A 116718-nucleotide genomic window follows, 5' to 3' on the forward strand; every position below is an offset into this window, starting at 1 on the left:
CGTTTTCTCTGTCCCCCCCCCAACACAACCGAAACAATTCGCGTCGCATCGCCCACGGGCCGAGAAGCCAAAGGACGAAACCTTATAACATTCTGTTGGGGGGGGGTGCCGGGTGGGATGTAACCACAATAAACATCTACATTTAGCCGCCGAGAATTATTTACACAAACGCAGCGGTGGTAAAGTACAAGTACGTACAGTGCGAAGGAAGTTCAACGTAGAAGGTTATTTTTCCGGAATGTGTGCCCCGGACACCTCCAAGCTGAAATGAACGAATCCCTTTGGCTGTGCGGAGTCGATCGTCGTGAAGTGGCGGGGTGTGGAGAAGGGGGGGGCGCATAGAGAGATGGGTCACTGGAATGAAAAAAACATGGAGGGCAAAATTGCAGTGACTTGCAGTTATGCAGAGGTTGGCCTTTATGAGCTTGTGACCACTTGTATGGAATAGACTCGAGTTAATATTTAATGCGCAGAGAGAGAGAGAGGGGGGGGGGTGAAGGAAGAGAAAAAGACGCCAGACATGTCGAGGCCTTCAATTTCGTTTCCTCTCTAACCGTGGCAATACCTAAATCACCTCCCTTCCGAAGAAGGGACGTGGTGTTTTGGCGCGTAAATAATTAAATAAACACAAATCCACGACTCGGAGCCGTAAAAATGTAATTGCTTTAATAACAGGCGTTGTTTACCGCTCCAATATCCACGCCGTGTCGGCGTTGCTTTCGCGTGGTTGTACCATTGCATGAATGAGTATTAGCGGCTGATGGATGACCGCGCGTATTTTCGCCCTCCCCGCCCCCATCTCTCTCTCGCTCTTTAAATATTTATGGAGTCGTTCCCACGGTCACTTTTTTGCGCGCTGGAGACGCGTCCCGAGCCATCGACCCCTTGCGCGCTCCGCAGCTCCCCATCGACCCTCAGCAGTCGCACTAAATACGGAGCAAGCGTCGCGCTCATAACGGACAACGGCAATTACTCAAGCAGCAGCAGCAGCCACCACCACCACTTCCCCGCCCAGCCCGTCGCTCTCTCTCTCTCTCGGACCTTCAATAATGCACGGCCACGCGGCACCTGCCACTGCTGTGCGTGGCGTCCACAGGTGGCTTACCTGTGTCGGATACGGGGATGAGCAGCAGCAGCGATCGTATAGAAGCAAGCAAACGCTGCTCAATTACCCCCTCCCCCGTCCGATCCACCTCCTCCAAGCCACGTAAATCTATCACGGTGCATTCATCAATCTATTGCCGCGAAGCCATCAATTGCACGTGCCCCGTTAATTAAATCGAATGTGGCCCGCTCGCTCATTTATTCATTTCAAAGCGGGTGCTTTGCAGGGAGGCAATGAAGATGAAATGGGAAGAGAAGAGAGGTCATTTGCCCTCCCAGCCAATCATAAAGCACGTTGATGCCACTTAAGTAGTTTATGAGCGACAAGGCAGCAATCTGATACAAGCCAATGCAATCTAGATGTATGGGGCGTCGAAATGGAACCGCACCAGTCGGCGCTGTACAGAAATAGTGGACGTATAATTTTTGCAGAGGCAGTCTAGTTTTATATATATACACGAGGGAAAAGGAAAGTCTTCAAGCTTGATAGCCTGATTGTACTACTGCATTTAAATAGATATGGGGGGGGGGGCACATCTCACCGATTAAAAGCATTGGATTGTCTCTGCGCGAGTTTTGTTTAAGCGTTTTATTTCGTATTAAAACGTCGTTTAACTATCAATGTTAGAGCCGTATTATTGTTCTGATTGGCTGCCATATCCAGCCGTGTTGGTTTACCTTGACGTTTGTGACGACAAAAGGGTCCTTAAATTGGATGTCACAACAAAGAATTTGTGCTGCAATTATATAAAACAGGACCTTGAGAACTCCAAGCAGTTACTTGCCAAAGTTTTAAAATTCCTAATCCTCATGAAGAGTGAACTTGAATGGAAATCAGCATTTTGGGAATGCATGATATTGATTCATGAGCAAGGCTCCATGAAAGAGTAAAACGTCAACATTGCTAAAGCCACGGAATAGAAAATAAAATAAAAAAATAAATGCAAAAAACCCACGGCTTTTGTTTTCGTTATTTTCTATTTATTATTTTTATTTTCTATCTACGTGACTTTACCGAAAGAACCAAGAATATGAATTACTGCAGTCACGAAAACTTTAAGTCACCATTGTTCACCTCAACTGTGAGATAAAACTTAGTATATATTCAGAAATCTTCAGTACATACGCCACGGCACATGATCAGACTTAAATATAAGCATTAAACACTTTGCATTTCACTTCTACGTCACTAATATCAACAAGGAAAGAGCTTTCAGGTCATCACCTGCTGAGTTTCAGATTCTTACATCTCCCCCCTCCCCCCTTTCCATCCCACAGCTTCAAATGGCTTTCCACCTCTCAAAAGCGCATGGTATTGCTATTCTATTTAATTAAAAAGCCGTTATAAAAACCTCACACAGAGAAAATAACAAAGCACTGGAGCACATTTTTCAGGCGACAGCAGCGTGGTTTTAACCGTTGGATTTGTCACTTTAGTGCAAAATGTTCATTCACATTTGCATTCAAATATCATCCGTCAGCGGCGATACAAATGTCATTGCTTCCTTAAAAGTGAAACTTGAATTGAGCTGACACCCAAGCCTGCTATATTCTCCAAATTACAACTTTTTCGACCTCCCCCCCCAATTGGAGGCTTTCGGTATGACTCCAAACGTTGCGGGTCCGTGCTTTTTGTGTAGTGACGGAATTGGAGTCACTATTGGCATTAAGCGCCAGCTACAGTCACAAGAGTGGAACCCTGCGTCTTGCAGAGGTCGCAAACGGGTTTTGATTCCTTACCCGTACCCGGCCGCACCAGGGTCGCAAACCAGTACCCGTACCCGGCCGTACCCGTACCCTACCCGTACCCGGCTGGGTACGGGTATCGGGTACCTGATTGCGACCTCTGGGATGAAGCCATATTGCAGGCGCGGGTGGGTTGATTCTAGGAACTTGAATTGTGAGAAGAGACAAGACGTTGGGAAATGAGTGACAAACGGTTACTCACCAGTGACTCACGGCCTACCCGTACCCGGCCGCACCAGGGTCGCAAACGGGTACCCGTACCCGGCCGGGTACGGGTAGCCGGGTATCGGGTAGGGTACGGGTATTGGGTACCCGGTTGCGACCTCTGGTGTCTTGGGTCTCTCTCTGGCACCAGAGTGGGTATGGCCCACAAACTCACCAGGCTAACCGCAGTGAGAACGCTCACAGCACGGGGGGGGAGGGGCCATGGGGGAAATAGCATGCGGCGCAGACGGCGAGGGGGGGGGAGGCCTGGACCCCCCCCCCCCCCCCGCGGAGGTGTATTGCTCGGGACGGCAACACCGGCCGAATCGGGAAGGGGGGGTGGCAGGCGCGTAGACAATGGGTCGAGGCGTAACGTAAAATAATGCTCCAGGCATGGGCGGGACATCAGTTCAAAATCTAAAGGTAGGTGCACGTTTGGCTGCGCAGCGCTACGTCCCCCTCGGCCTTTGAAGTTGAGAATAAAAGGTGGGAGCCCCCTGCCGGGACGATTAGGCCAGTTGCCTTCAACCTCCGGGCCGTCAAGACCCACTCCCTGCCATCCTGCCTCCTCGAGCCGCTCGCTGCATCCGTCTGATGGCAGCGAGTGGTGAGGTTTTCGCTCGTCCTTCTCCCTCCGTCTCTCACAGCGTCCGTGCAACGCTGTGAGTCCAGCTACGTGGTCATGTTTGAGTGACTGGGTTCATATGCAGAGTCCAGCCAAGCCCGTCTTGCAAAGTATTCCACCTCCAGGTAGTTTGTATTTTCACCGTTAATAAACTTTTAGTTCAGAGGATCGGTGCAGTACGATTTCTGTGCGCGAGTAGAACCTCGGCGTGGTGTCTGCGATTTGTGCGCGGTGCGACTGCGCGGGGAGAGACGGCGTGCCGAGAGGAGATCGCTGCAGGCGTCAGTGCGGTCGTGCCGCGGGGCGCCACATTAGGGTGAGTGACGTGCGCGCCGGGGAGCGAGCGAAGGGCCGCAGCGTCAGTGGGGGTGGGAGGGGGGGGTGGTAATTCGAGTGTGTGTGCGCGCAAATTCGTGCAGCCCTTTAGCGATAGCTTTTAGTGTGCTGCGGAATAGCGCTTAACCACCCGGGGGGTGCGCGCGCATATTAATACCGCCGTTTTCTTTAGCGCAAACCTTTGCGCGAAATACGCACCTGCAGGGGCGCGCGCGTGCACGCCTCCGCTTTTGGTGGTGGTGTACGTGGGCGTGTGCGGGATAACCCCAGGCGGTGGGGAGCCAGCCAAAAATCAGCCATGTCCCCTTCAGAGAGGGCGCTGGCGCGGGGGGGGGGCAATCACCTGATCGGCAGGGGCCCCAGCAAGGAGCTGAACGGCACGGTGGAGGAAGGAGTGGAGGAGGGAGTGAAGGGGGCAAACGTTGCGCTCCATCTGCCCAACGAGGGTGGCGGGGCAGACGTCGGCCCCCACAGATTCTTCAAGGTCACGCATGACACCAATTACACTGGTCAACAAAAAAACCATTTTTTTCTGGCCTGGACTTTTGCAGCTGTTTTAGACTAATTTGAGGGTGCCGATTCCAAATCTGATCTCAGATTTGCTCTATCACATCTCATTTTTATGCTATCGGCATACCCCATTTTCATTTATTTTACCCGAAATTAACTCTGTCACTTATGATTGCAAGTTGTTGCGAGTCAGTGACTGCTTTAGTGTTAAAATATGGTGCTGTATTTTTAGGATAGTGTGTTTATAATATCATTGTATGTAGATATCCACATTTATTTAATATTTTTCTTCTGCATTTATGGAAAATGCAATATTTGATCTCAAAAGCCTGATGTGATAGAAAAAAAACCGATGCCAGATTTGGAATCAGCACCCCAAAATTACCTTAAAACCGTTGGAATACCTTATGCCAGGAAAAGTGTGACCGGTGTTATTCAAAGACTTCATGCCTCTAGAGAACGCACGCTGGTACATAGAAGCAACCGTCACATTACACCGAGTGAAACCAGTTGTTTCACCATCTCCCTGCAGATCTGAGATGTAGACCACATGCATGCATATACGCCCGGAGCCTGTCACACCGCACGCTACCTCGCCTCTTGTTTATACACTGGTGTTATTAAATTGCTTTAATTACTGTACTTGCTTCTTTCAATCCTCGAGGCACTTACGCACATTTTTGCTTCGTATAAAAGCGGGTATTTTAGTATTAAAAAGCGCCGGGCTTCATTTCACACAAACCAAAGTCTTACGCGGTAACCTCTCCTCAAAAGCAGATTTATTTTATATATTCAAGACAATACAACAATATAAACAAAGCATTACAAGCGCCACAACTTTATTAACAAAGACGGCGAAAAAAAACAAATACTGCATTTAAATCCATCACTTCCCGAAGCTAACTCTGGGGTGACGGTATCCTCCCATGAAGTGCGGTCTGCCTGGGATAGGCGATTGGAGCATAATTTACTCCGCGTGTGTGCGCTGTTTATGCCCAAACCGCAGTAACAACAGTGGCTCCGTGCGGGATTTGCAACGCAAAGGATGCACCACCCCCCACCCCCGGGGCGATTCTGCTCGGCAGAGTCGGTGCACCGGTTTAACAGCTTTCCCTACCAAACAAAAGCCACGGAACATTGCCGATGTGAATAGTTTGGGCAAGTGCTACAGTTTATTACCGTCGTTTTCTAATAAAGCAAAATATAGATTGTGTCCACCCCACCCCCCACCCCCGAAGAGCGAGGCAAGAGCTGTACAATCGCATCAGACAAGAAAAAAACTGCCACGTTCCCCAACCACTGAATTTCCACGCAATGGATTTCTCACCTACTTACCAGGAAGCATTTTCGTGCAAAAAAACAAACGCCTTCAAAATGGGTTGCTTCCATTGCCTGACAGTACAATATCAAGTTACAGAACAATATCAAATCCTATGTCGCTTGAGCCGAGCTGCACATTTAATTTGGTTTTAAAAAGCCATTTCAAAATACAAAAAAAAGGTATCGATAAAGCATGGTTAGATACAAGGAGGCTTAAACAGAGACGCGTTGGGGTGAGAAAACAAACAGTCATTACTATAAAGACCAAAAAAACCACATGGCTATAAACAGGCATCACTCAAGGTCAGATACAACAGCAGAGTTCAACATTATTTTCCGCAGGCCACGAAATGAAATTGGCATGTGGCAGACAACATGACGTCACATGCCAGTGCGGCATCATAATCTGTGCACGTGACTTAATTTGTACCTCTCGTCTCCAGGTGTTATCCATCTGTTTCCCTCCCCACTCATCTCACGTATTGGAAGAAAGGCATAGAGCAGCTTGTGGGCCACCCCAAAAAAAGGACCTTCGTGAGCTGTGCGTGGGCCCATGGGCCCACCAGTTGAACTCCACAAGGGCATAACAGAGGAACAAAAATGAGAAAATGGATCAAGGGTGAGGAGAGGGCCATTCTGCACGTGACCAAGTGTCTCGTGGAAGAGGCCAGAAAAGGGCATCCTGTAAACATGATTAAAAAAAGTAAGCGTTTCGTTCGCATCACACGGAGCACCTAAGAACATACAAATACATAAATACAAATGCAGTTTGTACTGCATCTGGCAACACACCCACGCAGAATGTAAAATCTAGTGGTAAATAAAACTAGCAGTCAGGCGACTGCACTATAGGCGCTTTGTCTTACCGTCATGAACAATTATTTTCTACTAGATTCATAGCTTTCACAAGGGTGGTGGACGTCTTTTTCTTTAAAAATATTTTTGTAATGGCTAATGCAGTCAATTTGTGCAATTCGATATACCTTCAAAAAAAATCACAAGTGCATTTTGTAACCATTTTTGGGCAAAGTTTCCAAAACAGATAAAAAAGGATAGAGGCCTTTAAAATAAGTCTACCTTGTAAACATGTATTTTGTTTAATGAACACACATTTGCCCTTCCCTCATTTTGGAATGACATCGCCGAATACTGTATCATTCAGAGATCATCCCTGGCTGTCATCAAGCCCATGACTCATGGAACACACCGTGACAGACCTCGGCAGGTCTCCCATCATCAAATGTTAATATCCTAAAGCCAGCGTTAAATCGAATATGTACAATTCTTTTGTTAAATTAAACATGCGGTATGCCCGTATACGTGCTTATTTTACAAATGGAGTGCAATGAATGGTTTGCAGCATGCGATATTGTATTTTTTCCTTCCTTTTCACCGTTTTTACTGCAGAATATAAATAGGTCTACAAACTGCTAAGCAAAGCAATGAATGTTCTGAAACGGCAAGATTTACGACTCTGGAAAAAAACTGCTCCCACGGGGTGCCCTTCTGTGATATACTTTTATAAAATTAAACAAAAAATACACAATATCCCGACAACCTGCCAAGCCCCCTAGACAAGAAGGACACTGAACAATACAATTACCAACCATCAGATTTTGCACACAAGTCCATGAGGTGGGCAAAAAAGAAAGTCTCGTTCATCTGAAGGATAATCGCCTCAATTTCAATTTGGCCGTTGTAGATGCGTACTGGTCCAATTTCCCAGAATTGAAAGTCAGCACGATATCAAACGATTCTGTAATAGCTCTGTGGTTGAGGCCTATGCAAGGGACTGGTAATGTGCCATTCGGGCATGCAGTTAAAAAACGCACACCAAAATTAGGGACGCAGTAAAAACGTTAAGCCCAAGCATTGGCAAACACGAGTGCAAACGCCTTGCTTTGCTTGCTCAATAATTATTATGCGCCGAACCATCACAATCGTAATGTGGAAAATGCTAATTCCGAACCGGAGATTATTTTGGTCCACAAACTGACATCCAGAGTCACGGCTCTCGATCAATAATGAACCTGGGTTAATCCTCATTTCCAAGCGTTAAAGAGCAGCTTTGCTCACTCTCCTCCATGAAGCCAATATCGCACACTCAGTACACAGTATTTAAACTGAACAGATACGAATGATCAGGCCAACGAGCGTGCTTCCTGATCACTCCTCACACCAACATTGTGAGCGACATATGGACACCAACGATGCCAACGTGGTCCCCCCCCCCCCCCCCCATCTCTTCACCAACTGCACTTTCCTGTAAAAAGGCAAATTCAGAATTGCCCTCTCAATAGGAGACTGCTATTGGTTCTACGATCCACGTGTCGTTTATCCATAGTTTCACCTGCCTTGGTCACATGTTGGGTGCAAAGGAAGAACATCGTCAGTGAGGCAAGTGTCTGTCAGCATTGCTACCCTGCAAGCGGACCATGCTTCAGGGAGGAGCTGCGTAAAACTCCGTAAGCAACGGCTAAACGACACCAGCAGCTTTTCGAACGATCACAGCCTCACAGCACCCCAAGTGCACACACACTAAACACTGAACACATTGTGTACTGTTACACTACCAGGCCGTCAGGAGGAGTTCATTCACAGAAAAACAAAACTCCCGATTGGTACAGTTCCAGACACTTAGAATGACCAAATATTGCTTTCATAAAAATAACCTCTGAAAATGGGGTTTCCGTGAAAAGAGTTTAGAAAGAAATTGCACCTGTGCAATTGTCCATAAGCCATGAAGTAAATGGACCTGGTGAAAGGACTTAACATTTTCAATGACCAGTGTATTGACATAAAAAACATTTCAGCATGTAGGGTTTGAGACAATGGGCTTTTAACAGGACTTCCCAAAACAACCACTGGCCATATTCTTTGGGTGTTTTCGGTAAAGTCACGTAGATAGGTTCAAATAAAATAAAAACGAAAAAGCTACGACGTTTAGATCACAGCAAAAGCGCTTGCGTTGCGATCGAAACGTCTTTGAACCAATCTATGTGACTTTACCGAAAGACCCAAAGAATATGAATTCCTGCAGTCACAAAAGCTTTAAGTCAAGATTTAACCACTGGCCAGTTTGCAAGTTAGACGTCAGCCCTACATTTTTTTTTACTTATCCCGTTTGTCTGATAACACCGGGTACTTTGTTTTGCACTGCAGCACCGTGCCTAAAAAATTGCTTTCTAAATTACAAAATAATTTTGAGAATCAGACCTTTTGAGTCCTGCAATTTTCTCAAGTGCAATTCATTATGCATTTGCAATTTCCATCATTCAAGTTGTATTTAAATTCTAATATTGTTTTTCTTACTCAGAACAACTCTTAAATTATACTACAGTTTTGAATAATTGAACTAAAAATCCTTAAAGCTAATGTGCCATGTGGCATATTAAAAAAAATGTTGCCAATTACCATTCAATGCATTTGATTCTGCCCGCTTGGCAAAACCCCTCAAGCCACCTAGTGGGATCTAAATGACCTCACTTCTGTCTACGTTGTCACAATCCAAAGTCTGCAAGTGCAGGCATAACCACAGCTGAATAAGTCCCTTTTAATACCCACGAAGCAATTTTAAGAAACCCACAGAATTAACGTCTTCTCTTTTGAGAGGCCAGATCTCAGATCATACCAAGGTGATGCGCGTGCCAATAATATTTATCGTGAAGCTACAGATTTGGCGGTATAGAAACAAGTGTACCGGCCTTGGGACGCTTCAGTCCTTCTGTCCGCACCAATTAAACATGGAGGTAAACAAATATGCGGTAATATTGTTGAGGTATTTATATATTAGCAACAGCCTTACCTGCACAAGCAGATGGATATTGTGCTATGTCGTGCATTTAAAGTTTTATGACAGGAGTCCTCTCAATATGGTAATCTCATGGTGGGACAGGGTTAAGTTAGGTGTCCCTTAGGTCACGTGAGTCAATTTGAGCTTGGTCATAATTGTGCATCAATCTCTGCCTTAGATTGCTTCAGGAGTAAAGTACTCTGGCCATCGCTTCAGAACCCTGGCCTTGACAGACAGGTCTGACCAACTAAAGCTCACACCGATGGAAAGCAATTCCACAAGCCACTGATCCCACAATAGAGTCTGAACTTATTATAGCTTGATTAGGCATATATTAAACAGCTCCATCACATGGATTCAAATATTGGAGGTCTTGCATTTAAACCAAAGCTTTTGTGCAAGTTTGGAATCGTTCAGCCAGCTGTCCAAGTCAACAAAAAGCCCTCGGAATGTTTAAAATAACAAATGAAATGTAAGCTACACTTCATAAGACCTGCAGTCGGCAAAGAATTAGAAACGAGCAACGGTTTTGGTCAAATGCTAATAGGCCCACATCACTGACCTCACCACCAGGGGACAAAGGTGCAAGAGCTGCCCTTGACTTCCAGATGCAGCCAAAATCAAGACCATCCAAAACCTAATTCTACTGAGAAATAGAGTTGTAATGTGAAAAGTGACCCTGTGAAATCTCAAATCAAATCCCACTGGGGTAGGTTTATTAATAAGCAATCAAATTCTACAGGGTCACTTTCTTCTCTAGATGTCACTTTTTTATGATGCAGTGGAATTGGTGTAACTGCACCTTTATGCCCTGTGGAGAGAAGGCCAGATATTGGTCATTTCGGTTTTACTATGAATTACATTAAAAGGGGAGAGGTGGCTAGCAAGCTGCACGTCAGCAATCCGGTCGCAGTTGGTGTCGTCTAAACAAAATGCAAAAAAGGTGCAATAACAGGGGGATATACGGAAGCCATTTCGTTACATAACTACACGAGGGGGGGGGGGGGAGCGGCTTGCAAAAGTATGGTAATTATAATAAAGTAGACTTCAACTGCCTTGGCCTCATAAAACGTTGTGCTCACTTAATTGGGTGCCTCAAATTATTTTCGAAATTTCTGTACAGTTTTGCCAGATGGCTGGGTTTTTTTTTACTCATCTGTGGGCCTAGCACGGAAAATTATTTGCCAAAATGATTTAAGTAAACTGCAGATATGGACAAGTCGTTATGCAAAACACCTTTCACGTGAAAAGTTCTGGACCCAAACCACACTAATAAACCCAACCAAACGGACATCCTGGTTCTCTTCCATACAATAATAAAATATATTCGACAAATGGAATTGCAAGTACGAGATTATATATGCAAATGTTAGCTGCTGTAAAAAAGGTATTAGCGGTGCAATATTAAGTGTAACATTTTTTTTTATTTTGATACAAAAATTAACAAACTACACTAATAATGTTTCTCAATGTTCTGATCTGGTTCTGGACTCCCTATGGTGTTTGAGACAAAACACGCAGTAAGAAGCCACATTCATATTATCCTGGTGTGCTTTTCAACGTGTGTGCATTTGGATTTACTCCATGGTAACAAAGGCCTGGTAAAAACACTCCGCCAAGTACAATAAAATATACCAGATACATTTCTACAGTACTGCATTCATCACCGAGCTTGGTTTGGTTAAGGGTGAATACAAAAAGATCTATAATGTAAGCAATCTGTGCTCAATGTAGTTGTAACAATAGTAAACACCGTTTCATGACTAAACACTGTTAAAGTGATGTGCTTATCCAGTTTGTGTAGCAGAGTAAAATTATACAAGGCGTGCGTTGGCGTTACTTCGGCATAAAAAGGTGGTCCTGTGTGAATTCCAAAAGAGCCATTGCCAAGTCATTAGAACTTCACAACATTTGTCAGAAATTGCAGTTTTGCTTTAAATGCGCATTTTCAATTACCACAGTTAGGTTTTTGAAGCAGTAATAACCAAAGCTCTGCAGCCTGGGACTGCAGGAACAGACGTGCCCGATGGACTTGCTTTCGGCTCACGGTGCGATCGTGAACCACAGCCAATCTTGTGCCAAAATGCTTGATCACGGTCAAAGTGAAGAGCATTACCGCCGTGGTAACATGGATGTGAAGAAATGCTCAACGATCTCGCCGCAATTACCTGCATGCCTTAGTGCACGACCGCCAGTTAGGGCTGTGTGTATGGTTTTGGTCATCCACAGCCGAGAAGCACGAATTGCACACAATGCAAAAATTTTACAAAAAAGGTTAGCGTTCGGCGCATGCTTATTGGACGCGGCAGACATGCTTGCTGGTGCGAAGGAATTGCAATAGTTTTTTTCCCTGCATCAGGAAAAACTAAAAACAAACAAACACGCGAGTTAAAAATTAACAATGCTCAAGTAATAACCACTGCCATTCAGGTGGAAATGTATTATTTTTTTTTAAAGGTGACAGATCTTTATATTTCCTGACCAGACCCATTTTAAAAAATGGACATGCTGCCGTGTGCACAAAAGCATAAATGTCACGCGTCGCTGGCATACTGATGCGAGATTTGTGATGTACGCAGCACGCGAGTACAGATGAAAATGTGACCCCCGCAAGGGTTACAGCACCGATACACTGAATCCAGAGACGACGGCAGGCAGGATATAACACCCGATTCAAAGCTTTGAATCTATATACACTGCAAACACACGCGCACGGAAAAAAGCAAATCCAATGGTTTGACATAGCCATATCTGCAAACAGACGGTGGCTTTCTGTCAGTAGCAGGGCTTAGCGAGTATTTCATTTCTCAGTATCATCGCCAGATTCCGCACAAGGCATAGGTGACCAAGCCCCAAGCACCAGCTATTCGGTCGACACGAAGCAGAAATGGGAGGAGGGGGGGGAAGCATGTGTGTATTTTCACAAGAGTTGTCCACCCCATGCACACTTCATACGATTACAAAAAAACAAAGAGAAAAAGCAAACGTGCACAGCACAACGGGTAATGAATTGAAATCGACGAGCCATTTCAACAATTGTAAAAAACTTAGCCATTAGCCGCTCCAGAGCTTGTGGATGTCTCTTCTTCCACCTTCCCCACCCGCACAGAAAGACACCCACTCGGCGATGACCTCGTCAGATCACTCTGACTGTGACCACACATGCCCCGGCACGGCCTAGACACAGTGGAGCCACCTGCACACGCACACACGCAGTAAATCGTGAGCAACTCGTGAGAGTGCTTGCAAAATACACAACAGTTGCACGACTGGCAACCTCAGGTCAAAAAAAAAGGTTGGAAATAAGTATTATTTATGGAATAAGGAGATGGTTTAAGACAAGACAAACAAAAGATACCCCCGTATAGAATTAACAGACTTGGGGCAGGTGCTGTTCGTGAGCACCTATGAAGGCCGGCATGGCACAAGGGCTGGGTGGCCAGCACCACACCCAGCCGCCTTTGTCTCGCAAGTGGTGATGTTTACACACCGTACCAGGTATTCATTTCAAGGCTAAATTGACCGGGGGGGGGGGGGGGGGGAGGGGGGAGGTTTTGCGATTAAAAAAAAAACATCGCACAAAACTAAACCCACAATCCCCATCGCAGCATGAATGAAATCGTTTGAGTTTATATGACACCAGTATTGTGAGCATTTCTGAGTAATGTACCTACTTGGTTGACATAAAACTGTATAGCCAATTGGTTGACCAACACTCACATTTAAAAAGTGTCCTAAATGTGTAAGCGATATCATAGAAATGGCCCGCAACGCATGTACAGTCCCCCCCGCCCCCCGCTTTAGGTACATTTTTTTGACAAAGGCCCCCACCCTCCCTCCACACGGTGGTCTGCCAGAGGGTTGCCCAGGACTGGGTCAGATACCACCACATTTGTCACGAGAGTTTCCACCAGTCGTGGTTTTGCAAGGAACGTCCCCCTCTTTGTTGAGGCAGCTGTCCTGGGGAATTCTGTACGTCTTCCTGGGACATTAAAGTTCCTGCCGGCTTTTCCCAGTTGCATAGCAATACACCACTGAAGGCAATGCATTGAGATGCAGTTCTTATACCTCTCGAGTATCGTGAGCCATTCTTCCCATATTTGCTGGGGTCTTTGTACCTCAAGTGGCTGCAACTGCAGATTAAAATATCTTACTGGGAACTGAACTTCGCTGGCCAGGTTTATAGTGCAGTGCGTGAACCACTACCGCCCCCCTCCATCCCAACAAACCATATTCTTTACATTATAAAAACACTTCACCCCCCCCCCCCCCTCTACGTTAGGCAAAAGTTAAGGATATTATTCCAGGAAGTGTTCATGTGTGACCAAATTGATGAAACTTTGGACTCTGGGCAGCACAAAATTGGGGTGTCCGGTATCCGCAAGCGTTGTCAACACCTGGCATTTCATAATCCGGATAATTAGAGCAAATGAGGCACATACACAACTAAAAAAAATTAGCGCATGACTCATTGTGGGGGGGGGGGGGCAGGAGGAAAGAGCCCACATTGCACACCTGTGCCCATTCATTGGCCACGGGGTCGTACGCCTCCACCGTGTTGAGGTAGGTCTGCCCGTCATAACCGCCGACGGCGTACAGACGGTCCCCGAGAAGGCCCACGCCAACCGCATCCCGTGACACACTTAGGGGCGCCACGGCCGTCCATGCGTCCGTCTTGGGGTCGAACCTGGGTCGAGCAAGTTCACAGGCCACAGGAAGATGGATAGGGAGATGAGCGAGTTAAATTTGCAATGGGCAATTTGTAAAAAAATTAGTTGTATGCAGCCTTTCAAATTGCGTACGCGTAGCAATGTTGGTAGAAGGGCCTGCGGCACATTAGAGAGCTCGAGAAAGCCCCTTCCAGGATATTTTTTGCTATTCTCCTCTACACTGACCAGATGTCTTAAAAATATATAGAAGTGCCCACACTTTACCTCACTAAAATCGACTAACCGTAGTGCATCCACATTTACTGCCGGGTATGCAGAGGTGCGGATTCAATAACTTGCCCATTTGAACTGCCGCACCGGGAGATCAAATCGAGCTGGCAACATCTGAATTGCAAGTGCCGTTTGCTAAACATTGCACCAGGATAGCATTGCAATATTTAATATTTTTCCTAAAAACCCAAACAATTTATTTTGTCGATGTACAGCCGTTTTGTCAATCTATTGCTGGAAGAGGGCCCCCCCCCTTCCCATGCGGTATGGGTCATTTGGCCATACTTCACCTGCTGGACAGAGCAGGTTGATGAAGAGGAAGTAAAGATGTGGGAGCAAAAAACCATAGCAACACAGATTGCTGGAATGACTTCTGCTACTCACAATGTAGTAATAACCTTGCAAACCCCTCGACATTTTTTTTTAAGTAGTTGAAATAAATTTGCATCAATTGTTCATTCCTTTCAGCAGGTTCAGGGAAGTAAAACTTTTTTTTATTACTTTTATACAAATAACCTTTCCTCCAGAGGGCACGCTTACACATTCAGATCAGGACGGTACAAAATAATGGCCTGGACAAGTGAAGAGACGATTTTTTGTTTCATACAGCATCATTCATGCAGATTGCATATCATACTTTACAATTTGTAGCACAGAGGCAAAGAGGAACCAAAGACTAGAATTAAGGCAGCCAGGCGATGAGCCAGCAGCAACTGCCAAAGCTCTGCAGTCCTCTATATTAAGAGATATATTTTTTTTTTTTATCCGAGTTTGTATACACGTGGAAGAAGTTACGCACACCTAGAAAAACTCACACGTGCGAGGAAATGTCACAGATGAAGATGAATCGAAGTTTTTCTGTACCGCCTTCGTCCAAAGCCACCAAACCCTTACCCCCAGTGCTGCATTAGTGATGCCATAGCCACCGTCGCACAAGGTAACAACCGTCTTATATATAAAAAAAAAATTGCATAAATGTGAGAACGTTTAAAAAAAGTCGCCATGCAGACCTCTCCACGCAGTCGGATATCCGCGAGCAGTGGTTGGAAGCGGGCGTGTCATGTCCTCCCACAGCGTAGAGGAACCCATTACAGGCAGACACGCCCACGCCCCCTCGGCGCTTGCACATGGGCGCACACGCCGTCCATTTGTTGGTGTGCGGGTCAAAGCACTCGACCGAGCGCAAGCACGAGCTACCGTCCCTGCCGCCAACTGCGTACAGCCTATGGGGGGGGGGGGGGGGGAGCAGAGCGTGTGCCCCGGGTCACAAGCGACAGGTCACAAAACGCCACGACTGCGTAATGTTATTAGTACTATTTAAAAAATCGCCCCAATCGTGGCAAAGTAATTGCAACTGGCATTATCCGTGATTACTGTCGATTGCCCAACATTAATTTACATGCAGCATACAACCGTGAGAAGTGAAGAAAAAAAAAGCATCTATATTATTTTAAAAAAACACCTGCTAAATTTAATTAGATACACAAATTGAATGTATTTTTTGTAACGCTACTAAACATTACCAGGTGTTATACCAACCACTTGTGCAAATGATATGCGGATTTGATTTCCTAAATTTTTTCTCTCATCCCTGTGGCCAATTACGCAAATAAATCCAACCGTCAATAAACACTGCATTGAGCTTCATTAAAACTCAGTCTCTCTTTGCATGGCAGTGCTGCCACATCTATGAAGTTTCTAAACAAACAGCAAACGTGCTTTTTAATTTTAAAAAATCACCACGACTCTTTGAAAAATGTTCAACAATTCACCCGAGGGGAGTCGACTCTTTCAGGAGTTACAATTAAATTCGATAATCTATTTTAAATAATTGCTGTGGATGTTATAGCATTCATTCTTGGGTCTTTCGGTAAAAGTCACGTAGATAGGTTCAAAGAAAATAAAAAATAAAATAAAAATCACAAAAAAACTACGATGTTTCGATCGCAACACAAGCGGTCATCTTAACATTCATTGCAATGTGGATGAAGGAGTGACACGAACTAAAAAAGAACCGTAAAAATCCCTCCTTGGGGTCAATCTACAGCTCGAAGACAGCCTCCCTGTACCGGTCGTGGGGTTATTTTGACCAAACGCCGGTAGTGTGCGTAAACTGTAGACAGCATAGACATGAAGTATCGAAGTACAGTAATGTACTATTGTTGTACTGCCATAATGAATAGTAATAAAAACACTTATTCTTAAAAAAAAACTATGTAATCGATGCAAGCATCATTAGCTTTAGAATCAATATTAATCCATCTACAGGGTGCATCGTTACACCTTCAATAGAAATCGATACACGCGAACAAATTACAAAATTACGGCCGACAATCTCCAATCATCACGCGGACGGTCAATGCGACCCACTTTCCGTTGAGGACAGCCACACCGACGGTGCTGCGCGGGTTGGACATGTTGGCCACGTAGTTCCACTGCCGAGCCTGCGGGTCCCAGCGCTCCACCGTGTTCAGGTAGCTCCAGCCGTCGTGGCCCCCGACCGCGTACATGGGCCCTTCCAGCACAGCCACACCTACGCCCCCAGACACACACGGCAGGCAAAAAGGTTACGCGTTCACGGGTGCATGCTTACCGATGCAACATTAAAAACGGCAAAAATGATTAACCCAAGACCCTTTGTCCTGCTCGACCCCAGAGCCAGATTCCAATATCTTGCAAGGCCAGAGTTTCACGGATTGGTTATGGCCTTGAAAACCCCAGCCGTGAGGGTGCCGCTCAGAGGTCAACTGTCAATTATCCGGAGCATTTGGGAGGGGGGGGGGTGAAGAGCGACCTCCGTCTGTTTTTATTTGCTTCTCAAAAAGAAGTAAATCGGTTTACTTGTTGACACGTTAGGGATCGACTTGGGCAATGAATCAGTGTCCCTTGGTCAGTTTGGCGAATCTGATAAATTCTACCAGCACGTATGTAAATATGCTTTTATACTTTTATATATTCTGCAAGCATGGATAATCTGAAACTGGAATAATCTGCCCAGGGATAAGAGAGTGAACTATATGCAATTCAATCTCGTTTACTTTTGTAAACAGCTGGGAAAGTCATCGAAATATCTCGTTTGCAAGTTAAATTTGGATGGAGAGCATTCTTTGTAATTTGGTTGAAATTCATTTTAACATTTGCATTTTAAGCTACAGAGAATCGCAATGGATTTAGCACCGTACATTCAGGTTCACGCTAATAGAGCGGCGTGCTCTGGTAATCCTCTAAAGCATTACTCGGTCAGGGCTTTTGAGAATAGAGCCACTGACCCTACGCAAACAGCCTCAGTGGTGAGCATACTAACCACTACATTATCCAGCCATATTCAATTACTTTTACATTTTATTACAGACAAAACATTAAAATAAAACCAATCATCATAAAAATGGACATTTCGTTCCTCTATGCCAAATAGTAATGCCTTGTTGAATAGTACTTTTTTTATCATCATCGAGTATGCCATCGGTACCAAATCACGGGCCAGTGTGCATTCGGATAATAGCAGAGTAGTGAAACCCTTCACGTGAGAGCACGCGGGAACAAAGCACGAGGCCGTGACCTCTGGTTCAATCAGTTTGAGGGGGGGTATAGTATTTTACCACACACTGCTTACACGTAAATGTTTGTCACATGATGAACATTACCTCGACGTTATTAATTCTAATAAAATGAAAATGTCGCAATATTTAAAAAAGCAAAAATGTAAACGCAATAATCCCCCCCCCCCCCCCACCAAGTCATTGGTGACATTTGGCATTCTAAAAGCCTGAACAGACGGAGGAGGGGTCGGTGCTTAGGGTTTAGGAGGGAAGAAGTCCTCTGCACACTTATCTCCTTCTCACCGATAAACAACAGCAGAGCTGCCCCACAAGCACTACGCTCATTAAGCCACCAAAGCAACGGGATACCACAAATACCTTAACGGCCAATTTAAACAAAGCATTTAATCACAAAAACACTTTTACAAGTTGCACTACTGTTATCAGATTCACCTTAAGCCGAGTTTTCCCATTGATAAAACTCTTCCATTGAGGAGCCAACGATGGTTATGGCTCTGTTCAGCACCCCACGTTTGTGAACAGGTACACATTATCGTTGAGCACATTTGGACAGGAGATGGCACTCAAGTTAATAGATTCAAGTCCTAGATTAGAATTACCATACTTCTTGGGAGATTTTTTTTTACTTTTAACCTAAGCATGTGGACCAATTTGAACAAATTATTTCTGCTTTTCTTCTCCCAAGGCGTTAACCCATAAGGTAAAGAAAGCGAACCATAGGGGGAATGAAAATCGTCATCAACTGGAATGGATGCTCTGACAACTCAATGGAGAGTTGAACAGGATTACCAGTTGGGTACAAATAGAAATATAATGGAATGTAAACACCACTTTACAGCCATATCAGTCCACTGCTGGGCAAAGATTTCCCCACGCTATGTCAGGCATTGGGGATGTTTCACCATACTTTATCATAGTGGGCAGTGCCGGACGGTGTACAGGGATTGTCCTGCACCAATTAATCCAGGTTGCGGGGGTTCATATCGCAGACTGCCAACCCCAAAACTCCACCACCACTCCCACAAATATGCAAAAAAGCCTCATTGAGATTCAATGCCGATTAAATAGGTCAATTCTAGATTTTTTTTTTAAAAGCGTGTATTGTGTACGATTAGGAAAGGCAGGTACGTAGACAAGGTGCGCACACAAGAGAGAAGCAGTCAAGTTCACGAAGCCGTGTACTGCACTGCCATCGCATGGCCACCTGGCAACCTCAATGGATAGCGACGTTCACGAAATGTGTACCATCTAGAAACCCTTGCCTTCAAAATTCTGAATCACAAGAGTGCAAGAGTCAAAGCTCTGAAATGCATTAGTACGTCTGTCTAAATTTACAATATATAGTGTATAATGCAAATACACAATAGTCAAGTCCCACCAGACTTGAATTTTACATAGCCGAGGTATTATTGCGAATTCTATACTCGTGGCATATGAAACAAGGACCGGACGATGTCACCCTCCGCCCTTCACAAGGTACGACAATCTACGTTACACATAACACCACATTATTCGTAAAAAAAATATATAATAATAAAAACACCGGTTCCCGCACAACTCGTTTTAGCTTGGTCACCGTGCGAGCCATCCCATTTACCGAGGCCGTGCCGGTGTGTGGACATGGGCAGCAGCACGCTCCAGGTGTGCGTGCGTGGATTGTAGCACTCGACGGTGTTGAGTGTCTTCAGGCCGTCCCGCCCACCCACGACGTACACCTTGTCGTCCAGCACGGCCACGCCGAACTGCAGCCGTCGACCGCTCAGCATGGCCACCTGCGTCCACGTGTTGGTCCTCAGGTCGTAGCGCTCGATGCTGGTGGCTCCTGCATGCGCGGTGGATGAACATTTTTAAGCGTTACGCCGCTTTGTCCGCAGAAGTTTGCAGTTGGAGATCCCTCCCCACTCAACTGGCCCCACAGCCGCTCTGGTTAATACTGCAGCACGTATCAAAGATAAAATACCCGCCGCCCCGTTTGCTGCAAGGCGAACGCGACCAATCCCATGACGTTATTCAAAAAGGCAACGTAGGGCCATGTGGTCCAATCTGTCAAATCTGAAAGGTTGCCTAAAAATTACTAACTTGGGAAACGCACAGCAATGCTCACTACTGTGAAACTTAGCAGAGTCCTCTTGGTAGGGAGTTTTGATTCTCCGTCAGAATGTTGTGGGCAAGTAAATGTTTTATAATGTAAAGTGTGCTTCCATGTCTTGCGTTATAATACTTAGCTTGTGCACAGATCCTAAAGGCCAGCAATAAACAGCACTAGTTAAAGGTTTACAAGGTAAAGGGTTGACAAGTTTCACGAAATTAAGCAAAGCTAAGAATTTGGGAAAAAGAGACCAAGCGAATGATTAAGTTTCGCAGCGGGAGAAAGGCATAACGGGAAGCGTGTTGTTCACCTGCAGTAAGGTGGTGACACAAACAATGAATGAATGAGAGGAAACTGTTGGTCTCATAGATGCTCCAAGCCTGGGGTGTGTCATTCAGACTGTCTTCTCGACAGACCTATTCTTGACCCGAGGACAGCTGCTTGCGTTGTGGCCGAAACGTCGTGAGATTTTATTATGTTTTATTTTTATTATTTTATTATTTCCATTCTACGCGACTTTACCAAAATAACCAAGAAGAAGTTCCCCAACATGGTTGGACAAAGATCCCCCTTATAGCCTTGACAGACTATTAGGGCAAGTGCTGTTAGAGAGCACCTATGAAGGCCAGCACGGCACATGTGGTGACGGGTGGCCAACACTACGCCCGGCCGCCTTCGTCTCCCTAGTGGCGGTGTACGCACCACACCAGAAACTCATGAGGCAGAGTCGATCTAGGGGAGGCCGAGGACCGGTTCAGATCATCACCGATGTTGGCTGCGAGCGGGAATCTTAGCACAGAGTGCCAACCACTCCACTACCGTCCCCACGATATATAAAAGCACACAATTTTTTTTTCTGTTGGTGCAATGAGCATTACTTAAAAAACTGAAGGTGGCAAACATTTCATTTTGTAGCACTACTTTTAAATTGGGTGCCCACTTTGCAATTAGCCGATGCTCAAAATGTAACCTTTAATTTTTGCAGCGTAATTGCAGCTATACAATTGCTTATTTTTACCCCAGTTTGGTGAGAAGAGAAAATTACATAATTTCTGAAACGGTGAAAAAAAAAATATGAAATGGCTGGACCTTTCACATTTTAATTTTGCATAAGTATGGGAATAGTTTAATAGAATACTTAATCTTTTGCAGAAAAGCGCTGTTCCACACAACTTTAAAACCATCCAATAATAATAGATGAAAAAAGAGAGGACTTCAAAATTTACGATTATTAATTTGCCAACACCCACACCAACAGCATCTTCCTCATATATATGCAAGCATAATGAGCACCTCATTAGGATAAAATCTCTATCGGGTCCCAAACTACACCATCGTTCACAAAACCCCTGAGGAGGGGGGGGCACAAGCAGATCCAACGCGCTACCTGGGCACACTGCCACGAGGCGACGCCTACACGGCGACCGGGCAATGTGCACCTTTGGGCGTGCTTCCCTGGGAAGCTGCATCCATTTCTCATGCCCCAAGGGGGCTGGGTCTTGTGGGATATATTTGGCCGACCTGATAGCGGCAACCAAGAGCAGATGTGCTGGTGCACTCTTAACATCCAAATCGTGGCTCCGCAAGCAGAGCACCCAATGTTTTTCTTTTCCTTTTATCTTCTTCACCTACCCCCCCCCCCCCCCCCCATTATAAATTCTAAGCGAGTATAGTCACAAAGGGCAGCAATCCCTTTCCATTAAAACAAAAAATCAATAGTAATGTGGGGCTGCACACAGGAGCAAGGCACCCGAGGTGCGAGAGCAACAACCGTATCAGTCATCCGGGTGGTGGGGGAGCTGTCATTGCGCTGGGAGGTTATCTTAATCCCTCCAAATTAATTCGCACCGCTCCCTCCAACCGCCTCCCTGCCCACCCCCTCAACTTTATCCCCACACGCCTTCCCCCCCCTTCCTTCACTTAAAAACGTGAATGGGAATTCAATCGCGTCGCACAACATGTGGGGGGGGGGGGGGCGCATCGTGCCACTGGCCAACATTGATACGCCTTGGCCAAGCGGTCTGTCACAGGGTGGATTACGAGGTGTGCGCGTGGGTGGATTAATGCGTTTCTCACACCCGCAATAAAATTGATTCGAGGTCTCAACCACGAAGAAGATGCGACCCGATTTGACGCGCGCACGCACGCACGCGTGCGGCGAGAGTTGGGGGTACCTAAAAGCGTCGCTGCAGTTCACCGTGGTCAGTTACCACGATTGTGGGATGCAGGTATATGAAATAGTTACCAATATCATAATAAAAAAATACCGACGATAAAATCTGGTCACCAACAACTAGTGTGCAAGGAAGCGTGGACAAGCGCGTGCTGCGAATTACATTGAGGGAGAAAAATAAACGTGATTTATAGAATGGAGACAGGTTAAAGGCAAAATTCAACCTGCAAAGTTAAAGTAAGTGGGCTTGGGCAGGACGCATCGTGATAAGGGATGATGGCCCAACAGGCAAGGCATGAACACACATCTAAGATGATGTCCATAGAGGTGGAGCAATGAAATTCAAAACGTGTATAGGGTGCTCGATCGGTTGTTAGATCGCAGAATCCACTTAGATATAGCAATGGCTTGGAAACTGTTCATCCAGCAGTGAATTTCACCAGAGCTGATGTGTTAATTATAATTATTTGCACTCTTATTACACATTCTTGGTTCTTTCGGTAAAGTCACGTAGAAGGGAAATAATAAAATAATAAAGATAAAACTATTTAATTCTCACGACGTTTTGATTGCAACCACAAGCAACTCAAAATCAGGTGTGAAAACCACAGCAAGAAAATTTTTAAAAAAGTGGCGGTTATTTCTTAACGTTAGCACCATGGACAGCAACTGGCGGTTGTTCAGACGGACGAGTCCATCTATGCTCGGAATGGAGGAGGGGGGAGAGAAAGAGAATGGAATTCGGTCTGAAAGTCACCGTAAACGTGAACACAATCAATTAAGACCTGAAATGGTTTATCAAATCCTTCCAATGATTGCTAAGCCAGAATTTATCTTCTCGGTTGAAATCGTCTCCGTTTGTATATGTGGATAGCCTCATGAACAAATCTCTCATGGTAGCCAGATGGCTTCCAGAGAACCTCTGTCTTGGAGAAATCAATGTCATGCGAGCCCACTGAATTGTAACAGTGGTCTGCCACGGCAGAGGTGTTTTAGGTCTGCTTTGTGTTCACGGATGCGGTCGAGACATGTCGTTTGATTTCCAATGTAATTGCTACCACAGAGGCAACTTAGTTTGTAGACGCCAGGGTACTGTATGTCTGGAATCACATATTTTACAGACAGGACCAGATCACGGATTTTATGTACAGTGTTGAATCGGACCTGGACGGTGTTTATTCAAGATTTTGGAGATCTTTTTTGTGACCTCCGCAATGTAGGATAAGGTGATGGTTTTGAATGGCTCCTCAAGAGGGTCCTTCATGGTTACAGTGATGGCTTTGCGGATTGTGTAGTCGGAGTAACCATTAGCCACATTAATTGATCAAACCAAACCGTTTTCGCTGAAACCTTCTGCTTCCAGGCCACCAAGCAAAAGTTTTTTAAAAGATTCAAAAACGGTGTATTTAGTACAAAGGCTAGCCCGCAGCAAGACCACACTGCGCGATGCATACCAGATTCGCCTGCTCAGTGTGGATAATATTTGGTCGAGCGAAGGCTTGTGGAGAAGAAAATGGTGGGAGCCATGTTGCATACTTTAACGCGAGCACAAAAAATGGCCAACGTCTCAGAAATCTAAATTTGGGCACGCTGCTGACATTTTTAGAAGCATCATTCCAAACCTAATCTCCCTCTCCAGCCTCACTCCACCGTCTCGCGCCACTCTCTCACCCTCTCATACCAGCGCCCCAATTACCCGACTGCCCCCCCCCCTTCTTCCTAATTCATACAGCTGACCCTTGGTGGCGTCCATTCCTCCGACAGCAAACATGGTCCCCACGGTGGATTTTCGTGGCCGAGTGGAGGCCCCTTGCATGGCTGGGCGGCGCTCGGGAAGGAGGTGGTACTTCATGGCTTGCAGCAAAAGACGTTGGCACTCCACATCATCGCACAGCAATGGGTTGCTTTCCAGGTCGCCCAGGAACTGATAAAAGTGTGTGTGGGGGAAGGTTAAGGGCAGTGAGGCAGCGGGGGGGGGGGGAAGACAAAGGTTGTTATTGAACTTTATTTTATTTTACCAGGTAAGGCCCACTGCGCTATGTAGCTCTTTCATACGCGACCTGGTCACAAATGATAGCTCAACGAAGTTGCTTGTGGAAATTTATAGCAGACTCGAAACAAATGTTCCTAAATGTTGAGGAAAAAGCCGGAGGACCCAGATAAAAATCCACGTGGCCACGGTGAAAACATGCACACTACAAATATACAAGTCAGGATCAAACTCACGACCTCCTGTATACCAGACGAGGTAGTTAACATCTAGGTCACCGTGGCATCCTGTTGCTGGAAGACACCCTGAAATTGGGTGTACAAAGATGAGAAAAGAACGTGCCACAAGTACTCGGAGAACATCGCATATCTGCTCGGCTCGCAAAACGCGTGGGCGCCCGTGCAATTGTGCATATTCTCGCCGACATTGCCACACTCCTGTGGCGTCTAAAGAATAGTACCGGTGTGCACATCCCACGGTGCCATAGTATTGCAAGAACACAGCTGCAGGGGCTGAGGACCTAGTTTTTTTTTAACGAATTAAAGCATAAACTATCATGCCTATCTTGCAATAAAAGTTAACGTGCCGAATGGCAATCTTTCCAGTGCTCATCGGTAACACTAGTGTGTCGATAGCTGGAAGTGTACATTTTCATAAGACTCACACCCCCCACCCCTGCCTACCTCACCCCTCCACAGACTCTCCCTGCCTCTTCCCTCATCTCACTCTTCCCCCTCCACTCTCTTCACTCCAGCAACCAGGGCTCTGTGTCCAAGCCACCATTCAACCTGCGCTCAGTGGGAGGTCGCCCATTCTCCTCCACTGCACCCATTAGTCGGAAGCTTCCTTCTCCCAGCCATCCACGCTGTCGGCTGTTGCAGTCCAGGTCAAAGACGTTTCTTTCTCCTCCCCACCCCCCATATAGGACCGACTAGCCCTCTAAAAATGAAATAGGGAGCACTATTTAATGTACAGCTCCTTGAGATGGTGTGGCATTTAAATACCATATGAATTGTATTCTGTGCGCAATGAATAAATACTATGTACACGTTTTATGTTATTCAAGCACTTGATACCAACAAATCCTTAAAAATGAAGCCTATAATAGGCAACGTTTTGGGAAATTGCTCTTCTTCGCAGCACAGAGAGAGGCTAGAGAGGTCGGGTCTGTTTGTACACCACCAACAACGCAGCATCAAATAATTTGTGTTTGATACCGGGTCATTACAAACGGCAGAAGTTTTTTGCAAATCCACGCACACAGCTGTGCATGAACGCTTGCACACGTAGGAGACAGGACATTAGAGCCACGATGGGCCACGAAGTGACAGTAACAATCACCGGGAGCCAAATCGGTTTTAAATCCCACCCCATCCCAGCCTGTCCACTCAGAAGCATAAATGACAAGAGTTAGCCAAAAAGGGAGGTTTGCATGTGGCAAGGTAAAGTGTGGATACTCCCAACCGCTTCCGAGGCATCTGGCCAGAGTAGAAAAGAGCCAAAATAGCAGAGCTTTCTCTCGCAGAAGCCCTTCCCCGCCAGTAGTGGTGTATGCCTGCAATTTGCAGGTTTGCACCTTTTACATGTCAAACAAAGAAAAAAGGTCCCCCCCCCCCCCCGTATAGCTTAGACTCTTGGGCAAGTGCCGTTAAGAGAGCAGCTATGAAGGTCGGAACCACACACGAAGGGGTGGGGGGTGGCCAACACTACGCCCAGCCGCCTTCGTCTCCCCAGCGCTGATATGATACACACCGCACCAGAAACTCACTTCAGGCCGAGTCGACCTAGGGGAGGCCCAAGACAGGTTTAGATAAATCACTGGTGTCAGCCGTGACCGAGAATGGAACTCGGATCGCCAGGTGCGGAGCGCAGCGCGCCAACCGCTACACTACCCACTCCCCTCGTTTTTCACGACCACAACCGCCATTCGCCACCAAGCGGTGGCAATGTCACCAGTGCTCATGCCAGGCCATGTTATTTCTCGCAATACACACACGGAGACACGCAGGCTCACTTGCGGCGAGAGCAGCGGAAGGCGTACGTGAGTGAGCAGGCCCGGCAGGACGTGGCGCCGTGTCTCGGCGTCGTGCATCACCCAGGCCATGAGCGCCTGAAACACCGTCTCCTCGCCCGGCACGTTCATCTCCTCGCTGGCAAAGAGGTCAGCGACCGCCTCCGTTGGCAGCAGCAAGAACTCCTGGTTTCTCATCACCTCCAGGAAGTTCTCCTGTGTGTACCAAGGCAAACAGGTGTGGCGCTCCGGTTGACTCAAAGCACATCACGATCACAACATCTGGGCTCAAGGTAAGCGTGGTGGAGGGGGCGGGAAGCAGGGTTGTGCTTCAATACCCGCGCGAATTTACCGTTTTGCACAGTTTTCAAACGGGTCACACGATGTTATTTTCGCAACGTCAAATTTCCATGAATTCAAATATTACAAAGGTTTTATGAAAACGAGATGTGTTGAAAAATGTAATTAAACTATTAGCATTTCAAGTAATTATGCATTTAGCAGCCAAACCATGCATGTTATTCAAAAACACCTTATTTATATAACATAAAAATAGCCATCTGAAAAACGGGACTAAATAGCCAAACATTAAAAAAATCTAAATCTCATTCCTAATACGTGTGTATATATATGCCAACAAATATGGGAACCGTACCAAAAGCCACCACTCAGTCAATTACAGGAAACGTATTATTCGCACCTCGGCAGAGACACCCGTGGGAATTCTACCCCCTGCCACCTCCCCCCTCCCCTTCTATGACGCCCATCACCTCAGGGGGTGGGGGGGGTGGAGGAACCCACGGCAATCAGACGCTCACCATGGTGTAGTTGTGTGCCACCTTGTGCAGGTCGGTGCAGCCCTGGGCGTCGGCAAACGAGCGAATGCCCAGGCAGTTGGAGGGGTGCAGCTGCTTCATGAGGAATCCGCAGCAAGCCTCCACCACGGGCGACAGCTGGAGCAAGCACGCGGCCGCCAGCAGGCCCTCGATGGTGTCCTCTCGCAAGTCCAGGCGGCCTGCGATGTTTCCCCCCCGTCCCCCGCCCCCAAAGGATTTTGTTAACAAAACGATGTCAGGCACAGAGTATGTGAAAAGGTGGTTGATGCCAGCACACAAAAAAAACACATGGACAGATTACAGTGCAATGAAAACCGGTCTAAAAACCGCATGTTTCAATAAACTAACAACCCTGTGTTTCTTCCTAAGCTCTGATACCCCTGTAGGAGTGGCCTGCGTTTTGATAGTTGCCATTGGAACGTGGTAACAACGGTCTCTTATCCGACTATGTCACGTACCCCCGCGCACTGCGACTCGAAAAACCGCCTGCATTACATGTGCAGTAAATAGCAATTTGTGGAACTGTTATTGTCTGTTGTCATTGTTGACAGTCCACCTATCAACAGCACCACATGGGACCGTCACATATCTGCCCTAAATAGCACTTCACCGTCCACAATCAGCGAGGTATGTGTGTGGTGCGATTGTCATTCTCTACAAATGTTCATATACCGGACCTCGTCACCGATATGCCTATAACTCGGTACCATACGAAGTTGTACCGACTAAATGAAAACAGTACCTTGACAGCCCTTTGTTACCATTGGAACCTCATTTGCCAGAAGAAAAAATATGATAATTGGTTTTTTACCCTTTTATCTGGCAACAAAACTGACACCTTGTTTTTCCAAGGAGTCATGTTTGCATAGACCACAATACCTGCAGTCATAATACAAACAAAAAACACAACTCTGATAATGTATGCACTGTCCTTGAAGTTGATTGGTCCACACCCGAGATAGCTTTCCTTAGAGCCTAGTCTCACATGGTGTTGGACCAGTTGAAAGGGTAAAAATCTATCACTATATTTTGCCACTGATAAAGGAGGTCTCTATTATATTATTTTATTACATTATTTTATTAGGTTTTATTTTTATTATTTTATTACTTCCCTTCTACGTGACTTTACCGAAAAAACCAAGAAGGAAAAAAAAGGAGGTCTCATTGTGTAAATGCTTACCGAGCTCTCAATACTCTGATAGTGCGTTGTTTTTGAGTTGTACGCCTTTTGGCGTCATCTGGTCCAACACCAATGGAGACTAGGCTCTAAGAAAAGCTGTCTCGGGTGTGGACCAATCAACTTCAAGGACAGTGCATATCATTATCAGAGTTGTTTCTTTTTGTTTGCATTATGACTGCTTGTGTTGTGGTTATTGCTAACATGATACCTTGTATAAAGGTGTCGGTTTTTGTACCAGTTTAAAGGGTAAAAACCTATCACTATATCAGCCCTTTGTTAAACTCCATGCTGGGTGAAGGCTTCCCAGTGTCGTCGGTCATGGGGGTCGATCGATCATACTTCACAGGGAGGCCCAGGGCCGATTAAGATCATCGCTGGGTTCATAGCAGAGTGCACCAACCACTTGGCCAACGTTCCACCCACGGTTTTCATTTTAGGAATGTAATATAAAAAAGGTGTTTCTTTTATAATTAAGGTGACTTGACAATTTAGCAATAGGTTTAGCAAGTGTTCAAAGCACACATGAACCTGGAAAGTCAATGGCATGTAAGGAATTTGAAATAAAAATTCATTTGGGCCTAGTCTTGCTAAGGTTTAATAATACGCCAAACGTATATGCAAGTCGAGACATGGCTCTTGAAATGCCATTATCTGTTCCCGGCTATCATTAGGAGCAGTTATTACAACATTTCAAATATGAACATGGCTTTCTTCACATCAATGGGGGTTAATTTCAGTGACCTCGGAGGTCATGTGACAGACAATCGCTAGGGCAAATTGTACTCTTTGGGGCTTATTTTTTACGTACCCCCTCCCCCACCGCCCCCCCCCCCCCCTCAAACGTAAAGGTTACGCTGTCATTTCATGCAGATAAATTTTGCTAATTAAAGCACCCTTTATAAAAAAATGCATGCATTTCAAAAGAAAGAAAAATCCCTCCAGTGGCAACAGCAGCTGGGAGCCTTTAACCGCACAAGGGCATGCGAGTTGAGGCATTCGGAGCTGCTCCTTTTGCAGCTTTTACATTTTTTAAAGCACAATAAATTATGGAGAAGATGCATTTGTCAGTTGGCTGACCCCGTCTGTTGCCTGGACCTAAGTACAGGAGAACATGATTTATAAAGCACACCCATGGGATCTCAAAAACGCACGTGGAAACAATGTTTTGCGAAATAACCAATTTACTAAAAATATAATTGTGTTGTCTTTATCAGAGGATGTCATTATGTGGGGAGTGGGGGGGGGCAGGTGTTACCACGTGCAGTTTGCGCGAGTTCACGTGCATAAAGGTAGCGGTTGCATTTGGCCAGGTCAAACAAACGCCTCGAAAAGAACAAAGGAGTGGGTCAAGCAATTGCTGAACGTTAAAATGTTGACAAGGACTTTCAGCGCATGAAAACACTGGCATTTCTCCCAAACGGCAAGCAGAGGCCAACGAGAGAATTGTCAGGAAGGAACGGAGAATACATTTTTTGCAGCCACGCGGCAAATCACCGCTGCTACAGTGTATTTTACGTTCAATGGAGTGCGTAATGAGCACACTTGTGTTTCTATTCAAACCTGAAATGGCAATCGAGTCTTCCCCCCCCCCCCCAAAAAAAACCCAAACACGTGCTTCTCAATTACGTACGACGTCACGCTCTGACTGACTGTCACTCCCCCTCCTGCCCAAGACTTAAACGCGTGTCTCAATTGGAAAGCAGCCAGCGGCCTCATCCCACAATACCAACGACTCATTTTTGAAAAGGTGTGCTACCTTTCGAAAAGGTTAAAGAACATTGTGGATCGGCATGGCGAAGCAGAGGGGATTTGCTTTAAAAGGCTCACATTCGATATAAAAAATAATAATACCCCTCTGAAGAATACAGTTCATGGATTGGACAAAAAAAAATCCACTTGTTCACGATTGGCTAAATAGACTAAACAAATAACCTGAGCATCAACTGCGTGCCAATACCGATTCACCGATACCCGCCATTCGCCACAAAGTGACGGATGTCACCACGGCGTCTGTGCCAGGTCAGGTGGAGGCCACGTGAAGTGTCGAAGGCTTACCAACAGTTGACAAGACAGACCCAGATACCATTGGTTGGTCGACAGATGACCGGGAGATGCACCCCTTACTGTGCCAACTTGCTGCATTTTAGTCACCCAGCGCTCCGCTTGTTGTGAGCATCACTCCTCTGCCCTCCAGTTGGAACTGCCTCCAACTGCCCAGTAGAGTCTTTCACAAGCCTCCTCCGTTAACGGCTAATCTTGACACTGCTGGTACCAGTCTTCGGAAAGTTCACTCAGCTCCACATTCTCTCGTACCGCATCTAGGTCCATATCTTCTCCAGCCCATATCGTGCCCGTTTAGCCCCCTCAATGCAGCCAAACAGAAGTTGTTTGGGCATGCGGTGGCTGGGCATGCTGGCTACACGACCCAGCCAGCCAACGCAGCCTTGCCTGCCGGGAGAAGCTGACCGATAAATTACAAAGAAAAATGACATGCAGCATCGCCAGAGAAAATATGTTTGCGACTGCAACATTCATCAGTGGGCTATGTAAACAGCATGGCACCCCGTGGCATTGGTATGCCCTCAATGCCAAAACATGTCTAACCAAGTTAGCGCACATGCTAATGAGTCACTTTAAGGAGCCAAGTATTGCTTGAATAAAGGAGAACCTCATTTGATAATTATAAAATGGCAGTTGGCAACTGCTCAAAGGACAGCTCTGGCCAATTCAACAGCACCCAGCCTCATGGACCATAGCACAAGCAGGTCAAAATCCTCCAGCTGTCAAAAGCAGGAAAAAAAAAGTATAAACAACCATATTCTTTGGTTCTTTTGGTAAAGTCACATGGATAGAAAAACAATAATAAAAAACGAGGTGAATAATAATAAAAAAATAAAAACAAAACCACGAATGTAGACAATAGCCTGGTTCTTAAAATCGGAGTGAGTGTACTGGCAATCTAAAATGTAAACTAGCCTTAGACAAGACTCTTGAAATCACACTTAATATTGACAGGAAAAAGTCTACATCTGATTGGGAATATAGATAACACGACTGCTTCATCAACTGCAACAATGTCAGATAAATGTAAAAATAACCTGATTTCCAAGTTCAACCTCCTTTCCAAGAAGAAACAAGATCAACACGTTAAAAAGTTAGACGTTGACAAAGTTGTGATTAATCCGAGTAATAGCCCAACTTCCAAACGGTCTAAAATCGGTTTTGGCTAACGGGTTGAACTTCAAAAGGTCACCCCCCCAAAACACACATACCAGTGGATGACATTATTGCCCAGGTCGATTTAGCTCTTAAGGGTTTTGGGACACATCGCTGCAGACATGACAAGATCTGAAATTGCTGCAACGCTAAAAAGCGCTAAGATACCAGTCAACAACATCAGTAAGGATGAGCGTTGAGTTCAATTGAAAAAGGAGGGATAGTCATCCTCTCAGCCAACAAGGACAATGCCACGGTCATCATGGACAAAAACGCGTACAATAACAAAATTCAGGGACCTACTAAATGATGGTAGCTACACAAAAAAAATTTAAGAGATCCCACCAACAGCCTCGTTACAAAAACGAACAATATCATCACCGATTCAGCTTCATTCATTGAACAGACCAAACGGTTTTCCTTTAAAATCTTCTGCTGCTAGACCACCCAGATTCTATGGCTTGCCAAAAATCGATAAAGAAGGTACACCCCTTCGTCCCATCGTCTCCACCATTGGCTCACCCACTTACAAACTGGCCCAATAGCTGTCCAAGACCTTGCAGCAATTCACTGGTAAGACCACCTCTTATGTTCTTAACTCAGCTCACCTGGTATTGTCAATTAAAAGACATATCACCTGGGGACAGGTGATTTGCGAGTTAGTTTCGATGTAGATTGAATGCTGATGTACCACACAGGTGAGACACTACCTCACCAATACATACTTCACCTGGAATGGAACAGTCTACAAAACAAACTGAAGGCACCCCAATGGGTTCTCCCTTATCTCCGGTTGTATCCAATATTTTAAGTGGCAAAAATTTGAGACGGGCGCCATCCAGGCATCCACTCTACACCCGTCCTTGTAGAAGAGGTACGTGGATAACACGTTTGTCATCTGGCCACGTGGCTGACCAGCTCTGAAACAATTCCTCAAACCACATTAATTCCATACACCCAGCCATCAAATTCACCATGGGAGGTAGAGAAAAGGATGGCATGCTACCTTTCTTGGATGTCCTAAATCAAAGAGACCAGATGGCTCAATGAGCCAGTCTGTCTACAAGAAAGTAACACATACTGATGCCTACCTAAAAACCACCACATTCCATCCCAGAAGAATTCCCTCATCAAAACGCTACACCATCGAGCTCAATGTATCTCCAACCATTAACACCTAACCAGTGAACTCAAAAACACGTACACCAAGCTCTCAAGGCAAATGGATATTTCAGACGACACAATCTTCAAAGCCATCACCCCAACCAGAGGAAAGAGCCATCCAATGATCCAATCAAAACCATCACCTTGCCATACATACAGGGGTAACCAAAAATATTTCCTAAATCATGAACAAGATCCAGGTCCGATTTAACACGGTACATAAAATACGTGTTCTAATCCTATCTGTGAAGGACAAGATTCCTGACATGCAATATCCCGGCATCGACAAACTAAGCTGCATCTGCAGCAGCAGTTACATTGGGGAAAGTAAACGACATGTCGGACCATGTACGCGAGCACAAGGCAGATTTGAAACAAAGTAGGACCAATACTTCTGCCGTGGCTGATCAATATTTTAATGCGGCTGGCCCACATTAAATCGATTTATCTAAGACGATGGTACTTTGCAAGCCTACCGGCCATCAAAGATTCGTTCATGAAGCCATCCATATATACAGACACAACTTCAACCAAGAGGATGGTTATAAACTCAGCAATCATTGTAAAGATGTAAACCACTTTGGGTCATGACTTGAGTTTTATTGTCAACCTCCACCGTCAGTGTGGGCGAGTGGAGCGAGGTGCAATGATTGCCTGGCAGCCCTTTGGTACAGTTGCTTGTTTTTCTTTTACATTAACATCATCTTCCCCACCCAAGCTGCCGACACTTGGGCTATGCCCCTCTCTAAACCTTTATAAACAGTTTGTCTTTAGAGGCTAACCTCTCTTTTCCTGATGACGACCGCTTGTGTTGCGATTGAAACATCATGGTTTTTGTTTTTATATTACTGAAAATACCAATATTAAAGTCTACATTATAGACTGCCAGTACACTCACGCAGATTAAGAACCAGGCTACAGTCTACATTAGTGTTTAATTGCTGTTTATTATTTGTATTCACTTAATTTTTTTATCTACGAGACTTTACCGAAAAGAACCAAAGAATGAATTTCTGCAGTCACGAAAGTTAAGTCAAAATAAACAGCCAAGCAAGCATTTACTAAAAAAACACGACACGTTTCTGTGAAATATGATCAGTTGTATTTGGCCTTGCTCAGTCTTTGCAATTTGGGTCGCAGCTGTGAAGACACCCAAACCCGAATGCAATTGCCAATTTGTGCAGCATGGGGGACATCAACAGCCCAAACCAAAATATTATTTTTCTTTTGGTCCTAACTATCAAAACCACAACGAGCTCATCTTGACCTACTTTTGGGCGACAACCAGACCTCCGTCTTTTTTTATCTGGTTCACCACTACCTTAATAATGCCACACACAACACCAAATTAAAGTCTGCCCGTGTGCGACAAGGCAGCGGAGAGAGAGATATGAGAAGCAGCAGTATGGAGCATAAGATTTAAAAAGGGATGGAGGATGGCGACAGACATTGCACTTGCTTTTAAACATTCCAGTTGTTGATAAACCAAAATAACTTGGCATATATTTGCCCATGTCACCACGTGCTTTTATTGACTGTGGTGGTAGAGGGTGAAAGTAGAAGCAGGATTTTACCAACTCAATCGAACCCAAGCAGAAACCAATTATGAATAATGATCATATCGCAAACTATTGACACTACCTTCTTGGTTGTTTCGGTAAAGTCACGTAAAAGGGAAGTAATAAAATAATTAAAATAAAACATAATAAAATAATATACGCTCCAAGCGTGGTGGCGTTTCATTCAGACGCTGTCTCCCCGACAGACCTGGTCTTCACCTGAGGACGGCTGCTTGCGTTGTTGCCGAAACGTCGTGAGAATTATTTTATCATGTTTTATTTTTATTATTATGTTTATTATTTTATTACTTCCCTTCTACATGACTTTACCGAAAGAACCAAGATGATGAATCCCTGCAGTCACGAAAGCTTTAAATCGAAATATTGACACTATATTTGGTGAAAAACGTGTGGTGGTCAGAGCGCCACGTATTTGTTACCGGTGTAGGCGTACTGCACAAGGGCCCAGAGAGCCGTGGGCTCCACGCCCTCGAGTTTCACTTCCTCCTGCTTTGCCTCCCGCACGTCGCTGGTAAACATCGCTGCAAAGTAGTCGGACACGGAGCTCAGCACCAGCCTGTCGTACAAAACAGAGCAGCGAGGAGGAAAAGGTTGCGCAAACGGATCAATCTGACGAGCGTACGTTTTATTTTCACCCCTCTCGACCGCCCCCCTACGCAATGTTAGCCACAGTTATTAAAAATCATGAAAATGCAACGGTGAACATTTCTAACGATAGGCCATCAATAAAAGGTTTAAAAGGAATGCGTTAGCAAGACAGGTGTTGTTACTTTGTTGATCTTCGGGCTTTTGTATTTTGAATTATAGCATTTAGGAGTCCTTAAAGTTAGAGATTAAAAACAAGTCTGGCAGCAACTAAAATAATTACTCAAAAAATGACTGATAACCACCTACAATATATTCCAATGGAATAAAGAAAATTAATCTGTGCTCGATTATTATTTCAAAGTACATCCTGCTGTACACGAAAGCAATATACATTCAAATAAAAAAAAAACTTAGAAATATGCAACACAAACAACGATAACAGCGACTTAGTCCTCATTTGTACACCGCTCCAATTGTGCACAGCAACCATCCCTGATGTTACGTTATTCTTGTTCTGCAAGTTAATTAGCTCGCACACCACCCTTTGATACTTTGCACTGCCATTTAAATTTGTCTCCGAATTCCCACGTGAACTGCTGGCGTTTTTGCTTGCAAACCGGAAATGTTCAGTTTCCCCAATAAATTTCTACACCGTAAACATCCGAGGCGTTCAACGCTCAGGTCCTTTGCACACGCAACGAGACATTGTTGCTTCTGCTACGAGGAAGCCAGTGGGAGTCGTGATAAAAAAACGAATTTCTTTAGAACCGCTTCGTGTTGTCTGCAGTCCTTTCCTCGCACTGCCGATTAGCACGGGAGGCTACGTACGGTGCGAAAAAAGCAACGCACACACAGCCTTCATTTCACCCGGCTGTAAACAAAAAGGTCATTGCCTCGATATGTGCACAGGTTCGTGCAAAACAAACAAACAACAAACACACACACACACACACACGAGGCCGCACCGGTGCGCGGGGATGCGTCGATCTCCAGCGAGCAGCACCACGTCGCACAGCTGCTTGTGCCGCAGGTAGCCCTCCATGCGGCGGGCCATCTGCTCCGCGTGATTGAGTGCCTGGAAGCTCTCTTCGGAGCTGCTGGTCGCCACCTCCATGGCCGGCGGGAGCCGTGCCGGCAAAGAGTGTCTGCTTGCCGACGCCCTGCCAGGGTGCACAAGCCGGGTACCAATGCTGCCATTAAAAAAAGAAAATCGTCATCAATCATCGGCAGCTGCAGCCATGAACAAGCCACGTCTGGACGAAGGCATTAAACTGTGGCTGGTCGCAATTACTGGAAACAACGTCGTACCTCGAATAGTAAAATGTTGTGGGTTCTTTGCAACACACCAGTGTGGCGTGTTAGTAACAAATTGACATGTTTTGTTTAAGTGACAGACCTTACTAAATTGGCTGGTCAGGTTTAACGACTCAAATATATTTATGCGATTTAACCCAAAAACCTCTTATGGGCATTCAAAAGACATTGCCATCGCCTCAAGCCCATTGCCACTAGATCCGTCATCATTCATTACCACTAGGGTGGCCACGATATCACATCACCGATAAGCGCATTGCATACTCTTTGGTTCTTTCCGTAAAGTCACGTAGTTAGAAATAAAATACAAATCACGACGTTTCGATCACACCACAAGCGGTCGCCAGACTTGTGTTGCGATCGAAACGTCGTGATTTGGATTTTATTTCTAACTACGCGACTTTACCGAAAGAACCAAAGAATATGGATTTCTGCAGTCATGAAAGCTTTCAAATCAAAAGCGCATTGCAGTCATGAGAATTGTTGTTCACCGAATTGCAGTTCTTAAGCAATATTTTTTTTAAAAGGTGCCCTAAGTGCATCAATGCACAGTGATTAACATGTGCAAATACGGTTACAAAGGGTAAACAGACGTGGCGATAAAAAAAAAAAATCTGTGAAAATTTCATATTGTGTCGTACTGTCGAAATTATATCGTGGCAACTTTAGGTCACTCAAAAAACGTGTGGCAGGAACTTTCAGGGCAGAGCGCTTGACATTGGCTATGGAGGGGGGAAGTGGTAATACCGGGGGGGGGGGGGGTGTCCTGTGAATACAAGGCATGAGAGATGGAGAATAAAGGACAGATGCACGCGTTACTCTGGGCAAAACAAACCCAGCAGAAACTAAAACGAGTGCGAACATTTATTTTTAAAAAAAAATCAACCACAATGCAATTGCCAGATTAATAAAAGGCGTCAAATACAACTGGACTGAAAACCTGCAATTGTTTGGAAATAATGCAAAAAGCAGACCATGTACTGCCCGTTGGTTATGGAAAATAGACGACTGAAAGACCTGGCCCTCTGCAGAAAATCAGTGGGTTTTTTTCCCCTCAAATAAACCGGCACAACCTTGCACCTCATACTCCGGTGCCGAGGAAAAAAAAAAACGTCCCTCAAAACATTGCCGCTGACGAATCTGGATCGGCAACCAGAGGGCTCAACAACCCACCGCATGCACTCAACGAGTAGCCGTGCTGGATAGTGAACGGGCTGGGATTAAGGATTTTAGATTTCAGGAAGGGGGGGGGGAAGCATCAGGAAGCTTCAGACCTCTGGGAGGCGTCGCTTTAGATCATCCGTCACGGCTCCCGAAACCCGCGGCGTGAAATGGCAGCAGCTTCCAGTAAACCGTCCTGCAAGCATAACTGACAGGATGAGGATGGAGTGCAGGCTTGTGGAACCGAGTAAGCACTGCTGCATTTAAATGCAGACGTAAGATTGGGGAAAAAGTTTCCACCCCTTTGGCCCCCACCCCACTGCAGCCAATGTCAATTTCGCCGATTCCAAACTTCAGGACTACCAACAGCCGAGACGCACGTAGATATGTTCGACAGTTGAGGATGTAAAGGAGGGCGGGGAGAAAAAAAAACCCCAAGGGGGCAACTCCGAAGCGCAACCCGGCCAAAAAAAAAGTTCTGTTCTGCTTTGCGCCAAAGCATTCGTCACGCACAAATGTACGTCGCAGTCATGTGGTGCAGTGGTGGGGCGCGATAGGCAATTAAAGTACAATTCCTTTGCTCTGCCAACTATTATGCACGCTGGTCATTGCCGCACTGCCAAGCTGGGCGTATCAAAACGCGGCACGCAATTGATCATCGTGTACCACAATTAGGTATGGCATTAAAGCCAAGGGAGAAAATAAAAAATCGGCTGCCATAGTCAATGCACGGATGACAAAAGCCCAATCCAAAAAGGCGGTCGTCATTTCTTACAACCATCCCATGGCGTAACCCACGCGGACATCTGTACAAGAGCCGATTTCATAGTTTCAGCTCCTCCTCGAGGATGCATTTATTCCATTCCTTGGTTGCTACTCAGTCATTCGCTTTGATCATCGGTAAATGTCCCTTCCAGACATGTACGGTAGCCTTCAAAGTCCAATGCTTTACCGTTGCCAATCTGCAGATTATAATCTAATCAATAATCATTGTCTCGACTAAACTACAATATTTGCAGCTCTCCACACTTATTTCACTTCAATGTAGTTTTTTGTTAAATGAGCAATAAAAAATAGAAAATATATATATATATTTGTTAAAAAAAAAATCTAAAACGCTTCACTTGATCTACTTATCAGTATTGCCAGGACTCGAGACAGAAAGAGATTTTAGTGCCAAAAACCAATGGCTCGACATTACAGTATGTACACAAGCGGACCACTTCGACCACCATTAACATTGCTTAAGAATGACGACGCAGGACCTTTAACATCAACTTGACAGCAGATGGCAGGCTTTGATAATGCCCCCCAGAAATAACGAGACGTGGGCGTGGAGATGGAGCCAGGCGTAAAGCCAGGAGGGGCAAAATGATTCTGGCAAGCTCGTTGGCCACATCATTCATTTGGGCCGCACGAGAATCTTCCGACAATTCTGCAAAGCTTTTTTTCCCCCCCTTTGGGCAAGCAACAAATTGCAAATCAAAGCATTTCTAGCGCAAAATAGTGGGCAGCGGAGCACGTCAAGATGCCCTCGTGTCAATTGCAAGCCCGCCGCACGAAACAAAAAAAATCAGGTCCGCCATCTGCTTCAGTTACCATCTTCAAGGAGAGCAACGAACAAATGAAAGCAGCGGTGAGAAAATCGAGAGACGAGGTTTGGCAGAATTACAGATCAAAGATGGGCAACTTGCTGGAAATATTTACTGGCCACCGTTGGGCATCATTTCTGCCCCCCCCTTCCCTTTGCTTTTAGTGTCCAACATTAACAATGCCCCCCCCCCCTCGTATTTGCTTGCAATGGGCTGCTAAGCGTGGGGGGTTGGTTGGATGAAGTGGTTTTGATCGAAACATTTCGTTGTGCGTTTTAAACATCAAAAACCATGCCAGTGACGAAAATATGAGACGCATGTAAATTTGAAAAAAGGTGGCAGTTTACATTTGTGCACGTGAAATAAAAATCAAATGAGAAAGCCGTGACCCAGCGGTTAGAAAGATCCCTTCCACCCCCTGCTGCAACACCAAAAGGCATTCATGAATGATGCGAAAACTAAGAGGCACAAATGAGGCGACTGCCACTTTCCTAGCGTCAATACCCCCCCCTTCCTCCTCGCCCTCTACACCCACGCGTGTTGACGATTCCGCGGCACCCCACTTCTTCTTTCACTACCTCGCCCCCCACCCCACACATCTCGCAAGTGGTTCCATCCCCAGTGACACACAGCCAACGGTGCAATTGGCTATTACTCGCTGATGGATGGACGCAACGACAGGCAGACTTATGGCATCGGGTTGCCCTCCGAGCAACGCGGTTTGTGTGCGTGCACGCGTGCCCCCCTCCGTCCGCCCGTCCGCGTGGGAGAGAGAGAACCAGCTGATAAAAGCCACCGCGGTTTTTTTTTATTTGGGACGGACATTTATTTTTTCAACCAGCGCGTGATCGCACTGCTAAGCCGCCCCCGCCGCCGCCGCAGCAGCAGTAGCAGACGAATCAATCATCCCCGTACGTATTATTATATAAGTGGCATTTTAGACGTCCCGCGAGGGCGAAGTCAAACAAATGAGGTAATGATGCTCACGCTCCAAAAGCCAAGTCGGCGCACAATTTTAGATGAGAACGGGGGGGGGGGGGGACCCAGTCTGGATATGAAACCGGTTCACATGCACGGCACTCCAAAACAATAAATGGTATTTGTATATACAGTACTGTACATACGTCGAAAACGCTTTCGCGTATACATTTTTTTATTAAGTTGCAACTAACTGGCACGTTTTCTTTAACGTGACCAAGCTTATTTAATTTAGCATTAATATTTTACACGATTTAACAAAAACCTTTATTATGTACGTGCCACATTCTGTAGTACAAAACGTGATACTACTTCGGGCATTAAGCTGCAGGTTAAATACCGAATAAAATCAAAGGTGCAGCCCTGCAATTAATTGCTGGCTCACTGCTGGCAGAAGGACCTCCCCCCCCCCCCCATCGGAGAGTGCCACAGACACTCCTACAAAAAGTGTGTCTCCACAGGAGGGAGCTCTACAGAACCCCTCCTGGGAGGTTATTTTGGCCTATTTTTCCCCCAAGCTGTCCGCGACATCTGGGAAGGAATGGGGAGTAACCACACCTTTCAAAAAGATCGCACAGCAAGAAAGCTGCCGATCGAGCAATTAATATCGTGTGCAGTGGACATGTTAAAAAATAACATTTATATTCACAACCAGGAAAAAAACAATGGAGCGATAAAGACACGTCATTAATAAAAATAAAGGAATTAATAATGTAGAAATTAACACCGCGAGAATAATGGGGGATGCTTATAAAAGACACACGGTGCAGGAAAGAAACAAAAGAATGATTATATGAATGCGTGTAAAAGACAAGAATGTGTCTCTCCCATTGGATTTGAGAACAAAATTTTTTACTGGAAATCCAATTGCGCTTGTTCAGCAATCCAAACCTGCGGGCGAGCAGGTGCGCGTGGCTGGAGGGCGACAGACACAAATGCTGCCGCACGGGAAAAGAATGACGTCTCCTTGGGACATTCCCCCCAACCATGGATTTTTTTAGCGTGCCCAATTGTTTACAGCTCGCGAGAGCAAAGACATGCGGTTCTGTAAAATGAGTTAAGGCGGATCCATCCAAAAAACATTTGGGTTTAAAAAAAAAATCCATGCAAAACCCACAACGGGACACAACTGTCAGTAGAATGCAGCGCTGAAGTGAAGCGTCACAAAAGGAGCTTCACAAACGGAGCTTTATTTGGACAAATTGTATTACCGCTGCATAAAAACACGGCAGCAGAGCCCCATCTCGGAAGGGCGCTCATTAATACGAAGACCTTTTTTGTTCACACAATCGGCACAGCAGTCAGAAAATTACAAAGGACACATTCAAAGTTATGAACGCAGGGAGTGTGGAATTCGTGACCACGCATAACAATGGCATAGTTTGACCGAGACAACCATTTTCTCATAATTACGCCGCGGTATTAAACCGGCAAGTATGGGCAGAAACGCAATCCAAACACGGAGTGTGCACAACGTATCAGCAATACTTAACCGTTTGGCTTGCATTAAAAACTAAGTGGAGGAAATCAAATTAGCTAAAGGATATTTAATTAATTAGCCGTGTCAATACCAAAGTCATATTCAAGGAGTAGTCGGGATGTCAGAAGAAAAACCAAAATTACCATATCGTTCCTTTAATTATTCCCTCCCCCCCCTTCCTCTACAAATACATAAAGAGGGTTAAGGTTGAGGGCCCCGCTTGTCAACAAGGACGGAGCCAAACGCCAAACCAACGAGCGTGACGGGAAGCATCAAAAGGAGGACTGGCGCGGGCTGTCAGTACACGGGATGCCCTGGTGGACGCAATCCACCAGGGATGGGTGGACGCGCCGTTTAACTTCCATTGCATAAAGTCACGTAGAAGGGAAATAATAATAAAATAATACAAATGAAACATAATAAAATAATTCTCACGACGTTTCGGCCACAACGCAAGCAGCCGTCCTCAGGTGAAGAACAGGTCTGTCGGGAAGACAGAGTCTGAATGAAACAACGCTCCAAGCCTGGGGTTGTTTCATTCAGAATCTGTCTTCTCGACAGACCTGTTCTTCACCTGAGGACGGCTGCTTGCGTTGCAATCAAAACGTGGTGAAAATTAAATCGTTTTATTTTTATTATTTCCCTTCCACGTGACTTTACCGAAAGAAACCCAATAAGATGAATCCCTGCAGTCACGAAAGCTTTAAATCGAAAAATTCCATTGTATATTTGAGGGCTCGAGTTCTAACAAAAAAAACACGCAACCCATGTGTGGCCCCAGTGTGGTTACACCAACCCCACGATTGGCAAGGCGACTCGTCCAGCAGCAGATTGACAAAAAGCACTAAATAATGCAGTGTGTTAAATATGGTGGGCGAGTAAAGTGTCACGTGTATTGGACCTGTAAAAGAATCTTACATTTTACAAGCAAATTGCTTACATTGACATGCTAATTTCACAATACAATGGCCACCCCCCACAGCTTCGTTTGTCAAGATTTCGCCGATCTTACATTTACATGCAAATTTCATCTCTAGCCCCACCCACTGACCCTTGGGCTACACCCATCTCAAACCTTTATAAACACCCTTGTCGCCTTAGCAGCGCTCTCGCCATATATTTTTCCTGCCTCGGCAGCTCTCGCTATATTTTTCACCCGATGACGATTGCGTGTGTTGCGATGAAAAAGTGATATTGTAATTATTTTAATTTTATATGTTTTCTATCTCCGTGGCTTTACCCAAAGAATATAAAAGAATGTACCTAGCCTCATTTTAAAATTGTTTCAACAATACACTACAGCACTTCCAATGATTTTGTGCAAAGCTAAAAAGAAACCTTTAACACGGTTCTTGATATCACCATTTGTGGTTATTTAAACAATGGTGGAGCAGTAGTGCAGCAATTAGCACACCTTCCAAGCCACAGGGACCAGCGTGATGAAGTATGGTTAAATACACCCCCCCCCCACCACGATCAGCACAGGCATGGGAAGGCCCTCGTCGCCTGGTAAAAGGGTTGTACAGATGAACTTTAAGCTTTCAATTATATTCCCATCACAGCGCATTTACCATACAAAAAGTACACACACCTGTATGGAATGCAAAAATCTTCGTGTATGCCAGATTTTTTGTGAAATATACAGCCACATATAAAACAAAAATCACGCATTACACATCGTATTGCACTGTGGGATGGATGGGCAACCATTCAATATTCGTGCCCTAAAATGTAGCATTCGCTATAAACAGTAGTCTAGCCAGGCAACCAAGGCCACCATGGTCCCACAAATGCGAATTTAATCTTCCGTGTGCGGTAACAGATGTCCGACGGCTCATTTATCTTTATTAAGCATTAGCCGTCCCCTCTTTGAAAGCCACCAAGAGAGCACTTCTCATTAACAGACAGTGCTCTAAACACGAATAGTCTTCATTGTCCAAAAAGCGGCCTGCAAATTTACTAGCAGTGAACGAGAGTTGACACGAAAGCTCTTCACAGTAAATCACGCCACACGGCAACAGCAGCGGCTAATGGACAGGAGGGCCTGCAGATAATGGCGAGCCAAACGAATGGCAAATAATAAAATCGACAAATCATACACCGAGAGCGCCCGCCAATAAAAACCCATGCGCTTTCAAGGTGTACTCCGGGCCAACGTGCTCGTTTTTGGCAAACTCTGACCACATGGTCCAGCCATACAAAAAAAAACGCAATGAATTGCGTGCACAATTGTTCAGACCACAGTATTCCAGGACAATGGCCTCACAATACGTTAACAGAATACCGTATTTAGCTCGGCGAGTATATGCAGGAAATAAAACCGATGACGATCGCTTGGCTTGGTGTTATGATCGAAACGTCGTAGTTTTGCGTCCATTTTATATTTATTGTTTTTATTCATTTGTACCCATCTACGTGACTTTACCGAAAGACCCAAGGAATATTAATTCCTGCAGTCACAAAAGCTTTAAGTCAAGAGTTAGATAGAAGGCATTTGTGTGCTTGGGAAAATTTACTTAAATCAAACAGAGAAAAACAGCAGGATACTCCGAGATAGTGGTCAGCTGGTTTGATCATTTTTCGTTTTAAAGCTTAGGGTCAAAACAAGGGTAGTAAACATTGCCATCATCAGCCATGATCAAACCAATCCTGGATGAAGGCCTCCAAGATGTTGCCATCGGTTTAGTTTGTCATCCTTCAACCCGCACCGGTTGGCTACATACGTTGCAAAAGCTCATAACATCTGGGTCACGATATTGCAACTTAACAATCCACCTGCACACTAGACGATTTCAAAATCGCGTCATCTCCTCGGTCCGCATCTTAGTTGAGAACGTTCCTTCCCTTGGCCACCGCTAGCGTTTGTTCTCGACTAGTGGCCATCTTCCCAGCTAGTGACTTCTACTGACCAACCTTATACTGGTAGGAACCCACTGGTTCCACCAGCCCACAGGGGATTATTGTGTCCGTCCGTCGTGCAGGGAGGGGCTGGTTACCCTGTGGTGCCCTTATAAAACTCAACGTTTAACCTACTCACGCCGGCTTGTGCCCGCCCTCAGTCGGGCGTATTTGCGGAATACATCATGCCGCCGTTGACCCTGGCCATTGACCAAGCAACCCAACGTTCCTACCAGTTCCCTCCGCAGGAATGTGTTTTACCTTTTGGCAGTGGACAATTTCGAATTACATTTATTACATTTTAACGTTTAAGTTTCAGCAGGTGACAACAAAAAAAGAGCCCAGGATAGCCTCTATATTTTATACTTGGGTTCCTAGGAACTATAGGACTCGTAAGTCAATCACAACAGTGTGTTCTGGGGTTAAATCTCGTAGGTATGGTCAATTTTCTTATTGGGTTAGAAAGTGTAGGTAGAAAATGCATTTTTAAACATTCATTTAGCGTGATGAAAAACCAAAATCAATTGACATTTTTCACGTGATAACTCCATTTGATTGGCTGTTTGTGGAGATTTAGTTTGTTCTAATTACATCATGCCGACACAACCCAAAAAGAAAACCAATAATGAATCAAGACCGCTTCATTAAAAACAAGAGTAACCCTTTGGACACCAAAGATGGACAAATGAAAAAAAAGTAACAAAACTAAAAACACCACCACAGGAGGAATTGGTAAAAGCCCTTCAGCACAGGTCGGCTCGAGCAGTTTTACATGTTGCTTTCTCGCCATTTAATTTTCAGCATGCAACTCTCTATGCTGCTCAGGGCACTTTGCAGCTTTTGTTCCATGTTATTCATTAATGTTAACATTTCTTACCCGTATGTCATAGCATGTATGGATTAAAAAAAAGTCTTATTGCTGAACACTGTTGCTTTTCATTATCAAGTTCACCTTGCCCAAAAACATTTTCCAAAAGTACTGACGTGGTCAATTATTTTAAAATGTATTCTATACAAGCGCTGCAGTGCTTGACCTATCATATGACATTATAGGTCAGAGGAACCGAGTTCCCCCTTTGTGTAAAGGAAATAACAAGCAGATACTGTGCGTACTTTAATATATTTTCCACAAGTTAAGGGGGATTGCCAGACAGTCAAATTACGAGGCCTCCTTTATTATTTCCCACAAAAGGAGGTGCTCCATTTCACGATAAAAACCACAGCCTATAGAATAACATAGAATGAAAAACACACAAGATGCAAAATTTAAATGCATGCACTGCATATGTTTATAGGTCAATATAGCTCCAAGTGGAGTAGTAGCGCAGTGGTTATTGTATTCTGTTAACCTGGCAACCAGAGTTAACTTCCCAGCCATGGCGAACATCAGGTGGAATGAAATACCAGTCCAAGGTTCCCACCCTTCAACCCACACCGACCAGCATTAGGTGAAGTTTGGTCAAAAAACACCTTCCACAACCGACACTGCAACAACACCGGATCCAATGGATTGGAAGCATGCTGCATAAAATACTTATTGCAGAATTAAAATAACGATAGAGTCCTAATATTTAGATGCATAAAGCAACCTACTGCCGTTTACGGGGTTCTAAATTTTGCCTCTTCTGGCATTTCCCTTCGAAAGCAAGAGGGACTCGCATAACAGGATATAAACACAAGCATGCATGAGGAAAATGGGATTCAGATCTTTGTGGAAAAACATTCGAAAACCCCAGGACACAAATCATGTTTCGGGTGAGGGAGAGGATGTTTAAAAAAAATTCACAAAGGTAACTTATTGCCCTTTGCAATATGAACTTTTTTTTATCAAGTTCTCAGAACAGAAGAAATAACTGTTGATCTTGTCAAAGTCGTGAACACATTGGATCTACATTAGCAGAAGAACTTTTGACTAAAATGTTTGTACAGAAAGTAACCAACTTGGTGTAAATTCTGCAATTTTTTTAAAACGAGACAAAACTGATTTGAATAATCATTCGCCTCATATTGCATGCATGTAAACTATTAAACAAGCCCACCAGAAAACTAAATGGTTAATTTACAGTAACCATTCACAAGAGCAAGCTGATTTTAAAAGTGTATTTTTCTGCTAACGGCCACAATAAAGCCATTTTAGAAACAAATAAATATCAACCACAATTACACTTAGCTTGCCGACTATGCGAAGGCATTTCATTTCAGGGAAAACGCAATCAGTTATTGAAGCTCACAAGCCAAGGGTATAGTAAAAAATAAGTCAGTTTTAAAAATAATTCAGTGGATAGAACTTAGCCGACGTTTCCTGCGAAGCACCGAGGCTCTTGACAGGAAACCCTAAATCACAGCCCCCGGCTGCAAGGTCCAGAGGGAGGCAGGAAATATTTGGGAGTCTAAAACCAGAGAACGTACGCATTTTTTTTTGTTTAAACCATTTTACATAATTACATAAAACCCATCAAAAAAAAGTGCGCAAAAAAACTTACCGTAATATTCTTTAATGCCCAAGTCTTCCGAAAACTTTTACATTGCCACCATGAGTAGCCGTATTCCCAAGCGCTTTTCAATTTGGTGTGTCACGGACCAGCGGAAGACACCCAACTGCACTGTACAGCATCTAAAACAATTCAGCGTGTGCTTTGTGTGTGCCAGAGAGACTGTCTACAGCCAGTTCCTGTGTACGATGGAAACAGTCCACAGCAGAGGGCTGGGTCTGTTGAACCATCGCTTCCTGTCGCTGGATAAAGATGTTCACACGATTCGAGTTGCAGCTTTTAAAAAAATTGGGATTTGTGTTTAAAAAACCACGCCGAGAGCATTGCTTAGATGTCGAATGACAGACAAAGCAAGGCAATTCCGTGACATTCCGTGCGCGACGTTGAGACATGTCACCCGTGAAAACACGCATGTTCTCAGAGTAAGATCAGGCATCTTGTATGTCTGAAAGCAGACATCACCTTCAAGCTGTTTACTTACAAGCAAACTTAGATTTCCATGATTGTAACCCAGTATTTAAAAAAGTCAGCTGCAGTGAGAGGCAATGTTAACTACATTGCAATCATGAAAAAGATGCATCCCTGCAACCACTTGCTCCCATCAATGTTGGCAGCAGGGTCTCCCCACAAAAGGCAACTCCTTTAGAAGCTGGTATTTTTGCCTACCCTTTCATACTGGCCAGACTTCTTGGAAGAGCTGAACGTAGTAAAACACTTGAACCCCCACTACATGCAACACTGCCAAATCGACTGTGGCCTACCCATTTATTTAACCCGCTGGCTGGACCAAGTTTAAAACTACCGAATAAACCGGCCCATCTCCCGATTTGCAGGTTTGAAGCGTCAACCATTACAATCACGGCATCATGCCACAACTATAAAAGTAACGCTGCAAATTACTGAACACATTGTACATGTATATACACACACACACAGGTCAATACAACTGAACCACATCGTACACATCCTGGGCTCCCTTGAAAAAATCCAATAAACTTCCAGTATCAATGGAGTTTACCAGATTACAACCAAGGATCCGTCATCGTTGATGAGAAGTCACCGATATACATTACAGTACTAAAATCAGCAAACGGTTGTATCTCTAGAAATCACTAGACAGGCTTTGGGCAATGGACCACAGACTTCTTGAAATCATATTGCTGGATATCCCAAGTAAAGTGAATAAAATGAAAAAACACATTTAATTAAATACCCCATTCAAGTTTCAGCACCAGGATGCAGAGATTTGTTTAAAACCAGCTCCCTCGCAGCAACCACAACACATTCAGTGCGAAACCACGAGACACTCAGGAAGTGAAAACTCTCAAGGCCAGGTATGGCCTTAAGAAAAACACAAATGCGTTAAAGCCCCAACAATCCTTTAAAAAAGTGTCAACAATACTCGAATTTGGAGAGGGCTTTGGGGCCACTTCAACACCGCCACACGTCTACGCCGGCCCTCACCTGGCTTCGGGCCTCGCCCGGTCCCTTGTCCGAACGTCACGCAGACGACCACTCGTAAATCGTCTAATGACCTCCATTGGAGCAGCCCAGTGCTCTTCTTCCTCTGCAGTACCAACGAAGGGGATGATGACCCCCGCGAGAAAGACGGCGGCAGTGGCGAAACTGCGAGTTGGGACACTAGCAGACACGGCCCTGCCGCAGGAGTTTTTTGGGGGATTAAGCGTGGACTATCATCGTCCGCCGTTTTGCTGTTCGGTACAGGAAGACGGAAAAGGCGGCTCTATACACGTGCCAAAATGCACTACCGCCCTGGGGCACGGCCGCCAAACCCGCAGAGGCATGCTTTCCCATCCTGCCCTCCCCCACCTTGCGATAATATAGCAAACTCTGCAAAAAAAAAATGTGCACACAAGAGCAAGAGACGGCGACCACAGCTATCCTACAACATGCATTAAAAATGTATGTGGCAGCCAATGGAAATTAAACAAGTTTGCTTTCGATGTGACGGGTAATTAACTTTTTTAAAAAGACGAAGCAAAGTGCGGAGCCAAAACGATTTTCAGCATTTACTTTTCACCAGTTCGGCAAAGCATTTGTTATTGCAGGATCGCTAGAGGCGCTACGGCAATTAAGAAAAATGCACAACAGTGACCCATAACAATTTCACGGCATTGACGCCAGAATGCAAGTGCCAAGTTCAATAAGGTAGAATATCGGTAAATGTAAAACGAAATAAATAAAAATCCCACCACAAGTCATGGGTGGTGGTGACATTGTCCATTTGGTAGCGACCTCCGCCACTTGTTGCAAAAAGTATCGATTATAATCGATACCGTTTGGCCGGATTGTCAATAATTAACTCCGGGTGTCTAACAGTTACATTGCCTCCTAGGCCCATGGTGAAATTGCCCAGAATCGAGACGAGTACAATCGAATTTTGGAAGCCAAGCAGGGTTTTGAGCCTGGAAGGTGCTTAGAAAGGGTGACACCACCTTGCACGCGAAGTTGTTAGAGGCTACTGGAGGAGCCGTGCTTGGTTGTGGGCAGCAGAGGGCAGTCCAATAAATCGAATGGGCCTAATATGCTTAAGAAGATTTATTTATACCGAGGAGGAATCCAAAGAGCTATAAAGCGGCTTCAGTGGACGTTAACGTCAGGAACCAAACTTGCTAATTTTACTCAAATTGGGACCATGTGTAAACAAATCGTTGACCTCTTTACTGGCAGACCAATGCCCCAGGTTGTTCTTGCAAATGAGATTACCCCGTTCTCTTTAGTTCACTTCATTAAAATAAAAACCTACCTTGGAATCAAAATTTGGCTGGTCCAATAAGATACAAGTTGTGCTTTAAAAAAATTGACTCTAGTACCAAAGTTTATTTTTCTTATAAAACTACGATGCAAGCGGGGCTGACAGATCCTCGCATGCAACGAATGCAGAGTTGTCATAAATCTGCAACGTGTGCGTGCCTTTGGTGGGGGGGGGGGTACATAGATTATACTGTACACACACCCACGGTGTTATTGTAGAAGCACACAGCCACCCCCACCTCCTCCTGTGACTCATTGTTGAAGAATAACCCAGTAATTAGACGCAGACGTGACATCAGCCATCATTTGGGTACGGGGGGGGGCCGAATTCGTGCCCGAGGCTGAACAAGGAGAAATTTTTTTCAGGAGTTCGTTCCCCGAGAATGCACATGGGCGTCTTCCGCAACCGCCGTTCTATAAAACAACAACCCTCGCTGTGCTTGGGAGATTGTTGCAGTTTGGCAAACACCAACTAATTAGTCACCAGGAACGTGTTCGGGGCCAATTAGAATGTTTCTCAAGTGGGAGGAATGGAGCTGGGGAGTGCTGCACACTGTGCATGGGATACCAGGGATAATAATAAAAAAAAATTGCCGAATTTGCCAATAATTAATCAATGACACTTCATTTGATCTTCCAGTATTCTGCCCAATTTTGTCAACGGCGAGACTCACCCCACATCATTCTACAGTACAAATCGCATACAGATAGAATCCAATTTACACTGTATTTATGTAGATTTTCACATCACAGCGTTGGTGTACGGTGTTTTTTCTGCAATATTTTGCTGTCTTTTCTTGGATTTTCTGTTTGCACTTAGTCACATAGTCACTTTAAGATTTTTGTTGTTCATGTTTGTTTTTTTTGTTTGTTGCGGTTGCACCCAATTCAAGAGCCGAATGGCTCACAGGGCTATACCTAATAAATGAACTTGAACTAACTAGTGGCACAGTGGTTAGCACAATGTGCAACAGACCAGGCCACAGTTATATTCCCAGGTATGGCAGCAACAAAAAAAATCAGTGCTTAGGAAGCGATCTGGACTCTCACCAGGTAATTATACTGGTAGGAACGAAGTGAACCAGCCTACAATAGATTATATCGTCCGTCCGATGTCCGATTAGGTGTAGCAACATCGCCCCCTACTGCAAACACTTGGCAGGACCCTACAAAATCCTTAACTCTGAGGCTTTCCTGGCTAAACAAAGTGTCATAATACATTATGTTAATATTCTTTGGTTATTCGTTCCTACCAGCCCACCCCGCAGGGACCTGTTCTGTACTCCCTTAACCGCACTACCGTGATATATAGTACGGTCAAACAATCACCAGTGCTACTGTTGGTGTACAGAGGGTCGTCATTTCAGAAATGGGTTTAAAAAGTACTTAATGTACAGCCCTTTTGTTCAATCCACTGCCGAGGGCATCCTTGCGCCAATGAAGGCCCATAGAAGTTCCTTGACCATCCTTAAGGCTGGTCAAGTGTGGGTTTGTGAAGGCAGCAGGAATAACAGATGTGGGAGAATACTCGACAAGCACTGTAGAACCATGTAAATTGCTGGATTACTCCAATGTTCAAGTCACAGCCCTCTAGTAGCCTATAACAACTTTGGATGCAGGCTCAAAACACAGATTAGCTTCCAGAAATCTGATGGCAATTTCATCATAGGCCTAGGAGGTAATGTAACTGTTGTAAACTATACGAAGCATTACCCTAAAATGTTATACAATGTACATTACACATTTAATTTTCTACAGCTGAACGAATCCATTACATTAAAAACCGTAACGTGTAGGTTTTAAAGGGCTTCTTCAGTTCTTGAATGCATTAATGAATAAAATACAAATTTGGGACAACTTTTTTTAATTGCATCAGAAAGACAAACCCATCAATTCACACACCTCTGAACCTCCCCATCTAAATAAAAGAACATACCCCCCCCACCGTCTTCTTTCCCAGATTACACCTAAAAATGTACAGCAATCTTTTGAGAATTGGTCATATTTTTTACATCGGATTGGCAAATGGTTTATATAAAATTGCTTTAACATTCCAGCCAGTAAGTACCTGCTGGTCGAACATAAGCTAGTTTGCAAACATCAGGTGGACAATACCTGTGCATGCCTGCTACCAAGTCATGAAGGTGCTATGAAAGTGAACATTGAAACCCTCTTAATGTCCAAGGTTGTTAAAGTGCAAAGGAAAAAAAAATCTAAATCCAAACAACAAAAATCCATAGTACCGTCATTACATAGACTAATAAATTATTGAATCCCCATCCAGATATTATGTCGCACAAAGATATATTGCAGCTCACAAGGCTCCCGTTCCTTAATTTAAATTACACCTGGACCGAAGCCCAATTATCATTCACCATCTATAATACGCAGTTGCCAATTAGCAAGCTGCTGCTGCTGCATGCATACAGCCAAAAACGGAAACGGAATTCCCGACCAGTTTTAATATTATACCTGTACATAGTCCACATTTAAAAAAATCGCGACAGTACCATGCCAAATTAAAAAAAAAATTGACATTTCGCTATTACAACTGATCAAATGGTATTGCAATACAAAACGTACGTAAAAATGTACAAAACCACAAACACACACACCACGTTTCTCCCCAGAGCGTAACACCAAAACGGCTTTCCGTGCTTATTTTATTTTAAGCAGCGTGACGTCCGGCTGGACACGGCGTCCCACCAACACAGACTTGCGCCGTCTGAAAAAGGGGAAGCCATGTGAGAATGAAACGACTGGCCAGCAAATGTCAGCCACGCTCCTGGCGTGCATACAGCAGGGGCATCGAGTCGAGAGGAGACGTAGGAGACCGATCCTGGCGGGGCAGGGATGTGCCGGTGGCAACCTGGGCCCCGTGGGTGGGCACAGCCAATGCAAACTGCACGAAATTGCCTGCTAGGGATCCACCTGCGTAACAGCCGCTCAAAAAAATGGCACGGGACGAGTATATTTTTTATATATACACACACAATCAAAATGTGGAAAATGAACACATATTGTTCGTAGGAAATGTTACATTTCGATTTAAAGCTTTCCTGACTGCAGGGATTCATCTTCTTGGTTCTTTCAGTAAAGTCATGTAGAAGGGAAATAATAAAACAACAAAACATAATAAAATACAATTCTCACGACGTTTCAGCCACAACGCAAGCAGCCGTCCTCAGGTGAAGAACAGGTCTGTCGGAAAGACAGCGTCTGAATTTTATTATGTTTTATTTTTATTATTTTATTATTTCCCTTCTACGTGACTTTACCGAAAGAACCAAGAGGAAATGTTACATTTGCTTTGTTTGCGCTGCAACACAGCTTTGCGCATCCATATTTTTCTCAGGGCTGAATCTCAAACAATAAAAATACTGGCTTGTGTAACAATTCTGCACGGATAGTCGTTGCTGCGGTGCTTGTATGCAGTGGGGCGTTAATGAAGCGGCAAGAAAATTTATTTTGCGGGACTTGCTTCACCTCCGTTCTGATACAATTTATTCCGTCCGTCAAACTTGTCAAATTAATTATTCCTCCCCACGCACTGCTACCCCCCACCCAAACTGCACGTGCTCACCCTTTTTATCGGTCCACAAACGATCTCACCCCGCACGTACACATACGAACAAAGCATTAACAGACTGTGGGAGCAAGTGCTGTTAAAGCGAGCATCTATGAAGGTCGGCGTGGCACACGAGTGAGTGGGTGGCCAGCACCACGCCCAGCCACCTTTGTTCCCCCAAGTGACAATGTTTACACACCGCACCAGGTATTCATTTGAGGCCGAGTAGACCTAGGGGAGGCTCAGGACCTGGTTAGATAATCGTCACCTGGCATTGGCCGTGAGCGGGAATTGAACTCCCGGGGCTTGCCAGGTTCGTAGCACAGCATGCAGAGCGCTCTGCTGCCACTCCACGCGCGCTGGGGCTCACGCGTATTGCACGCGGGAGGCCGGTCCGATACAGAAGGCTGGCCGTGCATGGAGAGGGCCCAGGAGACGTGCCAGACATCCCCTTCGAGGCTCCCATCGGACAAGCCGCGCGCGGTGCAGCAAAAGACTGAATTATTTATCACAAGTAAACCACGGTTTTTACGCAGGACATGTTTGGATGAGGCTCAATAGCACGAGTTTTAAATATGATCAAGGGACACAACATGCTTAAGCATGCTTCAAGCAGCGTTTTCGTATAAGTGATAAAGGTGACGCTGGCACCCAACAGCTCCACTTCATTAAAGTGTGGTAAAAACGTTATGCGAGCAGCTTTCATAGCATGTAATTTGACAGTACATGTTTAGACGAGGCTTAAAGTATTGTATTTTATCAAATAATACTACAGCTTGACTCTCCATATTATGCATTAAAGTATAAACCTGGGCTTCAAAGTAAACCCTAATATTTGTGTAAAGTAAAAGCTTAGTCAATGAAAATAAACCTTTACATTACGAGACCTCCTTTACCAGTGGCAAAATATAGTAATAGGTTTTTACCCTTTCAATTGGTACAAAACTGACACCTTTATACAAGGGATCATGTTTGCAATAACCACAACACAAGCAGTCAAAATGAAAACAAAAAGAAACAACTCTGATAATGATATGCACTGCCCTTGAAGTTGATTGGTCCACACCCGAGACAGCTTTTCTTAGAGCCTAGTCTCCATTGGTGTTGGACCTGAGGACGCCAAAAGGCGTCAGTTTTTGTACCAGTTGAAAGGGTAAAAACTTTTACTAAAATAAACCTTGTGATATTGTTATGGGACTATTTAATCACGGAACTTGGGTAAAACTCACGTGCGGTTTTACAGCTGTGCAACCATTTCTTTAGGACCGCTTTGTTTAGTTTGTCAAATCCGACACCGATTAGCATGGTTGGCTACATACGATGCGAAAGGAGTTCAAACATAGATAACGAAACCTGCTCATGTGCAGTAAGCAAGATGTGTTATTTTCTTTGAACCGATCTACGTGACTTTACCGAAAGACCCAAAGAATAAACCATGGCTTGTAAGCAATTATCTACACATTTTAGAAAAACGTGAGAAGCGGCAACACATTGGTTGGCGAACCTGGTGACCAGAGTTTGTGACGGCTAACATCGGTGACGAGCAATTATCGTCTCCCGAGGTGCCGGGCAACAAAACCAACATCACCAATACCTGACGAGCAGAGTGAAGCATAGTCAAACATCGCCCACCCCCCCCCCAGGACAACATTATGGATAAAACTATAAATATTGACAACAGTACAACTAAATTAATATTATCTTCACAAACCGACAGGCAAGATGAGCCAAAAACAAAATGACAAATGCTTTGCAACTAATATTTCAAAGAAAATTCGCATCCAGGTATTAAAATCGAAGGGAGCAAATCTTGACACGACCATCCAGGAGTTGACGGCCTTGGCCAATAAACTTGGTGCTTACCCTCGCGAAACTCATGTGTTTGCACCTGCACAGCCAAGAATTGAAATGAGAGACTCAGAGCAGCCGATCGGTGGATAAGCCAAAAAAAAGTATGAAAAAAATAGTTTTTACCCCAAGCCAAAAAAGGCTTCCCCAGTGGCAGAGCATGGGGGTTGGCATGGATCCTAGTGCAAGAATTGAGAAAAAAAAATTGCACCACCCGTGTCATTCCCCCACCCCTTTATTAGCACAACATACAAGACCCTCCAGCTCGGTGTTCTTCATTGCAAGGCCAGTAAGGCCACCTGGCGGCCCCCAGTGGCCTCGAGTGCTGACCCCCGACAATACACAACATTTGAAAAACACCCTTTGTAGGCGGTGTGGCGACCTCACACTGGGATGTCTTATCGGGGAAAGTGAAAGTTAGTGGAGAACATCGCTCCAGCTTGTGGGGGACACCGCTTTCAAGTTTCACCGTCTGCACTCTCGACAGCCACGCGCTGCAGGGAGGGGGGGGGGGTCCGATCCCTTTGCGCACGAGCGAAAAATGCAAGAATAGGAGGGAGAGATGTAGTTACCGGGGAACAGGCTCCCAAGTGCCCTCCATGGAGAGCGCGAGGAGGGTCGGCAACTTTTCCACACGACTCTCCGGTCCGCGCACCACCGCCTTGGGCTCCGCACGGTCACCTACGCCGCGGTAGCGGCACAGCATCCTGCGGGCGAAGCAGCGAAGCAGCCAGCGCTGGACGGGCCAGGGCCTGGCGTCCGCGCTCGTCGCCGAGGTGGCGGCGGTGGCGGCGCTTCCCCCGTGGCCGGTGGTGCTTGTCGGGCCGGTGGGCCCAGGGGTGGCAGCGGCGCGATCCACGCGATCGTGCTCTGACTCGGAGTAGCCCGATGCTGCGCGCATGCCGTGCGCCCGCGCTTACTGCCGCCCGCACCCCACACAGAGGGGCATCACCACTTTCTGGAGGAGCACACAACCGGAGGGACTTTTTTCTTTCTTTCCTCCCCCATCTACAGATGGTCCCTGCAGGTTAATTTTTTTTGGTCGAATGACCTTTAGGTGTCTGGCCTGGCATTACCACTACCAGGAAAGAGAGAAAAGCACAACCGATCCCAAGAGGCCTAACATTTGCACGGTACAATGAAAGTCGGCATGGTACGATACACTTTAACATAATTTCAACATGCGCAGGAGCAGAACACCTTATTAGTGTACGTGTCCGCCAAAAACACATTTCTAAATCGTAAGCAATCTTTTGGGGATTGTATTTGGCTCAACGGTTTGGTGTTTTAGTCCAATAATTACAAATTGCTCCAAATTCATGCCACAAAAAATTCAAATGTATTTTCATGCAACACAAAGCTCCACATGGTACAGTGCTGGACTATAAAAAGAATGTTACATAACAAAATAGCAACTTGCATAAATGTTTCAGCAGCCAGTGCCATGCTCGAGCACAAATGTTATCAGAATATTTTATAGTAAGGGCGAGCTAAATTTAGGCAGATGGTAGTAAAGACTACCTCAACCTAATCTCCCCGGATCTTCCTGAACCGCAAATGTGGGCCCTGTTGATGGTCGTCATTCCCTGCGGTTTGATCCTCCGACCTCATTCATCCTCCTAAGAATTTCCCCCCCCACCCAGTCTGGGGATTGTGCGGGTGAGGAGTTGCAATCTGCCACTCGTCTGCCAACTCCTCACCAATATCAGCCCCAACGCCTTCCCTCACACACGGCAGCGCAGAGTATCGATTTTCCTCCCAACAGCGTCAATAAGGCCGCTTTCCTACACGAGCAGTCAATTGTGCCGCATGACTCTCACAACAATAACAGAGAGTGGTGGCCTCATGAATCAAACACGGTCTGCCAACAGACACGGATGAATCTCTGCAAGTGCAGAAAAGTGGATTTTGATTCGTCGTGTAAATTCAGGAGAACACAATTTGCGCCGAACGTCCATCGTGCATTGCTCGGGCAGGGCACTTCAACACAAGGGATGATAGCAGTGGGTCAAGACGAGTGGCAAGCCACAGAATGGAACACATCCGAGAGGACGGTGCAACGCAAAATCAGCTCCTCTTGCAGGTGCCAGTTGGTTTGTTACACACAGGACTGAGGAGATGGGAACGACTTGGGAAGGAATGCATCCAGCAGTGGGTTGACAAACGACACGTCTTATCGTGCCATTTTTCAAATATGAAACCCGTTACTTAAAAAAGGTTCACATATAGGAGTGTTTCAATCTACTTACACTACAGTATTTTAGAAAGTATTTACAAAACGCCAGTGTTCAGTCGCAAATGCCATGTTTCAAAATGTAATGCCACTAAAGAGGCTGTGGCTAAAATATTACTTTGAAAAGCATTTGTAGAATAAGCAACTGTATTTAGTCTGAAGATTTAAAAATTTTAAATGATAACTTGGTGTGAAATATCATTTGTGCTGTAATTGATAAATGCAGTTCTTTGTAGCATACACTTGAATACAGGATGGAATACAGATTCGTTTTCATTTCCTAAAAATAAAGTATCGATGGATGTGCTGTTAATTGTATTTATGGCGGTGTAGTACTTCAAGGCCAAATGATGGGGGTCGATGCAACAATATTCTTTCATTGCAGTAGCTATCAGACCACAGCATCGACCACATCCCACGGGACGGTATATTACTCTAGACAGGTGGTGTTCCAAAGGACCCTGGGGTAACTCAATTAAACTTGTGCGGCATCTAACGGTTTGAACATTTTCCTGGGCAAAACGTGCTTCAGGAGCCAACTGTAAGCAATCAGTTAAAAAAAACCTATTTGTGACTGGAACGCGAGTTGCATATGCAAGGAGACATTTCAGGTGGGCAAACAGTCTTCGTTTAAGTTCACCCACCTGCCTCGACGGAATTGGCAGTGGAAGCACAACAATACCCCACATGGACACGATGCTTCTTCGCGTAAAAGAGGTGCGGCCCTGCAAGCGATTGCTCAAGCCACTGCTGACGGAAGGCCCTCCCCCACCTTGGGAGGGAACTCGAGGGCACCCCCAACTGGATGGTCATTTTGGCCTACAATTCCACACTTAATTTCAAATGTAGTTAACATGCAAGGCTGTAACATCGTGTTTTTTGGTTAACTATAACCGTAGAGAATTAAGGGATTTTTTGGTGGCTGCTAAATTTAATTATACAAAAACACTAAATGCAAGATTTCTAATATGCTGCAGCTTAAAGGGTTTGAAAATTTAATTTGTTTGCTTTTTCGATGCCAAATGATAAAAGTCAGTTAATTGTAAATTTTAGTGTTGTATACGAGGCTTGTAACAACTCACCTCCCTCGTGATGCCATTCAGGAGATGAATGGTATTTATTTTTGTATAATGCTGGATTTCACACCCCTTGTGGCTGCAGGTCATGTGAGCAAATTGACAACTAAATTCAGTTATCATTACCAACCACACAATTCCAGAATGACCATTCAGTCTAATACTAATCTACCCAAGCAGACTTACACTGCAGGGATTTTTGATTTATTAAAAAAAACAGGTTTACATTCGTGTAATAAAAATCAGTTTCTCATTACAACTATCGTTTTTACTCTAGTTTCTATCGCTTCATTGCTGTACTTTAGTTAATTTGCTTAGGTTTGATCATTTTGGCAAGCCAGGTCACTCATGAAAATTAAGACTCCTAGTAATTGGAGTTCTCACCTGAATAAAAACAACCAACTTGACTTCATGCATTATCCTGAGCATCAAGTCATTGTGACACCCTTCCTGGGTAGGGAAAGCCATCCACGGTGGCAGCTTTGACTACAGATATACTAAGAAAAAAATTAAGGTATAGTAAAAAGTCCCTGGGTTGCGGAAGGCCCGACTTTACAGACACGCTCCTATGAATCGTGTAAAAAAAATCATTTTTGCGTTAGTTACACAAGCAGATAGTTCAGCGCGGTGAGGTTGTGGATGAATACGGAACGAGCTGCTCCACCAGAACGCCACCTTCACCGCACCTTACTAGGATTAAGGAAAATGGATTTTTACGCGATTATTTTCATTTTGTAGCATTATGTCATGGTTTTCTACGCTTATAACTATTTTCCCCATGTTTCTATTGCTAATTCCTCCTCATTTTAAGTTATTTCACGAGTTATTTACTGTTTGTACTTAACACAATTACACTTCCATTGTTTGCGATCTCAGTCAACAGCAATCTAAAGTCTAGGCCTGGCCTAATGCACGGTAAAATACCATTTCAGAAGAGACCGCTTTCTGTTAACGATTAATATTTCAAATGTTGTGTGGTATTCATAAATAATTGGATAGTCTTAGGTTTAATTATGGGTAGTTTTAGAGTAGATCGATTAAAATGAAAGAATCATGAGGAAGTGCAGAGCGTATGTACAGCGATACGATACAGTACCGAGAGAAAACGAACTAGGAAAGTTGGGGAGGAATCGAACAACCATTTTCGGCTATGGGATTTTATCTTGATTTTTGGGGAACTGTTTAGTTTCAAGATACGGAAAATTCTGGGTACGGACTTCTCGGGAACTGTGGACTGCCTGTAGTATATTGTACCTGGGAAGAGAGGAATACAATTTAGAGCTGGGATAAGAAATTGATTATTCTACCATTTTTCCCCATTCAATTAAAAAAAAATAAAAAGGTGAGCTTAAAAGCCAGTTTTACACCAAAGTGGTTTAGTGTGCGTAGAAAATGCTTGGGTGTTAAACTTGTTTAAAACTTAAAATGTTTTTTTTTAACTTACAAATATTCAACATAAAATGTTACAAAAAGCAAGTTAATTAGGAGCACAGTAATTAACAAAGCTTGTTCATCTTTAATGTATTAAATCACCATTCAATGTTTATAAAAACCTCCCCACCACCTTGGTCACCATCCTCAAGGTCCGGTACAGACATGCCGTCCACCACACTCCTGCACAGTAACCGATCTCATTGCGTGAGCTCCACGGTGGTCACTCTGGGCCACGTGTCCCTCTCTTTGGCTGCGACTCGGTCACAAGTTATTGCCCATCGTCGCAGTCTTACCCCAAGCCCATATTTACTTTTCCTACTTGGTCAATATTCAATGTCCGATTGTTTTTCTCCCAGTGAAATTCCAAGCATGCACCTCCCCACATGATTTTCAGATGTTGTTCCATTACCTTTGCAATTAAAAAAAATGTAAACGTTATTTGCAATGAACGTACGCGGTACTGTAATTACCCACCTATTATTTTTGGTCCGTTATTCACATTTAATTTATGCAGCTCGCACAAAGCAAAATAGGTTTACAGGGTCAGACATCACATTAGGCCACAATCTGGCAATATCCAAAAATTATATAATACTGTACCATATTTGCAAAAGCAGAAAAAGGCAATTGTTCACCTGGCACAGAAATTCACTCGTTTAAAACATTCTACAATGGCTGTATTCGAAATTGCAGCAAAAAGTAACAATGAAAATCTCGTAGTAACGTCACAGACATTGATGCCCACCGATTGTTATAAACAAAGGGGCGCATGCAGACCTAGCGGAGGGAGTGGGGGGAGAAATGTACCAGGGGAGAGTGTTAAAATGAGATTGCACCAAAATTGTAAAAGGTGTATTTACAAGATGCCCCCACCCCGAGCTAACATGTATCTGGGGCCCCCAAAAATGTCTCAAGGGCCAGGATGTACTGTACACCGTCTCACTGTACCATCCACATGCAAATAATATTAGAAAGGGAAGTCACAACACCACAAGAGCAGATATTTATCACAAAATGCAAATTTTAAATGGATGTTCTGTAGATAATAGCTTACAAATCACTCGAGTTAGCTGTAGAATTTCTAAGAAAAAAAATCTCATCTCCTCTATATTGGTCACAAGATCAAATATTTGCAAGTCAATAATTTTTTTAATTAATCGACAAAAACCCACCTAGAGAGCAGGTGGAATAGCTTTATCCCACCCCCATACCCAAAAGAACATACATTAAAACAGAGAGGTTGGCAAAGTCTGTTAGCAGGAGCAGCACACTAAAAATTGGATACCAAAATGCCACGCGTGTTGGCGCTGGCAATATCTTACGCAAGAGCCAATGTAAACACGGTGCACAAAAATACCCGCAGAAGCAATAAAGTCACAGTATTAGTGCTTAATCTAGCAAAGAAAAAAATAAATCACAGCAGCTTCCGATATCATGCCTTTAATACACACTTAAACGCAACCAAGAGCGTACAACTCTACCAATAAAAAAAATCGCACGAGACAATAACATTTGCCATCTCACTGCCATTACAATTTTCAACAAAAAGGAAGCCACAGTCTTACCCACAATGAAAGCACGCTGGCCGAACAAGTGGGGAGTCTTCGTACAAAAAAACCCACAAGCAAAAAAACCACTGCCGGTCATACAAAAAAGCGAGACTTTAGGGTGCAAGCATTAAAAAAAAATAACAGATTATCTCAGCCGTGCCGCCACAAATTGACCAGAAGAAAATGGCTTGTTCGCCCCGTAAGCTTCCCACGGCAAACAAAGAACGGGGTTGACGCTAGGAGCCCGTCGTCGTCACAGGACTGAACGAGTTGAGCTGCAGGGGAAGATCCCCCCCCCCACGCACTTTCGCCAAAAAAAATTTAGCGCAGCCCAGAGCCCAACAACATAATGCCCACACGACACCTTGGACTGGCAGCTACATGCGCAAGGTCTTACGTGCGCGCACGCGCTTTACACGTGCGTACGTGTGTAACAGCGAACAGCAAGCACTCCACTCGCACGCTGCTCCTGCCGCTCACATGTAAAGGTTCGTACAGTATTGGGAATGCCTACTGTACCTATGGGTTTAACCCTGTCAGTTCACGCTAGGCTTTGCTGGAGAGGGCAATGGCAGCAGTCGCTTAGTTATTTATTTGGCACGCCTCTTATTTCCTTTCTCATCATCAGCCCCCCACGGGCTGTCAGCCTGTTTAATAATAATAAACTCCACGGATGGCAGCCAGAATACAGAAACAAGGACGATGCAGTTTTCCTTCACCAAAATGCGAGAGAAAACATGACCGTCCGTGTGGCTCGGTGGCCTCTGGGTAACATTTGGCAAGTGGCACATCGTGACACAACAACGCTAGCGTCGTTTTGTGCACAACGCAAGTACCCATCGTACGTCACGCATGGGTGGGACAGAAGAATAATAATACTTGAGATTGTCTGCAGGCAAAGACAAGGATGCTGGAGAATGGAACACGTACACAGTAGGACTCCCAATAATTCATCAAGGCCTGAAATGTGCATAATTTGGGAATCTGCGAGAGCGGAGACCGAAAACAGATTTCTGAAACTCTTCCGGGACCAGCTCAACTTCTCCAATAATCCACACAGCGGATTAACAACTTGTGTGCCGCGCCAACCTCATCAGCTGCATATTTTGTGGATTAGAGTCGCGCGGAATATGGAATCCAAGATATGGTCCCCCACTATACCACCAGATTATTGGGGTTGGATCTGCTGTACCTTCTAAGAGCAAAAAAAATAGAGCACAGCAGATAGCATTGCACATTGAATGTTTGCAATGTAGCTTCTATATTTCACGAAATGCAACATTTTGGCTTGACGATCAATATTTTACAGGTGCAACTGTACTGTCTTCATAAACAATATAGAATACATTGCTTAAGCAACCAAAATTAAACCTCTTTACACAGACATGAAAAACCTTTTTAAAACATCCATGCCAGGCAATGTTTTGTTAACCATTGGCCAATACACAGAACAAAATAGACGAAACAGAAAATAAGTCTTCATTTATCCGTCCCTGCACTTTTTTTCCTTACACAACCAATTGGCCACAGCATTCTGGGAGTACATCATATCAGCAGCATCGATTCAGTACAAGCAAACTCTGGACCCCCGTTTTGGTAAAGTGTCTCGTTAGAAGATGCTTGCGTGAAATAATGCTGGTTATCGACCAATTGTTATAACCAAGGATTCTCTCGATAAAGAGTACCTAGTCGACGCTAAATTATACAATACAAAAGCATAAGCGTCGCTGTGCAGAATATAAATTATATAAGCAAAACAAGGTTGGCCAATGGATTGTGCAAGGAGATACTTTTCACCAGCATTGATTCAAGCAAGCCTGGCTCTGCTGATGAGACACTGGTGGTTGAACCTGGTCCAAAGTTTGCTTGCTAAAATTATGCACTCCCAGAAGGCCATGTGGTCAATCGATGTAAGATACTTAATTTGTGGAGAGTTAAGACATTGTCTGCCATTTAAAATTCTAATAATTATTGGAATCTGAAATTATTACACAGTTATGCCATGCATATGCAAAAACAGATGATTCTGCCAAAAAAAAATTGGATTTCCTATCAAGAGAAGGGGGCAACCCCCACATGCAGTGTGGAATTACTACCTGCTATAAAACATACGGATCAAACATTAAAAATAAAAAAAGACCATGAAAGCTGAAGTGTGCAAGGAAGCATTTAGACAAAAGGGGAGGCTTGTGACTTTAAAAAAATACACCACGTTGGTTACAATTACTTAAACCAAGTAGGCTTGAGCATGGTACATCACTAGAATGGATGGCCAGTGGTCGAGGCGAATGATCAAGCGAGAGCCAAGGAGTAAACGCCTCCGATAAGCACGGTTGGCTACGTACGGTGCAAAAGTACATGCTGTACATGCTTTAGATACGCGCCTGAGGACTTCCACTGAAAAAGATGGATATATAAGAGTAGCGCCAGTGCAGGATCTAAAATGGAGTGCTACAAATTGCTAAATAGTGAGGAATCGTGGCAACTTGGGAGGCCTTCATCCAACAGCAGATTGAGCAGCGAATCGCGATGACCGTCATGTTAGTTGTAGCCCAGAATGCCTAGCTAAAGAAGACGTAGAGTTCTTATTGCAGTGCTCATGTACTTGAAAAATAAAAAAAAAAGGTGTTAAGTATACAGTATAATTTACAATATGGACACGCAACGCGAGTGTGGGGTTAAGGCGACACTAAATCAGGTAACGGTGTTAATAATAATAACAATGAATGTGAAATTACGTAAAAGGGAGGGAGGGAGACCTAAATTGGGAACTTATTGTAATTATAGGAAAAAAATCAGGACAATACAATCAGAAGCAGGGGTGGAGAAATAGGCAAATAATGACCTCTCAAAAAAGGAACAATGGTCAAGCCAAATGTATGGTTTAGTTTAAAACTTAAAAGTAAATTAAGCTAAATATGCACACTTAAAAACAAAGGATGAAACAATTACTTGAAGATCAAGTGAAAAAACATTCTTTATTGTACTGAAATACATTGGGTTGCACAATTACAAAAATGTAGACAAATGGGGAAACGTGACAAACAGAATGACGTGAAAACAAACTTGGTAACAATTAATCAAAACGACACATTAAATTACACTGGTCTTTAAAAAAAGAAATGGAAAATAGGTGGCATTTTGGCCAATGGTCCTTCATGGCACATAACAAACAACTTGTATTTTAAAGCAATAATTTGTTCCATAGTCAAAGACTATTGCTTACTTCAGGATAATAAATTATGTCATCCTTTCCTTTTAGGACTGTTTACAAAACACTTACAAATTTCTAATTAGATCTTCCACACAGCTGTACAATGGCAATCACCTTTATATTATTGTGCAAAAGCCCTGCAACAAATACAAAAAAAATCTTAAGTAAACAAAAACATAACATTACAACATGACCACGTCTTCGAACACAATTGTGTTGGCCTAAACGGGTACCTGTTTAAGCAGATATACCTATGCATAATGACACATTTCCAAGCACACAATCTCATCTCTTAACAAAATAGATCCTCCCTTACTGCACTGGCATGTCAGCGGGTTGAGGTTTGGTTTCTTCTACTAGGCGTGAGAGAAATGTAGATTGCTAAAAGGCAGCTAGTGGAACATCTAACAGCAATTCTCACCAAGCGGTGCTCAGACGACTGACATCCACAGCATTGACTTCACCGACCATGGGATAAGTCTGAAGTCTAGCCTGATCAAGAAATAAATTTAAGGCAATGTAATCGAGATCAATGCTGTAACAGCTATGCAGTACACGGCTAATAAACAGGAAAACAAAAAATCGGAGACGATTTCGCATCGCGCGGCAATTTAAGGTGTTGTATTTCAGAAGACATTTATCATTTCCATCCCACATTAATTTACAAGGTAGCAAGAAAACCTCATGAGACAAACACCTGGCTGCTCGTGGAGGTGAGCAAAAATCTTGCACTATTTTAATCTTTCCAAGAACCATTGCAAAAAAACAAAATCACACCAAGCACAGATTTCTATCCAGAGAAGACACAAAACGAGTGCACACGTGTCCTTTATTATGATCAGTAATTAAAAAAACGCAAAGCTGCAAACACTGCACCTAGTACAATGCTTTGGTTGCGATGTCACAACGATTGTACCTCGGCAGTTGAAACATTGGGTGGGTCTATTTAAAAAAAAAAAATGGCATTTCACGCACGGTGAGATGAAGTGTGGGTACCCTCACCTCTTCGAAAAGGCGTCTGGCCAGTGTAGATGAACAGGCCAAAATAACATCCAGGAGGGGTTCCAAAGAGCTCCCTCCAGTGGAGGTCCTTCTGCCAACAGTGGCTACAGCAAGCAGTTGCAGGGCTGCACCTTACAATTACCGCCTGGCTCGGTGCATTGTATCCCCCCCCTCCCATTGCGAATGCAACCTCTGCCCCTTGATAATGAACAATGGATATTAATCAAATAATTAATAGACAAATAAACAAACCCCACGATGTGATTCATATTAGTAGACCTCTGGTCGTGTGTGTCATGTTCCAGGTGGAGACTTAATTGCAATTAAAGTAAATAATTTTCAATTCGAGCACAACTGTTAGGCAGAAACCTCTCCCCTTGCCAAGCTGGAAGGGACGTCCGTTTTGGATCAAAAACAGACGCAAGGCAATATTGAACACGGTGTATAAATACAAATGTCATGAATACTTAGGATACATATTATAATGTACATTGTACATGTCCCCCCCCTTCCCACCCGTACACCGAGTGCGCTCCTGTCAGTGCCAGATGTGAAAAGCCCAATAAAAATGTACGTACATATTGCATAAATATGCAATATATTGTACGCTTCGAAAAAAAGCAACAAAAGTACTATACGCAGGGTGCATAAAAGCTGTAAATTGTAAATATTTCGTGCTTGCCGTTAGTGTCTACAAAATAAAAATGCTGTAAATTTGTATTATTTTTAAATCTATCAACAACCTCACACAAACCCTGATCACACCATCCATGGCTATCCAGCAGTCTAAAATTTGACACCTTTGTCAATAAAGATGTTATAAAACCACACAACAGCAGTGAGAGAATTAAGCAGCAGTAATGAAACAGTGCAAAAACAAAACATCGGCGTATCCTCCTGGTAACGGTTTCTCGCAAACAATTTAATTTCACGCTGCAGTTGTGTACATCTGTTGTAATGTGCAAAGGTCAACCTTTGAAAATGCACTGCTTGTCACACAAGTTTAAAATCAAATGTTCGCTGGAAATATTTAACAAAACAAAAAGAAAAAAAAATCTTTGTCCATGACCAAACCACAAATCACGCTCACCGGTGCCAAACCTTTTCAAACATGCGCCGGCTGACAAACGAATGTTATCGCCACCCAGTATTGGGCTGTGGATTGTGTGGCACCCTGGAAACAGAAGCAATGCGGTCGACTCGACATCCACCGTTGCCAGTAATTGGCTCCCCTGGGAGGGATGGAACTTGGACAGCAGCCAAAAAAACCGGAAAGCAGCATCATCATCATCTCGCGAACAGCCGAGTCCGCGTGACGGCAAGCCTTTGGGCAGAGTGCATTTGCGAATAATAACGGCACACGAGCCCAAGAGCCATCGCCCGTGACATCAAAAACACGCGTGAGCTGCATGACAATACTGCGGGGCTTCGGTGTGCGGATCTGTCATCGTGCCCGAGAATTAAGGCTCAAAACTGGAGCAACAGGAAAGTATCTCAAACACCACGAGGGATGTGGCGTATATACACAGCATTACGATGGTGAATAGGTCCATTGCTGGGCACACCAAGTTGAGATTAAAAAAAAAGTGAAAAACCACACGTACGCCCACCACTGCATTAGTGCTTAAAAATGCATTTAATTAGGTTCTGAATTTTTTAAAATAAATGACCACGTTGTATGAAATAAACATTCATATGAACATTATTTTTGTAGTTGAAAGTACATTTAATCAGGAATTCAGACCATGCAAAACAGAAAAGAATGTTGGCTGCCAATTGTTGTTCTGAGTTTACTGCATTAAGGAGTGGGTAAGTCCAGCAGTTTCACACCATGAACACAAGTTCAATGCCCAGCCACGGCTAACATCAAACCAACAGAACAGTGAAGGCCAAACCCACAACCAATATGGTGTGGCAAGTCCTTCACACAGCAGCGGCTTAACCATTTATTACAATTTTTATTGCACCACATTTCATTTACCAATCTGCTATCTTGAAAAAAATTATATCATGGATTGGTATCTCCACAAGCAGTACAAAGGGGATGGTAAGAATAATTGCACACAGACTGGTCACCATACCTGTATAAAGATGGGAATCTTACATTAAAGAAGGCTTCGTTGAAAAGGATCTTGAAAACAGCAGTAAAACAACGCGTTCTTAGTCGCATCAAGAAGACCACGTGTTCAATATGGTGTATAATAAGCTACAATCAATTTAATCACAACACGAGTATTCCTTGAAGCACACAATTTAGGAGTTTCACATTAGCAAACCCAGCAGATCTATGTTCATGTTTTGTACCACAGCTGCTCTTAAAATCCCAACAGAAATTATAATAAAGTCGTAAAGTCACACGTCCGCCCGATTGCCACCTGGTAGAAATATGGCACGTCACCCCCTCAGGCGTGGGCCCTTCGTAAACACAGCCGGTGCAGCCGCGCAGTGCCGTATGGCCACATCTTCTTCGGAGTTTATATAAAAGAAAGCTACATGGATTGCATAAGAACATCACACCGTGGGTGCCAGCACTCAATTTAAACACAAGCTGGCCACTCTTTCACACACCGTGCCCCCCTTCTCTGTTCAACACCAAACCACCCCTTTGGGCAATAGTGAGAGGGGGAAAATTTTAGTTCTGCCAATGAGAGTTGGTATTGAGACGCAGAGGATACAGTAATGACCACGTTTACTGGACATCTGTGGAAGAGCTTTATAGCTCATCGGATTCCTCCAACATATATTCCGATTTGTCACCGTGCCATAACCATAGAATGGGGGGGGGGGGGGGGTACACAGGGAGTGGGGAGTCTATGGGTCTCTGTGCGAGTCTATGGGTCTCTGTGCGAGTCTATGGGTCTCTGTGCGAGTCTATGGGTCAGGGATCCAACGGTTTACGGTCAGAGCGAGCGCCTCCGATTGGTTGCGGCATCGCGTTTCAAGAGTGGCGGCGGATTCTTTTATTTTTAAAAAATTGGGTGCGCAATTACAATTGCCGTCAATGATTGATACGTCTGTGACAACCAATAAATGGTAATTGCAGTATATTTGCGCTATGAAGGGTCACGGCCCAAACCATCGACTATTATAGCCATCCGCTTTAGGGCACTGTTATTTACAGTGTTGTGTTCCGTTATGTGCGCGTGGACACCACTGCCAAGCGCATCATCGGCAAATAAAGTCGGCAGTATTTCTGTACTGGCAGGTACGCGACTTGCCCTGCGGAAGGCATGGGAAGAAGCGTTCAGGGAGATACGGGACGAGACGCCACATGCCCAAGGGAACGGATATATACCCGGCAGATTTTGGACGGAGGCATACCCAGAGAAACGATGCAAACAAAACACCGAAATGAGAGACCTGCACAAGAGGGGACAAGCCAGGGGGGGGGGGGGGGGGGACAGAACAATATCCATGCGGGACAAGAACAAATAAATAAAAACTCCGCTTCACCCGTAAAACAATTCCGTGCAACACAAAGCTCCTGCGGCCACGGTGGCGCGCGCGGGAATAAGAGGGTGGCGGGTAATGAACACCAAAAGCAAGCGACCGCCAACACCATCACCATCACCACGCAGCCAGTCCCTAGCACCAGCGACGAGCACGGACATGAAGCGAGGAGGATGAGGATGATGATGGTGGTGGTGGCACAGAACGATGCTTACTTGCGCCGTCGCATGGCCGGGATGCCGGTGAAGGGCAGCATGAAAACAGAGGTCGTTACTTCCGGGTTGCGAGCACGTGCTTCCGGGGTCAACTTGCCAGGGTCACGGGGCAAGCGCTTTTATATATTTGAGTTGTCCCAAGTGACTCCCGGTGACAATTATACCTGCTGAGGATTATACGCCCACCCCCTACTCCCCCTTGAGATAATTTAACCCAGACGCACCCATTGAGATTCTGCCTGCTGATTATAACCCCCCATTGAGATCATTTAACCCGGTCGCACCCATTGAGATCATTTAACCCGGTCGCACACATTGGGATTCTACCAGCTGATCATAACCCCCCCATTGAGATCATATGACCAGGTGATTCCCATCGAGATTCCACCCGCCGAGAACCCCCATTGAGATAATTTAACCCGGTCACATCCATTGAGATTCTCGCTTCTGATACCACCCATTGAGATGCTGACTTGGGATCATAACACCCAATGAGATACGATCTGCTGACATCTAATGCGATTGAATGTGCTTTAATTGGCAAGGTGGGGTCTTGTGTTATTTCATGTGCAGTACAATAAACTAGGCTGGTTTCCATCGGCTTTAATTACCTACTTCAACATTAATTCACAGCGTGGAGTTAAAACGGGCAATTTTCAATTTGTGAGATTTTGAGACAATTGACATGCAACCATGGCCAATTAAACTTGGCGGGAGGGGGGGGCTAGGGAAGGGTGAGAGGGGGCGGCTGTGGGTGAGTTGGGGGGGGGTTCCTTTGGGTTCTTTGCGGCGTATTTGCGGTAGTTTGCAGTAATTAGTCAAACCGATCATCGTAAATATGTGTGTATGCAGTGCTTCTCAACCTCATTTGGTTACTTGTACCCCCTTGCTTAATTTCTTTTCAACCCGACAAGACCCCTTTGCCTGACCCAACATGATTTAGAAAAATAAATGTATGACTAAAAGAATCAATATTTTAACCCCTCGCAAGCGAATAAAAACATTTAAAAGGAGGCTCTTCATGCACGGCGTAATTTGTCTGCGCTCGCTGGCTACCCTTGGAAACCACATTGTTTGCGATCAATGAGTTTGGAAAGGTATTTAATATCGTTCGAGGTGACCATATGGATTAACATTTTATCCGAGTTGTTTTATCTTGGCAGATTTTCATACGTGATTATTCACCAACGACTCTCACGCATGCAATAATTTAACAACATTAAACACATTCCTGCGGAGGGAGCTGGTAGGAACGTTGGGTTGCTCGGTCAATGAGCAGGGTCAACGGCGGCGTGCTGTATTCCGCAAATATGCCCGACTGTGAGGGTGGGCACAAGCCGGCGTGAGTAGGTTAAATGTTGAGTTTTATAAGGGCACCACGGGGTGACCAGCCCCCGACGCCTCCCACCCCCACCCAGCCCCTCTCTTCTCGACGGACGGACGGACGGACACAATAATCCCCTGTGGGCTGGTGTAACCAGGAGGTTCCTACCAGTATAAATGACCTCATGTACCCCCTGGGACATTTCCACGTCCCCCAGGGGTCTGCGTACCCCCGGTTGAGAACCACTGTATGTGGAATTTTGCCAACCGTGCTAATCGGTGGTGCGAATCGTGTTTATCATCCAAATTCAAACCAAATATTATTAACCGGGCATCTGTGGTGAGTGAAAAGATCGCTCGTTTACCACCCATTGTGTGGCAACATCTCGAAGCATAAAACCACAGCCACGTGTACCCTAATCACGATCCTTGTTAATTACAATTATTCTTAATTACAATCATTCTGCTGTGCCGCTGGATTCCAATTAAATAAGCATATCCAGGTGGAGCTGTGGCTCTGTGGATTTCGTCCACTTGGGCTATGAACCCGGCGACTTGAGTTCGATTCCCGGCAACGACTAACATCAGTGGCTGGCGGCATCTGAATCAGTCCCCGGGCCCTCCTCCCCCTCCTGCACCAGTGTGGTGAAGTATAGTCCAACCACCAACAACGAGCATTCATCCATGAGCGGATTAACAACAATAAGCATTTCCATACTACACTGCTCATTGTCGAGTATATTGTCTGCCAATCTATTTAGCGATATTCCCCGCAATGATGCTCGCTATTTTGAGTTATGGATTACTATCTAAGTTTTTGTCGAACAACGACTCGTATCTTAAAGAGGAACAGCCGTGCCGATAACATTAGGCACATCACCAGCAGCATTGATTCAAGCGAGCCTGACTGCTGCTGCTGAGACACTGGCTGTCGAAACTGATCCTGAGTCTCCTTCTACTAAATCGATGCCGCTGAAATTATCCACTCCCAGAAGGCAGTAGGGATGTGTAAAAGATTTCTACTATTATTTTTAAATGTGGAGAGACACTATATATTACGGAGACATTACTTATCTTTTGTTTAAATTCCAATCACGATTATTACATATCTACACGTCTAATAATCAACACGACGGGTTAATTTAAGAAGACGTATAACACGTGGTCTGCATTGAAATTCATAAATAATTAGAATTATCCCGCTCAACATTGCTTATTCAATCGGCCTTCTATACTGCGATTAACGAACAGTGTTCTCATCAACAAGGAAGGTTTTAAAAGTGTGTCACTTTAACAAAACGTGCCAATTAGTCACGATTTACAATTTGTACGCAAATTGTACTCAAATTGTAAATGTTGTGGATTGTATTCAAATTGTAAATGTGTATTTAGGGGCCGTCCATAAATGATGTCACGAGATATTGGACAATTTTTGACCCCCCCCCCCCTCGTCACAAAAAGTCAGACCCCCCCCCTCAAATATGACGTCACAAAGCTCTGCCCCCCCAAAAAAAACATATTTCCATTTTGAAAATAAAACGTGCTTCAAATTGCTTTAAACTATTGTCATTGAAGTGCGTATTTAATTTGGCGCTGCACTCTGATGTTGTCGGAGTGTTGTTATAACAATTAGTGTTGTTATAACGATTCTATATTTATTTAAAGTTGTGCATTTTGATGTGACGTCACATTTCTCAACCCCCCCCCCCTTGTCACAAATGTCTGACTCCCCCCCTCCCCCTAGGTGCGTGACGTCATTTATGGACGGTCCCTTACTGGCGAAACGTCGGACTCGAATTGTAAATGTTGTGGGTTTATTCTCCAACACATAACCGGTGTGCTGTACTAGTAACGAATGGGCACGTTCTGTTTACGTGACAAACCCCTAATTGGCTGTGTCGGGTGGTGGCGGGTTTAACGACACATTTATATATTTACACGACCTAACCCAAAAAAATATATTATGGATAATATTGGCCGCGAAAGCCTATGTTTTGAACTTATCGTTAAACATCATACATAAAATAGTGGACGTCTCGAACACATGTTGCCGTTGGGTCATTGCGCGAAACGTCGCCTATTATGTCGTTTTGTTTCCTTCCTTTTTTTTAAGAGCCACGAGGGTAAGTCACGAATGTTGGTAAGCGTGGTGCTCTTCGTTGCCTGTGCGCCAATGCAACCCAACGAGTGTCGCCTGCGTCGTGACTTTACCGAAAAAACCTAAGAGTATGAATCCTTGCAGTCACGAAAGCTTAAAATCTAGAATCGATGTTGTTGGTCGGAGCGATGTCCCAACAGTCAACAACATCGATAACAACGATGGGCTTCCATATAAAGGACGTCTCCTCTCAAGCTCAGCCACGGCAAGTTTCCGTAGTGTAGTGGTTATCACGTTCGCCTCACACGCGAAAGGTCCCCGGTTCGAAACCGGGCGGAAACATTTTTATTTACTATTTTTTTGATCGCGTTTTTTTTTTTAAACATCAATTGCGAGAAGAGGAAACAAAATGGCTTGGCTTGTGGACGCGCTACGCTTTCTTCAGTCCCGACAAATGTTCACGATGCTACGCTACGATTAAATGTATGTGCCACGCGTGAAAATCGACCTCGACCAAAAGTGTGGGCCAAGCGACCGCGTGCAGCTATCGCCATCTGCTGGAATCGAGGCTGTACTTGCAGACGGTGCGTGGACACAATACCACGGGGGTGCATTTGGGCAGCAGCAGCAAGCTTGCAGCAAGCAAGCAGCGCCGATCGAGCGAGCCGAGCTGAGCGAGAGAGACCCGTGCGGTGCATTATGGAGGCCATTAAGTTCTGATGTATGGTTTTGATATGGTCGTGATGTGTGATCTGGGAATAGCCGTACCTCTGACGAATGAAATGCGAATACAAAAGGCCACGGCTGTCTCGCGCCGTGTCCTTCATGCGCACACCGCAGGGAATAAATTGGGTTGGGTCGAGTTCTCTCCTTGGCAAAATTCAGAAAATCCGCGGCCGTGTTTTGTGCATCTAATAGACAGCGCAGCATCATTTGTACGCAGATTCCACCGTGTAAAGATATTAAGGCGATGCGAGAAAATGCGGTGTGTAACCAAATGTGCACCCTGACTCAAAGGCATAAACATCAGGTTTTGGTAACCTCTCTTGATTATTTCTGTATGGAACAGTGCCACCTAAAACAACTAAGCAGACAAACCTATTGATTTCCTCAAAGAGAGAATGCATTCTTTGCCTTTGTTCCATTTTCTCTCTCCTCTGCGTATTAATAATTTATTATTCTGGGGCGGGGGGGGGGGATTTAAAAAAACAGCCTGCCCTGGTAGGCAGTTTAGAGCATAAAAAATAAACCTTTGTCAGCTTCAAACAACCTTCCCAACTGCCCTTGTTACTTTTGTTTTATTGACATGCTTTGTTTGCAATTAAAAAAACATTATTGTAATAAAATTTAACAGCATAATGTATGCGTGTAATACATTTAATTAAAACGTTCGTAACGATATGCAATATACCGACGTGCCTATGGGAACACGTTTTTCATCATTGTGTATTACCTGCTATGACATATGGAACAGAAATATGGACATTGACCAAAACAATGGAACAAAATCTGATATGTGTGCAAAACAGCGTGGAGAGGTGCATGTTTGGAATGACACTGGGACAAGAAGGCACATGCTTGAATAACACAGCAGATTCAAATTAAGAACGTCGTATTGAAGAAAAGTAAGTTGGCATTGGTAGCACATGTCACGAGCATGGATGATGGCTAGTGGTCAAGACGGAGCGGCAGGGGATTGACGATGTGTTGCATCACAATCAATCAAACTTTATTGAATATAGCACCCTTCGCACTAAAATTGTCACAGAGAACTTCAATACAATGCAAGTTACACGCAACAATTCAAAATATATAACGTAGATTATAAAATGCATATTTTGCCAAATTCTGAAAACCGCAAAATACTTCCTTATTAGGTGGTGTTCATGGTTCACTCCACATCAACAAAAGGTCGTACCAGCACACTGCACCATGAACACCCTACACCCAGAGACACGTACCCCACAAAAGCAGACTGAGAATCCTCAAACTCTGACTACGAACCCACAAACCTAGGTTATGAACCCATAAACCTGAACTACAAACCCACAAATCTGAACTAGCAATAGCTCTCTCACAATAGCTTGGGGGGGGTTAATCTATCACTGGGTTCATCACGGCCGATAGGGATGGTGATGATGATCATGCGCTGCACATTGGATATTGTGTCATAAAATACTTTTTTTAATGATGTGCAATAGCAAAATGTGTTTATTGGAGAGACGTGGAGGGCGAACCATCCTTGAGTGTCCTAACGCATGGCCTTTTATCCAAACAAAATCTGGACGAAGATGTCACCACGAGGCTCTACAAAAGAGCACAGGCACAACTTCACAGAGCGAAAGAACAAATACTGCATTTTCAATAAATTGACACCGTTTCCGTGTTATCCCCTTGCCTTGAACTTTATTTACAAAGTGAAAGTTCCCAGTGTGTGGGGTGTTTTCTTCCTCTTCTAAAGGTTGACTGTGTGTTTGTAAATAAAAACAAACGGCTTCCCTGCAAAGGATGGAACACGTGGAAAACTGACTTCACCTACTGGCTGAGCATTGTGCATGCTGTCCAGCGTTCCAGCTGAGCAACCGTGGATCTGCGAGCACCAAAAGTTGTGTAATTCACGCTTCGCATGTTTTTTTTTTAAAGGCGTGTCTGCCCATGACAAATTTGTTTGCTAAAACCAACCTGCCCGCGGGAGCGACTGTACATATCATTTGTTACTCTGGTAAATAGAGATAAATCGATGAAAGCCAGATACTTTTTAATGCAAAAAATGACTTGCCTATTTTTTGTTGCCATTGCACAGAAGACACGGATCATTATGAGCACTGGGATTTTCATTTCATCCCGATAACCAACAACAACAATGTCTCAATTTTGCTAAACACATCTCTGTAGCCCCAAATCTGAAGCCATGCTGTCGAAAGAAATATAGCTTCACCAGTTCCCGTGCATATGTCAAGGTGATTGCACACATGACCAAATACAACTCCACGTCAATCCACTGCTGGATGGGTGACTGCCCATGCCGTGCGGGCGGCAGGCGGTTATTTGACCACACTACACTGCACTGGTGAAGAACACATTTTGACACAGCAGCAACCATGCTTTTGCTTGCGTGGACATTTTCTCGGCAAGAGGCCCTTTTTTGCCAGCAGCGGCATGACCAATAAATTGCAGGGTTGCACCTTTACCTTTGAAAATATTTTTATTTGTAAAAAAAAATCACAAATGCGTTTCTTATTGGCCATACGTAATGTGTCCAATCTATCTTCCATTTGTTTTTCATCGTTACTGTACAGACTGGTAACTGACAACAATAAATATATAGCTGCTGGCTAGAGCCCAGCATGTGGGGCTGGCTGGCGTTCCGTAAACCCACCGGAGTACGACATTTCTAGCGATACCGTAATTACACAGCGCGCTCGGTTTGTGGAAGCCATACATCACGAAAATAAATACAAATTTGCACGACCAGCATTTTAAACCGAAATGAAAATGTTGCCATAGGACAGTGTTGTTTACACACCGCATGCACTCTATGTCATGCCGCTGTTTACATCTGCTAATGCTTTTTTTTGTTATCCGTGATAGCAACAATGAGCGATGTGAGAAACTGATTTTATGGACTCTGCACAATGGTCATTCTGGACCGGTATGGACAGTTCTTTCCCTCCACATGCATTGTGTATGGGTCCATTTGCAGCCGGAGGTTAAGGCTTTTTATTAATGCAGCCCTTCCCCTTGGTTACCACTGCCTGAATCAGAAGGGACCTGCTATGACGTCTGTCTTGCAGATTTTCTTACAAATGAAATGTGCACATACAGTACAGCAGCACTACAGCTGCAATAAGGCTGTATACCCTGTTAAAACAGTAGACACGTTTAGTGTACTCGTCTTCTGTGCATCAATTTACATAAAAATAAAAAAAGATGAAGTGTATTGTTATATGTGTGTATATATAAACAAATGACTGCTGTAACACTCTAACATATGTGTAGAAATGAACACACGTGGGGAGGATAGATGGCGCAGTGATTCACGTGGTTTCCACCACGAACCCAGCAACCTAAGCTCAATTACCGGCCACGGCTAACACGAATCAAACAGCAGAATGAAGTTTTGTAAAACCCCATGAGTGGCACGCTATCGGGAGACTTTCATCCAGGCAGTGGGTTGACAGAAGGATGTTAAATATGATTTATTGTATACACCCAACTGTTTGATTGTAAACTAATGCCATTGGTAACCTAACCATATTCACTGTGGTAAAATATGTTTGCTGATGTCTTGTAAAATTCAAACCAAAATACTCTACCATACAGTAATCGACAAAACCTATTACGAGTAGGAGTTTCAATGGTTTTGCATGAAACTTGAAATGTCATTCTAGATTTGAAGCTTTCGTGACTGCAAGGATTCATACTTTAGGTTTTTTCGGTTAAGTCACGTAGGTAAAAAATAAAATTAAAATTAATAAAAGTAAAATAAAAATCACGACGTTTCGGAGGCAACACAAGCTTCCGTCTTCAGGTGGAACCGTCACAGCACGATTGCTGTATCAAGTAAAGAGGCTTGTTACAGCAATCGTGCTGTGACGGTTCCACCTGAAGACGGAAGCTTGTGTTGCCTCCGAAACGTCGTGATTTTTATTTTACTTTTATTAATTTTAAGTTTATTTTTATGCGGATAAGAAAATTAACAACTACCTCATGAAGTGCTGGATGAGGTAGTTTCTCCAAATACATACATAAGTCTCCGCTTTAAATCTGGCATTTGCAACGAGTTGATAGTAAAAGTGGAACCTGATGTGCGCGCGACAAGCTGCCAGCAGGTGCGTGTCAACAGTTAACCCTTTCCCATTCCGATAACGTACGTCATCCATTCTGTAAAACACATTCCTGCGGAGGGAGCTGATAGGAACGTTGGGTTGCTCGGTCAATGGCCAGGGTTAACGGCGGCGTGGTGTATTCCGCAAATATGCCCGACTGTGAAGGCGGGCTCAAGCCGGCGTGAGTAGGTTAAACGTTGAGTTTTATAAGGGCACCACGGGGTGACCAGCCCCTCCCCACTCAGCCCCAGCCCTCCCACCCCCCACCCAACCCCACCCAGCCCCTCCCCACCCTCCCCTCTCCACCCAGCCCCACCCCTCCCATTTTTGGATGCACGACGGACGGACGGACACAATACTCCCCTGTGGGCTGGTGGAACCAGGTGGTTCCTACCAGTATAACAGATTTTTGCACCAAACGCGCGCTTCGTGACACAATTTCGCCTGCAGTTTGCTTTCTCAGTCTAAGCGCGATGCCGCAATTCACCGCACAACGCGTTAAACATTCCCATACGTGACTCAACAGTGGCCCAGCGATACACATTTGCACTGCCCTAGCAACAGCCCAGTCAGTTTCTGTGGGCGGGCCTCACACCCAACCCCGATGACGCGGTGTTGTTGTTGACATCGGCATGTGGTGGAGATGTGCCCCGTGGCAGGGAGTCCAGAGTTGAACCCGACTGCCAGGGAAACGTGTTGCGGCGGGTGGTATATATATACAGTATGTTTAAATCGATGTGTGTAATTTACAAGTCTGTCACGCCACGCTCTGGATCATGCATACAATTGTGCGAGAGGTTACATCACTAAAATATATAAAACATTGCTTTATTATTATTGTAAATGAACGTGTTGAAACAGGCAAAACATGTTTTAATGTATTAGTCAATGCCCAGTTGGTATGGTTCAGATCGACTAAGACAGGGCTGCGGTAGGGCGGAGGGGGAAGCGATTTATGAGTTACCCCAATATTATCTTCCCATTTCCAGCTATTCATATCAGTGATGACCCTGCGAGTGACAGCTAAGGTTTCAAAATTGGTTGTTTGACGCAATACCATGCAGAATTTGATATAATAATAAAAACCCCATTGCCCTGCAAAGCCGAGCGTGCAGTGGCATCCCACTCGCTGTGCCCTTCTACTGCTGCTGGCACGATTGTCGACGCTGCTGAACCACCTTGACAGCTGCTACAAGTGGTCGCAATGACACACACTGTGGGGGAGGCACGGCGGCCAGGAAGGAGGATTGAGTGCGAGTCAAAGAGGCAGCTATAACGGTGGCTTTTGCTCGTGTGTTGCCCCATGGCGCTTGTGAGACACACCTCGGCTTCGCCGGCAGGTTTTAGAATCTGCTAGGTATGCAAACTCTCTTCTCTGCATGCCCACAAATCGCATTCTTTATGCCAGTGATTCTTAACCTTTACTGCAGCCTTGCACCCCTTTGGTTCTCAATCGTAAAATATATATAGTTATGTTAATACATGCATAGGATTGATTAAACAAAGTAGTTGTACTTAGGTGCCCATGCTTAATTTGTGTTTCGATGATTTACCTTCTGAAAAAATCTGGCCACGTCTCGCACCCCCAGAAAGGGCATCTCGCACCCCCAGTGTGTGCGTGCACCCCAGGTTTAGAAGCACTGGGTTATGCCCACTTTAACAGCCATGCCGGGAGCTGCACCTGACTGGCGATCTGCAATCACATGGAAGTCTGAACGTTCGTTTTTTGTGTGAACTCCTGGTAAAAAATGCCATTGAGTAGTAATCCCTGCATTAAACAGCTTTACTTATGGTGCATAAGAAGTTGATCATGCATGCATACTTAACTGCAAGATGGGAATCGCACCCCAATATTTTAAACGTTTGCATCGCAATGTGTGCCACTTGTGCATTCTAAAATTTGTGCGCATGAAAATTTTACAGCCAATTTGCTAAAGCTACGTGCAATTTGCGTTAAAACTTGCAGACGGTTTGCCATTTCAATTTCTGTAAAGCTTCCATGCAACATGTGATTTGCCTAGGGATTAGTATGTAACATATGATTTGCATGGAAACGTCTGACTTTCACCGGCTGCACACATCGTGCAATTTGTGCACAACATAAAATATGCTGTACATTTTTTTCCAGCAAGCGATGATTTTCTTTCAAACATATTTGTGGCGTGCAACATGAGATTAGCATGCAAATTGCTTGCAACTAGGAACAATTTGTGAACCGAATAAGTTCTGCGTAATGTGCGATTGGTATCCAATTCGTATATTGCTTAAGATAAGAAGGACAAAGCGCCACGATTTGCCATTGTTCAAGCACAGAAGACTTTTGAGTGACTGACAAGTCATCACCAGCCCAGGAGCAGGCTTCTTTCAGGCCCTCACAACCAACGGATTTTGGACTTTGCTTCTCAACCATAGATATTTGAAAGCTGACAGGTAATTGCTGGAAAAAGGCTTCAAAAAATGACAAGTTTATCTCCCCCCCCCACCCACTTCCCTGTATTTAAATGCATCTGGTCCGGGCAAAGTAATACGCAAAATTGTTGGTTCTGTCCCTTGCCATTTCCATGGTCCCCTGCCATACCTTCATGTTGAACACTGAAGTTCCTGTGCCATCTCAGCCTATTTCTAATCCACCACAGATTATAAGGTAGGATACGCGAAGAGGTCAATTGAAATAGGTTCGAAGGTTTTAATTTTGAATTACAATACTGCATTGTTACATAGTTGAAAACTGACGGTGCCATTCCGTGTAATATTAATATCTTTTTTTTTATTGCAGCCACATATTGTCACCACACTGCGTTTGGGACACACGTGATAAATGCTATCATCACCAGCCTTGTTCCATTCACTGCTGGATGGAGATATTTCCATGCTCTTGCCAAACTTTACAGTCCTGGAATGCTACAACCCATCTAAGTTCTGCATGCGATTTCCTTTCATTGCTCCATCTCCACAGCAGTCATCCTCCTGGGCCAGCTCCGTCTTTTTCCCACCATTCAATCTCGTCCTTTGGTTATCGTCCGATCCAAAGTCACTTTCCTCAGCAGCCGATGTCATGTCTAGTTTGTGTTTCATGCCTAATCCACGTATTCCTACTGCAGTTTCTCGGTGTGATTCCAAGCAAATGTAACTCTCTACACTTCTTGAAGCAAATTTCCGCCTTTCCGTCTTGTTTGCCAGTGCCCACGTTTCTGACAGAAAACGGTTCAGCGGAATGAGTTTCAGTCCGCAGTTGGCACGAGGCACTGATGGAAATCTTTGTTTTTCAGGCACATTTGTATGATGCATTGCATTATCAAATTCAGTTCGTCACTCCCGCCTGCTCTCGTTTGACAATTATTTGATCAATCGATCACAACGCACCGTCAATAATTGCTTTAGTTATGCATGTGCTGCTCTATTTTACAGTTGTGTCTCTTCTACAATAGTTTTATTTTGTTTTGAAAACGTGGTGTACTTCTACTTAGTTTTTTAAAATATATATTTTGAGTTAAACTTTTTAGCCTTCACTTAATTGTCAAGTGATTGAATTATATCATATAATGAATTGTATTGATATGTTTTGACTATATCATCAACCATTCACTTCACATGACCATGCAATATTTAAGGATAGGATTTATTTTCAGCCATGGAAAAAATACAATACTACCAGACCCTGTTGAAGACAAATTTGTACCAAATACCATTTGTGCATGGATTTTATTGACTATGCAAATGCATTTTATTCAGTAGAAAGTGAATCAGTCATCCGAACTTCCACATCACAACCCATGGTCTTAAAAAACTAAAAAGAATATCAAAACCACTTTAAAATAAGGAACCACTACATTGAGATTGCATGAATATAGTGGCAAAATACAAATCCGGCAAAGAGGCAGGCAAGAAGATCATTAATTATCACCAAAGCTATTCACGCAAACATTTGACTGGAAAAATAAAGGCATAAACATAACTACGAAAAAAATCACAATGTGTTTACATGCTACAAATAAAAGCAGAGCAGCCAAGAGCCCATTTCCTGAACGTATTCAAATGCAGAACTTACTCTTGCTGAATCATTCCTCGGAAATTGCGCTTTTCACGTGTTGTTTATTCACACAGTAGTATGTCCCCTTTTTGTGCATCCACTTTTATGTAGCTGAAACAATTTGCCAAGAGTATTAGAGCAGACGTTGCTTCTACGCCGTGATGGCGAGATGTTAGCTACCGAATATACACAAGAAATCGTGGGTTCGATCCCGACCCTGACGCCTGTATATTTGGATTTTGCGTGTTCTCCAACGTGGTCGCGTGGATTTTTCTCCGGGTCCTCCGGTTTTTCCCTCCAAGTTTAGAAACATGCGTTTAAAGTATTTGGCTGCTATAGATGTCCACGTGATAAGCCACTTCGTTGGACTATAACTTGTGGCGAGGTCGTTCCTTAAAAAGAGCTATATAGCTCAGTGGGCCTTACCTGGTTTAATAAACGATTGTTTGGTGTATCGTTTACACTCTTTCCCCGTTTACCAATTTACTCGACATTCAAATACAAATTAATGTGTTCCACGCTGCACGCGCCGGATGATTGTTAAATACGTACCACGTCACGCGAAAAAAACAATTAACGCTGTCTCAGTGTGGGTGTGTGTGTGTGCGCACATGTTTCACATGACGCAGACAGCTTTGTATTGTTGTTGTGTGTGTTGTCTTTGCCAATGGGGAAGAGTCGTTATAGTGGTGCACGCACTGAGTTCTAAACCCGGCCACCCAATTTCGATTCCCGCTCACGACTAACATCAGTGACCCAAAACCTGAATCGGTCCTGGGCCCCCGCTGAGGTCAACTCAGCCTCATATGAGCACATGCCCATTGCCGAGTGTATAAACATACGCAATGGGGAGACAAAGGCGGCCGGGCGGGGGGGGGGGGTGCTGGCCTCCACATAACCACTGTGTCAGTTAAAGGTCGAGAAACCCCACTGTTTCAGTTAAAGGTAGACAATAACCACCGTGTCAGCTCAAGATTGGAGAATAACCACTGCCAGTGGAAGGCTTTGTACAGGGGGAGGAGCGGGGTACAAGATCTTTGTCAATGCAAGTGCCCAATTGCGCCTGTAGGGGAAGTGGCGAGCACTGGACCCCATCTCGCCGTTCGGAAGACCCCAGCTCGCACACGCATCGTCCCCCCTGCCCCCGCCGCTAAGGTTCCCGTAAGGGCCCCCCCACGCCCCCGGGGGTTTAATTGCCCCCTTTGCAGTTTAGTGAAGGGGACACAGCCGGGCAATCATGGAGCACATCAGGACCCCCAAGGTGAGATTCGCCCCCCGACCGATACGTGGGAGTGTGGTGATGGCGGGGTACGCGATGCCACATCCTCCATACAGTGCCGTGGTGTTTGTTTCATTATATTACTCGTCCTCGATTGGCTTCAGTTACCTCTCTTTTCCTCTGGCGCTGTTGAGCAAGCTTCCTTCCCTGACATTTTGAATGCCGATTTTTTTTTTTGGACGAAAGGCGAATTCGGTTATTGTAACTTATAAGCAACGTGCCGCTGGTTTCTTGCGATTATCGTATATCCTGTCGTGATTTTTTTTCTTCAATAGCTTACGAGAGCTCCCGTCGATATTTAATGTTGTGAGCGGCTATACATATTTTGACGGCTGCCGTACAATAGAATGATGGCTTAACCGTCAACACTGCCACCCCGCTAATCCGCAGAACAGCAACGTTTATGTTATGTATACTCGACACGTATGGACGTGGTGAGAATGAGTAACAACGCACCAATGCTGAAGAAGAATAATCCTCACCAGACATCACCTATCAGGAGACGCGTGGCATCACGCGGACTGTACAACAATAGTACAACGATCCTGCGTATTCCACCAGATTTTATTTTTGTATCATCGCACGCGTCGTGTCTGTTTCTATGCACAACTTTCATTAGAGGCGTATGATGCCAAATCAATCGTTTTAGACCGTGAAACAATAATTCGTCATTTGTGCTCGATGTGTGTGACCACCGTTCAGCACCTGGGACAGCTGCCGTTTGGTGCCCTCTGAATTTGACTTCCGGCACCATGATGACACGCCGAGATTGGTAGCTCACAGATGATCTCTTGTTCATCGCGTCGCGCCAAAAGTTGTACTTGAGAACGTCTGCAGCGCAGGCGGCAGAGCCCAAACTCTCGTGGCATTAACGCAAAAAAAAAAATGTTCCCAACCAAGCGATCCGCAGGCGATTCGTGACGTGATTTCTGTTTAATATGCTGCGGAGTTGACATCACGACGAACGTATGCGCAATTGCAAATGCAGCGTGTCCTGCAGAAATCAGAGGTGGGACAAAGTCATTGTTATGCAAGTCCAAGTCGAGTCGCAAGTCATCAAATTCATGACTCGAGTCTGACTCGAGTCCAAGTCACATGACTCGAGTCCACATCTCAGAGGTGGGACAAAGTCATTGTTATGCAAGTCCAAGTCGAGTCGCAAGTCATCAAATTCATGACTCGAGTCTGACTCGAGTCCAAGTCACATGACTCGAGTCCACATCTCAGAGGTGGGACAAAGTCATTGTTATGCAAGTCCAAGTCGAGTCGCAAGTCATCAAATTCATGACTCGAGTCTGACTCGAGTCCAAGTCACATGACTCGAGTCCACATCTCAGAGGTGGGACAAAGTCATTGTTATGCAAGTCCAAGTCGAGTCGCAAGTCATCAAATTCATGACTCGAGTCTGACTCGAGTCCAAGTCACATGACTCGAGTCCACATCTCAGAGGTGGGACAAAGTCATTGTTATGCAAGTCCAAGTCGAGTCGCAAGTCATCAAATTCATGACTCGAGTCTGACTCGAGTCCAAGTCACATGACTCGAGTCCACATCTCAGAGGTGGGACAAAGTCATTGTTATGCAAGTCCAAGTCGAGTCGCAAGTCATCAAATTCATGACTCGAGTCTGACTCGAGTCCAAGTCACATGACTCGAGTCCACATCTCATAGGTGGGACAAAGTCATTGTTATGCAAGTCCAAGTCGAGTCGCAAGTCATCAAATTCATGACTCGAGTCTGACTCGAGTCCAAGTCACATGACTCGAGTCCACACCTCTGGCAGAAATACATACAACCGGAGTGCGTTTATACAGAACTTGGAGTTGGGATTGACGTGCGCGGTACGTGCTCGTCACATCCACGTGGTTTAGGAGTAGCAAAAACGAAACGAACTCTCCCCTTACATTGTTATTTAGCTCCTGAACTTATTGTACTTGTACGCAAGAATAGAAACTTAGTGCTGGTCTGATTTAAAATTCTTACTCGTGAATGGACTGCTCAACTTGACACTGCTTGACTTTAAACGTAGGTTTTGACCCTCCTTGCCGACGAACGGTACTTCTGGTCTGCGAGCTAATGTGTCAATGCATAAAATTATATGAGGTTACGACACATGTCTTGAGGCTTCACTTTTTAACAAGTCACTCGAGCCCAGACTAGGTAGGGTTCACGGACTGCCATCAGTGTGTGTCTGAAGCAGAATGACTATAAACTGCATGAGAATCTATTCATCATTCAGGTCGAAAGAAAAAATCTCCCAAAGAGTGCTACCTGACAGTGACACTTTGACAGTGTCTAATTTGGCTCGCCCGGCTTGTTGAAATTAAGTTCCAGTAGAGCGGTACTCACCACGATCAACGTAGATGACCTCCCCGAAGACGTTGCCGTATTTCACGGAACGTGACGGTGCTATCGTCAACAGCATCTATGCGAATGTGACTGCATAATCACATTTTTTTTGGACAAATTATTCTGGAGCACTCCCATGCTTGCCACTTGGGAATAATTACACTACGGTATGCTGCAGGAGTTTTAATTCGGGACGGGATTATTTTAGGTGTACAGATTACACACTCCTAAATATTTGTTTACACTGCACCCGCCTTTTTGTAGTTTAAACACCACTGGTGAAAAGTTAAAACTAATGCGACGTTGAATTATGTTTCTAAACCTTTATACATAATAAAATGATAACTTATTTTTGCTTGATGTATTTCATTTCACTGAGTTACTCCCTTTGGTATAAAACCAAAGATTGCCTGTCATTGTTCATTAAGATCACTCTTAATATCATTCTAAACTATACTCGTCGTCTTTTCAAAACTGTCACAACAAGACCTTGTACCTCCTGTCGTATAATGTGTTTCACTTGCCCTTCAGGTGTTTAACATGCTGCTCGACCTTGCCCATCATCACATGCCGCACAGTCACGAGTACGGGTGGAAGTGCCAGGCAAAAGCAAAGCAGCTTCGTTGCCTCCGAAGAGGCTCAAGAGGCCCCAGATTCATGCAAATATAGGGGTTGATCAATTAGCTCAAATTCAAATCCTAATAAACGTGATCTACTAAATAACCTTTAAAATCCAATGAATCTCTCTCATCTGAGACTTGTATCACTCTCTGTTATCTTACTATTTGTTTGTTTTTTTCTACATATCTCTTTTTTCACGATATCTCACTCGTCTATCGTTCTTCTGTCATCTTTGCTAGGATTTTATGAATTGAAAGGGGGTGGCCTTGACAGTCATTGATGCGAAGGACCCACCAATGGGCTAGCGCCACCACTTATGAACATCCGCTGCTGAAGACTTTGTATCTGCAGATGAAACACGTGGTTTTACGGACGATTGTTCTGTTTCCAGGTAGAAGGGGTTTGTAAAAAAATGTTTGTAAATGTTTGGTCAAAACTGCCACCGTTGACTTCTGAAAAAGAAACGAGAGGCTACGTTCTCACACTGAACCCGATGCCAAGTAAGGGAGTGAGATTCAATTCGGTTATAAACACGAGACCACCATGGGTTCCTCACTTGTCCATATCAAATATGGGACAACACTGAATTAAGTAATTGGACCTTGTATGACTATTTCAGCCCAGGCTGATACAGGAATTCCAAAAAAATCCTAGGCGAGCGTGAGCTCTAAATGTAGTTTCAAGTTTAAATTTGTTTAACCAGGTGATAATCAACAGACCGGGATGTGATCCAATTTGCAAGAGCAACCTGGGTCACCAAGGTGATAAAAAATTACCAAAGCAAAGTACAGCAATGAAGAAAAGTGATCAGAAACGGTGATAATCGATGTCTGCCACAATAACCGTTTTGTGTGTCGGCAGGTGGAGGATGTGCAGCTCTTAGGCAGTGGGGGAGCAAAGTCCATCATGGGTACACTCTACATGACCGCCACCCATCTCATCTTCGCAAAGAAGCCAAGCCTGCAGCGAGCAGACTATCGGGAAACTTGGGTATGTGCGCAGGCTGCTGTGTGACACTTTGGTGGCGCGTGGCGCATGGGAATACCAACAAACAGAATGTAATTTAGATCTTCTTGGTTCTTTCGGTAAAGTCACGTAGAATGGAAATAATAAAATAATAAAAATAAAACTTTATAACATTAAATAATTCTCACTCAGACTCTGTCTTCTCGACAGATCTGTTCTCCACCTGAGGACGGCTGCTTGCGTTGTGGCCGAAACGTCGTGAGAATAATTTTATTATGTTTTATTTGTATTATTTTATTATTTACATTCTACGTGACTTTACCGAAAGAACCAAGAAGATGAATCCCTGCAGTCACGAAAGCATTAAATCGAAATGTAATTTAGATGTTTCACACCAATTTTGTCATGGGTTTTGCAGAATAATACGCAGATTATTGCAAAGTGCACATGTGATTTAGTTATAATAACACTTTTCAGTGTTAAATACATTGTTTAGAATTATGCTTTACGTTTTTACAGCCATAACAAATGTCTCATGAAACTATTCTGTCAGTACGGCATTGTTCACTATGCATGCTCTCATTTGTTAAAAGTTCATCCAGTGGGAATAGTTATTGACAGAATGCCATCGTGTGCAGTTTGGCAATGCATCGCTGAGTGTTTTCTCCTGTCTAACTCACTGGTGCCCTGTGGCTTTGTGGCAACTCAAGCTGGCACACAGCCTTTTGGCATCGCTTGAGAAGCTACCACCGGCCGGCGCTGGCGGCCCACTGCTGCTCCTGCACACCAAGACCTTCCGCTCACTGCACCTGAAGTTCCAGTGCGAGCAGGACTGCCAGGACGTGCAGCTGTCTCTTGTCAAGCTCTGCCGTCCCGGTGTGAACGCTGCACGGCACCGCGACACGAAATGGCGAATTGCACAGCATCACCAAACGACCTAACCGCGAGGCCTTTATAATTTGTTGCGAGGTCTTCCGTGGGAAAATAAATGCTTTGTCTGTATAAACTCTCCAGTTTTGGGGGTAAATCAGAGCCACGGTGGTTCTCACACTGAGCTATGAAGATGAGTGACCGGAGTTTGATTCCCGCGACGGCTGCACTTCCGATTGGCACGGTTGCTCCGTATGGTGCGAAAGAAATTCAACATACACACGACTAATATTTGCGCCGATTGATATCTCAGCCGGTCTTGGCACCCTTCTCTCACCTTCATCAGCCCGCACTGCCGTGTTCACCGGTGGCCACTTGTGCGTGTCCATGTTTTGGCTCGCTTGTTTCAATCCGCTGCTGCACGAGGGCTCTCCTCCACCCATCGTGTGGACCGTGGAGGTCACTCGAGCTCCCCCCCGCTGGTGCTTGGCTGTGCTGATCGGGGCGGGTTGGTGAGGGTGGGGAGCGTAGACGTGGCAGCGTAGTCAAATGCAACGGTGGATTTTTGCCGCGCTGACCACAAACGGTAATCCTTACCAGTAATCCTTAACGCAAGGGTGATCCTTAACACAAGGGTAATCCTGAAAGCGTGGCACTGAGCCGCTGACGGCGTGAGCGTTGAGCTGAGAGTCACGAATGACGGAGTCAAGGTGACAGCTGTTAAAGGCGCGCGACCGTGACGTCGATGCTGGCATGTGTGCGCGCTGGTACAGCCCACCACCGGGACCTGTTCGCCTTCTCGTACAGCCCTCGGGTGAGAGCCACCGATCGCGAGGAAGGATGGACCTTGCTGGACCTACGCTCCGAGTTCCGGAGAATGGGTGTACCCAACAAGCACTGGAAGCTCACGGATATCAACGCAAACTACGAGGTCGCCTTAAATGAACTGGAGTACAGTCTTATTCACCTACGGCGCGGTAGTAGTTGCGTTTCCGAAGAACACCGCGTTTTGGAAAAGTCGCGTTATAATAAATAACGTGGGGTAAAGCACAGTCCGCGACAACGCGTGAGATGCGCTTGCAGGCTGAACTAAGACTGAGGCGCGTGGGTAGCATCGAGAAGCATCCAGCAGCATCCCGCCTTGCGTGACGCTGCTATGCCGAGGCGGCCATGCGACCGCTTATTCCTACTCGTGCGACGTAGCTCTATTCACTCAATCGCGTCATATCCAATTCGCATCTGCGTTATAACCAAAATTGTGTTCCCTCATACGTTCACCGCGTTATATCCAAATTGCATTATGACAACACGTGGCGTTATAGGAGAACAGACTGTACCAACCTTACATTTGTTTTCCAGTATTATCGTCTGTTGCTCATACATCCGATAAAAATCAGTGTGCGGTTCACAAGTAAAGATGAGCATGGTACCGTGATGGCTGACACAGGCTTGTAGCTACGGTCAAGCAGACTTGCATTGCATTATTGTCGGTGACAGAGATTGCACGACAAAATAGGACCCCAATTGAGAATGCACAACAACTCACCACTCGGACCGCAAGCATATCTGAGTGTGTTCATTCATTTATTATTGATGCAAAGAGCTGGTGCCATTTTTGTTCGTTTACTCTCCGGCGGCCTGCACTCCACTGCAGCAGAGGTCCAATCTCCTCGACAACACGTTTATATAACGCCGTGACCCCCACCCGGTCGCGTACACGCAAGAGTTTGCGCCGTGCCCGATGCCTTTCGTAGCGCAGCGGGAACGTTTGTGTTGGGCAGGTGTGCGGGACGTACCCTGCGGACCTGTTCGTGCCGTGCGTCTCCACCGACATCGTCTTGGGCAGCGCTGGCTTCCGCAGCAAGGCCCGCTTCCCGACCCTGTCCTACCTTCACGCGCACAACGGGGTGAAAGGCTGGTGCACGCACGCACGCACCCACGCACGCACGCACCCACGCACGCACGCACCCACGCCGCCCCGCACCGCAGTTCTTAATCCACTGCTGGATGAAGTTCTTCCCATGTCTTGCGGGCCGTGAGATATGGGGCATTAACCACATGTACCTGTGTTTGCATGTTCACCACAACTATATGTGGTTAATGCAGACATGATCCCTTGCGAAAGGTCTCTGTTTGGTGTTTCAACATCTTAACACCTGTTTTATTGTCAGAAAGAGTCAACCCGATTCTTATATTTTGATACTGGCAAGGGACTAAAGGGGGGTCCCGTGATGGTGGTGCCCACGCTGGCGAGATGTACGTACACGTACGGCCCATTTGCCAATCTACTCCTGGGTCGTGGGGGTTATTTAACTATACTTCACCACATTGGTCAGTGCGGGGCAGTAAGTCCAGTACCACAATGGATGTTTCCGCACTGCCCTCCGCTGCTGCCCACGTAGCCCCCGTGGTCTACAACACCCGCGACGCATGGCGGCGGCCCCATCCAAGGACTGCCCCAGGCTCCGAGATCTTGAATAAAATCTGGCGCATTCCGTGTCCGCCGCCTCTCTTCGCCTCTTCAAAACGCTCGAGCCGCCGTCATGTACCCGATCAACAGCGGGGGCAACTTGGCTCCACCAGCGGTGAATAATTTAGACGTGATTAACGCCGGCTTGTGGCACCGCACGCCCGTCTCCCCGTCCCAGGCGGCGATCTGCCGATGCAGCCAGCCGCTCTCGGGCTTCAGCGCCCGCTGCGCTGAGGACGAGCAGCTCCTGCAAGCCGTGTGGCGGGCCAATCCGGGACCGGGGCATGAGACGCTGTACGTCGTCGACACCCGGCCTAAGGTGAGGTGTAGAGAGAGAGAGCTCTTGAACGGGGCGACTGAATGGGGCATCTGTCACGGGTCAGCAATGCAAGATGTACTCGTATCGAAAGTTGCCCTTTAAAAAAAAAATAGCAGGTAAGGCCGACTGGGCTTTGTCGCTCTTTTTTTAGAAGCGACCTGGCCAGAAATAATAGCCCAACGAAGTGGCTTGTCACGTGGGAATGTATAGCAGCCAAATATTCAAAATGCATGTCAATTCTAAATGTCGAGGGAAAAACCGGAGGATCCGTAGAAAAATCCACACGACTACGGAGAAAACATTTAAACTCCAAATATACAGCAGGCGTCAGGGTCGGGATCAAACCCATGACCTTCTGTATACCAGGCGAGATAGTTAACATCTCGCCATCGTGGCCCCCCGTTCACTTCACCACATATATCCAAAGGCATAACACGCCAATATATTCATCTTCTTGGTTCTTTCGGTAAAGTCACGTAGAAGGGAAATCATAAAATAATAAAAATAAAAAATATTTTATTATGTAAAATTGTATTATGTTTTATTTTTATTATTTTATTATTTCCCTTCTACGTGACTTTACCGAAAGAATCAAGAAGATGAATCCCTGCAGTCACGAAAGCATTAAATCGCCAATATATTGCCTGGCCAACAAGCAAACTCTGGACTGGTTTCAATGTTGATGGTCCGATCAGCAGTCAGGCTTGTTAAACATTTACCACCGCGTGGGCAAGCTGCTTTAGGCAAGCTGCCTCTAGCCAATGCAAATAGCAATAACTTAATTATCTCCACCATCCATGCCGTGCTGCTGCTGCTACTGCTGCTTTTTTTGTTGCAGTTGAATGCAATGGCAAACCGCGCGGCGGGGAGAGGCTACGAAAACGAAGAGAACTACGCCAACATTCGCTTTGAATTCCTCGGCATCGAGAACATCCACGTGATGCGCAGCAGCCTCGCGAAGCTGCTGGACGGTACGCGGACATCAAACATCGACACAGAGCCGCAGTGTAGACTCAACGTAACAAAAACACGCGCGCGCGATTATGCTCTTACGTGTACATTTGTGCAGACGTCACACGCCGAATAATAATGATGCTTATGACCGACCCTAAGGTTCATTCTTGGAACCATTTCAAACCGGCCCGATGAGTGGTGCACGCTGTATGGGCAAAGGCGCAGCCCTGCAATTTCTGGACGGAGCTTAGGAGCGCGGATATTTGGCTTACCTCTTGCGCGCTGGCCACACGTCTCGCAAGAGCTGATTTGTACCCACCACTCACGACCTGCCGGTAGACTTAACTGCGATGAACATACTGATGAACTGCGATTGAACCCATCTGTTACAGATTAGCATAATATATTGTCATATAATTACAATAAATCCCGCTCCGTTCTCCGCACCTGATTGGCTGATGTCATCTTGCTCTATTTAAGACCAGAAGCAGGTAGATCTCTTCACAATTGTGGCAAAATCTCCCGATGATGCTGGATGTAATTACCAGCGAAACATCTCACTCAAATTGTAAATGTTGTGGATTCACTGTCCAACACACGTGTGGGCTGAAGTAGTAACTAACTGGCACGTTTTGTTTACGGGACAAACCTTTTCTGATCGGCCGCGTCGAGCGGTGGTGGGTTAACGACGCATACTTACGCGATCTAACCAAAAAAAACCTTTATTACGTGATGAACCCATTTTATACTGCGCAAATTATAAACTCTCGCCCATTGTTCGAACTTCGCTACGGCCGCATCGGCAGAGCGTTGCACTCGTAATGCGTCGGCTCACCCATGCCTCCAGCTGTCACTTCCTAAATGCAATGTGGAGCCTGCACGTAGCAAATGCCGGCGGATCGCTGCACAACACTTGACTTCCGTCTCACCGCGTGGTGGTCCGGGTGTCTCCGTGCTGTCGTGTCTCTGTTGGATCGCCCCAGTGAGCCAGGCCCGGGGGCTGAGCCAGCGTGAGTTTGTGTCGGGACTAGAGGCATCGGGCTGGCTCCGGCACGTCCAGTCCATCTTGCAGGCCTCCACTGCGGTCGCCAGCGTAAGAGACGCACCGCGCAAGCCTTACACGTCGCCACGAATACGTGGTAGTTTTGCGGCAACAATTTTGTTGTTGTTGTATCAAACTGAATTATATCACTCAACAAAAACTCAACCCCCCCCCCCCATCCAGCACCCTTCTTATGGACAGTGCTGCGTCTGTGAACTTCCGTTGCCGATGTTTCGATGTCATTCCTTTCCATTCTCTTGCCTCCTCCTCCACTCCACCAGTCTTATAGAGATGTATATCGAAGCGCCTTGTTCCAAGGCGGTTTTCACGCAATTATAGAAATTGTGCCTAAGATGATAGTGGTTGAGATAAAGAGTGGGGTTGTTATGAGAAGTGGTGGTGTAGTTATGGTGACAGGAGAACGAGTGGGACAGGGTTAGGAGTTTGGGTAGTGATAGGGGAGTGAGAGTGATAGGGGGAGTGAGAGTGATGGGGGAGTGAGAGTGATGGGGGAGTGAGAGTGATGGGGGAGTGAGAGTGATGGGGGAGTGAGAGTGATGGGGGAGTGGGAGTGATGGGGGAGTGAGAGTGATGGGGGAGTGGGAGTGATGGGGGAGTGAGAGTGATGGGGGAGTGAGAGTGATGGGGGAGTGAGAGTGATGGGGGAGTGAGAGTGATGGGGGAGTGGGAGTGATGGGGGAGTGAGAGTGATGGGGGAGTGGGAGTGTTAGGGGGAGTGATAGGGGAGTGATATGGGAGTGAGAGTGATAGGGGAGTGATGGGGGAGTGAGAGTGATATGGGAGTGAGAGTGATAGGGGAGTGATAGGGGAGTGATAGGGGAGTGATAGGGGAGTGATAGGGGAGTGCGATTAATTGGTTTCTTTTGTGGTACATCGTGTATTTGCGTCAATTAAACCTATAATCCTCCAACAACCGGACACAGATAAACAATTAAAGTTGTCACCAATTTATTTTTTGTTTGCAAAAAAAACGGGCCGTGTTGAAATGCGAGAAAGATTTTGAACGAAGGCAACTGGCACATTTTCCCTCGTGACAGCTTAATTGGTTTGGGTCTGTCAAGTGCTAGAGGGTTATAGATCTAACTGACGGCCTGCCTACACGACCCAAGCCAAAATAAACGTACTACGAATCGTAATTTTGCTCGTGAAAAAATCTACGTCTCATGAAATTATTACGAACATCTTAATTTTATTATTCTGTCTGACCCTTGTTAGTTTTCGTGAGCATCTTACTTCTGGGCGAATTTACAGTTTTGACCTTGACTTAACACACTCAGAAGTCGGGATACAAATTGCCTGGAGCGTCAGTTCTCCAACGCGAGCCCCACACCTCCCTATGGTCGAGATTTACATATTTAATAACAGATGATTGCAATATAGGAGTACCTAATTTATATGCAAATGGAGAATATTGGTAAACATAGAAATTCACACCACTGGGAGATGCTGATGATGGCATGGGGAAACACAGGCCTTAACCGCCGTGCTGCTTGGTAGATATTAACAATTAGTTAGCGGTGGAAACTGAACCATTTAACAACGGGCGTCAAGTCTACGAGGATTTTCGACGTGACCGCGTTACTTCCGGAGCACAAGGCAACCCAGAAAAATCTATTGTTGAACTGTACTGTTTGCTCCCACGTCTATGCTGCCCGCCTTCACTGACCCAACAGGAGTGCTGAAGCGTGGTCAAATCGCCCCCCATGACCCCGGCAGCAGATCGACAAAAACATGGGCCGTTTTGTGAACATCAGTGCGGACCTTCACGGGTTGTTGACGCACCTTGTCGGTGACCTTTGCCCCCGGTTGACCCTGACAGGCGGTGTGCGACAAGGGCGTGAGCGTGCTGGTCCACTGCTCCGATGGCTGGGACCGCACTGCCCAAGTGTGCTCCGTCGCTGGGATCCTCCTGGACCCCTACTACCGCACCCTGCGTGGATTTCTGGTGAGCCACGTGGTCACGTCCCCGTCCTTCGAAGAGCTCATGCGCATTTCTTAACTATAACTAACAAACAATATTTTACCAGGCAAGGCCCACTGAGTGATATAGCTCTTTTTGAGAAGTGACCTGGCCACAAATAATAGCTGGACGAAGTGGCTCATCATGTGCAAATACTCTAAATGCATGACGTTGATTCTAAATGTGGAGGGAGAATCCGGAGGACCCGGAGACAAATCCACACGACCACGGGGGAGAACACGCAAACTCCAAATATACAGGCGCCATCAGGGTCGGGATCGAACCCACGACCTCCTATATACTAGGCGAGCTAGTAAATGCATGCAGGTGTGAATGGCCATTGATGTACTCAGAATTGATTTATATATATAAAAGGGAAATTTGTGAATATGTGTGTCCGTTCGATATGTTTAGCATACTTCCCAACATGCAACAAACTTGAAATTTGGCATGTGGGTAGCTTACAGACTGTACACAATGCAAAAAGTATAAAAATATACTTTTGTATTTTGGGGGGGCGGGTCACAATAATGGATATATTTTTCATGGCAAGTAAGCGGTGACATCAGATCTGTGATGATAACCCGAGTTCAATTCTGCTCACGGGCCAACACCAGTGATGATTATCCTGGGCCTCCCCTAGGTCGACTGAGCCTCAAATGAGTACCTGATGTGTAAATATTGCCACTTGGGAGACAAATGCGGCCGGATATGGTGCTGGCCACCCACCCCCGCGTCTTCATAGGAGCTCGCTAACAGCACTTGCTCCCTACAGTCCATTAAGACTTTATGCAGGGATGTTTGGGGGTTTTTGTGTGTGTGTGTTTATCAGGATCCTTTTGGAGTGACAATGAGTCGGCACCGCGTGTGCCGGTGTGAGAGAAAAGCTTATCTCACTGTGCGTCTTTTGATCTGCTTCTGTTCGCACAGGTCCTCATTGAAAAGGAGTGGATTTCTTTCGGACACAAATTCAGCCAGAGGTAAATAAAAGATTTGAAGCTTTCATGACTGCAAGGATTCATATTCTTAGGTTTTTTCGGTAAAGTCACGTAGGTAAAAAATTAAAATTAAAATTAATAAAAGTAAAATAAAAATAAAATAAAAATAAAATAAAAATAAAATAAAAATAAAAATAAAATAAAAATAAAATAAAAATAAAATAAAAATAAAATAAAAATAAAATAAAAATAAAATAGATTTGAAGCTTTCGTGACTGCAATGATTCATACTCTTAGGTTTTTTCGGTAAAGTCACGTAGGTAAAACATTAAAATTAATAAAAATAAAATAAAATAAAAATCACGACGTTTCGGAGGCAACACAAGCTTCCGTCTTCAGGTGGAACCGTCACAGCCACGACAGCTGTATCAAGTATCAAGTACAGCTGTCGTGGCTGTGACGGTTCCACCTGAAGACGGAAGCTTGTGTTGCCTCCGAAACGTCGTGATTTTTATTTTATTTTACTTTTATTAATTTTAATGTTTTACCTACGTGACTTTACGGTAAAAACCTAAGAGTAAAAATAAAATAAAATACTTTTATTAATTGTAATTTTTTACCTACGTGACTAAACCGAAAAAACCTAAGAATAGGTAAATAAAAGCCAGTCGCCGACAGCACGGGATGAATCATAAACTATCACAGATTCTGGAAAAGGTCTAATGCTGGGTTATTTCATCTCCGTACTGCTGACCTTCATTCTATTTCCCACGTGGAGTTCCTGCTGGCCCAGGCAGGGACTGCACACATGCCCTCAATCGCTAGATCTCACCAAAGGAGGTGTTCGTTTTACTTGAGAGGTATTCAAGACACGCAGTGTTTTTCTATCCTTTTTTGTGTCCCCACCCCCCCCTCCCCCATTGCCCCATCGTTTCCCAATTGGGCTGTTGAAATCTTGCCACGAGACTCAAGAATTAATCCGCATCTCCCACAGAGCAGTGCAAAAATTCCTTTCAGAGAATGACCCACAGAAGCGAATATCACAGAGCTATTTCTGAAATCCTTTTCAGTGATCTCTGGCCCACAGAAATCACTCACTGTGCCACTGAGAGTAATGCTCATAGCGTGACAGACTGGAATTTATCCAAATTAAGTGCATAATACAATTAAAGTCATCGGTGACTGGACTCGGACCATCAACTCACTTCACTTGAGACCCTGATTTAATTACAGGTGGCTGCCTGGATTTGAATGCAGAGGAAGGAAGTACATTTGGACGAAATGGAATGTGATTGCAGCGAATATCTTTGGCGAGACGTAGTGCCAGTCTTTTGTGGGCTTAAATTTGAGAACAGTGGCGATTAGGAGTACTGAGCCATACACAATGGCATTTCTAAAACAAATGCAGCACATTCACCAGTGTTAATGCCAACAGTATGCATTCAGTTCTGCAGCCAACGTAACTAAAAATGCGGCGAGAATATTTATTTGCGGAGAGTCTGAACGACCATGTTTCAGTTTAGAAATAACGTCTCGTAATCAAGGGCCAATTGAATGTGTTCAGCTTTTATGCTGGGATGTGACCTTCACAAGCACTGCATTGATGTGTTCAAATTAACAGTGTATACAAAATAAACTCTATGCTGCTCTTGGAGGTGCCGACAGGAGGAAACTTACTGTGCGGAAAAATCCGAACGAATGCGATGGGAAGAAGAAAGGCCACTTTGATCACGCGATGCCCCAGCAAATTCTGTAAAACTCAACAACGGCATGTCACTTACAAGTTACGCGGGTCAATGCCACCTGGAGAAGATTCCAGGCACACGTTGACAATGATGGCGAACAAGTGGAGACTCTTTGACTTTTTGAAGCTATTGACATTACATTTGTTATCATGTTACAGTGTATTATAATAATTGTTTTTTTACCCTTTTATTTGGCAACAAAACTGACACCTTTTTTACAACGAGTCATGTTTGCATTGACCACAATACCTGCGGTCGGAATGCAAACAAAAAACACAACTCTGATAATGTATGCACTGTCCTTGAAATTGATTAGTCCACACCCAAGACAGCTTTTCTTAGAGCATAGTCTCACATGGTGTTGGACCAGATGACGCCAAAAGGCGCACAACTCAAAGACAATGCACCATTAGAGTATGAGAGCTCGGGGTAAGCATTTACACCATTGGAACCTCATTTGCCAGTAAAAAAAGGTGTCAGTTTTGTTGCCAGATAAAAGGGTAAAAAAACAATTATCATATTTTGCTACTGGCAAAGGAGGTTCCAATGGTGTTACAGTGTATTATTATTTTTCCATTAAAAACGATAATCCCATATAAGTGTTCGCATTTTTTTGAAGCACCCTGAATATATATAGGCACCCCCAAAGGGAGCAAGTCATTGTGTGCTTATATACGTTTGTGCTTGTATGAGAAGTTACCCTTTGCCTTGTATGCACGTGTGTTGAACTTCCATTGCACCGTACGTAGCCCACCGTGCTAATCGGAGGTGTGGGGGAAGGACAACAAACTGAACACAAGACGGAGTTCTAAGCAAATGAGTTTCAGTCTAGATTTAAAAAGTGCATCGCTCCAGTGGCTATCCCCCCACCAGTGTAATGTAAGGATCCACTTTCTCACATCAGAACTTTGCTTACAAGTATGTGTGCTTATATCCAGCTAGCACCACAACAGCAGTAGTAGTAGTTGCAGTCGTCACGTTTTCACAGCGCGTCACATTTAACCGCCCGCTGCGTTGTGTCTGCTCCGTGCCAAGGTGCGGCTTCGTCGAGGGGGACGCCAGGGAGGTTTCTCCGGTCTTCCTGCAGCTCCTGGAATGCGTGTGGCAGCTCTCGCTGCAGTTCCCCTGCGCCTTCGAGTTCTCGGAGCGGCTGCTCACCAGCGTGCACGCCCACGCGCAGTCCTGCCAGTTCGGAAACTTCCTGGGCAACTGCGAGCGTGAGCGCGCCCAGCTCAGGTGAGGGGCGGCGTAATCGTCAGGATCTTCACTCGGAGGGCTGTAGTCGTCGAAAGGCCCGTCGCCAACCGATGCAGCCGAACGAATGAAATCGTTGCGCGTACAAGCGTTTAACGCTCCGAATATGATTATTATTATTAGATTGAGTTCAACGGTAAGCTGAAGAACAATTCCCACAAACAAGTTTAGCAATTAGATACTCAAGATTACCATCATTATTCATACCTTGACTCCCGTGCAGCAGTATAATTTGAGGCGCCACAACAACAGGGCGTTTGAAATAATTCCCCAACAATGAACTCTGTCACTAAGGGACACTTACGATCTGTAACGCCGTGCCGTGTTTATTTTTGGAAGTGTACCATGCGTCGGAACACGTGAACAGTGAACATAAAAACACACGTTGAGTAAAATATCACCCAAATTATATGGTCAATGCACGTTCATCCTAGTCAGGATTTCGATGAAGGTGGACATGTCTTCTTGGTTCTTTCGGTAAAGTCACGTAGAAGGAAAATAATAAAATAATAAAAATAAAATATTATAAAATACAATTCTCACGACGTTTCGGCCACAACGCAAGCAGCCGTCCTCAGGTGAAGAACAGGGCTGTCGGAAAGACAGCGTCTGAATTTCAGACTACCGAAAGAACCAAGAAGATGAATCCCTGCAGTCACGAAAGCTTTAAATCGAAAGGTGGACACGTGTTTGTTTCAAACCATTTCACTGAAACAATGCTCTTGACTGCACCGCAGACGATGCGTGCGATGTTACATTTTGTCGCGCATGCTCTAGGGTGAAGGAGAAAACATATTCGCTCTGGGCTTTTCTGTGGGACAAACGGGAAGAGTTCTACAACCCGCTGTACCGCGCCGATCACAGGCAGAACCGCGGCGTGCTCAAGCCCAACCTGGCTCCACAGTGCTTCAGGTTTGACAAATCTGCCCGCACCAGTGTAATATTCTGAACAAAAGAACACAACTCTTATTCATTTACCTGGGGATCAGACGCTATGTCCCCCCCCCCGCCCCTTCCCCTCCCCGTGGACACATTAGCTGCCGGCAACACAGAGATGTAAATGTGAGGAACAACCCACCATTGCACAATAATAGGACCACAATGCACTTACTCTTTGGTTCTTTCGGTAAAGTCACGTATAAAGATAAAATAATAAATTAAATACTAGCATACGACGTTTCGATTGCAACACAAGCAATCATCATCAGGTATAAATGAAATAGAAACACAAATCTAGTATACTTAGAAATGTAATGTAATACAACAGAGAGTCGGATAACATAACAGTCAACACCCTACCTGGTTGATTACGTTCTTCCTGAGAATGCTAAATTTGAGAGAGAGATCAAACACAGAACCAGAGACATATAGACAGACATATAAGCAGAGACAGATATCACAGAGATACATAGAGAGAGACACATACATAGGCACACAGAGAAACCACGCCTCTGTGTCGAGGCCTTAAATACACTTCTACGGGAACTGCCGTTGTATTTTGCCTGTGCGCATTGAAACTCATGGCACACGCAGCATTGCCACAACCCCAACCCTGTAGCATGACCCTGTTTAACGTGGGGTGGGTATGCATAGGGGTGCATGACACAGTCGCTAATAAACTAACTTTAAGTCACGTCACACGGTTCGCAGGCCGTGGAACTGCACCAGTGCTAACGGTCTGTAGAGACCCCAGGAACTGAGGTGCCTCTCTGGTGAGATGTTTACTACCTCGCCTGGTATACAGGAGGTCGTGCGTTAGATCCCGACCCTGACGCCTGTATATTTTTTGCATGTCTCTCTCTCCGTGGCCGCTTGGATTTTTTTCCGCGTCCTCCGGTTTTTCCCTCCACATTTAAAATCAACATACGGTTCAGAATCTTTGGCTGCTCTAAATGTACACATGATAAGCCACTTCGTTGAGCTATCATTTATGATGACCAGGCCGCTTATGAAAAAGAGCTACACAGCACATGGGGCCTTACCTGATAAAATAAAAATTGCTTAGTTTTAGTTTAACTGGGCTACAAAGAGGGGAAGGGACATTTGACAGGGCTCCTCTATCGTTCCTTGAACCAAGGCCCATGACTACCACGCAATGCCACCGTGTGACTGTTGTCAAAATCTCCGGCTGCAACTGCGCAGGTTCTGGCGAGGGATGTTCGATGCTCAGGATGGGGCGTCGTATTCACGGCCGCAGGTCGCTGAAGCTGTGTCGAAGCTGCAGCAGAAAACGCAAATACTTCAAGGCGAAGTTACAGAGATGGAGAAGGTACGAGCTCAACACTTTGCTTTTTTGCAGCCCACGTTTTGAACTGTTGATTCATCGGAATCAGCATCTTTATTTATCCTTGGAGAAATGCGATGAGCTGTGAAGCATTTTTTCACAGATGTCCAGTAGGGGTGGGTCAGAAATTCACAACAACAATAACAACAAACAATACAAACAACATGATAGCAGCGTATGAAAGGTGAGGGGTCAACTGGTGGGCAGCAAAATCCACTGTTGTTCTCTTCCCCTCTGCTCCCGCCCACATCTATCCTTCTGCACGTTCTCCGACTCCCCCACTGACCAGCGTGGTGAAGTATGGTCAAAAACCCGCCGTGAGGCACGTGGAGTTGGGAGAGCCTCTTCCAGCAGTGAGGTGTACAGTGCACATAGCTCAGGGGTGACGATGCATCTGTCAAAAGATAAACTGGACAAATAAAATGTTTCTGTTATTGTCTAGCAGAAACCTTGTGAAACTCTTCTAGTACCACAGAGAACTGTTTATACGTAACTTTTTTCTAATTACATTAAGAAAACTAGATTTTTATTAGTTCAGCCTGAATATTAGTATACAGTAAAACCTTGGACTGCGAGTAACTTGGTCTGCGAGTGTTTTGCAAGACGAGTATATTTTTTAAATAAATATTAATTTGAATAACGAGCGTGGTCTTGCAATACGAGTAGTACGTGTATACGCTTTGTCTTCCGAGCGTCACGTGCTCACAACTGATATACGAGTGCTTTGGATTACAAACACGTTTCCGGAACGAATTATGCTCGCAATCCAAGGTTTTACTGTATTCTTCTTTCGCACCGTACGTAGCCAACCGTGCTAATCGGAGGTGCTGGGGAAGGACAATAAACTAAACAGAAAAAGCAGTCCTAAAGAAATTAGTTTTCAATCTAGATTATTTAAAAGTGCATAGCTCCAGTGGCTTCCTAAGCTCGGGAGGAAGAGCGTTCCAGGCGGCCACAGAAGCGCATCTGAAAGCGCGTGACACGGTGACCCGTCTTTGTTCGACGGCCAGCCAAAAGCCACCACTGCGGCTGCTGCTGCTGCGAGGATGATGATGGTTTCCCACTCCTTATCTTCGCGAACAGACCTTCACAGGACTGGGAGGCACGCTACCGAAGCAGCGTTCGCCCAGCCCAATCGGCGCTAAAAACCGCAAAGCAGCCGCCGAACTCACCCGCCTCATGGTGGCTCCCGAGTGGCAGGCGCCCGGCGCCGGTGGCGGCGGCACTTGGCTCTCGGCCGCCAGCGAAGGGGGCAAGAGCGGGAACGGCAAGGCCGACGACAGCTCCAGCGTGCATGACGCTGAGTCGGACTGGTCGGCGCAGAACAGCGACCAGGAGTCGGGAATCGCGGACGTGAGCCGCTCCTCGCCGAACGGGGAGGACGGCCAGACGGGCGACGATACCGGCGGCAGCCAGGGCCGTGGATGAGTCTCGGGCGCAGGTTGGCGCGATGCGCGGTGCGAGACCGGGAGATGGGCAGTGACCGAGACGTGGGGAAAATGTTTTCACGCAAAGGTACACGGGAGTTAGATGTTTGTTGCAATTGTTTCTTCTTTTATGAGGAGAATCTAATTTTTTTTGTATGTTTTGTATATTTTATGCACGTAAACAACATCTGTTGCCAACCATTAACTTTGCACTGCTGATCCAAGGCCTCCATAATTTCCTTACATTTATTCCTTTTCCTTAGTTGTAAAACAAAAATGGCCAGTAGTGACCTCTAAGTATTTTAATTTTAAAACTGCATCTATGTATTCCTAAAGACGGCAAATTCAGCTTATTTTAGTCATTATTTGTTTCCAAAGTGCTAGATACTCTATTCATATTCTGGAAACACTGAACAAGGCTAATGCTTACCATTAGTGTTTTAAGCCCTCTAACCTGTCCTGTGTGTATGTTAAACTTCTTTCGCACCGTACATAGCCAACTATGCTAAAATTGTTAATCCTAGTTCCCTTCCCATATCTACCCTAGGTATATATCCTATTAAGTATACGAGAGTGCAGGTTGGAATAAAACTCGGCTGATTGGAATGTTTCCGAAAAACGGACGTTAATTGTGAAAAGAGGCACAGCAACGTGCTAATAGAAGAACGTTTTGAATCAGTGGTGCGTTAGCCGCTGTGGCATAGCGAGAGTAACTTTGACATTGACAAAGAAAATTAAACGAAAGTTTAAAAAGTGTCCAAAGGAGGGACGCGTCGCTGGAAGGGTGGCGATTGGCAGCGGTGAGGACTCGTGATAGAGGTCGCAGCCAAAAGAACGTCAACAATCGAGGTGGAGCGATACGATCACCTCGTGTGCAGGAGACCCATTGTCGCGTCGTAGGACTACGAGAGGTGGTGGAAGCTTGAGGATGCTTTCATTTAGCAGTGGATAGGCAATGGCTGATCATTTCGATGTGTGTGTGTGTTAAGTCGTATTATAATTTCAGTATTACACGGCAAGACAATTAATCGAGACTTGAAACGTCGTTGGTTAGTTTGCACACCAAAGACTCTTTCCCTTAAAAACCGGATTCCCAAAACAAAATCAAAATGACAATCAAAATTAACCCCAGCATAAATGCCGGGGCACGTTGCAAAACTGTGAAGCTCATCGCCTGGATTATCTCCCAGGATGTCCACAAACCTTAAGGTAAGAGCTTCACCGGCAGCGATGTATCTCAACAGGCACTCTCGGCCCTCGCCAAAACTGCTTGAGCTTTGACCTCAGTCTGGTTATCAGCATTGGCAGTTGGACAGAGGGACAGAGAAACACAAGAAGGCCCATCCAGGCCCTCCGCGCTTCGTGCCACTTTGTGGCAGGGGTGATGAAACGGGTACCGTGTGGGTAAATTACATTTCTCCCACTCTTTAAACTTAACTTTCACTGAATTTTTTTTTTATTTGACCAGGTAAGGCCCACTGAGCTTCATAGCTCTTTTTCAGAAGCGACCTGGCCACAAATGACCGTTCAACGAAGTGGCTTATCGTGTAGAAATGTATCGCAGCCAAATACTATTTCCTACTCAATTGGAGTGGATTTAATGTGAAGGCCGCAAATGCACTTTTTTTAATTTTGTTTACCAACTTGTTCAAGTTGTGCTGTGGGCATCAAGTCATGAGATAGAATTCATTTGAAAATCTCACAGAGCAGTGTGTCCGCTCTGTCAGACAGTGGCTGCAGATGCGATTTTCCAGACAAGAATCCTTCAAGTGGCCTGTTTATCCTCTACACCCACAAGCTCTGCTATGAGATTGTTCGCTGCATGACAATCAAGCCGATATTGATTCCTACAGGTGGAATTCAGCCAGATTAGGTGCACATTTTAATTCGACATTGAGGTGTTTGTGCAGTAAGTTGATTGCCGAGCTGTGGCTATTTTACCGCACGTATTCGATACCCAGCAAACTAAATGCAGTAAAACATTGGAAACTTGTTTGTAATCCAAAGCACTCGTATATCAAAGCACTCGTATATCAGTTGTGGTCACGTGACGCTCGGCAGACAAAGCGTATATGTACTACTCGTATTGCAAGACCTCGCTCGTTTATCAAATTTATATTTATTTTAAAAATTGCACGTCTTGCAAAACACTCGCAGACCAAGTTACTCGCAATCCAAGGTTGTACTGTATTGGATTTTATCGCAGCGCTTATAAAGCACCCACCACGGAGAAAGGTTCGCGAAGATTTTCCGTCACTCTCTCAGTGGGAGAATTTTCCTCCAGTTATTTTTTCCCTGTGGAAGCTGCGTGTAAGAATGGACCAAACACCTGTAAGCTCACTTCTCAACCTAGGTTTTCACAAATAACATTTTCCCGCTACTAGAGGCTACGCATGATTACAAGTGTATCAGATCACCCTCGGTAGCATTATTGTTTACTTTTTGTATTGTTTCTTTTTTAAAACGTATTTGAGATGAATCTCTTTATTATTCGTTCGTGCTTTTTTGAGCTGGGACAAAGTTTACGACGGACTAAGTTGCAGAGTATTAACGTGTGTTAGTAATGCTCCTGTCAGAAAACACACTACTACTGCAACAACAGAAAACGAGACGCCTGGTGGGAGTTTAACACCCCGAGAAGTGGAAAGACCAATTACGAGTCTCTCTGAAGCCTGCAGTCGTGGGACCACGTCCCGCCTTGAAAACCATAAGGAGGGTCGACAGCCAGTGCTGTGATCAAAAGTACTCATAAATTCCAATGATGCATACAATTATAAGCTAAGTGATGTTACGTAGTAATAATAATAATCTTCTGCCCTGTGTCAATCCAGTGTCGGATGAAGGCCCTCCCCGTGCCGTTTTGGATCATGGGGGGGGGGGGGGGGGCTGTTTGACCATACTTCACCATGCTGGACCGTGCGGGTTTATTGAAAGGGAAGGAGACGGGGTGCAGATGGCAACTCGTCACTGATGCGAGCCGTGGCTGGGAAGGAAACTCAGGTCGCCCGGTTCATAGCGCAGTGCACACTAATCACTGCGACGCCACTCCCCAGGAGTACGGTGGCATTTTCACGTGAAAAAAAACATTTACCTTCGCTTACATTATAACTGGGTGTGATGATGTCTGTAAAGTAGCTGCAATACCCTATTTATTACACGCTGGTGTAATTAGTTGTTCGTTTGTCTGAGTGTTGTAGAATTGAACGACGGAGTGCACGCGTCATTTCAAGGTAGAATGTATACACACACACAAAATAAATGACCACAAGAACCTGTTGTGACCAATGTGGGTTGGTGTCTCTGCTGATTTAAGTGGCCTCCTTGAGAACTGAAAGCCACGCACGGTACAATATTCTCCCATGACTCGTGTTTTCATAACTCGCGAATTGGATATAACGCGATCGAGTGAACGCAACTTTGTTGCGCGAGTAGGAACAAGCGGTTGTACCGCTGCCTCGGCGTAGCCTCGCACGAGGCAGCGGGATGCTGCTGGATCCTTCTAGACGCTACACACGCACCTCGGTCATTGTTCAGCCTGCGTAACGCATCTCAAGTGTTATCGCGGACCGTGCTCTACCCTATATTACTCATGATTTATTATAACGCGATTTTTCCATCACGCGGTGTACTCAACAACCGCGTTACAGAAGAACAGACAACTCTCATAAGACAATGCCAGCGTGAATGGCGGTGGCTACGTCATAAGAAAGCCACGTGCTCTGCACAGTCCTCTTGGCGGCTGGCGGTGGAGTCTGCCTGGTCTTTATCAGCTTTAGTGTCACACTTGCACAGAAGAACCAAAATAAACGTGAGATCATATCTGGATTGGGCACCTTTCGCAACATTCGCATGCACAATGCTGTACGCCTTTGTCCAAAAACGACAGCGTTTAAATACGTGACACGATTGTGTAAATCCAGCGTTTTGACTTTTCTCATGCGCATATACTAAGTTGTATTTGTTCCATCTGTCAGCGATAGAGCCCTTCGAGGTCATCATTACAATGCATGTCAGTCACTCACAACTGGGCAAATATAATATTGTTTTTTTAAATGTTCATTACACGAAGACAAAGATACCCCGTATCGCCTTTAACAGGCTGTGTGAGGCAAATGCTTTTAGCAACCACCTATGAAGGCAGGCACGCCACACAAGGGGGTGGGAGGCCAACACCCCCCCACCCCGGCCGCCTTTGTCTCCCCGAGTTCTGATGCTTACCGCGCCAGGTACTCATTTGAGGCTGAGTCAACCTCGGGGAGGTCCAGAGCAGGTTCAAATAATCGTCGCTGTTATTGGCCGCAGGGAAATAGAGTTTTCAGGTTCATACGGCATACAGCCGTTTCAATACGGGCACATTTAATAGTGTAGTGTATAGTAGCGTACCTGTCAACCCATACGGTTTACCCCGTATTCCTGTACAGGGAAATTGAGTTTTCAGGTTCATATGGCGTACAGCCGTTTCAATACGGGCAATTTTTTTTGTCTTTTTCTCCATTGTGATGGGACTTTGTACGATGAACGTTGAGATTTATAAGGGCACGGTGTGACCAATAAGGTCTGAATTGGTCTGTAATAGGGTAGGCACTGATAAGGGATTGACAGGCATGTCGCCGGGTTCGGAGCGCAGTGCGCTATCCACTGCGCCACCGCTCCCCACACGTTCATCATCGGCGTTGCTTGACATGGCCCATTTGCACACCGCGACTTTATTTTCCGCGTGACGGTAGATCACTAAACAACAACCTGCTGACAACATCCTCCATAATATTGTACAGGTTTTTTGGGGGGGTTTGATCGCGTAAATATATAAATGTGCCAATTCGTTACTAGTTGAGCAAACCGGTGTGTTGGAGATTGTGAGTGTTGGAGAGCAAAGCCACAACATTTACAATCAGAGCACAAATTACAATCTAAGAGTACTCAGATCGGTGTGTTGTACTCGTAACGAATTGGCACGTTCTGTTTACGTGACAACCTTATTCATTGGCTATGTCGGGTGGTGGCGGGTTTAACGACACATTTATATATTTACGCGATCCAACACAAACAAAACCTGTATTCTTCTTCTTGGTTCTTTTGGTAAAGTCACGTAGAAAGGAAATAATAAAAGAATACAAATAAAAAATAATAAAATACAATTCTCACGACGTTTCGGCCACAACGCAAAGACAGCGTCTGAATGAACCCCCACCAAGCTTGGCAGCGTATATTCAAGCTGGTTAGGATGATATTGGTCCTGCGTGTTAAAGGAACATCCTCCCAACATCATCCTGCTGACTAGTCCAACGCTGCGTTGCGCAATCGCCCGTGTAAAAATATAGATTTTTTTTTAAATCCCGTCGGCTGCAAGGACCCTTATTTTGTATAAACATTTGACGTATAATAAAAATATTACTTCCCTTCTACGTGACTTTACCGAAAGAACCAAGAAGATGAATTCCTGCAGTCACGAAAGCTTTAAATCGAAATTTGACGTATAATTATGTCTGAAAGTTAATTATGTCTAAAAGTTGAATTGTGAACGTTATCCGCCACCGCCAGCCGGTGCTATTACACGTGCTGGTACACGAGGCGGCGACAACATGCTTCAACAGCGCAGGCCAGGCAGGGGCACAATGCTTTCACTTTAATTGCCGCACGAGGAGGACATTTAAAACATTAACCCGTAAAAACAACGTTTTTCACTATAAATCCTTTATATGCGTGGCATCGGTTTTATTTTATTATTCATTTCTGTTTTTCTTGAGTAAGAGTTTCATTTTTATCACATTGGTATTTTAAATTAAATGTGAAAAAAATTTTCCCCTAAAAAGTGGAAAATTTTGGAAAAAAAATTTCACGAAAATAAATTGTCACGCGACAACGAGTCTGTGTGCAAAATGTCAGCTCGATTGGATCACGGGAAGTGGGTTAAAAAACGACCGAAAGATTTGCACGGTCGTAAGCGCGCAAAAGCAAGCAAGCAAGTGAACTTAATATAAAGGATTTAAAAAGCCACGTTGTAAAATTGCTCATTTAGCCAATGGGGTTGTCCCCCCGCCCCGTCCCCCTATTCCCCCTCTCCCCATGTTACGAACATCTCTAAGTCTTCCCGGGATATTAAAGTGTGCCGAGTTTTTTGTGAGTTGAGAAATCACACTACAAGGGGCCGTCCATAAATGACGTCACGCGATTTTTGACCCCCCCCTCGTCACACGGCGTCACAAAAAGTCAGACCCCCCTCAAATATGACGTCACAAAGTTCTGCCCCCCCCCCTCAAAAATAAAACATGCTTAAAAATCGCTTTAAACTATTGTCATTGTAGTGCGTATTTAATGTGGCGCTGCACTCTGATGTTGTAGGAGAAAACATTTATTACAAAGTCTATTTAATTAATTCTAGATTTGAAGCTTTCGTGACTGCAAGGATTCATATTCTTAGGTAAAGTCACGTAGGTAAAACATTAAAATTAATAAAAGTAAAATAAAATAATTTTATTTTACTTTTATTAATTTTAATGTTTTTAAAATAATTTTATTTTACTTTTATTAATTTTAATGTTTTACCTACGTGACTTTACCGAAAAAACCTAAGAATATGTATCTATTTAATTAAGTAGAACGTGTCGTCTATATTGATTTAAAGTTGCGCATTTTTATGTGACGTCACATTTCTCAACCCCTCCCCCCTCGTCACACATTGTCACACATCGTCGCAAATGTCTGACCATTTGCGACGATATGTCCTATGAACGAATATTGCCAAACGCGCTAATCGGGTCGTGCAACCGCGAAAACGCAGACTTGCTGAACAAATCATCTGGAATGCACCCGATCCCAAACGCTGTGAAGCCTATGGATAGCGCTGGACACAGCAAGTTGCTATAGACTGGGGTGGTGATGGATACACATCAAGTTGTTATAGATTGCTGCAGAGTAACGTGGTACGCAGCAGAGGGCATTGAAGCAAAATCCATTGTTGGACTGTACTACGCTTCCACGTTTGCGTTCCCCGCCTTCACCAACCCGCATTGACCAGCGTGGTGAAGTATGGTCAAATAACCTCCACGAGCTGCACAGCAGGGGGAGGTCCTCATCCAGCAGTGGATATATCCTGGTTGATGATTAGAATCACTTGCTATTGTAGTTAAACACGAGGTCAAACAACGTGAAAACATCGCTGCTTTTCCAAGTATATGTATCATGGTGAAGTTTACTTCCTCGTAGTCCCTGGTAGTCTAGTGGTTAGGATTCGGCGCTCTCACCGCCGCGGCCCGGGTTCGATTCCCGGTCAGGGAACATTATTTTTATTGATCGGCAGACAACACAATCGCACGTATTCGGGTAAAAAAAGAAGTGGTACACATTTAGCAATTTCAGGAAAATTATTTGCAATTAGTTTTTACAATCATCTCATCCTGAGAAATCTCGGCAGGGCCTTCCTGAAAAGTAATGATGAGGCTTTCCTAAGTAAAACATAATCAAGGATAGTCGTAATAATAGATCAAGTGTGGGATATCCATTCTATTTATTCCGAGACGTCTACCGGGCGTGGAAGATAAACAATTAAAATGAATGAAAAGTAAAATAAAATAAAAATCACGACGTATCGGAGGCAACACAAGCTTCCGTCTTCAGGTGGAACCGTCACAGCACGATTTTTATTTTACTTTTTATTAATAAAAAAAAATTTCACCTACGTGACTTTACCGAAAAAACCTAAGAATATGAATCTTTGCAGTCACGAAAGCATCAAATCTAGAATCGGCGTGGAAGAGTAGGCCAAAATAACCCTCTCGAATCCGCTCAAGTAATATGCCCTTCGTCCACCAGTGGCGTGTTTACTGTTCCAGCAATTCACGGTGCTGTAACTTCACCTACCTATTCGTGACCAAATAGAGCCAGCCACACATTACGTGGCTTAATCTGCTCTCTTGGCAGTGGTGCGCTGGTACATTTAACAGAACGCGAACTAAAACATTCGTCAATTACACCGTGCCCTTAAAAGGACACACACACAACATGCATATAGCATGGGCAAACGTATCGGGCAATGCCCATTCCTCATCGCACATTCCAAAAAAAAACAGTTTGAAAAAAGAACCCCACAGGATAACGATGACCGTGAGTGTATGGTGGAGCTATCTCCCTATGAGAGAGAGAGAGGAGAGAGAGTGGCTGGCCATGTGGTTTAATTGTGTACGGTGCTGGCGTCACGCACGATCTACTTCGTGGCGATCGCGCGCCTGCAGATGGACCGTGCACGGAACGACGTGTCCGTGTCGTGTGTGCGCTTGCGGTCTCCATCTCCAAGGGGGTTTGTTGGTAGGGCTCTCCTCTCGGCCACCACTCCGTGTACGTGTGGACATTGAACTTACTTCGCGCCGTACGTAGCCAACCGTGCTTATCGGAGGTGCCAGGGGGGGTGGGGAAGGACAACAAACCAAACACGCACAAAAACTTCTCAGGAAATTAATTCTAGATTTGAAGCTTTCGTGACTGCAAGGATTCATACTCTTAGGTTTTTTCGGTAAAGTCACGTAGGTAAAATTATTTTCAATCCAGTGGCTTATAAATACAAGTCCAGTCCCATTCAATACCAACACGTTTTAAAGAAGAAAACAGATAAGCAAACAATACGTCCCCATTTGTATATTTGTCTCCCCACAGTAAGCAAATGTTTAATAATAATAATAAAGGTTAATTCCACAACTTATCGCCCCAAACCTAATTCTAAAGATCTTGTAAACATAGCCAGTTTAGTTGATGGTTTCAGACCGGTCACCGACGAATGCACACACACACACAAAACCCCATCATCATATTACGTTAGGTTTTGGTGTTAAATTTGATTTGGCAAAATTCCAGCTCCGATAATGTTTTTTAAATATATCGGGTCGAATTCCATGAGACAAAGTGCAGTACTGTACATTATTGTTTTGTACAATAATTCTACAGTACATGGGAAAGTGCATCCCCTTACTGTGCAGAGGGAGGACAATATCGTCACTTAAAGGACGTTTCAGAAGTACCGAGCAATGGGCTGGTTCTCTGACACACGGGCCCATCCTCGTGGCTTTTGGGCCATTTCCAAACGGATCGAAATAAATCGGGTGAAAGGACAAACAGCGTTTCCTATGTCAGCGGTTGTCCTGCTGTATCGGTGCCACCTGATTGAGGTCGCTTGTGTTGCGATCGAAACGTCGTGATGTGTTTTATTCTATTTCTAACTACGTGACTTTACCGAAAGAACCAAAGAGTAGAGCGTTTCACGTCAATGCGCGTTCAGACAAGGAGCGTATAGCGGTGGGAAAGTGTTGGTTGATCAGCCCTCCTCTGTCGAGACGTTTGGCCAGCGTGCAATAGTGGGTCTAAACAACCATTGCTACAGTCTACAATAAATAATAATAACCATTGCTACAGTCTACATCATAAAAACCAGGCTACAGTCTACGTTATAGACTGCCAGTACACTCACCGAGGTTAAGAACCAGGCTGCAGTCTACATTATAGACTGCCAGTACGCTCACCCAGCTTAATTACCATTGCTACAGTCTACATTATAGACTGCCAGTACACTCACCAAACTTAATAACCGGGCTACAGTCTACATTATAGACTACCAGTACGCTCACCGAGGTTAAGAACCAGGCTACAGTCTACATTATAGACTGCCAGTACACTCACCCAGCTTAATAACCAGGATACAGTCTACATTATAGACTGCCAGTACACTCACCCAGCTTAATAACCATTGCTACAGTCTACATTATAGACTGTCAGTACACTCACCAAACTTAATAACCGGGCTACAGTCTACATTATAGACTGCGAGTACACTCACCAAACTTAATAACCAGGCTACAGTCTACATTATAGACTGCCAGTACACTCACCCAGCTTAATAACCATTGCTACAATCTACATTGTAGACTGCCAGTACGCTCACCGAGGTGAATAACCAGGCTACAGTCTACATTATAGACTGCCAATACACTCAACCAGCTTAATAACCATTGCTACAGTCTGCATTATAGACTGCTAGTACACTCACCCGGCTTAATTACCATTGCTACAGTCTACATTATAGACTGCCAGTACACTTACCAAACTTAATAACCAGGCTACAGTCTACATTATAGACTGCCAGTACGCTCACCGAGGTGAAGAACCAGGCTACAGTCTACATTATCTACGTGACTTTACCAAAAGAACCAAAGAACATCTAAACAACCCCCAGAAGGCCTCTCATTAGGAGTTCCCTCTTGATGAGAAACCCTTACGCCAGCAGTGGCAATCTTTACCTTCGAAAGCAATCTTTACCTTCGTGTTATTTAATAACAGTTCACGGGGTAACAGCAGTCAAGGCGTTCGGTCATGCCCCTACCTTCGCCGCGCCAGCTAAGGCCCATTGAGCATTAACAGATTATAAACGTCGCGCCACAAAAAGCCTGCAGATAATAAATGAATAACTATTGACCCCTGACTAAATTATACACGCTCACTGACTTGGGCGATCAAGCACAAATAAGCGGATGGGTTCGTCTCCCCGGAAAGTTCAGTCTTTCGCTCTCTATCCCTCTCTCTCGACATCTCTCTTCGTTGCCAGCATGTTAACTCATCTCTATCTACCCAGTGACAGAAGTTTTCCGTTGTTTTTTCCCCCCCTGCGTCCCACGATCAGGAACCGCCCTGCATACTCGCATCAACGTTGTGTGCGAGCTCCCAGGTTTCGATGAATTACTCAAAAGGATCGTGCACTACTTGGGTCTGTGGCCGTGCATTTGGAGACGTCGCCCTTACTGGGTATAGGAATTCGCGGTCGTGCCGTGTAACTGCTCTCCGACGTGTTTCCAGGTTGCGGCGACTCACGTATTCTGCGGCGATGAAGTCAGACGTTTCGCTGCACGTGCCAGCAGCTGCCTGCGGCGCCGCTCTGTAATCGAGGGACAAACGTGAGCCGCTCAGTTCGGTTCTCAGAGAAAGCTCCCAAGGACGTGGAGTGAAGCGTCTGGGTCATCGCTGACTGAACAATGCGCGGCAGAAAACGCATCGGAGAGCCCAAGGTTTTTTTTGGTTGGCTTTCCAAACCCATCTCTTTGAAGTGCCGACATGGAGCGTTTGGGGGAGGGGGTAGTGTAGTTTGTATCTTTACTGACTGGGTTCAATGCAGAAGAACCGACACAATGTCTGTCTTGTGCACGCGTATTGAAAGGGGGTTGTATCGGATGACTTATACCCGCACGGTCTTTTCAAAATGTTTGAGAGCATGCATTTAAACATCCTGTTGAGTCTCAATTGTGCACGTCAACATTGTCTGGCTCGAAGTTTTTGCTGAGATTTATCGGGTTGCAGTAAAAATGCCTTTACGGATCAGAGATAATTGCCTGGTAACGATACAAAAATGTCAATAGAATTGCACTGCTGATGCTGATCACGCAACATCTACGGTAATTATCGACAACATAGCACCTATAATTGAATATGAACGACGCTAAGAACACCCTACGCCACAATGCGAATTGGAATCAAGAGGTCCTTTGTCAATGTCAATACTGCGGATTGAAGTTCATTCTCTTCCCCACTCCGTGTCGATTGCGGTCGTTGTTTGAGCATCCTTCATCAACGTTGGTCGGCGCGGATGAGCATTGGTGAGGGCCAGTTCAGATATCACTCCCCACTGATGTTTAGTCGTGGCCGAGAATCACAATAGTATGGTGGCCGTGTGTATGATATCGTTCGAGGAGCACTGTGTCACCGCCCCACCGGAATTGTTTATTTCACGAGGACCCATCATCGTAAAGTGAGCGTCTTTGCCTGCTGCATCTGGCAGCCTACCAGCATTGATTCAAGCAATTCTGATTCTGTTGACGAGACCATGTGTGTCGATCGAAACCGGTCCAGAGGGTCGCTGTTGAAATGGTGCACCACTCCCAGAAGGCCGTGGCGCTTTGGGCCGATGGGATGTGCAAAAACATATTTTACTGGTAGGAACCTCCTGGTTCCACCAGCCCACAGGGGATTATTGTGTCCGTCCGTCCGTTGTGAATCCAAAAATGGGAAGGGTGGGGCTGGGTGGAGAGGGGAGGGTGGGGAGGGGCTGGGTGGGGGGTGGGAGGGGTGGGGCTGGGTGGGGCTGGGTGGGGAGGGGCTGGTCACCCCGTGGTGCCCTTATACAACTCAACGTTTAACCTACTCACGCCGGCTTGTGCCCGCCCTCACAGTCGGGCATATTTGCGGAATACACCACGCCACCGTTGACCCTGGCCATTGACCGAGCAACCCAACGTTCCTACCAGCTCCCTCCGCAGGAATGTGTTTTGTAAGTGGAGAGACGGATATATGAAGGGGACGAGAAAAACCTCCGTTTGGTATTTGTTGCAAAAGTGTACCCGGTCTTCCTCTGATTGAGTCCTCGCTCTCGCTCCGGCTTGCCACGCTCACATCAACTCCCCATTCACGCGAGAACCGATGCACCGCAGCACAACTCTTTATTGCCAAACACGGCAGAGGTGAGGGCGCGTGGGAGACTCGGCCACTCGACGTTCCCAGTCTCTGGCCCTACACGGGGCTCATATGGGATGGCTGGCGCATGGACGTCGCCTCCATGGCTAGATTCATCCTTGCCTCGACCTCGTCATCCTCGGCGATCGCTAACCTCCTCCTCCTCATCACTCCCCTGTCGCTCATACCATCGTTACTTTTCCACTGAACTTCATTCATTCGTTGATTCATCCAGTCGTGTCGAGGACTCGGTCCGCCAGACTCACTGGTTCGTCTCATCCACATCGTGTTCGACGGCCATACTGCAGTCACACACCACTTCTAAAACTAAATTATCAACTTTTTTTTTTACCAGGTAAGGCCCACTGAGCTATGCAGCTCTTTTTCAGAAGCGACCTGGGCACAAATTATACCTCAACAAAGTGGCTAATCACGTGGAAAGTTATAGCAGCCAAATACTTTAAACGCGTGATGTTGATTATACATGTGGAGGGAAAGACCCGGAGGACCCGGAGAAAAATCGAAGCGACCACGGCCAGAGAGACACGAAATTCCAAATATACAGCAGCAGCAGGCGTCAGGGTCAGGATTGAACCCACGACCTCCTGTATACCAGGCGAGGTAGTTAACATCTCGTCACCTGTTTCGCGTCTCTTCTCACACTTTGGAATTCCATCCCGTAGTCCCCCCCACCCCATCCCCGCGCCAAAGGTTTCTTGCAACTCTGCTCAATTCAATAAACGTATGGACTCTTCTCACACGTTATACATTCAAGTGTGATGTTGTTTGGTGGCCGCTTGTCGTTTGTGACATTTGCGGGGCCGTGCACAGCAACAGCGATTTAAACAAAACAACAACAACAACAAAACAACAACAACAACAACAAAACAACAACAACAAAACAAAACAACAACAACAAACCCACAAATGTCGCCCCATGTTCTCCACCAGAGCGCCCCGCGTGTCCTCCTCGCCTCTCCCCCCAGCGAGAGATTCTTAGCAGCAGGGAAGGGGGCACGGGGGAGGGAAGCTGTGGGCAGGGAGGGGGGCAGCGGGGGAGGAGGAGGATGGGGGTAGAGGGAGGGGGTGGGTGGGTGGGTGAGGGGGACCCCCAATTTGTCCCGTTCGCTGACCCTACAAGCCCGAGGATTGACAGTGTGTCGGAGCGGGCGGGGCTGCTGTGGGTTTAAAAAAAAAAGTGGGGGGGGGGGGTGAGGGGCGGAGGGAGGGTCCCAGGGCTGCATTTGGATGAGGAGGGGGTGGTCGAGAACCGGGATGAGAAGGAGGGTGGAGTGGTGGTGGTGGGTGGGGAGAATGTGTGACTGTGTGCGCGTGTGTGAGTGAGCGGTGGGTGTGTGTGTGTGGGTGCGTGCACGCAATGGCCTGGCTGGTTGGGTGGAAGGGCTCTGGTGGGTGGATTGACGGGGAGGCAGGGAGGGGGGAGTTATAATCGCATCTCTGGCTGCCAGGCGCTGTTCGCAGTGAACGGACACCGACTGCGCGTGACACGTGGTGGTGGTGGTGAGCGTGGTGGTGGTGGTGAGCGTGGTGGTGGTGAGCGTGGTGGTGGTGGTGAGCGTGGTGGTGGTGGTGAGGGTGGTGGTGGTGGTGGTGAGCGTGGTGGTGGTGGTGAGCGTGGTGGTGGTGGTGGTGAGCGTGGTGGTGGTGGTGAGGGTGGTGTTGGTGGTGGGCATGAGGAGGAGCACCGGGGGGTGAGCGCGTGGGAACTTTCGGATGAAGAAGCGACGCGGGGACTTTCATTATTCTTATTCTTCTATCTTCTCCAGATTACCGAGCGAGAACGATTACGCGCAACGCCTCTTTTACACTGCGCCAGCCACACGCGAGAGCATCTTTGTTTTTTTACGAATACCAAAACTAGGGTCGCCGAGAAACCGCAGAATCCCAGTGAGCACGGACCGAGAGGATTTCTTCCTCTCTGCTGCTCAAGTCGGAAGTTTAACTCGAGTAAAGTTTTAACTCGGCTGGGAGTTTGTGCCGGCGTTGGCAGGACGAGGAGGAGGAGAAGAGGAGGAGAGGAGGGGGAGGGTCGGCCGAGCCCCCAGGCAGGAGAGACACTTTTCCAGCGTTTGACTTTTGGAGACGCGCGCGGCACCGCGGGGAGCCTTGGAAGACGAACTGCGCTCGCGAACCGGGCAACAAACTTTGCGCCACATGACAGCAAACCGTCTCGGACTACTGCAGAGCCCTTC

At 45.3% G+C, this 116718-nt stretch overlaps 2 protein-coding genes and 2 non-coding genes across 7 annotated transcripts; 3 read left to right on the forward strand and 1 right to left on the reverse strand.

Annotated features, from left to right (window-relative positions):
* Positions 1-5287: 5287 nt before the first annotated feature.
* Positions 5288-69412, reverse strand: LOC144722736 (kelch-like protein 5). Of its 4 annotated transcripts, none has more exons than XM_078601093.1 (12): positions 69246-69412; positions 55644-56029; positions 35931-36125; positions 34797-34933; positions 27220-27416; positions 26432-26617; positions 24138-24324; positions 19736-19960; positions 16949-17111; positions 15589-15801; positions 14154-14325; positions 5288-12834 (listed from the first exon to the last, which is right to left on the reverse strand). In XM_078601093.1, the coding sequence occupies exons 2-12, from the start codon at positions 55970-55972 to the stop codon at positions 12775-12777; spliced, it is 2064 nt and encodes a 687-aa protein (XP_078457219.1). In that variant the 5' UTR covers positions 55973-56029; positions 69246-69412; the 3' UTR covers positions 5288-12774. The 4 variants fall into 4 exon arrangements, with proteins under 4 accessions (XP_078457219.1, XP_078457217.1, XP_078457220.1 ...); XM_078601091.1 differs by having other exon boundaries at positions 26405-26617; positions 69246-69410; XM_078601094.1 differs by lacking the exon at positions 55644-56029 and having other exon boundaries at positions 26405-26617; positions 35931-36155; positions 69246-69408.
* Positions 69413-72935: 3523 nt separating this feature from the next.
* TRNAV-CAC (transfer RNA valine (anticodon CAC)) lies at positions 72936-73008 on the forward strand. Its single transcript has one exon. It is a non-coding gene; the product is annotated as a tRNA-Val (tRNA).
* Positions 73009-82607: 9599 nt separating this feature from the next.
* On the forward strand, positions 82608-105307 carry LOC144722737 (phosphatidylinositol-3,5-bisphosphate 3-phosphatase MTMR6-like). The gene is made up of 14 exons (XM_078601096.1): positions 82608-82786; positions 86634-86762; positions 87449-87614; positions 88382-88539; positions 89390-89515; positions 90257-90397; positions 91236-91368; positions 92335-92444; positions 94234-94359; positions 95305-95354; positions 98093-98293; positions 99089-99223; positions 100454-100580; positions 101679-105307. Exons 1-14 carry the CDS (start codon positions 82763-82765, stop codon positions 102021-102023), a joined length of 1971 nt encoding a protein of 656 aa, XP_078457222.1. The 5' UTR covers positions 82608-82762; the 3' UTR covers positions 102024-105307.
* Positions 105308-109228: 3921 nt separating this feature from the next.
* On the forward strand, positions 109229-109300 carry TRNAE-CUC (transfer RNA glutamic acid (anticodon CUC)). The gene has a single exon. It is a non-coding gene; the product is annotated as a tRNA-Glu (tRNA).
* The last annotated feature ends 7418 nt before the right edge of the window (positions 109301-116718 follow it).

Source organism: Lampetra planeri, chromosome 15 (genome assembly GCF_965212315.1).
Source record: "Lampetra planeri chromosome 15, kcLamPlan1.2.h2, whole genome shotgun sequence".
Classification (NCBI taxonomy): Eukaryota; Metazoa; Chordata; class Hyperoartia; order Petromyzontiformes; family Petromyzontidae; genus Lampetra; species Lampetra planeri.

Excerpts from the sequence above, each read along its gene's own strand:
- LOC144722736 (XM_078601091.1), bottom strand. The coding sequence starts at position 55,972 with ATGCGCGCAGCATCGGGCTACTCCGAGTCAGAGCACGATCGCGTGGAT. Across the intron at positions 17,112-19,735 it reads CACACACCGGCACGGCCTCG|GTGTGGCTGTGCTGGAAGGG; the intron begins GTAAATGGGATG and ends CTGGGGGCGTAG. Across the intron at positions 14,326-15,588 it reads ATATCCGACTGCGTGGAGAG|GTTCGACCCCAAGACGGACG; the intron begins GTCTGCATGGCG and ends TGCTCGACCCAG.
- LOC144722737 (XM_078601096.1), top strand. The coding sequence starts at position 82,763 with ATGGAGCACATCAGGACCCCCAAG. Across the intron at positions 92,445-94,233 it reads CCTCCACTGCGGTCGCCAGC|GCGGTGTGCGACAAGGGCGT; the intron begins GTAAGAGACGCA and ends TGACCCTGACAG. Across the intron at positions 98,294-99,088 it reads CGTGAGCGCGCCCAGCTCAG|GGTGAAGGAGAAAACATATT; the intron begins GTGAGGGGCGGC and ends CGCATGCTCTAG.